The sequence below is a fragment of the Athene noctua genome, chromosome Z, assembly GCF_965140245.1.
Source record: "Athene noctua chromosome Z, bAthNoc1.hap1.1, whole genome shotgun sequence".
NCBI lineage: Eukaryota > Metazoa > Chordata > Aves > Strigiformes > Strigidae > Athene > Athene noctua.
Window position 1 is genome coordinate 31,197,752 of NC_134077.1, and position 144,179 is coordinate 31,341,930.

Consider the following 144,179-nt stretch of genomic DNA (forward strand, 5'->3'; position numbering starts at 1 on the left):
TTTCTTTGCCTGAGTAATTGTCACCAGTAGAGCTCAAGCCTTTTACAATTTTGCTTTTAAGATTACTGATGCGATTTTAATATACTAGCTCACATCAAGCTACATTTAAAATACCTCCTCCTTGCTTTGTTTTTTGTGGGAATCATTGTATAATTTCTGCAATGAGCTTTCAAAAACAAGAATCATAGATGGTTTTCAATGCACATTGATAGCGTTTTATGAGTTAATGTGTCTTAAATTTTTGCTCCTCAATGTATGGGAAAGAAAGACAATCCATGGCCAGTCAGCCATGTGGAGAAATCCTATTTTTTCTTTAGATGTAACTTTAAAGATCAGCCAACTAATGATGATATATTGTGCAAATTAAGAATTTAACATTCCAAAACATATTGATGTATTTGAATTCAGCTCACCATGTAATCTTCCTTGTTCCTCTTGGCTGATGCAGAGCCAAAAGTTCCATTATGTACTATTGAATTTGAAAACAGATTAATGTCTCAAACTTTTCTTTGTTAATAAGTTGTATGATGTTAGGGAGAAAAGTAGCTTTTTGAAATAATTGGTTATTAGATTGCAAACAATCACCAACAGTGCCCCTATGAAATTCTATTGGCTTCTCATCAGCATAAATGCAGTATGGCATAAATGGCGTCATTAGAGTTGTCCATCCATTTTGTATTAGGGGAAGAACAAAAACTAAGGTTAAAGACTGGAGTCTTAACCAGAAACTAACAACAATGATAGCATGGTAATTATTTTCTAGCATGCCCTCATTTACCAGACTGGTTGGACTATTATTTCCTTGGGATGATTATAATGTGTTTATCAGGCTATGCTTTGGGGGAAAATGGGATGCCTTATTCACTCCCTTCAGTCATCACTGTATTCTAAGGACACAGGCCCTGCAGCAAGAGGACACACAGACTGGAAACCTGTTTGCTTTTTCACCACTAGAACAGAGCAGACTGTCCTGCTGGTCATCAGTAGTTGAGGATACTGGCACAGGAGCAAGCATTGTGCAGAAACGAATGCCCAAGGACTATCTTGCTTTGATTTCAGGTTATTTTTTATTATGTATGGTTGTTTACTTTGCTTTAGTTTATAAAGTGAACTGGAGTGTTTGCTGCAGTCCTGATTTTAATCAAAAGCCTTCTATTTTGTATTTTAATTCTTCAGTCACAGGCCTTTGCTTAGAGCAAAATACAATTAAATTTAGTTGGCAGGGGAAAAAGAGCTTGTAACATTTTTCCCCTAATTTTGCTAGTCTAGAAGCAAATCAGTTTTCAGAAGACATTTCAAAATGCTGATCTTAGAACCACTGAGATAGCATAACCACAGAGGTCAGATAAAAGTAGTAATTTATTTTCTGTCCATTTCTGAGGTCTGTTTTTATACTTGACTCTACTTACACAAAATCAAACCCTGCATACACATGAATTTATAATTGTAGCTTCTCTTTTTTAAAAAGAGATGGTTAAATTTCATGTATGAACCATTTAGCTTCTGAGACTCTCCAGCATTCATAAAACCTTAGGAGGTGAGTTTTAAGGTACTGCCATCTAATACAGCTGTGCCTTGTCATTTTGCATTGCTTCCTAGTGACTTGAAGCTTGGGGTTAGCAAATTTGTGTGAGGTGGGAGTGTTACCCTGTGTAACAGCATTGCCTGTTAAAGGTATCTAGTGTTTCACCTGCCTCCATTACTCTTTCAGTCATCAACACAGCTGCTTAGTTGGGGGAGTAAGAAGTTTTATTTTTTTTCCCCAATGACTTGAAATCATCTGCACTTCTCTGAAGTGGTTTTGGTTTGCTCTGTTAAATAGTGAAGTAACAGGCAGCTTCTCAGGAATAGCCTCAATACGAGCAACTTTCCTCAGAGCTAAACTTTTTCCCCCTTATTTTCATGTATCAGGTCACAACAGGCATTATGAAAGGTACTAGATTTGTACAGCTACCGGGAACTCTCTGACTAAACGGGCATAGGAAGTCCTTTGAGCCGTGGTCTAAGTGTAGGACTGTATAAATTAATGTCTTTGGAAGTTAATTGTTTTCTTCCCGTTTTCCTTTGGTCTAAAGCAAGACTGCTGCCCCAGCACATCAAAGCGGGTGCTCTCAAGCTGTTTTTAAAAAGACGGCGTTTTCAGAGGCACTCCCGCTTTTCTTCCGTCGCACCCCTCCCACCGGGCCTTCCGCGGCGGTGCCACGGCGGCTGTGCTGCCCGGCCGGCAGCCCCGCGCCTACCCCGGGGAAAGGCGGCGGGGCCGGGAGGGGTGGCAGCCGCCCGTTCCCTTTGCCCCGCGGCGCCGTGTCCTCGCACAGCCGGGGAGCGGGTCCGGCCCGCCGGTAGGCCCTGCCTTCCGCCCTCCCCCGGCCGCCGCGGGCGCGCGAGCGCCCGTCCCCGCCAGCCCCGCCACCTCGGCCCCGGGGGGGGCGAGGCCGCAGGGGCCGAGGCCGAGGGGCCGCGCCACGCCACGCCCCGCCCCCCCGCCTCGAGTCACGTGCGCGGCGTCACGTGCTGCGTGCAGATGGCCGCCGCGGCGGCGCCGCCGGTCGCCGGGAGCCCGCGGCCCTGAGGGTGCCGGCGCCCCCCGGCCCGGCATGGAGGTGTACATCCCCTCGTTCCGCTACGAGGAGAGCGAGCTGGAGCGGGGCTACACGGTGAGGGGCGGCGGGGCGGGATACCCCCGTGCCTCGGGGGGCGCGATGTAAAGGCGGCGAGCGGGGGCTGCGCCGGGAGTCAGGCCGCCGTGCAGGTGCCGGTCCTAGGGGCCCGCGGTGCGGTGCGGTGCGGTGCGGTGCGGTGCGAGGCGCGGCCGCCCTGCCCTGCCCTGCCCTGCCCTGCCCTGCCCTGCCCTGCCCTGCCCTGCCCTGCCCTGCCCTGCCCTGCGCCCTTCGGCCCGTCGGGCCTCACCTGCCCATGCGAGCTTCTTGCTGTGGAGCGGTCGTGGGAGCGACCGTGGCTAATGCCGCGTGGCCAGCGGGTGGGGAGTGATAGTGCTTCCTTGGCGCTCGGTCCTGCTAAGGGAGGCGCATCTGGGCGCTGGGTTCAGGTCTGGGCTCCCCAGTGCAGACGTTGGAGCGAGTCCAGTGCAGTGCCGAGGGCCAAGGAAGGCAAACACGATGAAGGGGCTGGAGCATCTCCTGCAGGAGGAAACGCTAAGAGCTGGGACTGTGCAGCCTGGAGAAGGCTCAGGGGGATCTCATCACTCTAGAAGTAATCTGAGCAGAGGGAATGAGGAAGAGGGAGCCAAATTCTTCCCGTTGGTACCCAGTGACTGGACAGGTGACAAAGAGCACACATCAAAATACAGGGAATACCATTTAAACATAAGTCCAAACTGTTTTGTTACCATGTGGATGGTCAAGCACTGCAACAGGTTGCCCAGACAACTGTGAACAACGACTCCATTCTTGGAGGTTCTCAAACCCTTACTAGACATGGCCCTGGCCAGACTGCTGTAGCTGACCCTGCTTGAGCAGAGGACTTAGTCCACACGATTTTCAGAGGTCCTTTTCAGTCTCAGTGGTTTTCTCATCCCATGGAGTTGTTAGGCTGTAACATGTATTGCTGTCTGGAGATGGAATGCTCTCGACAAAAGCTCAGGCTGTTTGACTGAAGGTGGATATTCAAAGCTAGCATCTTTTATTAGATCTGTTTGTTCAGTAGATCTGAGCTATTAAGAAATACCAGGAAAAAATCCTAATCCTGTAGAATTGCCAGAAGATTGATCCATGTAGGCATAGTTGCGTGAAACAAGTGCAACTACCCGATGCTGTATATTCTCTGGCCCTCAGTCCTGGCAACTATTTACAAGCCTTGTAAACCACTTTATATATGTTAATGTGGGAGTGCAACTGCATTAATGTTTCTGCCTCTTAGTTGAACTTTAACGCAAGTTGTCCCCTACAACATGTCTGTGTGATTTTGGAGAGTGAAACCAGCTTTAAAATATTGTCAGGTTAGTTGAAGTAACAGTGATTTCTAAGATATGCATATCGCACAAATAGGATTTTCCATAGCAATATATATATATTTATTATTTGGCTTTAGTGAGTTTTTATTTAATTCTGTCAGTGAATCCTGCTATCTAGAGAATTGGGGTTTGAAAATTTTATATATGTTAAGCTGTGTAAGCTTCAAAGAAATCAGAAATGAAACTGTCTTTAAAGAAAATTATCTTGAAGGTGAAAATGTTTATTACAGTGCTGTTGGTTATTACGGGACTGTTCCTCTCTTATCACTGGTGATGAGTCAAACTCATGCATCTGAAACTTGCTGTAGCTCAGTAGAGTTTGGCAGTTGTTCCTGCATGATTACTTTGCATCTTTAATCAGATGAGGGGGTCCTATACCACATTCCATACAATAATTATCATGCTTTACACTATCAGATGCATTAGTTCAAGGATCTCCCTGACTGAAACTGTACTAGAAGTCATAGCTAAAGTTCCTCTGTGTCAGACATGCTTGTGGGAGAGGGTATGGAATTCTGTTCTGATAATAGCATGGTATATTTCCTTTATGTTTTAAAGAGCTTATGGACTATGCATGAGCAAGGCTTATTCTAATGTAATTGTCAATTTGTTACACTGCTAAATAATTTGCATAAGTATTGTTCCAAGCATAGAAATTCATGGCCAATGCAAATGAGTACACTGTAAGCCCTCCCTCCAGCAAACTGAGGTTAATGTGAGCTTACTGTTGCTCTGTACTATCTAGGAAGGTACTGTGTTGGAAGAGATATTTGCCTAAGAAAAAACGTAGGAATTGCTTTGTATGAGCAAAAATGTGATTTCACTTGCATGGTTGGAGCTTCTGAATGTTTCTGTGTCCGGACCACATCATCTGTCATTATTTTGTACCTCATTATGTGGGGTTAACAGTCAGAAGCTGTGGGTTTGGTAGATAAAACATGGGAACTGCAGAGTTGAAGAATTTGTGATTAAGTAGATGTTTCACCAGTTCTGTGCTACCTGAATTTGATGAATTAGAAAAGTTGAGATAAGCAGAAGAAGTGACATTGTGAAATATCGAATCTTTTTGAAATGTAACCTTCAAATTAAAGGAGATGGGTGCAATCCTGGACTAGTGCAGTGTATCTGAGTGAAGTATGATTTTTTTCCTATGAAATTGTACAGGTAATCCAATTACAGTTATTTTGCATTATTGAGCTTATATAAAGTATTAACATTAAACCAGTATGGTGATAAAGGTCAAAGTATACCCCCCAATGAACACAACTGGCAAACTGGTAACAACAGACAAGGAGAAGGCTGAGATACTTAACTTTTTTGTCTCAGTTTTCACTGACAACCTCTCTTTCCACTCCTATCGAGTGGATAGACCTCAAGGCAGGGAGCAAATTCCCTCCCACTGTAAGAGAGATCAGGTTTGAGACCACCTGAGGAACATGTATGGGACCTGATGAGATGCATCCCAGCATCCTGAAGGAGTTGGCTGCTGTAGTTTCCAAAACACTCTCCATGATATCTGAAAAGTCTTAACAGTCAGATGAAATCTCTGGTGGCTGGAGAAAGGGAAACATTGCACACATTTTTGAAAAGGGTAGAAAGGAGGACCCTGGAAACTACTGACCTGTCAGCCTCATCTCTGTGCCTGGGAAGATCATGGAACAGATCCTCCTGGAAGCTGTGCTAAGGCACGTGTTGGACAGGAAGGTGGTTTGAGACAGCCAGCATAGCTTCACCAAGGGCAAGTCCTGCCTGACCAACCTAGTGGCCTTCTGTGATGAAGTGAGTGCATCAGTGGACAAGGGAAGAGCTATGGATTGTCATCTATCTGGACTTCTGTAAGGCCTTTGACATGATCCCCCGCAACATCCTTCTCTCTAAATTGGAGAGATATGGATTTGATGGATGGACTGTTTGGTGAATGAGGAATTGGCTGAATAGTCACATCCAGAGTAGTAGTCAATGGCTCTAAGTCCAGATGGAGATCAGTGAGGAGTGGTGTCCCTCAGGAGTCCATACTGAGACCAGTACTCTTTAATATCAATGACATAGACAGTGGGATTGAGTGCACCCTCAGCAAGTTTGCAGATGACAGCAAGCTGAGTGGAGCAGTTGACACATCTGAGGGATGGGATGCCATCTAGAGGGACCTGGACAATCTCAAGAAGTGGGCCCACGTGAACCTCATGAAGTTCAACAAGGCCAAGTGCAAGATCCTGCACATGGCTTGGGGCAATCCCTGGTATCAGTACAGGCTGGTTTATGAGTGGATTGAGAGCAGTCCTGTGGAGAAGAAGGGGTACTGGTGGATGAAAAGCTGTGCATGAGCCAGCAATGTGTGCTCGCAGCCCAGAAAGCCAACCGTATCCTGGGCTGCATCAAGAGCAGTGTGGCCAACAGGTCGAGGGAGGGGATTCTCCCCCTCTACTCCACTCTCAAGAGACCCCACCTGGAATACTGTGTCCAGCTCTGGGGCCCTCAGTACAACAAAGACATGGACCTGCTGGGTCAGATCCAGAGGAGAGTGTCATGGTTTGAGCCCAGAGAGCAACTGAGCACCTGCAGCCACTCACTCGTCCTTTCCCCATCAGGAATGGAAAGGAGAAAATAAAGCAGAAGGCTTGGAAATCAAGAGAAGGACAAGGAGGGATGTCTCACCCATTACAGTCTGAGCAAAAGACAGACTTGTTAGGGGAAGAAAAAAGAACATCAATCTAATTCAGACACTAACAGCACAACCACTTAACAGACAGAATAGGACAGTGAGAAGCATTACCATGTCTTAAAAAAAGCTTCCCCCCACCCCTCCTTCCCAGGCTCAGGTTTGCTCCCAGTTTCTCTACCATTCCCCCTCAGCTGTGCAGGGGACAGAGAATGGGGTTGGAGTCAGTTCATCACACCTTGTCTCTGCTGCTCCTTCCTCCTCAGGTGAGGATTCCTCACATTCTTCCCCTTCTCCAACATGGTGTCCCTCTCACAGGAGACAGTCTTCTATGAACTTTCCCCAACATGAGTCCTTCCCACCAGCTGCAGTGCTTCCAGAGCTGCTCTGGTGTGGATTCCTCCCAGATGCTGCAGTCTTTCCAGCACTGAATTGCAACAGCAAAGGCTTCTTCCCATAGAGCCCTGGCCTTCTTCAGGCACAGTCACCTGCTCCAGCATGGGGTCCTCCATGGGCTGCAGGTGGGCATCTGGTCCACCATGGACTTCAATGGATGGTGGAGGGCTTGGCCCTGCCACCTGACTACAGACTGCGGGGAGGATCTCTGCACTGGCGCATATCCCCCACTTCCTACTCCTTTCTTCTACTGACCTTGGTGTGTGCATAGGTGTCTTCCTCACAACTGCTCCTCACAACTCTCTCACCCAGGTTCCCCTTCTTAAATATGTTATCACAGAGGTGCAGCCACCATCACTAATTGGCTTGGCCATGGCACAGAGGCTGGTCTGTTTTGGACAGCTCTGCTGTGAAGAATGGCTGAAAGAGTTGAATTCTTCAGCCTGGAGAAGGCGTCAGGGAGTGTTTATTGCAGCCTTTCAGTACTTAAGGGGGGCTTATAAGACAGATGGGAACAAATGTTTTAGCAGGGCCTGTTGCAACAGGACCAGGGGCAACGGTTTTAAACTAAAAGAGGGTAGATTGAGATTGGACAGAAGGAAGAATTTTTTTAATGGTGAGAGTGGTGAGACATTGGAATGGGTTGCCCAGAGGTCGTAGATGCCCCCTCCCTCACAGAGGCAAATTGGATGGGGCTCTGAGCAACGTGACCTGGTGAAAGATTATCCCTGCTCATTGCAGGGAGTGTTGAACTAGATGACCTTTAAAGGTCCCTTCCAACTCAAACTATTCTATGAGTCTGTGATCACAGGAGTGCTACTTTACACGGTTGATCTTTTATTATTCTCTTTCCCAGAAGTGCTAACTTGCTCAGAATTAAAATGTTTTCTTGGAGTACCTGAAACAAAGAACTATCGGAGATGATGTGATTAGTATCAGAAAATGATGAAGGAGCTTGGGGCAGATAGAAGATTGGTCACATGCTGGCACCCCACCAGCCCAGTAACATGCCAGGGGATTACAGAGGGTATCTTCTGCACTGTGATTGTCAGGGGTCATTGCAGAGAAACGGGGTTGAAGAAGGGTTTTTTGAGAAGCATGGTGATGGTGGTCCTAGTTTCTTTGCTAGAAACAGTGGTAGTGATGACCTCATGCATGAAATGAGAGACTGGAAGGAGACTTCTTCCTCTGCACAATAGCTCTGCATGGCTACCAAAACACACTTCCCTGACATCTCCAGGTTTCTCATTCCTTATCTTTATCAAACAGAATCCAGTTCCTCTTGAATTCATCTTGCAGCTGTGTGTTCTCACTGCCTGGAAAGGAAAGACACAAGAGTGTTTGTCCTTTTCTTTAGGAAGCTCGTAGCCAAGTTACTGGTTTGTTTTCAAACAAAACTTTCTTTCCTGGAAACCTGTTGTTTCAGGTTATTTTATTTTTTCCCCCTTGGTACAACTAGGCAGCACTAGAAAAGTGGAATGGACAGAGACCCATCAACCACCAACTAGCTGTAGAAGCAGAATGCAGTTCTGGGGAGAGGGTGGAAGTGACTTGCCACAGAAACTGGAAACTTCTCCCTAGCTTCAAAGGGAAAACTACAGAGAAATTAAGAAATAGAAGAGGTGGGGTCTTGGCCAGTGTAGTGAAAGAAAAGATTAGGGAATAAAATGAGGGAAAATTCGATAATGCAACACTTGAAATAGGGCTCTGTCAACAGAGTAAATGGGAATCATGCTCTTTTCAGTCTTTGTTTCGGGAGCTCAGTTCTACTAAAGCACTCTTTTTCTGTTATAAAACCTTGAAAGCCTTTTTTCCACCACCCCCCACCCCACCCCCCCAAAACCTCCCAATCAAAACAGAATAAACTTGCAGTTGTTCCAGTTCTGTTTAGGGTATATATAAAATGACAAAACGCAGAATAAGGAAAATGTCTGTTTTCCTTGTGGACAATTAGATTTCATTGTCAGTTTAAATTGATGACACTAGCTTCCAAACTATTGAGCCTGTGCTAATAAATGCAACAGTTGTTCATAATTTGGCAGTGAATGACCTTTAAATGTAGACGCTTACTAAGGAAGTCCCTAGGGAACAATTCAACTTCGAAATGACACCCATGTGTTCTTGTTATCATTTAAATATGCCCCCTTTGTCAATAACAGGATAATAAATACTAGTTAGATTTCTAATGTTGATTCAGATGCTAGGAAACTTACTGAATAAATTAGTGTACATTTGATTTATATTGACCAAAAAAATTTTACGGTGGTATATTGCAGGTCAAGGTGACATAAATTTAAATGTGTTGTAGAGCAGAGGGCATACTTGACTGACACATGTGCTTACTACGTTTTTAATTAACACTTACAATGCTACTCCCCAAATTGCTCCTGGAGTTGCAAATGTTGTGGAAGTAAGATATGATATGTAAGATCCGAAAGTACTGTGGATTTTTTGGAAGTCCATAGACTTTACCTCTTTAGAAGAAGCAGTTTCATTACTAGTCCATACTCTTTGTTTGTGGAAGTATAAAGCTACACCAACTTAAAGTTTGGTATAGCTTATGTATTTTGGCATTCTTTATTTCTAGACTAAATGTGTATAGAGTCAGAAAGGGCAGTTTTTAGGTGTTCTTCCATATGAAGCCTAAGAGTGTGCTACAACAGCAAATGATAAATGTGAAAGATAAAGTGAGAATATTTGTAAGTATTATAGTTATAAAGCATGGAAGAAATAATTATGTGAGTAAGTATGTAAAAACACTTCCAAGTATTACTATTCTAACCCTTTCAGTGAGTTGCTGGACTGTGTGAACTTGGTAGTTTTAAAAAATCTGAACAGGCTCAGCATGCCTTAAGTATGAAATCTCCTGGTATGAAGATTTCTTCCTTACCAGTCTGGCTTGTACAAGCTCACCACATGTTATCTTGTGTCACAAGTCCTGTTGAAATCAGTGACAGACTGGTAACTCCAAGTTCAAGGAAGTGAAACAGGCGTATTAGATCTGTTATATCAGTTAGACTTTTTTTATGGTCTTAGTGTCTTTATAGAGAATTTTTAAATGTTATGGATACTCCACAAGGGAGTCAGAGTAAGTTTGCACAGATATTTGTCTCTCCAACATGGGAAGATGAAGAGGATAGAGTTAATTTGACAGATGCTAGTAATTCTGTAATGTCATTAAAATGCTATTTTGACTATTGTATTTTCAGTTCCAATGAAGAGGCATGTATTAGTGGAAGATGTGATAACTTAGGCCAAAGATTGCTGCTACTGACAATACATTTTTGCTTAGGTTTTTTGTTAACTTGTGTATTTTTCAGCAGTGATGATTAAATTTCTTTCTTTCAGTCAGTTTTTCTGTTGACCGACTTCTAAGTCAGTGATATGAAACTGACCACTTCGTATGCAGTGGGAAATTAAAGAGTATAAAGTAAGACACGGAGAATTTTACAGTGTACATGAAGGCAGCTAAGGCAGAAACTAAAAAGATAAAACCAAGGTGAAAAACTGACTGAATGTATACCTAACAGTCAGTTAAAACTGTTTCATTTTTTGTGTGTTTAGTCTGTATCTAGTTGTAGACACATTAGACAGAAACATACAGCTCCAGTGATCTCTAATTGTTGTGCAATCAGTCAAAACCCCTCTGAATCATAGTCATGAAATCCTAGTGGAGAGGGCCATGTAAGATTTCTCTGAGCAAGAGATCACTTTTGATATATTCCTGGGAGGAGGTCAGCAGTAGGATAAAGAAATAGCAGCATGATTGCCTGTATCAATTTACTATCCTAAAGACTATAAGTTGACACATTGTGTCAGCAAACCATAACTGCAAAACATCCATTACCCAATTCTCTCCCAAGATCTACTGATTTGCAGTTTTGATGAGGAAGTTACATTTTCAGAAAGATGAGGGGTAGCAGAGCATTCAAACGTGCATCACAATAAAGATATATTTGAATTCCATTGAATTTTTGAGAGGTAGTAGTGGTAAAACTTTGTTAATAAAATAACGCTTCCAGTGGAATTATATCACCAGAGGATTCATGCTTAACTGCTCCTGCTAGTGTTTTCTGGCCATATAGCATCAAGTTGTGAGACTTGTAAAATCCTGTCAACAGTGTTAGGTACATGTACATTCTTTACTTATGAAGTGTGAGAACACACTGAGCTTTAAAACACAACAGAAGGAAAGATGTAATAGATTTATCATTTTCTTAATTACTGTAACACACATTTTAATTAGTCTTTGAAATTTTCAATGCCTAATGTGATTCATTCCAGGTTTAGTTGATATTTAGTCAACATTGTCCTGGAATTTCTGAAGTTATCTTGGAATTTCAGTATATGATACCATTTTTATGTTAGGATACTGGTGAGTCCTAAAGAAGCTGAAGATGGTTTTTCATCTACAGCAGAGACTAGGTTATTAAATAAATTAAGTTAGTATTACAGGAGCAGTTTTAGAAAGCTGTCTTTTTAATAATAGGTATTTATTTTTAGAATAACTAGAAACTTTAAATGACAATTCTTCAAACCATTTCAATTCAAAATTATCCATTGGAAAATACCACCAGGTATCCACCCGCTTATAGATTTTAATTTTTGCAGTCTTTGTGAAGAATGTTGTCTGTACTGCTAATTTACATGAACACGTTCTTCTTGGCCTTAGCTGACTCTCTTTTTAAGTTCCTTTGTGAATTTTTTATATATCGAGGAATTTAAAGGATTGCTTGTATGGAGGCTGAATATATGTAAATCTTAGTGACTCTTGTAATGATTGCATCTTGAATTCACAAGAAATAGGAAATAAATCTATGGGACTTTATACTTCAGCTTAGTGACCTAATTGCATTACTTACCCAACAAGCCAACAAAGACAAAGTTTAGTCAGTCTTGAGCCAGTTCTGCCAAGGTAGAGAAAGGTCTTCCTGGTGCTCTGTCAGTGAGGAGAACATAGAGAAGACAGGCTTGTGTGGCAGAACTCTTGATGGTAGAAATTCAGTGCTACATTTGGGAACAGTGGAAGTACTTAGATTAGGTATGCACCGTGGAAGTGTGCTAATGGAGGCTTTCCAGATACTGTATTTTGAATACTCTTATTGTAAGCAACCATTCTTTCTCCTGTTTATAAGAGTTATATGAGGACTTGCATCGACTTTTCATTTTCAGTTTTCTATAAGCCTGAACTTTCTGTGTCTTGCAGAAGGCTAAAATAGTGTTTTGCAGAGCATTCTGGAAGGGGTTTTTGATGTCAAAGCAGAAGTGTCATCATTCCCTTTGAAAGTGGCATTGTATTTTTAATGGGAAATGAAAGGAGAAGTGTATGTCTGTTAAGAAACCATTTATTCTTAGATGTCCTGATGATAAAGATACTGTAGAGAGAACATGGATACTGTCTTTCCAGGAACAGTCTTTTTTTTATTATTATTTCAACCTATATATCATGTTATAAATATTTCACATTTCATAAATCAGTAAACACTGTATGGTTGTTGGGGCTTTCTTAAAGTATTTAGGGAACAACAGTAAAACTTGGATACTTTTAGACATTGAAATAAGATGGAACAGAAAGAGCACAACATGAGAAAGGAGTACTTTCTCCATTCCAGGTTCTAAACAATCTTTCCTCTCATTCCTCCTCTGCTGGTGCAGTGAGAGCTCCACCTCCTGTTCGAAACAATCTGCAGTTCTGAAAATCTGTAAATAGGAATTTTGAGAAGATGCTTTTAGGTGTTGTAACTGCCACCAGTGTATCTAGAGATGCAGTGTAGTTTATCTAATTTATAAGAAATGACAGCCAAACCTCCACTGCATCTTCCATTTAGTATGTTATTTTTTTGTATGTCACAGTGTTTATGGGTCCCAGTTAAAACAAGGGCCTTTAGGTGACAGCTGTAGAGTTGTGTACATGGTACACAGTTTCAAAAATCACTCTTGAAAGGGAATGTCTACACTTGGTAATAGTTGTTTGCCTGATGAGATGCTGTGAAAAGTAATATCTATCTCAAATGGTATTATTATTGTTTGACTAAATTATTTAATATAGTGAATATGTTATAGAACTTATGTGAAAGTCTTTTTTCCCACTAGTCTACCTTGAAAGCTGTGAGATAAGAATTACCAGTCTTCATTATTTTATTTTTTATACTTCTTGTCTCTCCTTGTAATTGATTCATTTTTTATAATGGATTCCCTTTTTATACCAGGGCAGAAGGTATTCATGTGCTGCAGTATCTCCAAATTGGAAAATAATGAAATCTAAAGCTTTCCTATCATCTTTTACATAAGGACAAAGAATCTTGATTATGTGGTGAAACAATCAATTGTTCAGCAGCAAGTTTGTATTGATTACAACGAACTGCTTTTATGAAAAGTGACCATAGGTACTTCAGCTAACTGCTTTTACTTCTGGTCTTGCACAGGACTCTGTTGCTTTGCATATAGATTCCCTTCCATACTCTTGGCTTAGTAATCAGGCTCTTTCCAGGAATAGGACTCCCTGGTCATGCTTCTTTCTTGAAGTCAAGCTGCGATGGTAATTATAATCTAACTTTCTTGTTCTTTTGAGATGCGGAAACGTAAGGAACATGTCTTCAGTTTAATCATAAATTAATGGACTAATAGATCTATGGTAATGCCAGGGAATGTTATAAAAATATTTACTTTACTTGAAAGAAATGGATATTCACGAAAAAATTGCAAACGAAATTTGAAGTTAAATGCTATGCCATTATAGAATCAGAAAATATATTAGCCTATTGCTTTTCTGATTTCTAAGCAAATTTATGTCCCATGATGACATATGCTGCATGAAACTCCAAAACACTTGATTCTTAAAAGAACGTTTAAAAACTAGGTTTTACTTAAAGATCCGCTTTTCCCCTAAAAGTCAAAGATCTAACTTCTGTTTTTACATTCTAATGAGGGAGCATAAAAAGTCAGTAAATACTGAAAACATCTATTTTTGGTATTGATTAAAAAATGTTAGAGGCCTTTCCTTTTGCTGAGCACTCAATGTGGATGTGTGATTGGTACAAGAACAATCTTTGCACTATTTCCTCTGCTTGTTTTAAAAATTCCTGTTTGACAAAGAGATTACAAAGCTCAAGTAGATTCTGAATTGTAGCTGAGTATGCTTTTTTTTTTTTTTTTTTAATTTCCTTTGCATATTTCTCCTTTATATCAAAATCTGTTCCTTTGGTAGTTTTCGTTTTACCTTCCTTTGGCAGAAATGTTACAGTCAGACTTCCATGTTTTGCCATAAAGTCTTAGTGCCAGTTGAGAAGAAGGAAATTTTTAAATTTGTGTTTTAAAACAACTGGGTAAGAACTTGTTTGGAGTATTATTGAGGACAGTAATTGTCTCCTCTCAAATAAAACAATCCTTATGTTGGCCTGAATTAGAGAGAAAATAGGAGAATATACTCCTAAATTCACCAGTTGCAGCTAAGTCCATTAAACATTTTCTCTTTACCTTTTGGTGCCTACTTGCTACTATGTATTTATCTGGAAAATAAACATAAGGAGAATACATTAATGGGAATCAGAAACAGTTTTAAGGTAACTGGTAGAATATTTTTTTTCTCTACATGCATTTAGTCTTCGTATTTGTATTTTTCCTTTACTATTAGATGGTTTGTATCTAATTGCAGCTTTAGAAAAACCTCTAAACGTAGTTTTAAGAAGTCAGAAAAAAACCTGGTACCATCTGTTTGTAATATGGAACTCTAAATTAAAAGCCTGATTTTTGCCTAGACCATGGGATAAAGAAGACAATTTCTTCTGAAAAAATAAATTGTGCTATAAACTAAGAAAAGATGACTAGAAGTTAGTTTCTTAAATCATGAAAGCCACTGCTTTTTCTTTTGTCCTTTTTAATTTTTTTTTTTTAGTGTGAATGTTATTAATGTCATTACTCTTATTAAATTCAACAGCCAGGATAATACCACCAACACATAACCTTCCTAACTGCCTAGGTGTTTAAGTAATACGTTTTGTGAACTGATACAAAAAATGCAGTTACTTTAGTTTTGGAGTGTATTTGATGTCTGGGAAAGAACTGGCAATATGCTGCACATTCAAAACTATTTTTTGCTACTTGCCAACTAAATTGTCAAAAATTTCAGATTTGAAGGGGGGGTAAAAGCATGCTTAAAGTAATAAGAGATATAACTGTTATCTGTTATGAGCTAAGAACTTAATGCCCCATTTCTCAAATGAGTTTTTACAGCAATGAGATAGCTGTATCACACTCCTAAGTGAAAAGCTCATGAGCTTGCCTGCATGGTTGTTTCCAACCTCTACTCTACTAACAAGCTCCCAAAGTTGTTGTTGCTTATAAAAGTGGAAAATGGACCTGATAAAAATGTTTAGTCTGCAGAGCTGTGTTTTATTTATCATATCACAAAAGAACAATGTTTTGTTGCATCATGGTCAAAATAGAAGCGACCTTGCTTGTTCATGAGTGCTCAAAGCCTAGAGATAAGAGGCAAAATAATAGAGTACAATAGAAAGAGTGTAGGGTAATTATTTGTGGCTTGTCAAGTGAAGCCCTCTCAGGCCCCAAGTGATTCAAATCTGGGAACTCTGCACAATTCTGTACACTAACCACAGCCAGCATCAGAGAAATCTCACCCAGCTTCTCCGACAGTACTGAAATTGCATCAGTTTGTCATGCACTGAGCATGCCAGCTTCACACAATATCATTTGCTTGCAAATGGGCCTGGCCCCAACGTCCTGAGACACATTCTTTGGTATCTGACTCTTGGCCTGTGATTTGTCATGTCTCTAGTGCTATCAGCGTAAAGTAATTTTAATAGATTCTGATGGTTTGCTTGTGGAAGGTAAAGAATGCACTACAGATTGTGTCAGGTAGCTTTCTATGGCATGTAGCATGGTAGAGGCCCTCATGATGGTGATAGCCAAACAAAGAGTATGGAGAAATGAGAACCCTATTTTGAGTGTTATTTAATGCTCCCCTTCTCAACACCCTGCTGTGGACATCTTTGCTAACTCAGCAGGTTCAAGAACTTAGCAGCTCAACAAAGCAGTGTTGTTTGTGCTTAAGAGTTGTGTATAGATGGAACGTATAGCCAAAAATCAGTGGCTTTTTTTCTCCCTGTTCAAAAAGAAAAGTGTAAAAATGTTAACTAATTTTGGGAACTAAACTGTATATATTTTTTTTCTTGGTGTTTAACTCTGTATTAATCTTTTGAGTTTTAGTGCTAACTAAAATGACTGGATTGTTTAGTGAATATGTTCCTTAAAAATGTAAAAAAAAAGCTTTTACAAATTATGCTGAAATGTATCTCATAAAATTACATACATGTGGTCTAGAATATAGATTCCTGAAGAATATCTTCATAGATTTTAATTGCAATAGTTACTTCACAATTATTGGATTACTAAATCTTTGGTTGAAATAGTTTTCTTGCATTATAAAGTAAGTGTGTGGCATTTTTTTACTCTTCCTTTGACACCACTGAGATGAGATTATTTTGCCATTGACAACTCTGATCTTTGCATCATTTTTTTCAGCTGACTTCCTTAATTGATTACTACTTTGGTGTTGGAGCCTGCAGCATAGCTCTCCAGAATTCTGCTGACACCAATTGATTAATGTGAAGGTGTTAATGTTAGTGATTTCATCCAAGAATTGTTCAAAACCATGTCAGTAATCTGTTCTTAAAAAATGCCAGATCATTGAATCTTGTTATTTTGGACATGTTAGTTTAGGTTAGCAAGGATTTCTCTGGAGAGCCAAAAAAAGAAAAAAAAAAAATATTTAGTGAATCCTGTGGGAAGAACAGATTTTATTCATTTTTTCTACATTAGTATAGCATACATGCACATGCCTTAATATTTAACTGACTGTTTTAAAATATGTTCTTATTAATATTTATGGTATCTCTGAGGAATTTATAAAAATGCTTGAACACAATCTATTTCTTTTTAGTTTTACCTAGGGAATTTCTGACAGCATTGTAACTCTGAGCACCCCGCTAGCAAGTCTGCCACTTTCTTTCCCACTGTAGCTTCCACATTTGCGTAGCAGTTTTGCACAGCTAAGCAGAATTTTTAAATGAGCCTGCATTTTTTCCTTTTCTGTTCTAAATATATTCAGAAAAATACAATAGTGTTATACAGTTCCTCAGAGAAATTCTGGGTTAGAATCAGAACTCATTGTTCAATATTGCACATAAAAAGAAAGAAGGACAGTTTCTTTTTAAGCTTCATGTAGACCAACTTTAAAAGTATGTTTACTTTTATTTCTTGATGGAGCTTTTTACAGGATGACTTCTTAAAACAATGTGAATTTTTGTGATGTGCTAGCTTATGTGTATGTTGTTTGTGCATCAGTAAAGCAATGCTGCCTTATTTTCTAGTTTTAAAATGTGGCTGGTTGTGGAAAGTACAAGTTAGGTGAATCCAGCTTCTTTCTACTCCTTCTTCTGAAGGCAATCTAAACAAGGTGCCACTAAGCAAACATCAAAACCAACAAAGTACTATGGTCAGTATAACCTCCTTATATTCAGATGGAGCAGAACATGCATGAACGCACATTTGTTTTTACTTATGTGTATGCAGGTACACAGAAGCACATGCAGTGGAAGGGTATACTGAATTGTATTGCAGAGGGGTCACTTTGAGGTCCTATATGAGTTGATGTTTTAATGACCTGGATGATAGGAGTGTCCTTATTTAAGTTTGCTATCAACACCAAGGTGAAGTGACTGTGAACGTGCTGTAAAACAAGAAAAGAATTAAAAATAATTTTGTTGAATTGGAAAGATTATTTGAGAAAGGAAAATGGGGTACTAATTCATTAGGAACTGATGCCAAGTGCTGTATTTATCAAAAATACTCATTAGCACAGAGTAAGATCCAACAGGTCGAGTAATAGATATTCCTGAAAGGATCTTGGGCTTATTGTGCATCGCGAGATGATCATGTCACTGATGTCATGGTGTTGCAGAAAAGGCAAATGCATGTTGGGGTTTCAAAAGATGAATGTGAAAAAAAAGTCAGTGATGATGAGTGTAGACTAAGCATGGAGTACCATATCCTATTTTAGGTACTGCATTCTAAGAAAAATGTGAGTATATGGAAGTGTTCACAGGAGACTGCTCTCTGGACCTCTGATCAGTGTGAAGAAGGAAATACACCAGGGTCTGTTAAGATCAGAAAGAAAACACTGAGCAGGAACTTAACAATCTTCAGTTGTGTAAAAGGCTGTTGAAAAAATAAAAGAGGCAGTCAGTCTGTGTCTTGGAGGTGTCATGGTCCTATGCTGTGCAATTTTCTGTCCTGTTCACCAGAAGTGAGAAAGACTAATGACGAAATGGTGTTGAATAGTAAAGATACTGCAGCACCAGAACACCCTTTAGGAGTAGGGTATGGAAACTCCATCTGTATGAGGCTTAGCTGTTTCTACCAAAATTAAGAAGTATAGTTGGTCCTGCCTGGAGGCAGCAGGGTGGGGCAGATAACTCCCAGAAATACAGAGCCAGAATAGACCTGAGGTCTTTCAGTACTGGAAGATAATACGTAGAAAACGCATGAAAGTAATTGTGTGGATGTTCTGACTGGCCATCTCCCAGCAAACTCTTCCTCAAGCTTCTCTTTGTAAAGCTCCCTTGACACTCAGCAACTATCCTTTGCATTATTTCAAAAATTTTACCTGTATCCATACCTAACCTCTTATCCCTTATAAAATCTGAAACTCTTGAGAGTTCATGTAAAGTTGATCTTTTCTCACAGTGGAACGGTTGCTGAAACAATCATGAGCTTCTCCGTCTCTGTCTCTGCATGCAGCATAAGAAACATCATTTGTTAGTTTGCTCAAGAGAGCCTTTTGCAAGGTCTTCCTGAGAGGTAACCAATCTCTTCTGCTCTCAGCTTTAAATTATGAGATGACAGCGGTGCTTTGAGTGGACTTGTCACATGAGATTTTTTTTCCTTTTTTAAACACTGCTAATATTATTCAGTAAAGCATTTGTGTTGAGTATGCACCTTGTTTAGTACTTAAGAACTGGACCACCTGTATCTGTTTCGATAACTGTAAATGTATATTGTAATGAAGAGAGGTGCAGAACATTAGGGACAACATTTCTCTATAAGCTAGTCAAGAAACTGCAAAAGTTCAGTGCCACACTTACCTCAGTACACTTCTGGTGTATAATATCTGCCATAAAAAGAAAGCTTTCTAAATGTTTGAATTTCTAGAAGGGTAGCTTATTAAGAGGTGGCTAGGTTGGTGGCTTAGTGTGAAGCAGAAAGCAGCCCAAGGGAAGGAGTGACAGGAGTCTTGATCAGAGCTCTGGGTCTCTAACCCCAGTCCAGCTGTTTGTCCTCATCTGTTTATTAAAAAAGAAGACAGACACGTTTTTATAGAAGGGAAAAGCCATGCGGGAGCTATTTCCAGAATTAACACCTGAAGAGCACTGCTGCATCACACAGACACACACAAATCTATAGGACTGGATGGGATACACCCGAGCGTGCTGAAGGAGCTGGCTGGGGTGCTCACCGGGCCACTTTCTATCATTTACCAGCAGTCCTGGCTGACTGGGGAGGTCCTGACTGATTGGAAATCAGCCAGTGTGACACCCATATAGAAGGGTCAGAATGACAATCTGGGAAATTACAGGCCTGTCAGCTTGACTTTGGTGCCCAGGAAGCTGATGGAGCAGCTCATCCTGAGTGCCATCACACAACACATGGGGGACAACCAGATGCTCAGGCCCAGTCAGCATGGGTTTATGAAAGGCAGGTCCTGCTTGACAAACCTGATCTCCTTCTGTGACAGGACAACCTGCTTATTGGATGAGGGAAAGGCTGTGGATGTTGTCTACCTTGATTTTAGCAAGGTCTTTGACACCATTTCCCACAGCATTCACCTGGCGAAACCAGCTGCTCATGGCTTGGATGGGCACACGCTTTGCTGGGTAAAAAACTGTCTGGATGGCTGGGCCCAGAGAGTTGTGGTGAACGGAGTTAAATCCAGTTGGCGGCCGGTCACGAGTGGTGTCCCCCAGGGCTCGGTTTTGGGGCCACTCCTGTTTAACATCTTTATTGATGATCTAGACGAGGGGATCGAGTGCACCCTCAGTCAGTTTGCAGATGACACCCGGTTGGGCGGGAGTGTTGATCTGCTCGAGGGTAGGGAGGCTCTGCAGAGAGACCTGGACAGGCTGGAGCCATGGGCTGAGGCCGACTGGAGGAGTTTCCATAAGGGCAAATGCCGGGGGCTGCCCTTGGGCCACAACAACCCCCAGCAGTGCTACAGTCTTGGGGAGCAGTGGCTGGAGAGCTGCCAGTCAGAGAGGGACCTGGGGGTGTTGATTGACAGCCGGCTGAACAGGAGCCAGCAGTGTGCCCAGGTGGCCAAGAAGGCCAAGGGCATCCTGGCTTGTGTCAGCAATAGCGTGGCCAGCAGGGACAGGGAAGGGATCTGACCCCTGTACTCGGCACTGCTGAGGCTGCACCTCGATTCCTGTGTTCAGTTTTGGGCCCCTCACTACACAAAGGACATTGAATGACTCGAGCGTGTCCAGAGAAGGGCAACGAAGCTGGTGCAGGGTCTGGAGCACAGGTCGTACGGGGAGCGGCTGAGGGAACTGGGGGTGTTTAGTCTGGAGAAGAGGAGGCTGAGGGGAGACCTCATCGCCCTCTACAGCTCCCTGAAAGGAGGTTGCAGAGAGCTGGGGATGAGTCTCTTTAACCAAGTAACAAGCGACAGGACAAGAGGGAATGGCCTCAAATTGCTCCAGGGGAGGTTTAGACTGGATATTAGGAAGCACTTCTTTCCAGAAGGAGTTGTTCGGTGTTGGAATGGGCTGCCCAGGGCAGTGGTGGAGTCCCCATCCCTGGAGGTGTTTAAGAGTTGGTTTGACATAGCGCTGCAGGAGATGGTGTAGTTGGGAACTGTCAGTGTTAGGTTAATGGTTGGACTGGATGATCTTCAAGGTCTTTTCCAACCTCAATGATTCTGTGATGATTCTGTGATGATGTGTTCCACCTCAATCCTGTCTCATCTGATGAGGCATGAAGGTAGATTTTTCAAGTTTGGAAAGTTAGAAGGATCTTTAAGTTTACTAATGACAGACATAACAGAGCAAAGACCAAGCAGTTTGTGCCACTTACCCCCAAATATTTTCAGGAACTGATCAGAGAATTTTGTTTTTAAAGAATATTTCAGGGGGATTTGTAGGGCAACCATTGTTGCCAAGTTGCATACCTTTTTATGCAGAAACTGTAGGTATTGTCTAATGTTGCATTTGGGTATTAAATTAGTCAGGCACGTATGTTTAACTTTGTGGGATGAGCTACTGCTTGTTACTGTTTACTTCAGTGCTCAAATATCAGTGTCCTCTCCTTTTCCTGATGTGTCTTGCATGTTGACTGGTAATGCAGATACAGACCTTGTCTCTGCCCTGATGCAGGAGGCATTATGTGATAACTGTCAGAAAAGTCTTGTGTTTTTTCCCATGTGCTTTCTGTAGGGCACTGATATGCTCCATTGCATCACAGACTGAGTCCTTTGCCAGAAGTTGCAAGCAGAATGAGGCAGTACAATAGTGCTCTGCCACATGCCACTCTAGCGCTCTCGTGGTCCTCTTAGCCAGAGACATCCACAGATAGTTGAGTTTCACTTAATTCTTGAGATAATTAATTTACTGATCATGTTAAGTTATAGCTTTTTGCCATTAACACGAAGGAAATGATCAGAGAATCTTCTACAGCTCCTGCAAGAGTAATACTTTAAAACAGAAGGCTTGGTGTACACCAATATGGTGATGTGCATCTGTCCTCAACATGAAATGTAAACACCTTGTATTTCACTGCTGTCCTTGACATTAGCAGGATGTTTGATGATAACTGATGTAAACATCTGTAGTATGCAAGAATCATGATCACTAACAAGATACATGATTACAGTAAAAATTTTTTATTCCGCATGTCTCAGGCAGACAATTTCTGTATTTCTTAAAGTAGCAGGTCAGGTTATGATAGGCAGTGTGATAAGCAGGCAACACAAGTCAACATTTATTCTGTCCCCAGTTACATCCTGTTTTTACCTCCTTCATTGCAACAGTTCTTAATTTCTGGTTTGTAGATAGTAAAACATGATTCCATTTACAAATTATGAGCAGACTTGCAGGAAAGCATTGGGGACTAATTTATCATTCCCCAGGGAAGGCAAGTTAGTAGCCAGATAACCTGTCTGATGGCTGACATACATTGACTGTCAGTGCTGGATCACTCAAACACTGGAAACAAAATATTTAACTTTGATTACTGACTAGCATACTCATGATGGTTTTAACCTGAGAGCTTGGTGTGTGCATGGGCTGCCCAGCCACTAGCAGGGGGCAGAAGAGACAAGTGCCATGAAAGCATACTCTTAGAAGAAACTAAGTGTGGAAATCCGCAAGTCAGCCAAATATTCTCTTACATACATGCAGTGAGAGCATGGCTTTGCACTACTGGACAGAGATCAGGGCCTTGAAACTAATACAGATTAAAAAACTGTAGTTTGATCAGAGCAGCCTACTGATGTAGTAGTATGTCTGATACTGAAGCTGGCTTGGCAACAGCTTTGGCATTGCATTACTTTCTACTACCACAGAGAGGGAATCAGGGTTTCTAATAAGCTTAGGGCCCTTCTCTTGGTATAGACAGCTTGGAAACATAAGTCCCCTTTCACAGAATCATAGAATGGTTTGAGTTGTAAGAGATGTTTAAAAATCATCGAGTCCAACCCCCTGCCATAGACAGGGACATCTTTCTCTAGATTGGGCCGCTGACCCGTTCCAAAGTCTCGCCACTCTCATCATCAAAAAACCTCTTCCCTCTGTCCAATCTCAGTCTACCTTCTTTTAGTTTAAAACCGTTGCCCCTGGTCCTGTCGTAACAGGCCCTGCTAAAACATTTGTCCCCATCTTTCTTATAAGCCCCCTTTAAGTACTGAAAGGCTGCAATAAGGTCTCCTTGGAGCCTTCTCTTCTCCACGTTGAACAATCCAACTCTTTCAGCCATTCTTCGTAGCAGAGGTGTTCCCAGTCCTCTAATCATTTTGTGGCCCTCCTCTGGATCTGACCCAGCAGGTCCATGTCTTTGTTGTACTGAGGGCCCCAGAGCTGGACACAGTATTCCAGGTGGGGTCTCTTGAGAGTGGAGTAGAGGGGGAGAATCCCCTTCCTCGACCTCCTGGCCACACTTCTCTTGATGCAGCCCAGGATACGGTTGGCTTTCTGGGCTGCGAGTGCCCATTGCTGGCTCATGCACAGCTTTTCATCCACCAGTACCAAGTTCTTCTCCACAGGACTGCTCTCAATCCACTCATAAACCAGCCTGTACTGATACCAGGGATTGCCCCAAGCCATGTGCAGGATCTTGCACTTGGCCTTGTTGAACTTCATGAGGTTCACGTGGGCCCACTTCTTGAGATTGTCCAGGTCCCTCTAGATGGCATCCCATCCCTTGAGCAAATCAACTACATCACTCAGCTTGGTGTTTGGTTCAGTTCTGTGTTTAGATCTTGAGAAATAAGTTTTTAAGTATCTGCTGAGACATGTGGTGGTTTAGGCCCTGCTGGGACCCGAGACCACGCTACTGTTGTCTCTCCCCCACCCTTGGACTGGACAGGGCAGGGAGTGAGATACAAACCCCAGGGTTGAGACAAGGAAAAATATAATACAACAGTGTAACAAATAATAAACCGAACAACAACAATAGCAATAACTGTAAACAGTAATAACAATGAACAGGACAAGATATACAGAAATAGACCACAAGTATGGAGCAGCGAAGGGTAGCGACAACGAACAAAAGCCGTCCTTGCTCTTCCGGTGCTTGGGCGCCCGGACCTGATGTCAGCACGGTATCAAATAACCCGGCTGGAGCTCCCTCCCCACTGCTGGGGAAACTTAACCCTGTTCTCGCTGAACCAGGACAAGACATTAAACCCAAAGGGATTGATTAAGTTGTACATGGACAGCACTGTTTCTTGAATTCCCTGACTTTGGAGTGCTTGACTTTTAACCTCAGTGTTCTTTTGCTGTATTTTTTGACATAATAAATGTCTAAATTTGTAGATTGTAGTGGAAGTTATAGTACTCAGTATTTCAGTGAAAACAATAGCAAAGTTCACGGTATAGTTGTGGAAAAAAAGCACCAAGTTACAAACCGCTTAAATGTTTTATAGCATGTCACTTTTTTCTTCTTCTTTGTGTAACATTGTAAATATTTAAATATGGCTCCCAAAAATAAAATCTCTATAAAATGTTGAGTTCCTGTTGAAGGCTCTAGGGATTTTGTGTGCTAAGTTAGAACTGGTTGAGTGCATTTTAAAAATAACTTTTGGCTGTAATTGTTTGCTTCAACAGCTTTGACTAGTGGTCAGAAGTAAGAGACAGGGCACAGGCCAGCCTCCTAGTGACCACTGAGAAGCTCTGAGGTCCAGGATCTGCCTCCAGGTTCCAGCTACTATTGATTTAATAGTGTATTAGGTGATAAAGTGTGTGTATTATAGAGCACGTTATTCGTTACCTGGCTTATTAGTTAGTTGTGTGTTAAAGCAGACCATATTTAGACAAATAATTAGATACTTTTGTGACTGCTTTTTATGTAGGAAATAAGAGTAGCAAGCACAGTCTGATTCATGGGGGCTTATTGTCGTAACTGCTACTCATGTTTAATTGGGAATGTAAACATTTTTCTCATTTAAAACCTCTAGTATACCGAAGTTTGTTTCTCCTGGGTGTTTCTTAAGAAAATTTATGGAAGAAATTGAAACTCTTTATAATAATGTGGCTCTCAGATACTGCTGTATGGTAAGCATCCTTTACAAGCCATTCTCTTGGTTATTTTTTTATTTATAATAACAAGAAGAATGAATGTTTAAAAGTCCATAGAAAGCACTGGAGGATTTTTGCCTCTACTGAGTTATTACTGTTAGTCATTCCATAACTTGAATAAGGTATGCATGCTCTTTATCTGAGGATTGTCCATGTAAGTTAGCTAAGGGTCACTCCTTGGAGTGATGGTTTTTTTCAGTTTGTGTCTTCGCTGGGGTGCCTAACAGACCAGTAGGGGTCACTCTATGCATTGAATTTAGGAACTACACAAGTAATTTTAATTATGTTTTTTAATTGTGTATGCTAGCACACTTGAACATAATAAATCTAGAGACGAATTGTACTCATTATTTATTATATTATTCAATCGTCTCTGAGTTGGAAGTATCTGTTAAAAACATATATAATAGTTAATATTTTATAAGCTAACTGCGAGGTGTGGATATGTCAGAGACTGGATGTTTAATGATACAGTTTCAGGAGGATCTGACTTTCAAAGAGTCTTCACAGCTTGCTGAAAAATAGAATATGCTGAAAAGAAAGTGGTTCTGATTGGAGCTGCCATATTTCCATGCCTTAGTACTATAAAAGAGCATGGAAAGTCCAGTGAGGCAGGTTAATGGGCCATTTAAATGCTTCAGTAATGTTTTCTTACATTTCAGTCAAAAAATAAACCTTAAGGCCATTTTTAAAAGTCTAGCAGAAAGATACCAAGCATGTTATTCCTTCTAAAATGTGCATCTATTAAATGAAATAGATGGCTGATAATACCCTTCTCTTCTGAGTTGGAAAGTTAATCATGCAAATAGTTGATAATCAATGTCATCACTTCAAACCAATGTATAAGATCCATCTGTTTCCAGTTTTTCTCTAGTGGCAATGTTGTGAAGTACCTCTTTCCCTCTTGCCCTCCTCTAAAATCTGTTATCTTAGGATTTGAAATGTTTTCTGCATAAGGTTGAAGAAAGATGAAAGGACATAAGCATCCTAATACTTTCTTAAATGGGACACCCATTTTTTAATTAAATATGAACACTGAGATTTGTTGTTTGTAATACTTTCATTACTGGGATTTCTTAATGAGGGATGCTTTGCACATAATTAGATGGAACTAGCTATGCTGTTTATTTTCATATCCTTCCCATGATCTCCTCTTCCACACTTAGTGCAGTAGTTTCTGTACATGTGTTATACTGTGCCATAGTTGTGCCTTCAGGAGCCCACATATGGATTTTGAGTCTTACTTTAAAATATTTTGAAGTCATTAGGAATCTTCACTGTAAGTCGTCTGTGGAGATAGCCCTGTTTTCCAGGAAAAAACACCCCAGTCTGGTGCCATAGCAGAGATCCGGGACCTGAGAGGTCAGTTTCTGATTTAGGCAAATCACAGTGTTCTGATAGTTTGCTTCAGAAAAATATGGAGAGCCATGTGAAGTCAGGTGAAACTGAGATAGAGAGAGCATATTTGTAATACTCCTAGTCTTTGTTTCAGAGGCTGCCTGTAAGGATAAAGTGATTAATTTCTATAATACTGGGGCAACAGCAGATGGGAGTACAAAGAGGTAGTAGCAAGATAGTAAGCAGCAGCATTGCTTGTTTTTCTGTGCTCACTGAGATTTGCTTAATTTGATTGATGATCAGTATCTGAAAACTTGTGCTGATCACTTTTGCACATGTTCCATTCTAACAAGAGAACCAAAGGCCTGCACAAACTTGAATCATTCTCCCTTTTTTCAGTGAATTGCTTGAAATTCTAGTCATATTGGTAATTTGTGCATTATAATAAAGCATATGTTTGTTTCTGCCTTTCCTTAACTGTTGTCCCTTTACTAAGAGTTGCATAGCATGGGAGAGAGGGAATGGTAGATAAACAAGTGGTGAAAAACTGTCTTTTCCTTGTATTCTTACTTTATGAAATTGATATTTTGCTTAAGTAGTCTAAAAAGTGATATTTTACAATCAGAGAAGTGTCTTCAAATGACTACGATAAATTTTTCATTGGAATAGAATAATAAATTTAGTAATCCTATAACAAAAAACTAGGATCATCTTTTCAGCAAACATTACTTGAATTAACGAAAGTACTTCAGCTTCCGTGTAAGTATTTTTTTAGTGTAACATGAAACTCCTTCTTCTAATGTTTGTTCTCTACATCTTCACTGAAGTCATTGTAGCTTAAGTGAATCATGGCTTTTCTTGATTCTCTCTGCCCCCAGATTGTTCTGGTCACCTAAGCTTAACATTTTAACACCTTTCTATATATCCTTTATTCCCTTAACACTGATCTTTGAAACAAAAGCTTGCTCTCCATTTCAAATACATTATTATCTTATGTTATCAAAATTTTAGAAGATTGAACATGTGAATAATTTCACCTCTCCAGTTGATGGGTATGTAGCAAAATTCTGCAGTGGCTCAAGTTAACAATGTATTGCTAACATGGTAGCAGCTGAGTATTACTTTCAGTTAGGTAATACTAATAGTAACCATAGCTTGTACTGTATAACATGACCTACGTATGATTTATTCTGATGGTTAATGATAAATGAGCAGTGATAACTGGTAGATTATAGTATGTGTTTTTTTAAAAGGGAATATTTGGTTAGGGCAAATGATTGTTGTATTACTCACTGATTAATTGTATTGCTATTAGCAGTTTATTCTTCAAAAAAGCTACCCATTCCAAGGTAGATTGAAATGAGGCTTTCTGTGAGAGTTCAGCAGTTTGATATGAATTAGGAACATGACAAAATGTCAGCATACTGAACTACATTTTCAAGCAGCAACTTGGTGAACAAGATACCAGGAAAAAAAAAAAAAGTTCTTTTACTTCTTCATCCTTGGAGGAAACACACACTCATCTGTCTTCAAAATATATCCAAAGAATGATTTTTGGAGTATGTTCACAAAATCACCTAATTTGTATGTTCTGACCAGATAAAGGGAACCAGGTTCCAGGACCTGAGAAGATAAAAATATTTTATCCCTTTACTGACTGAAACAGTATTTCTGTGGTTTTAAGTGAATGTGTGATTCTTTTTTTCTTTATGTACTGCTTCTCTGTACATACGTTCTAAATTTTGATTCTGTTTAGGCTTTTTTTTCTTAAATCACATATGTAGTGATTTTTAAAACTCAAATCTCATTTTCAGGTATACATGTATTTAACATAAAAAACTTAAAACTTAATGTAAAAAAAGTAGAAATTAGTAACAAAGAAAAACAGTTCACAGGTACAAACAATTAGTAGTGTAACTGAGAGTTGCTAGCAATTGAGCCACCTAAGCAAGGTGAAAAGACTTGTTACATCATACAGTAGTAAATGTCATACTGGTTTTGGAAGTTACTGCTTGTACACCAAACTTTGTACAGAACAAAACTCTGTCATTTAGCCAAGGAATAGAGTAAGAAGACTGAAGCAGAAGGAGGGAGCAAAAAGTGACATGGAAGTGCACTGTTAGAAGTTTTCATAAATTCTCACTTGTGGGACCGTTTTGAAAGGTGTACTTTCACTGCAAAGATGGACCTCTACTCAAAGGAGCCCTCTTAAGTGATGTGCTTCCCATTGGAAAGATCTGGTTATGAGATTCAGGTTGTGTCTCATGCTTTGGGTTTCAAGGTATCAGAGAGAGAACTGTAAATTACTGAAATTAGTAAACATTGTGTTTGTGACTACATGCATTTGGTTTTCTTAGTCTTTCAGGATTCCTTTTAAAAATGTTAGGTTCTTGGTTTGTTGTAAACCTTTTATAAGACAATAGCCTATAGCACTAAAATCTATACTTATCCAACAAAGAAGGATGCCTCTAATCCACAATGAATCCAAATACTAGTTTTTCTTTTGACTTTGACTTTAACTCCATTGAGTTTAACCAGGAAAACAGAAAAGTCATTGCTTCAGTTTAGTATGCCTATCTAGAAAGAAGCAATGATACTGCTACAGGCATGCTTTGAGCAATGGCTTGGGCATTTACCCAGTTCATATATCCCTGTCATAAAGAGTCAGTTTCTGTTCTTTTGAAGTCAGATGCAATGATGTAGGCTTTCTGTGAATTATTCATGGCGAAGAAAAAGTCTTCTGTCTCTTCTAAAATGGAAATAAATTACTGTGCTATATGTTTTCCTGTAATGAAGTAAAGGAATATTAAAATAATGCCCTAAATATGAACAAGTAATTTAGATTACTGCATGCTACAGTTAGGATCTGCTTTAGGGAAATGGAAGCTGAATCTAAAAGGAATTAATTACGTAGTAACATTATCAGATGTGAAAGTTGTTACGTGTTATCTACGGATTGAAAAAGCAAAGTGTGTTTATTATAATTCACTTTCAAATTCTGCATGTCCTCTATGCATTCAGATGTCAGCAGCCTGTCATACAGTCTCTGTTTCTAGTCTTCTTAGTTCTTATTCTGTTACAGTGGAAATTTATGGTTTCTTGATTTTCCTGAGAGCACTCACTTCAAGATACGTCCAGCAAAATTCTCGAATGATTAATACTGAGGAGTGTATCCGTGATTTTCAGGGTGACTCAAAATAGATTAACTTCACTGAATGAAGAAAGATGTTTCTCATGCTTTGGAAGGATACCTTGCACTCCAAATAAAGCAAACAGTTCTAGATCCAAATAAAGCAAACAGTTCTAGATCCAAATAAAGCGAACAGTTCTAGATCCAGGGTTAATTTAAAAGTAGGCTTACTTGGCTTTTTTTGTTTTTTCATGATTGGTTGTGAATTGCTGCCATAGTGAGTATCATTGTCAAGGTTTTGAGCCCAGATATTTATGCATATCAGACAACTGAGATGAAGAGAATTTCCTGTTTTCTGTAAAAGCACAAAGTACAAGAACCAGACTTGGAAAGGACAAAATGTAATTTGTCAGCAACTTCGTGTCTAAAGATATTCTTCCTGATAATTTTAAAAAGCTTATGTAGTAAAGAATTTCATGGCAGAATGCAGAACATTTCTTTGTCTTTGTTTTCTTTGTGTTTTTGGTGGTTTTTTTTTTAAAAAAAAAAAGTCAGTGCTAAAATAAGTTTCTTACACATAAAATAGCATCCCATTTACTGCATTTACTGTTCATTGTCTGGAGTACTTTCTTCTCCCTTCCCACTAACTTCAAGAAGAATACAGAGAGTTTGCTTTTCAGATGTTTGGCATCACAATGTGTGACTCTCTTTATCTTCCATTTTCCCCTTAAATCTGTGCGTAATAAATAGCAAGTTTTTGTGTATGTGGAAACCAATGCTGACAGCTAACCATAGTATCTGAGATGACAGTTTCTGTTAGATGTATACCAAGTCTGACATGGAGGATGTTGAAGATATATTTGAAAGCCATTTGGTAAGAATGAAACCAAGTCCTTGGTTTAATTTTTCTGCATCATTTTAAATATTGGCTTCAGGGCTGCATTTTTCCATCACAAGTAGTTAGTACACATTGAAATCCTTCATCAGTTTCAGTGAGATTAATTCATCTCTTCTGAGAAAAAAACAAAGGGAAAGTAGTGTTTTGCCAGGGTTAATAAAAGAAATTCAGTCTTGTAACTGTTTTGTTGCTGTCTTTTTTTTTTTTTTTTCCTTTGGAGTAGAAACTGGGAAGTTTTGTTAGAGTGGGATTTTGTTAGTGGGAAAATTAATTGCTCTGTGCCTGAAACTTGATCCAAACTTAGCCAGATGGCTGCTGAAAATCTTGGTTTACCCCAAGTTTTTTTTTTTCAATCTGAAAGAAAAAATCTAGATTTTTTGCAGCAAGTGCATTACAAGAACACCAAGGAGTGTTAACTAACAGTTACTCATCTTGTCTGAAAGAAGTTTCAGTGATACAGCTAAACTGAAAAGAGCAAGACTGCTATCTTTTTCCTTTGTTGTTAATAAGTCGTATATAGGATAGTCTGTGTTGTTTCTGTTGAGAAATAGCAGAACATGTACTCTGCTTGTTTAAGACATTCACTTGCATTTCTGTTACTTTTAAAGCTTGGATTTCTCTAGTTGTGGGTTGGATTTAGTCAACCCCTGGTCTCATGCTGCTTGTCTAAGTCAAGGAATAGGAAATGCCTTCTCTGAGAGCTGAGTCTTTTATCTCTTTCCCCTTGAAATGGAAAGAACTTTCTGAGTGTCTGAGGTGGCCAGTAGTTTTGTTTTGAATCTGAAAAACTGTCTTCAATTACAAGTAGCTAACCTGAATTTAGGGCTTAATTTAGAAAGGCTGAGCCACACCTACGCATTGTGAAGAGTGACTTTGGACCATCAGCATCTTTTCCAGCTGTGGATTCTTTTTTCTTTGAAACAAAGACCTACTGCTTCTGTTTACTGTAAGATATGAAATGGAAAGCAAGTTCTTCTGAGGTCTGGGCTATGATCAGTACTCCTAGAAGTTTCATCAGTTACTTGTTGCAACACTGCAGTTTACTTTGTGCTAAAACTGCTATGAGTTTTCCAGTTAGACTGCTAATGCAAACATAGATTCTGTAAGAAATAGTTGTATACTGTAAGTATAGCATCACAGGTTACTCTGTGGAAAATTAGTTGACACTGACATGGTTTTCTACTCAAAATAACAAAAAGAATAAAGTAATAAAAATAAGAAAATGAATATTTCAGATGCAGGACAGTTTGTATGGAGAGCCTCTGCTCAAGAACACTTAAGCATTTAAATCAATACAGTTTGAAAGATTCTCATACAAGTTGATATAATAACCTCTGAAATACTAATGATTAGTTATCACTTCCGTTGGGAAACTGCACCAGTCGCAAGCATAAAAATGGTCATTTAAAATGTCTTTACTAAGCAGCACAGAATTCTGCAGAACTAAATCTCGAGTAGATCTGGCTCCCTAAATGGTAATTCCATCTTTTTTTAAAAGGTCAGCTCAATTAGATTTTGGCAAGATTGAGTCTTCAGTGTCTCTTAGTATATTCATCAGGACACATTGGCTGGTAGTTTCCAAGTGTTCATGAGTGAAACAGGTTAGTAATACATTGATACCAGTACAAATAGATTGTCCTCATCAACGCATAGACAAAACACTCATGAGAACTGTGCAATTCTTTAAGCGCTAGTGGCATGATATAATGAAGTTGTATTCCATTAAGCACTTGTATACAAGGGAGCAAAATGTCACCACCTGAGTGTGGCTGCATTTCTGTGATACGACCTCATCTGTTCCGTCAACTAGTTTTGCTCTGATCAATAAGCAGTTTTCTGTGGCCTTTCACTACTGTCAGATGTCATTGAATGATGTAAATACACGTCAGAAACTAGAAACTTGACAGCTCACCTAGACTAAAGAGAAGAGGGGGGGTGTGTACTGCTGTGATAGACAGAAATGACAGCTGATGTCTGCTGTGTGTAAATGATTTGATATTGCTACAGACAAGATTTTTCATTTTCTGTGAGCGTGCAGCAAAATGACTGTGGCTTGTACAAGTCAAATCGTTCAAAAAGACTGAAGAGAAAGAAGAGGCTTTTTATATTACAGGACAACACTGAACACAGTGTTTTAAATGTCCCACTTACAAGTTACCTCTTACTTTATTCTTGTCTTTTGATGCTAAATCTTGGGTACTACTTGCTATTAAAATGAAGGAAGATTAAATAAATATTTAAAATGTTCCAGGCAACGTACAATGGGTAAATGTCTGTTCAGGCTAGCAAACTCTTTCAAAGCATCAGAGAATTCAGTTCTTCAGTATTTCACCACAGAATCAAAAAATTGAGGGGTTTTGGTTGATTGGGGTGTTTTTCAGTTGTGAAGAAGCTTTAAAAAACTTCAAGAAGGGGAGTAAAGATGAAAATAGTTATATTCCGTAGTGTGGAATTGTAGCTGAAATGTGAAATATTTTTCTTATTTGAAGTTTTTTGGTTATACTTCGTGATTCCAGTGAGGATCAACTGCACAGAAGTAAGTATAAAGTGGAGAGCTTAGTACTATTCAGTATTTTATTTATAGTTGTTGTATTATGGGTCTTACACTGTGGAACAGACACTTGCTTCAATTTTACCTTAAGGTGTTTACAAGTTTTAGAACACAATTTTCTGGGTGGAGAGTGAGTTTCTATAACAGATAACTCGGGCTAGATAAACTTTTAAGCTATTTGAACAGGAGCATGGTATTTGACATTTTGTCCTGAGAACTGTTTAATCCTTCCTATGCAGCATAAGCATCTTATCTTTAACATATTTGCTACCAAAGAAGAAGGAAAAAGAAGTCATGATTTTGAAGAGAAAGTAAATACATTAGTAAAATGAAATCTGTTTCTAAAAAATCTGGTTTAGTAATCTGAAGTAACACCTGCTGATGTATTAACAGAGATCTGTACTCTAGCCTACTTATAACGGCAGTCTCATTGATACCAGATTGCCCTCCATCCTGCTCTCCTGACCACTGTCAAAACTGCTGAGAAGATACGGGTGTTACCTTTGTGTGGTGGTGTGTGCATATGTATACAGGTGTGTAATGAAGCTACCCATCTATCATATCCAGTTGAGTCTTCACTACCTTAATAATATTATCATACTTCAGTGTTCTGATCTGTTACACTGAAGTGTGATTTGTATGAAGAAAAGCTTCAAAGCCCTGAGATTTGGTACTGTGCTTCTGCTGCAGCAGCTTTTGGGCATGTGGCATGTGGCCAGTGCTTATATACTGGAGATTTGGTCTTCACCGGTCACTCGCTGTACTGACTGTATGTACCAGGATGTCTCAGCTGCAAGACCTGGTCTCAGAGCAGGAGTCACGATTCCCATTGATTTACATGGATTCCTCAGTGTGGATTCCTCAGTGTGGGCCCTCAAGCTACCATCACCTCGACATCTCTAAGGGGTTTTCTACATGGTTTCGAACAACAGTTGTCCTCAGCTGCAAAATCTAGACCAGGTTTCTTGAGAAGGACATGAATCTTGGTTAAGAATAGCCAACCACTCTAAATTAACTCAATTTTCTCAGACATCAGGTCTTACCTCTACCTTTCCTTTATATTATTACTTATTTGGTACGACTTACCTTTGTGTTGTATGCAAGGAATGGCTAGGTGCTTATCTGCCATTATACATTTGTAGTGAGTACAATGGAAAGTAAAGAAGGTGATGCTAAGTTATTAAGTGCTATGCTGCTGGCATACTTGAATTAATTTACTGTGTATGATGAACTGTTGTGATAAAAGGGAGGCTGCTGGAAAGCTCCTTGTAGGCTGATGTTTAATCAGGAAATTATTTTTAATTTATTTCTGATTTGGTTTATGAACTCACTTAGAGCCAATATTGTTGCCTCGCAATGAGAAATGTTGTCACTCTTTCTGATGCCTAAAATGACCAAAGTGATTTTACAACAACATTAGTGTGTGTAGAATAATTGTCATAAAAACAGAGTGATGTCAAGGTGTAGCTTTTAAACCGGGCTTTTGTTACTGACTTCACTGTGGCCAGGATATTACCTGCTCTTTTGTGGGGGAGAAAATGATTGACTTGTGGGGTGGAGGACATAGTTACACAGAAGGAAGATAATTCTGGCTGTAGTTTTGTGTGTCTGATCTCAAATATCTTAAGAATGGTTATTGAAATTTTCTAGAAGATAGCAATAAGGGGCTCCACTGCAATTTAGTGCTTTCCTGTGCTTTAGGATACTTTGTAGGTTTAAAACAATCTACTGCATGTTTTCTAACTTTTTTTTTTTTTTTTTTTTTTACAAATCACCTTTATGTTACTTTGTGTACTTGATTGCTAGTACTGGCAAGTGAGATTAGGTATCTCATAGTCCAGTATAATCCCTCCAGATAATGTAACCTCCAGAATACATTTAAAATCCACAGATGGAGAGGGTAAAATGCTGCTTTCCGATTGTTCATAATCTCAGTCTTGATATGATATTTCAAAAATTATTTATAGAGCTATTTCTGCAATAGTTCTGAAACATACTTGCAATCCTAATATACTGCATAGTGATATAAAGATTAAAATTAATTTATGATAATAGGGAATTGGACAGTTGCCCCAAACATATACTGATCATAGTAATTTTCCTCACCATTCTGTTTTTTCTCTCTGTGTATTGTATGTATTAAAGTAAACACATAGCCAGGTTTATTTTTGGTTGCTTGGGGTTTTTTTTATTTTTTTTATTTACAGATTTTGCAGTGTTTCTGTCAGTTCAACTTCTTGCTCCTTATTAAGACTTCAGAGATACAAACCAGTAGCTCAGTAATTGCTTTCTTGAATCTGCCTTTAATAATTACATTTAGTAAAGCTGTATCGAAAATTAGAAAGGCAGAGACTAATGGAAAACTAGATTTTTCACTGAATTAGAAAGCAAGACGATCCATATATTGACAACATTTCAAGTTGAAACAGATCAGGAAAACTGTTTTGGACTGTCTGTGCAAAGAGGCAAACACAGGCCTGATGTGCAGTGGCATCTGCATTTTATACAGGCAGAGAAACTGTAAGAGATTTCATGTAAATAGGTGTCTTGAGAGGGGACAGTACAAATCTGATTTGGAAGCAAGTCACTTGAGGTTTTTTCATTTTTTTTCAGTCAGAGAACCTCTTTTTTCTTCGTATTAACAAAAAGTCTAGAAAATACAACTTTTCACTGATTAAAATACCTTGAAATGGGAGGTAAGGGAAAGAGGAAACACGTTTTAAAGTTCTTATATTAGACTGGACCATAATCTGTGGAAGATTTTTTTAAAGATTGATATGACAGCACTGTGAACTAGCTCCTGTGAAGGGACTAAAAGAGAGAAGGTAATTGTTTAGTCATTACTGGGACTTTTCACCAAAAATTTAAGGCATTTTAATTCCCATTTTAAGAACAAGCAAAACCATGAAAACTATTTTCAGACTTCTATTCCTGATACGTTGAATATTTTAAATGCCTCTTATTACAATCAATGTATGTATATATGTATTTATTTATTTAATGCAGTGTGTTCATAATAAATGGATGTTTTGTGGTACCTTAAGATTTAAAAAAAACCAAACAAAATTACATTTAAATGTATATAGATCTTGCAGCGTAAATAGATCATCTCACAGTTATGTATTGTTAGTTGGATATAAACTTTTGTGCTTTCAAGATTTGTATTTTAAACCAGGTTTATTTACTGTTCTGTCTCCACATGCTTTCACTTTTCGTGTAGTAACTGGGCTGTTTTGTTGATAAAGATCGTTTAAGTATCTTTGCATCTTTTGTAGTGTTTTGAGATTGGGCTTTCCTTGAGTTGTCTGCTGAAGATATGCTGTTCCTGACAAAGGTTATTTTTGTATGTTCAGCAGTTTTGGAGACCCTTATTTTTACCTAACAGTACAATCCCACTTACACGCTACACATTTAATAGTAGTTTGCTTTGACAGCATAATGCTTTCATCTGCTGCTTTTTATGACATATTCACAGAATTGAGCATATGTCTTGTCTGAGTGTGAGATTTGGATTACTATGCATCCATAGAGCATAAATCCTGTGATTTTTATGACACCTGGGCCAATTTCACTAAATGTGGAAAAAGAGACTTGCTTGTGTAAATTTTTATAGTTTATTTATTGGATATTAAATAAATTTTACTGAAAATTGCTGCTGAATTTTCCATTTTCAGTATGTTTCATTGAACATAGCTTGATGGTTTGAAGGCTTCTGAACACAGAAAAATATTGATCTCTTACTAGAAACTTTATCTTAAATCCTAATCACATAAAATACAATTTAAATAGTAAACTTCACTGTGTTATATACATGTCTCAATCAATATGTAATGTTAAATGCATGATTAATACACATCGGTATTCTGATGAACTTCATCGTTAATCCAGCAGCTTTCATGACATAAGGAAAGCACTAGTTGTTGCTAGTTAGCTTTTGAACCTTTGTTGAGGCAGTGTGCTATACTGTTCAGTGATCAGAACAAAGATGACACTATTAGACCACCAGCAGTCTGAGAAATTTTGCTCTTGTCTGTAGAACCCATAAAAGCTGATACTATCCTTGTTTGAAATGGAAATAATGGATGTATAATAAAGCACTGCCAGGGTCACAGAGGAAATGGAGATAATCACAAAGGTGAGGCATGCTTAAGAATTCTTCCTGGCTCTCTGGAATTGCCATTTGGGCAAACCAGCATTATTTGTAATTTAGGAAGGATTTTGTCAATTGTGAATAAATTACTGTTTCAACAATGACTTTTGTACCTGACTTTTTTTTTTTTTTTTCTTCCCTGTGCCTGATGGGAAAGATGAAAGGCTCTTAAGAGGAGAAATAGTGTGAAGCTAATGGGAATACTTGTTGTTTTTCATCACACACACCTTCAAAATTTTGCAACAGGATCTTCACAGAAACAGCAGGTTCAGGATATCATCTGATAAATCAGAATAAATTTAACTTTTTCAAGGTAGTTTCTCTGTCAAAATGAAGGGCAAATTACTGCTTGATAACACAAAACTGTACACATTTCTGACAGAGAAAAAGTCATGAATGTATAACTGCATTTTCTAACTGTCTTCCAAAAAAATGAGCACAGAAAAGGCAGCAGATTTTTTTTTTTTTTTTTAATCTTTTTACTTTTCCTCCTGACTTGGAAGGAGCTTTCGTAGGATCATAGAGTCATTTAGGTTGGCAGGGGCCCATGGAGGTCCAGGCACTGCACCCCCAACCCCCCACCCTGCTCAACGCAGAGCCGACATAAGATCAGATTGCACAGGGTCTTGTCCTATCATGTTTTGACTTTCTCCACTACCTCTCAGGGCCCCAGCTCCAGTGTTTATCTTAAACGTAGACTTTCTCATGAAACTATTAAATAGGCCAGATTTGGCAATAGATCTGGTGATAGGCTTACTTTTCTAGAAAAATTGAGTGAGCTTTGCATGCATTAAATTTCTATTGGTTCTTTTAAAAAAAAAAGATAGAAGTAGATTTGATAGAAAATCTTGTTTTCAGTGAAAAAAAATATCTGGGAATAGGATTATACATTTAACAATATTAATATTTTTGATGAGTAGAATTTTACAAGCTACTTATTTTGCAGTTTGTGGTGACACATCTTGGGGCAAGATTTTTTTGAAACCTGGTATGTTGGGTAATAAGTATATAAAACAACAACTGTTTAAAAACATTCAAGTCCTATTTTTTTTCTGAAATTATTTTATAACTATTGGCTTGTCACTGTAAGCCACAGTAATATTTCATATCTTCCTTTAAGACCATTGCAAATCCTATCAGTCTTTACTGTCAGAAATATTATGTTCAGTTTTAGTAGGGCATTACAATTTCGTGTAAAATTAATGGTCAAGATCTTGCAAAGCTAACATTAATATAGGAATAAGAAAATAACAGCCTAGTAATGCTAGCAGTTTTTTGACTACACATTTTAATGAATTGATTTGCTCCATTTTCTGTGGTCTTAAAGAATAATTAGAGGAGTTTGTTCTTCATAAAAATCCTCCACTGGTTTCATTCAGTGTTTGTTAGTAATTGCAAGGATTAAGAAGTTTGGAGGAAAAATAACTTTTTTCCTTTTACATGTTTCAAGAATATCTGAAGTATGAATACTATTTAATGATTTTTCTGTTACATTGTATCAACGTATGCCAAAAACACTGGCTAGAACAAAATTCTGCAGTGGTTCATGCTTTTACAGGTTAATGTCTTTTTTGAGACTTTAGTTCTCTCATGAGGTAGAAGAACAAAGAAATATTTTTTCCACTGAGTATCTCTTTCTCTGGTGGAAAAATCAATACTACATTTTATGGCACAGCTCTTCTATTCCTCTTCTACCTCCTTAATATACCCTGGAAGGAGGACTTGAGAAATTTTGGGTCTACATGTAGAACAACAATAGTCCCTGCATGGAGGAGCTGACTAGGAGATATTTGGGCTTGTGTGTGCACTTGCCAGGTTTTGTGGTGGAGTTTTGGGGGGGTTTATTGGGGGGTTTTCCCCCATGTTTTACATGCAATCCTTCTTAAAAATCCTTCCTGACAAAGTCAAGAAGTGAGTAATGACGTGAAGTAGGGACCAGTACAACAGAATGCGAGGTGGAATGTGTTTGCTGTCTGTGTGGGTGTAAGTACATCTCTGCTCTGCACCTGCTGGGTTTCTGAGGGCTTGAGTTTTAACCTCAGGCCTCTGAATCATGCCCAAGTGAGATGCTCTAAGTAGGTTGTCTTAGGAAAAAGCATGAAATAAGTTGCTCGGCATTGCAGAAGTACTTGAATTTTAGATCTGAAGTTTCCAAAGTGACCATGATGTTACCACCTGCCTTAATCTCAAGGTCATATTGGTTTTCGGGCCTTTTTAAATGTTTTTGAGTTCTTACATGGAAGGAGCCCCTAAGGACATTGTCCTTTGCTCATTTGTTCCCACAAATGAACACTGTCAGTCCCACATGCTGAGCTAAATGGACACTCAGTGAGGAAAAGTAGCATGTGACTGACTGCTGCAAATATGTGCAGGGACATTAGGTTGCATTGTGTGAAGAGATTAAATGACACTATGAGTACTTATATTCACAACTATTGTTTCTTAATGGCTTTCTCTTTCTCTATTTTTTACCCCTGAGCAGGTGACTGGGTATAAAGGGAAGGGATTATATCACTTGGATAGGTACTGCCCCAAATATATAATATAATGGGCAATCATGGATCTTTCAGGTCCCTAGTATAGACCTCTCAACTAAGAGGTGCTTGAGTTTTTATCATCCAGCTGCCCCACCAGCAGTGGAGGATGAGGGATACCATGTGTTACCAATGGTTTTTCACGGCAAGCAGATGCAGTGACATACGTTTCTGATTCATACACAACAAAATTGTGTGTTCTCTTCACAGTTGCAGGAGCTGGAGTACTTCAGGCTAAAAACCCCTTCTCCTGCTCTTCCTTTGCCTGCTTATTTTAATGGTAATGCAGTATGATCTTTTCAGGTGGTGTTTGCTTGTGCTCTAGCATAGTTTCCTGACCAGCATCTCTTTCTTACAAAAACTTTAAAACATCTCCCGATCTTTTTTTCTGCTCCCTAATACCACAGTGGCCCCTTGAATGATAGAAAATTACTCTAGCCCTGAAACTTGCCCGAATTTTATGGAGATGCCATAAACTTTCAGTCAGTACAGATGCACTGTAAAAAAATAAAGCATCAGCAGTCCTGATGCCATTAGAAAACCTGCATTATGCACATACTCTCCACAAAGTTTTGTTAGGAGTTACACTTTTTGCCAGAAGTTTATAGGCTGCCCAGATTTGCCTCCTAGCTGTCTTGCTTATCTTCTTGTCCACATCTTGGGGAATTTGTATGACATAATTTGGGTTTTGTTTTGGTTGGGTTTTTTGGCACAGGTAAAGTGAAATACATTTTTCTATAAATATGTCTTTGAACTCTCTCGGCTGTAACTTTCAAAAAATATTTTCTGTCTGAATCACATACCTGGAATGGAAAATCTAAGCCCAAAAATTAAAGGTGGTCAAAACTACAAGTAACTGAGAACAGTCTTGTAATGGAAAATATTAGGATATTCTAATTACTCCTTTCACTGTCATTAACTCCAATAATATATTTTATTAAATTAACTTCAAATATTATTGAAATATTAATTAAAAATAGCAGTAGTGTGTGTGAGCTGCAACATGAAACAGAAAGTGAGGAATCAGCTGATGCAAGGTGAATGCCCCTTCATTACCTCTTCAGATTTCTTGCCTGTAAAAAAACCATGTGTGTGAAAAAAAGGCAAGTAGGGACAGAGGCTGTACAGAAAAATGAGCAGTTTCTTGCTGAGGCAGTTGGAGATAAAATGGCACCTCCTCCACTTACGGAATAAAGTTAGGTTGCATTTTCTCTGCACTGTAAGTAGAGAAATGGCACTTTCTGCAAATACATAGAAGAATCTACTTTTGCTGCAACTAAGAAACTAAAAGTTTACATTCATTCTGCAGGGAGGCACTGGAGACTTGCAATAATAGAGACTTCATAACAAAAAAAATACTTGAAGAAGTTATTTATGGCAGTGTTTTGTGTGAATAAAAATGTCAAAAGTTTTTATATTCAGTACAAAAGGTGAGAAACAGGAAAATGCAATGATTTGAGGAGGTTTGCACAGGAGAGTGAAGTTTTCATTGAGTTCATAATAAGGCAAAAAGAAAATATGAAGCCTCAGAATGAGGGAAGGAGTGATACCTGTGGCAGTATCACATTGTATCTGTAATGACTTATTGTTATCTGGAATTTTTTTGTTGATAGTAGTTCTGAGTTTGTCCAACTCAATAAGGGGTTTAAGTCTGTGTGTGTTTAAACAGGGAACTTGTTTTTTATCTGCAGGTGCTGAATATCCAGAATTTTCTAGTACAGTAAATGAAGATTTCTTTCACATCCAAGAACCAGGACATGAAACATGACTCAAATTTCAGCTAAAAAGTAGTATATGGATTCTGTTTCTTTATAGTGTTGTGTTAAGGAATCTACTGGGTTTTATTGCTGAAATGTTCAAGCCAAGTTAGTTCTTCTGTAGTCTGTGATTGGTTGAGTCTTTAATTTTTTTCTTCTTTGAGGAAAAGACAGTCACAGACTTTTAAACCTGTGAATGGTACTTTTTGACTCTGATACTTCTGGTTAACATTTGGAGACACTGGCACATTGTGTTTTCTTCAGTTCAAGCAACAGTCAGCAATTAAACATTTAGCACAATTTTCAATCATCCCTTGCCTGTTGCTTTGTTTGCGGTATTCACGTTTTTATTTCCATGTTTCCAGCATCAGACTCAATTCATAACTTATTTAAAATCTTGCTGAACACATGTGCAGACATGTAATTACTTGATGTTTGCCTCACTATCTTCCAGGTGATTGAGAGGCCACTTGCAAGTTAACATAATTTTTACTAAATCAATTTTCATGGTCTTTGAAATTATAAATATTTAATTGTCCAGCCAGTGTTCTCTGATAGGTTATTCAATCTTGTATCTCAAAATTGCTACTAAGATACTTCAATTATATACGTTATCCTGGATATTGGTTCTTATTAGTTTTTCTGCTGCCTTTGAACCTATACAGTATGTTGACATAATTGTATTGAATGTAGTCTCCATAAGCAGTTTAGATGTTGCCTTTTCTCAGACATGTGTTTGGGTCAAATTCTGTGCTGCCTCAGCTCTTCCACTAATGCCAGTACAGTTCTACCTGAAGCATCTGTGATTCAGCTACTTGCTGTGTTTTATACTGTTTTATACTGTGACTAAGGAAAGCAGATTAAGAAATATTCTTCTCTCTTCCCTGCATTCTTCCTTTGTATTGTCGACTCTGAACCCAGCACCCCTCTGAACTTCACACTCACCCTGCTTCCTTTTGTGGGACACCTGCACCTCGCTGACTGCAGCTCCCACAGATGTACCTGGGATAGAGCTTTGCTGGTCCCCTTGGCACTGAGCTTTGTACAGACTTTGCCATGAGTTTTGCAGCTGGTGCTGCCCATGCTGCCCACGATGCTGTTACTGTTATGCTGCCAGCAGTACCTGAGCTAATTTAAATCTGGTTTTGGAATATCTGCATTCACTGTGAACACCAAGCCAACTACAACATGAATGCTCTTAGTCGCAACATGTAAATTAAGAAGCTTAAAAACTTAAATCTTAATTTGGGCACAATATTGTATTATTTTTTGGCACTGTTTGTGATAGCTGCTCTTATATTTTCTTAAGTAGTTTCGCTTAGTTTGTTGCTTTCATCCTCTCCATCTTCCTTGTATGTGGAGAACCATTGAACCATTTGGTTTTCTGCAGTTGGATGTATTGATAACCACACCATGGTAACCTGGTTCAGGTCTTGGTTTTGGCATAACAGGCTTAGTCCAGTAAGAAATGAAACTGCCTTACAGCTGTTTGAGTTTATTTTTTCATCCCACATTGAATTACCATTCTAGAGATTAACCTGGCATGTGAAACCTTTGGTGCAGGATGACATTCTTTGTTAAATGGATACAATGACTCTTCAGAAACAAGTGCTGATGTTTGAAATGGCACTGTGAGTTGTATGTAAGAATAAGGCAGATGGCAGGCCATAGCAGGGGTAATTAGGTTTCCATTTGGAAAGCAGACCAGTGCTAATTTAGTGCAAGTTTGGATGAGTTAACTCCTTGAAAGGAAATGCCTGAAAATGTATGTGTCCTGACTGCTCATCTTCGTTTTTAACAGAAGAGCATTTGAATCCTCCATTTTGAGGCTGAAGATAGGCTAATCCCAATATTTAAATGTAATATGTGAAGGATCTTTGCTGAGATGCACAGACATTTAGAAAAGCAACCTCCTTTGACTACTTTGGCTACTGCTCTTGAAAAATTATTTGGATGAACTAGTTATGTTGACAGGTAAAGAGGAGCAGAGTCTTCTCAGATGGATTACTGCGGAGACCTTAGTAAGAAAAGATGGATATACAGTATTTCTTTCCCCTGGTATTTACTCACCATGAGGAATGTGGAGTTGTATATACTGTAACTTGACTAAATACTGTTGTTTCACGTTCATATGTGTTCAGTTAGTCACTAGCAGAGGAAAAGACTAAATTCACGTAACATGCTAGACACACCATGGAATATGAGACAGTACAAAGCCAACTCCTTTGAAGTGTAATGCTCATTACCCTGATGCATATATACTGTTTTTAATGTGTTCTTTGACACCATTTGACATTTTTGTTTGTAAACAAAACATCTGTGCTTGTAGGTCTTAAGTGGTCCAGGTATTCTCCAGACAGCAAATACAAGTGCAAACAAAGTAACACAGACTTAAAGTTTCTAGAAAAATCTTAGTCTTGTGTCTGGCTTCTGGCAAAAACAAGTTTCTTGCAGCTAATTGGCTGCAATATGGGGTCACTTTCATTGTGGTTAGGAATTGTGTCCTGCCTTGGATAGCAAGAGTACTCTTTATAGACTCTGCAAAGGATTTTGTGACATCAGTTATTTTTTGCAATATTCAAGTATTTTATCCCAATATACTATTTCTATTGGAAAGTTCATCTTTTCCATCATATGGTTGTTCTATTAGTAGAACACTTCCAATAAGAAACATTGAGATGGTCCAGGTGGGCAAATAGAGCAGAGCAGTCTAATTTTTTTGTCTGTGTAACTGTAGGCATTAGCGTGTGTTAGGAATTTTTTCCTTTTTCGATAAAAGATCAACACATTTTTCCTTCCGCTTGATTCTAAGGAAGCTAGCCAAATAGTTGACCACAGTGACAGAGATTTTAGAGGGGTGTCATCTGGGTAAAAGTTGTGTGTAGTGCTCTGCAGGGCTATGAAATTCCCTTTTAGCTAATAAAGAAAAATATCAAAAGCAAGTCAGATCTTGTAGCTCCTTGATTTGGTTACAAATTAGATTTCTGTAGTCAGTGTTTCACTGGCAAGGGAGAGTCTTTTTAGGTTGGAAAGCCAAGTAAGTTGTTTTTCAGGAAATGACAGAGAAGTTCCTATGGGATTTTATGAACCATGTGTTTGGAAGAGATTGGTTTAAAGAGAGTTGAAAAAATCAGAAAACTACTTACTCTTATATGTCAGGTACTCTTTCATTCAACAGTGACAGCTCCATAGAAGCCTCCCTTGAGCTTTCCATGTTGTAGGAATTACCAAACTGTCTGACTGAGTTGCAGTATAAATTGTTTTACTACCTCTTCTTCTAAACCCTAAGAAATATGACATACACTTCTCAAAGGCCATCTTCAGAAAGAATACCCCTGAGTCCTATGCACACCTTTTGTACATAATTCCTATCAACACTGCCATTTTATGAGTGGAGGAGGCCCACACTACAGAAGACCATAGGAGAGGGAATATCTTTAATTATTTTGTAGTACTGGTAGGAAAGACAGACTGCGTGCTGAAGGGTTCTCAAAGAGGTTGTAGTCTGATTTAGGTAAGTACTGGTACCAATAACACTGCTAAGTGTTAGTGAACAGACAGCTTTTTCAGTAAATAAATGACTGAAGGTTACATAAAATTAGTAAGGAGACATTTGAAGTAGGAGTCGTGTTTATAAGAACATGTGCTTTTGATTGTTCATGGGTACACATTTTTTTTTAGTAATGAAGGTCCAAGTTAGATTGCAGTAACATAAGATTTAACAGAAGGAGTCAGTTGAAACAACATACGTGTCCTCTCAATGGGTTTATTTCACAGTAGAAAATCGATTTATTGTATTATAAAAACAGTAGGGCTGCTTCTCCAGGTGAGGAGGGGTCAGGTAACTGCTTCACACAGGGTGGAGCTGTTGGAAATACTCCCTGGAAATCCTGAAGTGAATGTTTCGCTTCTCTGACATGTTTTTTATCCTTCACAGACTCTGGACAAAGCAACATCATAATTGCATACTGTCAAGCCTTGATTTCCTAGTTAATACTATGTACTTTTTTCTTGTGCTGTAACTTAATATTGTACATCGTTATTGTGACTAAGTGAAACGGTCTGATTTCATATAACAAACATGACAGTTCTTGGTGTAGGGGAAAGGGACTGTCTGTGGGTCCAACACAACTTTTAAGCTGACTTTAGGTAAAATAAGTTCATCTTGTAATGGATAATGTAATGGATCTCTTTGGGCCCTTCAGTAAATGTGTTAACACTTGTGTTAAGTAGGGCTGTGCTGCTGGAGTTCAAAGCACAGGCACAACAAGCAGTTGCCCAGGTCAGCAGGCAGGCAGAGATAGCTGTGGCCCATGGCCTGCCTGTGAGAATCAGTGGTAGCTGGCCTGCATGTCTGGAGCTTCTGCTTTCTGCCTGTTCTCATGACCATCAGAAAAAAGGGTTCAGCATGTGTGAGGACTGCTGCTAGGAAGAACAAATGACTCTCAGTTCTGTCTCTGTTCATCCTCCCCTGCAACACTCTCATCACTCTCAGTTTCTAATACCTAATATTTCACTTCTTTAGTGCATCTTACAGCCACTTCCATCCCTTCTTAGGGCCCCATCAAAACAAAACCAAACAGAGCAAACTGAGCTCCTCGGGGCTGTTCTGCTTCTTTCTTTTCTGTGCCCCAACTTGTTCTGCAAAAGGAAGGGGGCCCTTTCAAGAATACTCTGCAGGAGCTTGTGTAGGGCTTGCTTGTGTAGAGCAGGGAGAGAAATTGCTATGGAGAGGAATCACAGAATCACGGAATCATTCAGGTTGGAAAAGACCTTCAAGATAATCCATCCAGTCCAACCATTAACCTAACACTGACAGTTCCCAACTACACCATATCCTGCAGCACTATGTCAAACCAACTCTTAAACACCTCCAGGGATGGGGACTCCACCACCTCCCTGGGCAGCCCATTCCAACACACAACAACCCCTTCTGGAAAGAAATACTTCCTAATATCCAGTCTAAACCATATCCCTGGAGCAATTTGAGGCCATTACCTCTTGTCCTATTGCTTGTTACTTGGTTAAAGAGACTCATCCCCAGCTCTCTGCAACCTCCTTTCAGGGAGCTGTAGAGGGCGATGAGGTCTCCCCTCAGCCTCCTCTTCTCCAGACTAAACACCCCCAGTTCCCTCAGCCGCTCCTCGTACCACCTGTGCTCCAGACCCTGCTCCAGCTTCGTTGCCCTTCTCTGGACACGCTCGAGTCATTCAATGTCCTTTGTGTAGTGAGGGGCCCAAAACTGAACACAGGAATCGAGGGGCGGCCTCAGCAGTGCCGAGTACAGGGGTCAGATCCCTTCCCTGTCCCTGCTGGCCACGCTATTGCTGACACAAACCAGGATGCCATTGGCCTTCTTGGCCCCCTGGGCACACTGCTGGCTCCTGTTCAGCCGGCTGTCAATCAACACCCCCAGGTCCCTCTCTGACTGGCAGCTCTCCAGCCACTCCTCCCCAAGCCTGTAGCGCTGCTGGGGGTTGTTGTGGCCCAAGGGCAGCCCCCGGCATTTGGCCTTATGGAAACTCCTCCAGTTGGCCTCAGCCCATGGCTCCAGCCTGTCCAGGTCTCTCTGCAGAGCCTCCCTGCCCTCGAGCAGATCAACACTCCCACCCAACTTGGGGTCATCTGCAAACTGACTGAGGGTGCACTCGATCCCCTTGTCCAGATCATCAATAAAGATGTTAAACAGGAGTGGCCCCAACACCGAGCCCTGGGGGACACCACTCGTGACCGGCCGCCAACTGGATTTAACTCCGTTCACCACAACTCTTTGGGCCTGGCCATCCAGACAGATTTTTACCCAGCAAAGCGTGTGCCCATCCAAGCTATGAGCAGCCAGTTTCGCCAGGAGAATGCTGTGGGAAACGGTGTCAAAGGCCTTACTGAAGTCAAGGTAAACAACATCCACAGCCTTTCCCTCATCCAATAAGCAGGTCGTCCTGTCGTAGAAGGAGATCAGGTTTGTCAGGCAGGACCTGCCTTTCATAAACCCATGCTGACTGGGCCTGATCATCTGGTTGTCCCCCATGTGTTGTGTGATGGCACTCAGGATGAGCTGCTCCATCAGCTTCCCGCTCACCGAAGTCAAACTGACAGGCCTGTAATTTCCGGGATCGTCCTTCTTACCCTTCTTATATCTGAGTGTCACATTGGCTGATTTCCAATCAGTCGGGACCTCCCCAGTCGGCCAGGACTGCTGGTAAATGATGGAAAGCAGCTTGGCGAGCACCCCAGCCAGCTGCTTCAACACCCACGGTGTATCCGTCTGGTCCCATAGACTTTTGTATGGAGGCAAGGATGAGACTGTCAGCAACTTACTGAAGACACTGAAGTTCTTAAGTCTCAGCAAGTGGATATGATGGGGATAACCCAAAGTAAACAGTGGGAGAACTGGGGGGAATGTGGTTGGACAGGAAAGAAAAGCGGAGATTTCTGTCGCTGCATGCCTCCGTGACCCATTTCAGCCTATCTCTGCACCCTTGAGCTGCCCTGTGCCCACTGCAGAACTGAATTTTGCTGCCCACCCTTCCAAAGGATGAAGTCAGAATAAGTTAATTTGTTTTCATTTGTGGGATAGTGAGATTCAGTTTTATCAAGTCTGCTCTGAAGTTTGAGTTGGCTCTGAATACTGTCCTCATCTCTGCCTCTGCTGTGGAGGGCATTCAGAAGCATGGAGCTTTGCCATGAAGCACTTACACCCCTGAGATACCAAATTGCTGCTGCAGCTACATGCAGCTCTGGTTAACACCACCACCCAGGTGCTCTTACTAATTATATGAAATATTTATTTCTCTACATCAGCTGTATGGGAATAGGTTTAAAGTCATCTTTTGATCCATCCTATATGTTGTGGTCTTGTTCTCGTCATAGCACAACTGAGACAGAAAATGTGCCATTGTCTGAACAATAATGAAACGCTAAACATGTGGAAATCCTATTAGTGTTTCATGGACCGTAGCTGTCACTTCATTTGATCTGAAATTCCTTCCGTACGGCCATGACAAAGGTTTAAGGTTGAGTTTCTTGACACTTTGAATGCATTAGCTGTTTCTCCGACAAAAGTCTGTCAAGCATACTGAATCATCTAAAGGGAAGTATTTATTTCTGTAAGTAATATATTAGTGTTAGTGCTGGTATTAGCATTACAAGCATTAGTGTTTGTAAGCTTGGTCTTGAGAGAGAAAAGCACAGTACTAGAATTTTGTGGGGTTTTCTTTCCTGATGAATATTAGACAAATGTATTGGGGTTTTTTTAAACCTCTCTTTTTCTGCTTCTGTTTTTTGAATCTCCTTCTTCTAAACAAGGCTGCCACAAATCTTTCTCAACTGTAATTTTTCAGAAGTTTATATACTTTGCAATTCATTTTTCCATGTTTAAGTATACACAATATGATAATATTAATTTGCCATAATTATAATCTGTAATGTAATTTCCATGAATGAATATAAAAGTGTCATATGTGTATTTCTCATGTAATAGAAAATCAAGCTAAGAAGTTACTATTCTCTTCAGTTTTCTTCCCTACTTCTGATCATGTTTCTCATTCTTGTCTGGTTTTTGTTAAACTGATCTTTCTGGGTTTTTTGAGACAAAGTTACTGGAGCTGCATATTTTCACATCAAATTACCAGATAAAAGATGCCCTTTGGTATCCAGTGTAAGCATTTGACATAGGTAGGAACTGAATGAGGCCAGTATCAATGTTATTTACCACACAGTTCTTGATGTGCACTTGAGCCCATGCTCACAGGAAGGTGTGGGTGGTTCTTGTATGTCTTATTGGTACCTGTTTTCTTCCGTCTGTGCTTTCTGTCTTGAAAATTCACACTGATGCAGTACCAATTGTTTGCCTGTATATAATCCAATTTAGTAACTGCGTGGTACTGTCCAGTTTCTGCAGCAATAAGAGAAATGTTAAGTAATCTTGAAAATAGCAGAAAGGGATCATTCAGTTAGAGGTTTGTTAACAAACAGATAAATTGAAGAAAACAGCAACATTAGGCGTACTTGCTAACATATAATAAATGAAGAAAATCGTTTCCAAATTCTGAATATAATCCATGTCATTGGAACACAGTGCGGGCAAAGAAAAGAGACACAAAAGTTTGGGTATGTTTTTTTTTAAATGATATGCAAATCTGTTTTGTAGTCGGACCTGAAAGTTTTTACTATTTTATTAACAAAAACCTTAGGAATTCTTCTTGAAGAGTTTCCTTCACAGGTTTGATGGTTATGGATGGCAATGGTGATTCTGCAATTCTGCTGCTCAGAAGATCAATATTATTCATACTGATACCCAATCCAAAGGTGTTTATTCCATACATGTGGGTTAAATTCTGTGGAAGAATGCTTTTAATGGATAATGATCTTTCTGACTTTGTGCAAACATCTTGTTAACTGTTGTGGTAGTAACCAAGAAAGGTGAGACATTTCTAGTCTCAGAGTACTCATAAAGAGTTTTCTAATTGGTGTCTTCAATATGTGTGGTCCCTTGTGTCCTAGTCAGGATGAGCTGCAAATCTGTCAGTGCTGTGTAATTTTTGGTGTTTCAATAACTATGGGAAAAGCATTTTACTTGTCTTATTCAGTGATTAATTGTTGCATTTTTCATTTAGCTAACTGTCATTTATAAAAAGTCATATGTCTTTCCAGAGTTATCTGTTCACAGAACATGAATATTTTTACAAGAAAAGTCATTTCCTTACAGCGTTGCATTTTTTCCCCCCATAGTTCTTCCATCTTTATTTTGGCACTTTCATTTATGTTCACCAGTTTCCTTACATTGTTTTTCTGTCAGGGCCTGCAATTGCTCTGTTAAATTTGTGTGATTTGTCTATAGTTATTTTGAATCCATGAACGGATCCTATCTCTTTCGTAAGCTAATGTATCTTTTTGTCTTTCACACAAAGCCATGTTTTTAGAACAGAAACTCACGGCTTTTAGTTTGCTCTTGTGAACTGTGATCTGGTAAACAGTGAGGAGGCAAACCTGGAATTTATGCTGTCTAAATCCAGTTATTTAGTAATATGAAGTTCATAAGCGCAATATATGTTATTTCCCCTTACTTGCATTTCTGATTTATAAATTACTTTGTAAATCAATTTCATATTTAGATTTGCCTTAAACAAAAACATTTACAGATTGTCCACTTATTTATCACAAATTGCTTTATTTTTCTGAAACATGGGTGCCACAGTGGGTAGATTAGAAAGGCCATTTGCAGAGTTTTGTTTTCTAACAGTAATTTTCAACCTTATCCATAGCAGATCTGTTATTCATCTTTATAAATTTTAAATGGCTACTAAAGCTGGATCCAAGGGCTCTGGACAGTAGGAGGCAAAGTTAAAGCCTCTATACTTGTACAACTGGTTGAGGCTGTAAAGGTAGAACATCTGTGGGTTTGGAAATGACATCACTGTGCACGGGAAGCTTCGGGACTCTCTTTTCATGTCTTCTGCAAAAGTGACTGGCAAATATATTCTTTGATTTCATGTTATTAGCAAAAATTATCAAACAGTGATTAAAATTTTGCCACAATTAAAAAGGAGTATGAATAAATGCTGCATATTTTTTGGTGTTCTGAAGCCATTTCTGTAATTCCTTAACCAGTGGTGAAACACAGAACAAAATAGATACATGCTTTGAGAAGAAGATCCACAGAGGGATTTATATTTTCTTTTTTTCTTTCTTCCCCATATTCTAACTAATCTCCTTTATGAAATGACGGGTTTATAGACTTCAGATGAGATGTTTGTCTGAAGTTGTACATAATTTGACTAAAACCAAAATGACACTGCACAAGCCAAACCATTATTCACAAGAAGGTTACCTGTCAAGGGAGTGCTTAGAGCTAAGGCAGCAGCCCCTTAGACTTCTCCAAATGGCTTGGAACAGCCTGTAGCCAGCAGAATTGCTAAACTAACAGTGGTGCTGTGGCTCATAGCTGAATGATGTGTAAGTGGGTGTTAACGAGTTGCTTGTAGTTCCTGGAGATTTAATATCAAGTTATTTCAGAACTGTTGCAAAACTGTAACTAATGACTCACTATCACTTCTAATTTAACTAGTTTCATATTCTGTTATCCATTCTTGTTGCCAAGTTATCCTTGAAACTCCTTCAATGCAGGGGCTTTCCTGCGCAATCCAAAGCATTTTGTTCCTTGCAGAACTATTCATTTCATACAGTGGGTAGAAAATAAGATGTAAATAATGTTTTCCTCTCATATAATTGGGATATTAAGTCTCAACTAAAGAAAAAAGCCTACATTGATTTTTCTTTGCATGTGATTCTCTTTACAACTCTGAATTTACAACATATTCCTAAGGGTGCCTTGGAGTTTTTTCACATGTAGAGGAAAATTGTTTAATAGCCAATAGCTGTTCTCCCAAAATACTCTAAATAGATGGTGGGCAGGGAGAGGAAATCAATGCACCCATAAAAGGTTGTCTGCTCACAGTGATTAGGACACAGAAATAGTCTTTTTCAAAGAGGTAGAATGTAGCACAAGTTGTTACACCAATCTGAGCTAATTTTGGTAATGTCAACATTGGTGTGAAATGACCGCAGTCCCATCCGTGCTGCATTCAAACGGTGCAGACACGTTTCAGTCTGGATTAAATAAAATGCTGTCTGTTTCTAATGTGGTTTGGCTAACTGGTGTAAACCATAGCATTTTGACCTGTTTAAAAGGCAGGTTCTAGTGGACAACAGAAAATGTTTATCCAACATGGTTTCTGTATGGTTGTTCTGATCAATGCTAGCTGGGCGTGTTGTGACAGAAACCCCTTTTTTCTGCATTCAGGCATAAAAACTGCAAATTTGTTTCAAAGAACTTTTTATTTGGCCTAAGCCTTGATGTAATCATCTGTCCTGAATATCATCTCTCATTGTCCTGGAAATAATTATTTCCAGCATTTTTTGAGCAAAACAGAAAAGAACTCCTAGATAGACCAGGCACCTTTTCAGTGTTGCTTTTCTGCTGATTTTGTCTTCATTTAATAGACCATGTTTTGTTGAGTACTTCAAAATATTTCTCATCACCTGCCCTCAGAACTGACCCAGTAACCTAAAAATCAAGAAAATGTCATGTTAGTGACTGCTAATTAGTGGATCCAGAGAGCTTCTTCTCCTGCCCTTTCAACCTTCCAGAGGCAGCAACAAAAGCTGTCACATGTATCATACAAAGAAAACAAGCATTTCCCATGTTTGGGTTTGGTTTTTTGTTTTGGTTTGGTTTTGTTGTGGTGTTTGTTTGTTTGTTTGTTTTTTTCCTAGGGTGTAAATAGTAGTACAAGCTCAATTAGGACTACAGATGAATTTCTAGCTAAGGGGGAAATTAACCTGCAACACAGTGTTTGTATTTATTTCTTCTTTTCCATTCATAACATACTGCATCTCTTATCCAGTTCTTTCTGAACATGTGTGACTGTGTTAGTATGCTGTATTGTAAGAGGGCAAAAAGAATGAATCTTTATTTCTTTTCTCTCTCTCTTTTTTTTTTTTGTTCTTACCATCCTTTTTAAAAATCTTTTTAACTACTTCAAACTGTATTAAGTATTTCTGAAAGGGAATATTTTAATGCTTAATTGTTGATGTACAGTATACAGTCCAAGCTCAACTTGTCTTTTTGTACGTTTGTTGAACAAACTTGTTAACAGAAGATTCAGCCATGCTTCCCATTAATCATTGTTCTACTTCTGTGCCTTGTGAGTAATGGGGTTTTTGGGACCACCTACTGGAATGACCGTGTTAAAATGTGCTGTCACAGACGTGGGTAACGTTAATCTCCTTGTTGTTATGTATCATTTTCAGGTCTTTAAAATAGAGGTGCTAATGAGTGGAAGGAAACATTTTGTGGAGAAGAGGTATAGTGAATTCCATGCACTTCATAAAAAGGTAGTGATCTCTTTCTTTATAAGATGTAACTTTGTTTTGTCTTAATTGTAATGTTTTCCTCTCTCTTGAAATTGTTACCATACACGGTTTATCTTAAATCCATCTTTTGATTCATGTCTCTGGAAATGAGTTCCCAACTAATACAGTTTCTTCTCTATTTTGTGGAAGGGCATGATTACTTCTCAGATGTTACTAACTCTCCTTTTCTATTATTCTTTCCATGCTGTATTGCTAAAATGCTGTCTGTAATTATGGGGGTTTTTTCTGGTTGTAAAATCACAAAATAAGACATGATCCTATAGCAAATAAATATTTTTGTTGTTGTTTTTATCCAGTTAGGCAAATAATTTGTTAGTTCTATAAATTGTGTGGCTAACTTGCTATCTGTAAAGCTGAGGAAACAACTTGTATACACTAGGAAACTAGACATGGGAAAGACAGTATACCAGCTCACTTTGCTCAATTCATACAATGAATGTGATATGAAATATCTGCTAAGCTTGTCTACTGAATCATTTTAGTAATATATAGAAGGGAACTCAGTATTTTCAAGATTGATTATCTACTAATTGTTCTTTACATTGTTTTGATCACTGTTAAAGGAAATATATCATTTCTCCTCTCCAAGCTGAAGTGGATGCTGCTACACAGTTGTGCAGCTGAAAGGCAAGTTTTACATTTTTTCTGCCTTATGGAGGTCAAGTATTGTGAAGGAGAATTCTGGAACAGCGTTGTATCTCATTGCCAGCAGTGGAGCTGCAATGAAGAGCTTCAGTCCTTCATTCCTAGGACCTGGCTCAGTTGAATGTGTGTTAGTTTATAGCTCTCAGTGGCAGTGGAGTGTGTGCACCCTCAGCTGCTTTGACTGGTGCTGCTTGCCTTCGGTATGGAAAAGCTTCCTTTGCAAATGTCAGAGGGGATCATGGGCACTTACAGCTCCTGCCACTGCAGTGTCAGAGGAGCTTATCCACACCAGCATGTTTGCTGGTGACTCTGAATCAGCTTAGGAATCATCTCCTGCAAGGAAGCAGCATTATCCTGGTGACAGAGAGGGTGGATTTTGCCAGTCTTCAGTGGTGTATGGATATAAGCAAACTTAGGTCAACAAAAAGCAACTATTGACCCATCTGTGTGCTGACCCTCAAAAAGTCCAAAGAATGAGAATACAATTTGCTTTACTGCACCATAATTAAGATGTGCTAGTATTTCTTGCTTTTTTGCTTTTCTTGCCTTTTTGCCCCAGTTGTGGTATCAGCTGCCACTTTTTAATACTAATGTCCTTGTTTATTGAATTCACATCTCAGTATTTCCCCCTTGTGTTCACATTGAATATGATGCAACATGAGCAAGTGTCAGAATCAGTAGTTCAACTCACCCACTGCCAAGCCTTGCAACACATATGTGCTTTATTTTACATGTAAGAATAATCCTGCAATTTCAAGTAAGGCAGGTGAGTAGAGATCATACAACTAAACATGTTTGAAAACATTAAAAAGGGAATATGAATATTTATGTGCTTTAAACACACCCTACCCAAATAGACCATCACCTTGGATAGGATAGGATAGGATAGGATAGGATAGGATAGGATAGAATAGAATAGAATAGAATAGAATAGAATAGAATAGAATAGAATAGAATTAGAATAAACAATACAATATTTCAGGTGGAAGGGACATACAACTATCACCGCGTTCAACTGCCTGATCCCTTCAGGGCTGACCAGAAGTTAAACCATGTTATTACGGCACTGTCCAAATGCCTCTTAAACACTGACAGACTTGTGGCACTGACCGCCTCTGTAGGAAGCCTGTTCCAGCGTTTGACCACCCTCTCGCTAAAGAAATGCTTCCTAGTGTCCAGTCTGAGCCTCCCCTGACACAGCTTTGAACCATTCCCATGTGTCCTGTCATAGGATGCCAGGGAGAAGATCTCAGCACCTCCCTCTCCACTTCCCCTCCTCAGAAAGTTGATGAGGTCGCCCCTCAGCCTCCTTTTCTCCAAACTAGACAAACACAAGGTCCTTAGCCTCTGCTCGTAGGGTGTTCCTTCCAGTCCTCCTCTTGATACATTCAAGTACCTTTACATCCTTCTCAAATCATGGGACCCAGAACCGCACAGAGCACTGAAGGTGAGGCTGCACCATCGCTGATTACAGCAGGATAATCACCTCTTCTGACCAGCTGGCTACGCTGTGTTTGATGCACCCCAGTTTGCCCTCTCGGCTGCCAGGGCACACTGCTGACTCACACTGGTGCTGCCAACCAGCACCCCCAGGTCCCTTTCTCCAGGGCTGCTCTCCAGCTACTCCTCTCCCAATTTGTAGTTGTACGCAGAGTTACTCTGTTCCAGATGCAGAATCTGGCATTTGGACTTACTAAATTTCATGTCATTGATGCAGCCCAGTGCTGCAATCTCTCTAGATGTCTCTGTAAGGTCTTTTGTCCCTCAAGAGAGCCAACAGCACCTCCCAGTTTGGTGTAATCAGCAAACTTGCTAATGATGCCTTCAACTCCTGCATGCAGATCATTGATAAAAATATGGAACAGAACTGGCCCAGGATTGAGCCCTGAGGAACACCACTGGTGACTGGTCACCAGCCAGATGTAGCCCTGCTCATTACAGCCCTTTGAACTCTGCCTTTCAACCAGTTCTTCACCCAGCACACTGTGAACCTGCTTATCCCACAGTTGAACAACTTGAAGGCTGCTGTAAGGGACAGTATCTAAAGCCTTACTAAAATCCAGAAAAACTACCTCCATCACCTTCCCTTCATCCACTAGGTGAATGACCTTTATCATAGAAGGATATCAAATTATTTGAAGAGGACTTTCCCTTTGTGAACCAGTGTTGATTGCCTGATGTTTGCATTGTTCTTTAAATGCTTTTTGGTAATAGTCAGTATAGTCTTCTGCATAATTTTTCCAGGAACTGAGGTTAGACTAACAGGTCTGTAGTTCCCTGAGTCTTCCCTCATGCCTTTCTTGTAAATTGAACTAACACTGCCTAGCTTCCAGTCAGCGTGGACCTCTTCAGACTCTGAAGACCTTTGGTAGACAATCAAGTGTGTTCCTGCCATGATACCCACTAGCTTATTCAGTACCCTGGGATGAATCCCATCAGGCCCCACGGACTTGTGAACATTCAGCTGGTACTGCTGGTCACTTAACAATTTCTGTGTACACAAGTGGAAAGTACTGTTCCCCACTTGTAGTCCTTCAGCTCCAGGGACTGGGCAGCCCAAGGTCTATCTGTATTATTAAAGACTGAGGAAAAAAAAACATTGAATGCCTCTGCTTTTTCTTTTTTGCTTTGTTGTTGTCTAATTTCACTGTAATTTCTGGAGTTGCACAATTAGTCCAAACAAAGGTCATGAATGACTGCAGTCTCATTGTCAGATTTGTCTCCTTGTACACTGCTTTCTGTGCAGTAACTCCCTTTGCAGAGATTTCTCCTTAGAACATCAGAATAACCATAAATTATGGTCTCTTTCTGTCTCTCTCCAGAAATAGCAGCAAAAAAACCAAACCTGAAAAATAGGTATTCTAACCAGACACTGTGCACTCTTCAGTTTGTTTCATCTTACTCCTCATCTGCTTGCTGTCTGTTTCTCCCACTCTGCAAACTTGTTAGTGATTTTTTCTTATTTCTGCCCTGTACACATGCAAAGCACCCAATATATTTTAGCAACAATATACCTCTTTTCTTAAGTCTTACTTTCTGAAATTGTAAAATTTCAGTGAACATGGTTGAATACTCATCCTCTGAACCTTTCTTAGTGCTTTCAGTATTACAGAAATCCTGGAGAAAGCAGTCTGCTGTTTCACCTCTCTGTTTTGTGTTAGAGCAGAAGATCTCAGTACTCTTAAAAAAGTAGGATGTATATTTGGACAGTTTTTACTGGAGAAGAATGTTTTGCACTTGTATCTTAAAGGTTCTTTGTGAACAATTTGTTCACATCCCATGACACTATACTCAGGTCCAGATAACAGTTTGCTTTCAGCATGCCAGTTAGGTTATTTATTTTTTATTTCCCTCCTTCCATTTAATTTAAAATGTAAGTTTCACTCTAAATTGCTGTGAGTACATGGCAACTGGAAAGGTTTCTCTAGACTTAATGCATATTCAAGGTGCCCGTAGTGCAGGAGATGTCTATAGCGAGCAGGAGAAACAAAGCTTCTGTAGAGAACTGTGGCAGAAAATGGGAATAGAGGCTGAAGGGGAAGTTATGCCTTTTGCCAGAGGACATGCTCCATGAGCATTGTATGGAGGAAGGAGGGCTCCATTGCTCATATAAGACGTTATTCACTCACAAAATGCCAATTAATGTTTTGATTTTTTTTTTTTTTTTTTAATAAAGCCATTTCCCAGCACATGGCTGGCTTTTTCTCCTTCCTGGGTTCAACCTTTCTTACATTCCAGTTCTGTAAAAAAATAAAGCTTGTCTTATTGTGCTGTAGTGGAAAAGGTTTAAAATCTTTTCAAGACTGCTGTGCTACACCAGGAGTATAAATTATTCCCTTGAAATAGCATAGGCCGTTATACTTCGCTCTGATTATTCACATTACAGTATTGTATTCAAGTCTGAACAAAATTTTTGAGAGTTTTTTAGAAATAATTGAATTCATTCTATGTGTATAACTATTGTAGTTAAAAATACAAAATGTATTCATATTTATTCCCTAATTCCTTTTTCTATTTTTTTTCCTTTACAGTTTTAAATATTGATAGTTCTTTTTAAGCACCAGAATGCTAGAAGGTGGCAGTGTTACAACTACTGCAATGAAATCTGCAAAAATCTTAAATTCTGTACATGTTGTTTTGCAAGTTATTTATAATTTTAGAATAATTAGTGTACACTCTAAATTGTCCTGACTTTTCACACTTGGACAAATAATTCTTTACCTGACAGTTTGAACCATCATTTTTTAGTCTTGCAGAAAATAGAGACTACAGTATGTCAAATTAGGTCAGTGTAATGGAAAGGAAGGTATTACAGTAATTGTCATCAGAGAAGCATTTCTTGTGTAGGGACAGATCTGAAGTAATATAGCTAACACATACCTAGATTTGCTTGATAATCTTTGACATCATAATAATTATTTGTTGCAATATATTTTTGGATTATTGTAAGCATAAGAAGGTGGGTTTATCTTTGTACATCTGTATAGCATGAGCTTTATACTTACACGTAGGACCTGTGCTTGCACTCTGAAGCAACAAAGCACAAAAATATTGTTAATCATCAGCTGAGGTACCAGCCACAGAGTACTTATCCTGTAAGTATCTAGGCCTTGGTGGATGCTTGTTTTGTTTCAGATTTGTCTCCCCTCATCTGGAGCATTCTTCTCATTAGTTACTCGTCTGCGGGTGCTGTCATAGTTTGCAATAGCTGTGACCATAGCTTCTTCAACATGCTCGACTAATTTAGAGGAATAAGTGAGGTTTTATATTCTAGCTTTAAGGTCAGTCAGTAAAAATACATGGACTTGGGGTTTTGTTTTGGTGGGTTCCTTTTCTTGCTTCATGTTTAATTGTAATTTAGCACTGTTAAGAAATAAGGAAGTTGCAAAATGTTTCCAAAGCAATTGTTTCCTTGCTGCAGCTTCCTTACTTGTGATTTGCAGAGACGTTGATATGTTGGCACTGCTTTTTCCTATAGTGACATCTCAGCAAGCTCAAAGATGAAATGTAAATTCTCAGTCTCCCATGGGTGTGCATGTCAAAGTCAATTTTGAGTTTCTTTACTTGCATTCCTTGCCTCAGATTACTGAGAGGCGGTATCCAACAGAAAGAATATCTAATGTCACCTTCTATTAAAATGCAATGGAGTCTTTTCCAGTTATCGTTTTTGCTCTGTAGTTTTGAAGAAAACATTAATATTTTTTGGTTTTGAAAAAATATGTTGCTCCAGCAAGAGGATTCTTAGTGTTGTCAGAATGTATTCTTGTGTCTATATGTATGTACTCATGTGTATACATATACACATTTCTGTATATATCCCTAAAAGCTTTCTTTTGGGAATCTTTAGAGGAATGGTTACAGAGCTCTCTTGGAAATATATTCAATGTCAAACTTGCTATTTCTCTGTATAAGATATTAAACACAACTGTCAATCCGTTGGTGCAATTTGAGAGCGTGGATATTTTGCTCTCTTGATTGCCAGCTCTCCAGAGAAATGGTTAGCTCTCCTCCATGTACTTCTACTACCCATTCATAGTTGCCTAAATCTAGAGTTAGCAATTGTCATGGTGTTTTATCACTTCACTTAGCAAGGTAGTATGTGGGTACGTTGCAGCAACATTGTGAGGCATCGTCCTAGATTGACTAATGGGGAATTAATTTCAAGTATTCTCATCTAGTTGTGGCTGGTTTGTTTTAAGGCTGTTAGTCACAACAAATTGTTAGTAGGGTTCCTCTTCACTGTCCAGGGCAGCTAGATGTGGAGATTTTTAACTGTAACCTGTAGGTATGAAGTCAGCTGTTAACTTCATTGAGCTGATGGTGAATAACTTCATTGCTGTGCTGTTGTCCTTTATGTGTATTTTACCTGTACATTATAATCTTTAATATAAACATTTTTATTTTAAAGGAAAGCTATTATAGTTTTTTTTTTCTATCTGCATTTCTTCTTATTTTCAGCTCAAGAAGTTCATAAGAACTCCAGAGATTCCTTCAAAGCATGTGAGAAACTGGGTCCCCAAGGTTCTGGAGCAGCGACGGCAAGGCTTGGAGTTGTACTTGCAGGTGAGTCTCCTCTCAGCACTTTTAAAGTAGAAGCAGCATCCATTTTCAAAGTGGTAGTATTCAAGGCTTTTAGAGGTATGAAGAGGGGTGTTGTACTGATAGGCAATTTTAGAGGTGGGAAGTGAGATGAATACTTACCAGCAGTGATGATTTCTGTTCATTTAGCAAGACTAGCAGCTAGAAGTCCAGACTGTTTTGCATTTTTTTTGCCGATTCTCACAGAAGTTGCTGACTTTGGTGAACCTACTAGTACCTCATTCTCCTGTGCCTAAATGTGAAAAATAATGTTATTCTTTCCAAAGTTGTTTTGACCATACCAATCAAAAGTGTTGCAGTGGAGATACAAGGCAGCCTTGTTTAATTCACCTCAATTTAGACAGACGAGGGAAGAATCAGCTCATCAAATTCATATCCTTTTACTGTGCATGTCTGTATCTGAATTTTTCATCTAGTTGTAACAGTCATCAGTCACCCAATATTCATATTCATCTCAGTTGGTTTGGAAACTTTCATTTAATTCTACCCATTTGAGTTCTGATTTTGCTATAGACTGTAAAAGAAGTCTTCAGGAATGACTCAGACGTATAGACATTTAAATATACCAGTGATAAATCCTAGCCTTTTTTAATAAATGCAATTTCTACTCTCACCATAATTGCTTTAAAAATGTCCTGTGATGTAGTTTCACAACCATTTCTTTAATGTTAAAGCCAAATTAAGGTGTTCCTCTAGACGTGTTCCCAGTTTGCTGTACCTTCAGCTGGACTGATGCAAGCTGCTTTATTGAAGAGGATCATAGAAATGATCTAAGTCAAAAGATAACTGTTTTTGGAGGAAGGCAAGAGTGAGGGTATTCTATTTTCACTCAGATCAGAATAGTAAAAAATTTCAGAAATCTGATTTATGTCATCACCCACAGTTGCAGTGACACAACAGGAAAAATTGTGAACTGCAACATAATGGACAGTGAGCTGCATTCATAGAAAATATATGGTAACCAGCACCACTCAGGAACCTCCTTCATTCTCAGGAAGGTTTGTAAAAGGAAACTGCTTAAGGAGAACAGAATTGTAGTGTGACATGAGACAGTATTACTTCTGACATTAAAATTTTAAAAAGAAATTTGGAAATAAGGAGGAAAACACAGATCAGATTTTGTTCTGAGACAGGGAGCTTTTCAGGCAACAGAGTTTATTTTTTATTTTTAAGTATTTAGTATTGGTAAATTCAAAAATTCAATCCTTTTTTCCTATTGCTTTATGATATTTATAGGATCTTTGGCATCTAAAAATTACATTTATTTTGTAGGTGGAAAAACATTACTGTTGGAGAGACTTTAATTTTGAAAAGGAATAGGGCCTTTTCGGTTTTGATGACTATCAGCACAGCTTGCTCTATCATCAGTGTGTTTTTCTCTTACAGCCATTTGCTGTGAATTTTTTTTTTTTTTTTCTGATTTTCATACACTGCCTTTTGGAGAATATTGCTAGTAAGGTGCATATACTTATTTCTCTTATGAGGTTGATTTTGTTAAAAAGATACAGGGGTAAATTGGTTAGCCCTTTTTTTAATTGCTGATAAACTTTAACAGAACATCTCCCCCTACTGGAAGAGTTAGTCAGCTATTGTTCTTGTACAGTCTTGAACATTTAATTAACTTTTCCCCTCATCTATCACTGTTAGCTATCATAGGAACATTCAATGGTTTAAACTGGAAGGGACTGCTGGATGTCATCTGATTAAAACATGACAAGCCTCTAAGTTATATCCGTGCTAATGCACATACTAAATTAAAACAAGAACAAATGTCATTAATATTTTTGCCAAAGTAATTAATTTCTGTTTCTGCTAACAGAAAGCAAAACTAATTATCAGTGAAATTTTAATTTTTTAGAATAATGAAAGTCTGATTTTAGACAATTAAAAGTTCATATTAAAGCACTTCAGTTATCAGAAGGTTTTTAATAGTGCCAAGCATTTTTCAAGACACAGTGTAGGAACATGCTACAGTTTCAGAAGACATGATAATTTTGTAATTTAACATCATGCATATAAAATATTGCAAACCTCTTTTTAGGTGATACTAATGAGAGTTAATCTGTAAATGCAGTTTGGCTGCTATCATCACTAGTCAGTAGTGGTACTAGTAGTTAGCCATTTGTGCAGCTGAAAAACTATTATGGAGTCACGGTAATCAACTGTTTTTTGAAAAACGCCCAGAATCTCATTCAGACATTGAGCATTTACATAGATTTGTTACATTCATATAGTTTGTTGTATGAAATACATACTCATTTCTCATTATTGCACTTTGCACCTTGAAAACCTGTACAGGCAAGAAGTAACATGCCGTGCAGGAGCAGTCAAATACAGACCTATATCTGACATAGTCTAATCATATCTTGTTCTTAATATATTTTTAATTAAGTAGTCTTCTATACTTAAATGAAGATAAAAATAATGATATGAACCTAGAATAGTAGAATCAGTCTGTATCAAGTAGTAAAGTAGGAAAGAAATTCCCCTCTCTGAGCTGGAAGGTGCTGCAGTTTCCAGTACCTTGTTATTTCTGACTTTATCATGATGAAACCACCCTCTTAAATCCTTTCAGCATGGGTAGTTGAAGTGGATGGACATTTCATTATATCTTTCTGAAGAATATCAAGATTATGAATAAACCAAATATTATTAATTTATGAGATGCAAATAGTAATTTTCTTAAATTTACCAGTATCCACTGTCAGATACTATTCATCAGACGGCTTATTTTTCTCTTGTTTTTGAAAGGTTGAATGGGGATTTTTTTCTTGTTATAATAGACCAATTTTCATTGAATTGTGTAAGAATTATTTATCTATATTATTTTTAAGTGTCTTATTCTACAAGTGTGACTGGAATTTACAACTTTTGTTTTTAATACTGTGGAACAATTGACTATTAAGCACTAGTATGTGTAGTAATTCAACGGCATGTATAATAATAATACAGAGCCCTTATTAATACTGAGAACAATCAACTGACTGACAAGAGGAAAGAAAGACTGTGTTTAATTTATTCATGAAGAAACAGATGCAAAGATAAGTAAATGACAGAGTGTGAGCTCAAACATTCAAGCAAATTTGTATTAAGCAATAAGCTATCGCTCCTTTGCTGATCCTTGGTAACTGTCTCTGGGCATGATCTTAACTTACAGTACACAGGACTTAAGTTGAGCTGGTTTAGACTTTGCTAAATAAGAAAATGCCTGTTACTGACAGCGGAAGAGGACTAAAGCAGATCTAATTACCTTGAGGTGGCTATCAACTAAGAGTTACCATAAATCAATTTGTGTGTGATACAGATTATGATTTAATAGTTACTTATTTGTGTATCTGAGCTCATAGCTTGTAGTACAGCAGAGATCAGAATCCAGGTGGTTTTGATTTAAAATTTGTTAACGTAAATCACTGGATTACAGTATGCTGTCAAAAATCTTTCTGATAGTAGTATTACATTATAGCAAGATTTGAACTTCACTATGATTTGTTTTTGGTTACAAAATGTCTTCTCTTGATATGTTTCCTGAAGAGTTTGGTTTTAAGAAAAGATAGAAGATACAGATTTGAGGTAGTTGGTTGTGTAGGTAGCCTCTACTTTGAGAAGGGCTGCCAACTGAACCTTGTGTTGAAAGTCTGTGACTCCTGATAGTACATTTGTGAGCCTGGAGAAATATGTTTGCTTGAAAGTACCAGAAAGTGAAAGTTAGTGTGGAAGATGATAGGGCAGGCTGTTAATCAGCATTGTAGCTTCTGGATGGTGGTTGTTTATTTGTTTTTTTAAATCCAATGTATAATCTTGGAATGACCGTTTATCACAAAGCAATACAGAAATGTAGTCTGCTTTGGAAGTGTATTTAAAGGAGATATAGATCACTTCAAATACTCCGTCTTGCTCAGTTATTCTTGTGTATGAGTTCAAGAAGTCATCTTGTGGATGGACCAACTGAACAGGTAGTTGGGGTTTTATTTTGGACATTGAAGACATTGTTGGGATTCCTAAGGGCAGCACTGAGGGACCTTATCTAATTGGTTATCAAAGCATCTACAGCTGTATTGTCAGTCTGATTGGTATTTGTTACAAATAGATTTTATATGGTGTACTCTTGGAGGAGCAGTTTTTATGGAGCTTATTTCCAGTGAATTGGTAATGGGGAAGAATTTGATCTAGACACCTGCTGTCTGCAGATTTGGAGTTAGGTCATATCTTTGTCCTAGTAAGCTGACACTGAATGTTATTGCCATCCAGTCTCTGTGCCCCAGGGACTTGCCCTTTGACAGATCTGCCTTTTAAAGTTCAATGGAATAGATATTTTCTAACCCCCTTGGGCAGAAGAAATCTCATCATTTGCTGATATCATCAGTCCAACAAGATAACAGGCATTCACTGTGTTAACAGAATTCACTGTGAAGTTGCACCCACACCTCAGCATGAGACTGTGTAGCTGCTGCTAGTCTTCACTGAAATGATTTGGTGATGCAGAGAGATTTTTGAGGAGGCCCATATTTTTTATGAGCATCAGGATAGTAACTCATTTCTTGTGGTCTGGGTGACCTGAAGGAATTCTTCTTGTGACTGGCAAGACTAAAACAGAGGGCTGTAAATATTCTGAACTGCTCTGTTTCTATGTAGGGTCTGTACGTACACGTCTCTAACCGGAGTTAATATGTAGAGCTAATATTTCTCTCTTGGCTGAGATCAAGAAAACATACTTGCTGTTTATTTACTCTTGTACTTTTTACAAAGAGAACAGTCCTGATTCCTGGAGATAAGATTGGTTGAAGTGCTGCTTGGCTGTGAGACGTGAAGACTTCATGAACTTCAACATTCCAGCACTTTCAGGAATCCAAATCTTCAAAATAAATTACAGAGTTTATGAAACTGGACTAGAGATTTGTTTTCCATCTAAGGAAATAATCTAGAGATCTGAGAAGCACTTTGACATATATTTCAGTAGTCTTCAAAATGCAATTTCTTTAAAAATATTTTAACTACCAGTCCTTCCTGAAGAAAATAAATAAAACCATATCTGTTATGATTTTGCTTTTAAGAAGGTAGAATCCAATCCTATACTCCCTAGCTGTCTTAGGTTCCAGCAGGGTGGAGTTAGGAAAACAGTAGATGGTGTGATGTGTAGTTGCTTTATGAGTAAGTTCATCAGAAATATAAAGGAGAAAATCATCCATTATTATATTGCAATTTTTTTTGAGAACAGTTCAACAGCAACTGCAAAAAAATCTGAAGACAAATGAGCTATTTCTGCAATTAGTGACTGCAGAAGGGAAAATATCTTAGAGAAAATTTAGCCCAAGGTATCATTTCTTCATGGACTGTGATGATTTTCTTTTATTAATTCAATAAGTGTTGATACTAAATTCCTTGTGGTTAAGTTTAAATAAATAAATAGCCTTTTCTGACTGGACAATGGTGAACAAATCAATAAATCTGGATGAAAGGATTAAGGAACCTTCCCTAGCCCAGCAGAAAAACCCCTCTGATTTTATTCATCAATCTAAATTGTATTCTTGTGAACTATCTTCTTTTAAGTTGATCTAATTGCATGCTATTGTTTCATAAAAGTTTTAGATTCAATTAAAAAACTTAAAATACTGAAAGGATATTTTTATTTATTTGGAAACTGTTGCAGAGCATTTCAGAGCTAATACAGCATTTCATATTGCAACTGAGGATAAGAATCTTCTGCTTTCTTTGAGTGTCAGTAATTGCCCCTTTTTGCAATCATTCTGGGGAGGGAGATAATTTGGTTTCTCAGGGTTTTTTATCTAATTGTGAAGAAAAAGAGTTTTCCATCACCTAATGGGAAGTTTCATTAGTTCTTCACTGCTTAACTGATTCAATTTCTTTTGGCCTCTTGCTATTCTAACAAGGAGGAATGTGAACTCAGTAATTTATAACCTTGTCCATCCTCAAGAAGACTGGAGAGGTCTCTGCTCTAAGAAAAGCCATCTAAACTCCTGATGCCAGTCTGCAAGTACTGCACATTTTGCATTGGCTAGAATTTTACCTTTCAGTAGCTGAATACACTTCCTCTGTAACTGTAGCTGAAATACTGCTTCAGAGCTGTCTTGGTTGGAGTAGAATCAACAAGTGGGGAAAACAAACCCTTGGTGATGCACAAGATTTTTCACTGTTTTCTCTTCTCTTTGTGAAGTGGAGGAAAAAATGTCCCATGGTAGTACATAAAAGTCAGCCTGAGCTCTGCTAGGCAGAACAAAAGCTCAGATCTCATATAAAGACAAGGGAGATCTTGGCTTGTGGGTTGGTTGAAGCTGGCATATTTCTCTAGGATCAGAAGCAATCCATAAGTGCTTTCTAAATGTAACAGTTCTTGTTGTTTCATTTTCAATTAAAGAAGAAAAAGAATGTAATGTCTGTAGAGGTAGGCATTTTTGAACCAGTGCTGTTGGAGCTGTTTAGAAATATTGAGATCTCTGTGTGTGATACGTATGCTTCTATGAAACATTTGTTTGCTTTTGCCCAATAAAAATAAATCAAGTTGGCTACTATTTAATGCTGGAAATGGAATGGCAAAATTATCTTAGAACTATTCAATGATTGTTCAGCTATTCAGATTTTATTTCTGTGCCATTCACATTCATCACATTTATCCGCTCTGTCAGTGCTAATATTTGTTACAATTGTTCTTCCTTTATATTCTCAGAAATGCATTCTGGATCAAGCATTTAGTTATACCTGTGTGTCTTTGCCAGAGTGTTGTACGTGCAAAATTTGAAATTGTTTCAAGGGAAGACCAGAAAGGTTCATCGAAGAGCAGTTTATATCAAGCATAGAAGGTCCTCAAGCTGGAAATAACTTTCGAGGTTGCTAGAGTATTGAAGGAAAATGTCTCATATGTTAGCTCATTTATATTCTTCCCTGGTATCCATTTCTAGCCATTTTTGGAGACATGGCCTGAACCATTATGATCTTTTCTTATGTAGTCCCTAAAGTAATTAAACACATACTTGTGTTTCAGCTTATTAATATATTTGATTAAATATTAATGTTTTTTCATTAACTGAGCCCTGTATCTATCAGGAACACTATCCTTTAGAGAAAAAAGATTGAATCATATGGCTGAGAAGACATGGTTGAGTCATATTGATACAGTGAAGAGGTATGCAGGCCAGATGCCACTGTGAAAAGCCACTTGTAAAGGCTAATGCTTTTTAAGACCAAGTGCTTTATGCATGGGAGGTAATTGGCTGTATGTGTAAAAGCTGAACTCAGAGGAAGAAATTTTAAGCTAAAAAACTTCTGTGTAAAATGCGGTCCATTTTTCTTCTTCTCTGCCTTATTCTGTACATGCCTCCTGACCTGTGAGTTTTTTCCCACTAGGCTTCTGTTTAACCATTACCCATGTCTGAGAGCAGGAGCTGGGCAGAAATTATTTTTACTTCCTTGTGTCATTCATTAACCACCTCAAAGATTTCTGCAGAGGCAGTCCCTCCCTTTGTCCTATGTACACATTCACTGTTGGGATATATTTCTAACTAATTTAAGAATAAATTGGCTTATTTGCACAAAGAAAAAATTCCCATCAAGTCCAGAACAAATGATTATCTTCCTGATTGCTGTTTCTGGAAACCATTTTTATTTTAAATGCAGGTGAATATATAGGGAAGATTGAGTCTAGCATTAGAAAGTTGCAAGTAGAAGTTGGATTCAGTGAAATAAGATTTAACTGTTGTTTTGCTGGAAAGTCTGTTGAGTCACCCACATCTATTAATCACACTGAAAATTCTCTCCATTTTCCAAAATTATTCACTGTCTTCTTTCTCTAACTCCATTTACTCTGCAGTAATCAAGGTTGAACTGTACCTGTGAGTAGCTCTAAAAGCAATGGTATGATAAGTGTAAAAAGGCAAAATGTTCTTTGTCCTCATTAAAGATTGTGAGCAGAGTGTTAAATAATATTAATGGCTGGGATTGTCAGTACTTAACAGTACTTTCCTAGTACAAGTGATTTTATTGATCGATACAGACTCAATGTAACAGGGCAGATTATTCTACTGATTTTATCGAAACCTTAACTAAGTTTGTTAGTGTACCACATATCTTTAAATAGATCTAGATGATGATGTAGATTAAGAAAAGCAGACCACCATCCATCTTTTTTTGATCGGTTAATAACTTAAATCCATCATTGCTGTGACCAGCTTTTTTAAGATTCTGTTGTGCATACATGTTTCTTTGGTGGTACAGATACACAGATGGTTTTAGATGGCTGTGGATTTTAAAGAACTGTGCTTGACACATGCAGGCTTGAATATTTGTTAAGAAGAGGTGGAAAGCAAGAGGAAACAGGAAAGAAAAATAATTCAAAGAAGAGCCATTTATTAAGAGTGTCTGTTTGCAGAGGTGTTTCCAGCAGAAATATTCCAAGCGTTTTTCAAGCATGCTTAGCAAAATTACCTGGTTTATGTTTTAGAAGTTACATTTTTTGCTTTTCAAGTGGTGTTACATTGTGGTTTATGATTCATATTTTTTCCTTCATCTTCAATAATCTGGTTTTGCTGTATAGAATTGTGCTGCATGAACTCCTCTCATTTCATTCTTACATGTTAGAGCTGATGAAAATAGATTTTACTTAGTTAAAAGCAGAATTTACATTTGAATTCATGACAGGTTTCAAAACCGTGTCTTAAGTGCTCATTCTCATTTCATTATACTGTATACCGTAACACTATTGTATCAGATAATTTCAAGTTAAGATGAATGTCAAACTCTATTTATTGTGTATTTCTATACAGTGAGAAATGGTCTCTGTCATGACCTGCACATGTTCAGAATAACTGTAAGATATTTTAAGAGGAGGGAGGAGGAAATTAAGTTCTTTACCTAAGGTGTCACAGCCTGTTAAAGCAGAACTAGGGATATTAAAACTCAAGTGCTGGCACACTGCTATAGTCAACTATAATCTGCTGATGACCAACTGTTCCAATAGTCATGATTCCTTCTAGGACAATACAAAATGTGAGATACTTAGTTCATTTAGCCATGATGAAAGAAAAAATGGTCACCTTCCTTATCCTTAAGGCAACTCCTAATTTGATGTGTGGGCATTAAATTTTCTTTTTCCTCAATAAATATTTAATAGATTTGCTTGAACTTCTTTAGGGGAGGGTAAGTCAAACAATTTTTGTCTGTTATAGTAAAGGAGGGAAGGAGGGAGCTGTAATTTCTGCAAAGAGTCTTTATTATCGCCACCTGAAGTATGGTAGAAAGACTCAGTTTCACCCATCTTTCTAATCAATCTACAGCATTTTAAACACATTTTCGTTTTATACTCTGTTGTTTTACATAAGCTATTCTTATTTTTTGGTGTACAAGTGACTATTACTTTTTTTAATTAGACTTGCAAGGCAAGTTAAGTCTTAAGGGCTTTCTCTTCAAAATTAATCTGAAAAGTTAATTAGTTGCCATGAAGGGAAAAAACCTATTTTCTAGTGAAAGTGTATTTGATTATTGCATGTATAGTGCAACACACTATGGTCTGTTATAGTCGTTCAGTAGGGTACAGCACTAAATTAGCATACAGTTTAGATTGAGGTCTGCCAAATCATTGCCTTTATGCAAACTGGTAGTGTTCTTTTGCCTACACTCTTTGCGTGACTGAAGACCAATCATTAATATTCTTTATGCATTTATAAACTGTACATGAGGACTGGGGGAAAAAGTTCATGAAGGAAATAGTTCTGTCTTTATAGCATGATTTGAATTTGCATGTAAGAAAGAGACCACATTTGAAGGTGAGAGGAATAAAACAAAATATTGAATATATGCTGAATAACTGAATACCATCTATTCTGCGCTTTGGATGAAGAACTGGTTCGGGGGGGAAGAAATCGTATGTGAACATACTACATATGTAAGCAACTTTAAATAAATCCTTACTCATAAGGAAGTTTTGACTGATAAACTTAACCTGACAACGCTTTACTTTGAGGTATGCCATAATAATGTTAATGTTCTTATCTAACATTGTTTGTATCATTTAGTGTAGACCATTCTGAAAGCGGGGGGGGGGGGGGGGGAAGAAAAAAAAGCAAAAACAACAAAACTCCCCAAACCAAACCAAAAAACAACTAACCAAAGAAAAAAACAACCAACAACCAACCAACCAACCTATGGAATTAATTGCAAGGTTTTACCAGAAGATACTGAATTAAATAAACAGTAATTCTTGAGCTTCTGCTTTAGAGATGTTGCAAGGAAAGAGCACAGCAACAGAAAAATTCTTTGCAAGGACTGCTTAAGCAAGAAGTAAGAGCTAGTCCATCAGTAGCTGAGAGGTGAACAGAGGAGGACAATGACTAGTCTTCCTCAGATAGGTTGTGGGAGGGTGGTCAGTGAGCCTTTGCCTTTGGTCCTGCCGTAAATTGGACTCTCTTGCATTAGACATAATTCCCTCTGTGTGTTCCCTGTTCTTGGCTTTTATGCGATCTTGCACATCTCCTCTCTGAAAGATATGTTGAAGGATTTCAGAATGAACTAAGGGGAGAACGTCCTGTGCTCATAGGTAGCCTAAGAGAATACAAATGCTTGTTATCTTCTGCTAATGTTGTGTATCTCCACACACATCAGCGTTGCTTGCCTTTGTTTTTCTTTTCACCTGCTTATTGTCTCTGTAATCCAAATATAATATGTATTTAGTTATGTGTATAAAACCTCATTTTACTGAAACTGTTGACTGCACAGTGTCTTGACAGAGACAGGCTTGAATTTAAGTCCAAGTACGTTTAAAAACAATACACATTACTGAATGATTTCTAGATTTGTAATCCTGATAGGGATTTTTCCTGTTGACTTTAAAAACATAGACATTAAAATAAGAAACTTTCAGAGTTTCTTATGATAAATGCTATGAATTGTATATTAAAAAATCTTCAAGAACTACTGAGTTAAAAATTGAGGTTTGGGATACAGTTTCGTCTTTTTAATTTCTCATAACTATCATTTTATCTACTTTTTCTGCTGTAGATGAAAAAAGTTTGCAGAAACAAAGTGTGAAGTAGAAGTAGAACCTTTAATTTCATTAGGCACATTGTAACTGGTGAAGATTAATGTATATATCTCTTGCTAATTCTTTTCAATTACTCAGTTCATATAAATTCCCAAACCTTGTTAATTATGCTGAAGTCAAGTGGTAATTTTTAACAGTATTTCCACAACAAGGGAATTTTCCTGGTCTAACCTTGCCCTCCTATAGAAACTCTCAGCAGATTAGGCATTCTGACTCTAGTCCATTCATTTTCAGCACAAGCCTAATTGCTGCCGACTGCCTGCCACAGGTACCCTGGTAATCGTACGTTTAAGGGATGCAGGTTCTTCTGAGAACAAATAAGGAAAGATTAATTGTTTGTTTTGTTTCATCCCAAGAGAAATGTGGGAGCTTAATCAAGAAAAATAATTTCTTCTGTTGATTTGGCTTATTTGTAGAAAGGGATAATTGTATAGAGGCAGGCATAGAGCTATGCATTTTGAAAGAAATTTTGCCATTTACCTACTTGGGAGGCAAAGATACAGCAAAATGAATGTAACACAGCATTGGAATTGATGGGGATGGTTCACATTTCTCATAGTAAGTAATTTGGCTGCTGGGCTTTTATTTGAACCAATATTGCTAGGTGGTATTGTCATTTGTTTTGTTTGCTTCTTTGGATATCTAATCAAGGAGACAATAGTAGGGGGAAAAACACTTTTCCAAATTGTCCTTAATTGCTAGAGCACGAAGTGAGCTAAACACTCTGGTGTTTCCAATTAAAGAACTTGTTTCCAGCAAGCACCATTAAATCTATCTTTCCCAATCTGATAAATAAGCTATCAAAGAGTGGAACAGATTAATTGAGAGCAGTTAGTTCAAAGCTCAGTATAACAGTCAGAGTGAACCAACGTTATCAATGAATGCAAATTTTACATAAAGCAATAAGAAGCAGTGATGCAACAAAATAGAGTTGAGAGTAACCACTAAGCACAAAGTAAAATTTTATCTGAGATAACAGAAATTAGTATTGTTTGTTTCTCCTCACAATAAAAACACTAAAATCTGTTTCTTTTCAAGTCCTCTGTTACAAGAATGTCAAATTATATTTGACACCTTTGCTGTGTACATTTCTCTTTCAACGTGCTGCAGAAAATAACAGACATGGGAAAATCACAGATCCAACAATTCAGAGCCGATCACAGTATTTACTCCAGTTGCGTCTAAAACTCAAGAAAGCCCTTCTTATAGTACAGCATTTGTGTTTGTTACTGTTTAGTGGACATAGTAATCTCTTAAATGTGGCTTGCTTATGTTAATAACCAGTAACCCGTGTGTTTGGTAGAGACTTAAGCCTAGCACATTGGATTTTGATTCCTCTTTAATACAGCTGGGTGTCCCTAATGATATGTATCTAGACATTTTTGATGGGTGTTCCTTTCTTCCAGATGTCTGTGCATACCAAATGCTATTGACCCACATAGTCTAAGCATCATTCTGCACGTGGGTCTTCTGGATATTTCCCTTAATGATAAACTGGAGGAAAACCACACTTAAGTGCCAGCCTTTCACCTTTTGAAAATGAGTGCATCAGCATGAGGAGAAAGCCTCTCTGTCACCTTAGATATTGAAATGAATTTTCTGGCTTTTGCGTATTAGTATATTCACAGAAAGGATTGCATATTGGTTCAGTTGTTGGTATTTGTTGTGTATATAAGGCTTTTGAGTAATGTGCTCCCTCAGGAAGAGGGCAGGAGAGGATACACAGTCTGTTAAACACTAAGGAGACTAATTTCTAAGTCAGTTTTTATGGAACTACCTTGACTAGGTAAGTTGTATTGCTGCTGTGCAAGTTGGCATCACTCATGTAAACTGACAGCACAAATATACCAGCTGCCACAGTCTTTAAAACTGCTCTCATAGAACAGCAGTTTGCGTGGTGCATCCCTGGCCTTTACAGCGGCAATGTGGCTGGAGTCTACTCTTGTAGAATTACAGAAATGGCTGGATAAAAATCTTATTTCTTATGCTGTTACAACCCACTGGGTATGTCTATTCTAGGAAAATGAAAAGGTCAGTGATAACTTTCCCAATAAAACATTCTGAGAAAATGTCATTCCAGTTATGTGTATCTGACTGGGGGAGTCCATCCTCCATTTTTCAAGTGTCTTTATTTTCAGAATATCATCATCAGTAGGGAAATACAGCATTCATAACTGTGACAGTATGGTGTCTTATCAGATCATAAACTGATTATAACAGACACGCTGCAACAGATGTAGCACTTTGAACACAGGTTATTTATAGTATTTTTCTTTGTAACCTTTCCAGCAAGTCACTACAAGATCACGGTAGTATTCTGTGTAACTGTGGTTCTATGAGCAGCTTTCCTGTAATGTTGGTGTCTGGAAAATGTTCAAAATGTCCTCAAGAAATCTTGAGCAAGTTAGACGAGTGAAACCTCTCCCTGTTTCTCCAGATGTCAGGGCATCCAGATCTCCAAGTGTGCTTTTCAGCATGGGCTCCAGCTCTCATACCTGGTTCAGTGGGGAGGATTGCTAATGTAACATTCAAAAGCACTCATAAAGCACAGGAGATGACAAAGGAGCAAAGACTGTGCACAGGATTCACAATCAACAGTCTTGCAGCCACCAGCATTTAAACACCTATGTTTACATTACCCCTTCAGATGTTTCCCTGTGTATTTGGATTCAGTTGAGGTCATGCAGTGGTTATACATGCTAATAGTTTTGAACAGCAGCAGTGTATAACTTCACAGTTAGGAAGCAGTTTGCTTTTTTGCAATGACATTCTATTTATATGTCATACAGTAGTACTTAGCCTTCTTTACAGGTGGATTGCTTAATAATCAAATTCAGGCAAGTTTGATCATGTGACCTTAATCAGTCATCCAACTTTAAGTTCTGGAGTGATGAGCACATGTACTGCAAGAGTAAGTTACTATAGGATATTGGGGTCTTTCTGCAGTATTAGAAATAAAGGTTAGTGGGTTTTGTTATCAATTTGTGCTCTTATGGTGTAGAAGGCTGTTGGTAACTGTGGTCCAGTGTGGATACTCAGGAGCAGTATTATTAATGTAAAAGTACAGAGAGCATTTTAGTGAAGAGGTCTAGCAGCGAGACTTGGCATCTCAAAAAGAATTGAATGTGGCCAAAAAAAAAAAAAGGAAACCCAATTGCTCTGCTTTGGTCAATTCTTTTTGCCCATTTTTATAAAGTGGTGATGTTCACCAAGGAAGTCAGAGAGAATTCCACCATCAGACCGCTGAATGACACTGAGATACGGGACAGGTGGAGAAGCTGGTCTTGTTAATGTGTGGATGGGGACATCTAAATAATTTTCCTTATAGTATATTTACCAGTTATAACCAGTATGTTATCATTTTTATATCTATATGTTATCTCAACCACCATGTTATCATTTTTACATCTATAGCAAATTCTTTGAACTTCATATGTCCCGACATCTTCCTACCTTTTCTCGGGTTTTTTTGTTTTTTTTTTTTTCCCTAAAATTTCATTTTGTCCCCTTGACTGGTTTATATTATACAATCTACATATCAGTCATAGTGTTGTCTTCTGATCATGTGTAGAAGGTCACCTCTGTTTTCAGTCAACAGAGAATGCAAAGTTTTTTGTAGACTTCAGTTCTATTATAAATTCTTTCTGAACCCTTATACTGTATCCACATCCACTTTGATTCTGGGGCACCACTTCTCCAGATTTACTTGTACTGATGGCATAATCTCTTTTGTCAGCTTACCATGGAGTCTAGAGTCTTATTGAGCTCTCCATACCACAGTATTACAGTACTGTTCTTTCCTTTCATTGAGACACCAAGAAATGTGACTTAAAATAACATTTTAACTGTAGCTTCAGATACCAAGGCTTACTTGTAGGGTAAACCAGAGCTTTTGGGGACAGAACCCTTGGAAAGGAAGGGTGCAACACAGTCTTTTTACAAGTTCTTTTTGCATGGGAAACCCAGAGACCAAATACTTGTGCCAAAAAATAATAATAGAAGTAAAGAAGATTTCTGTCTAAAAATGTCAGAATATATGATTAATGAATTTATGATTTTCAGTTTCAACCTCAATTTGTGGACTTTACTGGCCAAAATTAAGTAGTTCACTGGTTGCTGAGTAAGGAACATAAAGCAATTGCTAAGTGTGAAGATAACATCAAAACCACAGCATTTATAGAGAGCAATTTGGCATTCTGGCAGTATTTTAATGTTATGATAATTCTTAACAGAAATCCAGATAGCTGTGTTACTTCTGTTAGGGGACTAATGTGCAATCTTGTTTCTCCTTTCCAGAGAAGTCATCCCTCTTTCAGTAACAAGGAAGTGGAGAGTTTTAGCCAAATCAGAAAATTATCTGCAGAATTGCCATGCTGTGATAAATGCAGCCCTTTGCTGGTGCTGCTTGTCTGCCATCAGCACAGAAGAAGTAAATAAGCATTTGCTGAACAAGTTAGGATAGTCTCTTTTCACAAGTAATTGCATTGTTCCTCGCCTTTATGAAGGACTCCCTTGCTAGTGAGTTTTGGGAGGGACAAGTGTCAAGGAACAGAACCATAATGAAGTACCTGCAATTGAGCAAGGATTACATTGCTCCCTTAATTCTGTAAAAACTTGTCAGTTTGCCACCCAAATAAATGCCTAGAGTACGTAAAACATGGAGCAGAGTGACCTCTAGAAGAAAAATCAATGGCAATTCATATTTCATATGTCTATAATTGCTTGTGAGAGCATGGCAGCAGTTTGTTTATAGAGCAGCTCATTTTACCAGGGATTGTTTCCGGACTTTTTCTTCTTTTCAGTGGTGATGCCTCTCACAGACTGAATCACAGCTAGATGCAGCAATAGACAAGTTTTATTGGTGGTGATTTTTTATTATCGTTTTCACATTGCTGTCTTCAGAATTGCTGCACCATGCTCTGTCTGAACCAATGCATTAATCTAGTCACAAGTAAATCGTGTTCACAACTGTCTCCTTGGAAGACTCCTGAAGTTTTTTACTTTCTTTTTCAGGAGACAAGGCTTTATCCTCTGTGAAGTTGTCCATTTGCTGGTATTTTAACCATCAAACTGAATCCATTGCATAGCCTTTATTTTTAAGCAATTTGTCAGAGAGGCAAGGAATTCTCACAGGCTGCTAATTTAAAGACAGAATTTTGAAAATATCTTTTTTTTCCCCTCCTTTGCTTTGCTTTGTTTTTTCATTTTTTTTTTAAGAGTCTGTGGTAAGATTTGTATCCCCACGGAGGACCAAGATGTCATAGGGATAGAGAAAATGCCGCTCACTTTATGGATTACTGTTAGGTCAACAAAACTTTGGCAGCATTGATTAACTTGACAGTGAGTACAGCAGTACATTTATCACTTATGGCTGTGCTGTAGAAAATCTAATAAGAGGCAAACAATTCCCTTTAGAGCAGTAACAGGTTCACTGTGGCTAACGGTGCATGCACTGGAAATTTCTGACTTTAAATTATACCCTTGCTGCTAGTTGGGTCATTGACTCAAAGCTACTCCACTTTCACTAGTATGTTCTCTATTATTAATTTGATCAAAATTGGTTTGACTGCTACAAATGTGATCAAACCGTATATTGGAGTTCATGTAAACTTATAAGCATTTTTGAAGGCGGCATGCAGAAGGAGCTTGATCGTTGTGTAGAAGGGGCATCTGCCTATTATAACTACAAATGTTCAGGGTCTTACGAAGTTATAAAAGAAAAATTTTGAACTGTTGCTTACAAATCTGCCTCTAATTCACAGAATTAAATAAACCCAAAACCCAAACCTATCTTACATTTCAGAAGTTTCGTTGGTCAGGACTTGTTTCATATATGTGAATGTGTGCCTTGTTAAATACCAGTAATTACTTTAAAAATTCCATGCAAGTTGATTTATAGATATGTTCTTCCAGATGTCTTGTTTTTGTAAGAATTATGAGAACTGAACAATGACCAAGAGATTTTCTTCTCTCCTGTGTATAAGTGCTGCTGCTTGACTGCCAGTTAGTGTTTGGTTCTAATCTGATAGTGAAATTATTTTTTATTCTGTATTGCTTGGTTTCACTTGAATAAATCTTTTCTGGAAGTCCATGACCAGTACATTGGGAAGTGTCAAAAGTGGCAAATATAGAGAAAAACAGTTTGTTTGAGGTTTTTTTCAGTCTTGTATTTGGTAGTTCTCTTAAATGGAAGCCCTGCATATGGTATTCTTTTACAGAAGTGTACCAAGCTTTTTTTCAGCTCAAATAACCAAAAGTAAAGGCCACATCATAATTGTGTTTCTAGATGCAAGCAGGAAAGAACAATGAAGAATATGCAGTATTAAGTGCAGATCAGAACATACAGCATGCAACTAAATTTGTGTCTTTATCTTTGTGATATAATCTGCAAATTTGCTGTTCAAGTGAGAGAGTAGCTTTTTTTTTTTTTTTTTTAAATATTGGGATATGTGGCTCACTAGAGTAGAGAGCCTTTATGAGTAGCAACTGTTCAAGTATTTTGTGTTGTTTCAGGAAACTGTTTAAATTGGAGGTTTTGTTCTGCAATATCTGTAAAAATGATGTCGTTTTCTTTGTTGGGAGCGAAGTATTCTACTTGAATCAATTGTCAGGAGACTTAATGTAATAAGGCAGTTTGTGGTCTGACTAAGAGAAACACTGTGCAAAAGAAATTCCCATAGCAGTTTGTTTTTAACAGAAAAACTGAGTTCACCTGAAACATAAATACATTGAAAACCAAGACTTAATAAGGTAGAAGGAAACAGAGTAGGTTGCTGTCCAAAGTATGTCTTGCAACGGCTACAGTTTAACCAAGTATCTGTGTTAATGATAGTATAGCTCTATCAACAGCATCATGGCATATTCTTTGCAACAAATGATCAGGCAAGCTGACATGAGGACCCTTTGCATAGTGAGTGGAAAAATATAGAATTAAAATAGTGCTTCCTGTCTCTTTCTCCTTTGTTTAATTTGCAGGATAAAAGCTGTGTTTCTCACTCTCTTATTGCATTTAGAGGCAACAAGACACATTTCCACACTTTTTCCCAGGTTCATACAATAAAGGAGTTACCCTGCTGCCTGCCTTACTGAACAGAGACCTGATATTGATTAACTATCACACTGGCATCAGAACTACTCTTAGGATTCAATTTTTTTGTTGTTTTGCATATTTTATTGATCAAAAGTGGTAAATGAGCATCAAGCGTGCAAGAAGACGATGAATTGTTTACTTGCATAAAATAACCTTTCAATAAGGGAAGATGCATTGCTCACACTTTTGGTGCTGTTCTGCTGCCCGAAGCAGATGGCATTCAGCTGCTATTGATTTGCTCCTATAGTTACAGAGCAGCATGTAACAAGGCATGCTCATTTCTCTGAAAAGAGGTGGGATTTTTTGCCAGGGTGGTGGGAGTGAAAAAGAAAGGATGGGGTTTTGGGGATTGTTTCAGGGTTAGGGTTTTTACGAGAAAAAACAGCGAAAACCTTACAACTTCTGTTAGCAGCTCTATGCAAGCAAAAAGCAGAATTTATATCCTTGCAGAGAAAGGGAGTTGCTTTGTCTAGTTCTAACACTTTTGGTAACATTCATTCTCTGAACATGAACAAGCAAGTATTTAAGATTGTAAAGAGCATCCAGAATTTAGCATCACAGACTTTACACCACACCTGCTAGCTGCTGTATTTTTAATTTATACATTTTTTTTCTACTCATGTAAAGACTGTCAACTCCTTAGCAAGACAAAATCAGACAGCAGTTTGCTGGGCTTTATTCTGCAAACAGTTCATTTCACTGATGAGTAAATAACTTATAATTTGCTGTTGGATCTCTCCTGTAATGAGGGGGAGCGGGGGTGGAAAGAGAGACAAAGATAAATTTTTCTCAAAGTTTATTTGAAAGGCTATTTAATGCAGAATTTTGATGTGAGCAAGATCTTAATTGTTTGCCAGATTTTAATGAAATGTAGATACATGATAGAAGAGGGTTTCTGTAAATAAAGCATAGGAATGGTAGTTCTAAAACAAAACTTTTCAGATAATTTAAAGTCTTTCTTCTGGAAGAGCAGTATGGTGGGTGGTACTGAGAAGTGAGGTACAGTCCTATATCAATCTGTTTTAACATAGAAATAACCCATCTGTCAAGATCCACAAGTGTGGTAGTATGAGAGTTAACAAATTCAGCCTCTTGATGACAAAACTGGACCAGTTAAATATTTTGATAATACATATTAAAGTCTTCCTTACCCATCTGACTGTTCTGCAGTGACTGGTACTGCTGGAAGTCTTTACTGTTGATTTTTGAACTGTGTTGGGCATTTTCCTGCGCTGATGTTGTTTGGGAAAACAAGTTACTCCATTATGACTGCTCTGCTATCCTCCATGTCATTTATATTGGCTTCTTTTTTAATGAAAATGATCCATGAATTACGACACCTGACAAAATATTCTCACAGCATACTTAGTAGCTATTTATCAAAAATTTAATTTAGATGTGCGTATTAGTGTCTTTTAAAAATTGACCTACTTCATCTGTTCAAACTTCTGTTCTCTGACATTGATTCCAACCTTCCTGTGTAATTTATGAAATGCTGTCTATGCTTTTTTAATATCCATATGGTTAGATGTCACTACATCTTGACCATTTGTTATGCTGCTTATGTATCATAAGCAGGCAAGAAGAGATTGTCTGAATTGTTGACATTAACCTGTTGGCTTCAATCCAGAGTAGAAATTTCTTATGAATGTTTTTCAAAGAGAACAAACCTTGATGAGTTTTTAAGAAAACAGATGCTTTTGAATCAATGGCTAATGCTGTCAGCACAGAACCATTGTTCTAACCTGATTGGGTCTTGCTGTCCTGTGGGGCTAGGAAAATGTTTTAAACATAAGAATTATTACAAACAGAAATTAATTTGATGGGACCTGGAAAAGTGCATGTTTTTAAACAGGATTTTCTCTTTTACCATGGTTCTACAAGAAAGCCAGTTGCTTTCACAAATTCAAATACATTTATATCCTTCTTCTATTCCTATGGTATCTATTTACACTGTTAGGACTGAGTCTGTTTTTTCCCAGCATCATCTCTCTCATTTCTGGGTTTGTTAGTGGTCAAAACTTAGTTTGTGCTTCTTTGCCCTTATGTAGGCAACCACCTCATTAACTTTAGGGTATCGGTGTAAATTAGTATATTAATAATTCAGGAAAGAAAAACCCAGATTTTTACCTTGCTTTTGCTGATAAAGGTAAGTAAATGTCTTGCAAATGCAACATGTATTTTCTTGTTAAGATGATTAAAATTTAATGTAAGCTTCAGAATTTTCAAATTAAGCTTACCAATTTTCTTGCAGTTACTCTTCCAACATTGCAAAATAGCCTAGAGTCCTTATTCAACACCATGTTTTATGCTGAAAGAGCTACCAACACTCAAAGCTAAAAAACAAAACCCAGAAAAACCCCACCATGTAAATCTAAATATACTTGCTCTGCTACATTATCCCTTCTTTACCACTGTAAAAATGACACATTCATTAAACCCAGGAGTAGTGAATTCCCTGTGCTTTCTACATTCTCTTGTTTGGACTTTGGAGTGGGTGCCTGCTGCTTAGTCTAATTAGTTTCAAAGGGAATGTCGAGTCTTTTCTCAAGAGTTTACTCTGATCCAGAACCTCTTAGAAGAAAATATTGGGGATACAAAATAACAAGTTATTGTAGAGTTGAATAGCATTTTTGTTTCAGTATCTTGTGGAAAAAATGCAGATGAGGAAATCATCCTCTGATGATTTCTAGATTTTTGACATGACATTTGCATGAAATAGTTACTCTTGTGGAGAGCAAGACTTGTTTTCATAGCTGATTTCCTCAGTCTTCATCACCACCTGACTTTTCCCTTGTTCCCAGCAAAATGAGATAGTGCTGTAGATCATTTCCTATGAAGCAAAAAAAGAAGTGAAAATGCTGTTTCAAGGCTATTCTTAAATGTTTCAGTACTTTTCTGGGCTTTTTCAGTTCTCTAGAAGCTGTGTTATTTGACCAAAACCACATTGTCTGACCAAAAAATCCAAATCCAATCCAACATCTGCATCTTAACAGAATAGGCTATGATGTTATCCAGAGAGTGGGGGTTTTTTAGCATCAAGAGAAAGCTGGCCATGCTGCAGAGCTACTCCCCTGTTTCTCTGACTGCTGAGGTAATATTCTGTTGCATTTTGTGCTGAGGAATGTAATACACCTTAGTTCTTTAATGGCTCCCTTTCCTTCAGGCTTGTTCATAGCTTTACACCTTATAAAGGACTATTTACAAGCATAGTAAATAACAGTAGATAGAAAACATGTCAGTGCATGAAAAAATAGTAAACATACTATGTGCAGAAATAGGTGACTTTTTTTTTCAAACCTCTTTGAAATGAAAAATAGTAACAGAAAAAAAAATATTTTATATATATTTTAGTATGTCTAGAAAGTAAACTCGCAAATACAAACTCTGCAGCCGTTCTCTAGTCAAAACTGTATTCTCTGTCAAGCAACATTTTTAATGAAGTGTGAATTACTTTAATATGTCTCACAGCCCATCTACATAAAAATTCTAGTGAATTGAAATACGGTCATTTCACTTCTATTTTACATTCAGATATTTATTTTCTCTCAGGTAATTTGTATTCAATACAGGTAGAACAAAGCAAACAATATTTGGTTCCAAGTGATGTTTTACGTTTTCTTAAAATATTTCTTGTGTTCCATTAACTCTTTTCTGTTTTATTTTTGGTTTGTCCTAATATTATTTGGCTTTGCAAATCTTTTAAGTAATATGTATATTTCTAAAATAAAACTTCTCAGAGTTGGCAACAAGGAAGAAGTGTTGGATTATCATCCCTGCATCACCCCTTCATCTTCATTGCGTGTAGATGGGAGATGATGGATACCCACTGGGCCAGCCTCTAGGTCAGTCCTCTGTCCCCAACAGTCCTTCATGTGGGATTCATAAAGCAGAACAAAGCTCCCATGTTCCCTCAGAAAATCTCTACACTCGCTAATGCTAGGAGATGATGGAGATAGAGGAGCTGTGGGTGCAGAAAAGCCGACAAATTACCTTTCACTGTGGTTTTTTTGCTGGTGAGAACTGGCAGGTGTGAGCAGCCTCTTCCAACCACCTCAGTGGCACAAAGGATGAGTGAAATGGAGGGAGGAGAGAATGAATTGGCCATCTCATAGCCATGCTCCATCTTCCTTCTCTGGGAGAGCCATCTGCTATTGCAGACTAGTACAATTAACCCTGTAACTCAGCTGGCATAGTGTAAAGTAATAGTTGAAGCAGATTAGATCAGAGATTCCTCTGGGAGAATAGCCTGCCTCTGATAGTGCTCAAAAGCAGGTACATGAGGGACAACAGAGAGAACATGCTTTGATAATTCCTCCTTAATACACTCACCATTTCCATGTATTTTCAGCTCAATGAATTCCTTTTCCATCAATCTAATCAGTCTTTCCTTAAACACATACGTTTTCAGTATCTGCAGTGTCCTGTGGCCCGTGGGTCAACTACCTGTTCCATGAAGAAGTCCCTCCTTCTGTCTAAAGTCCCTCCTTTTTTTAATAATAATTATTATTATTATTATTATTATTTCAAATAATTTCCTAATTCCTTTTCTAATAGCTTCTAATAGACTTTTGATTTGCTTTTTTAAATTACTGCTGGATAGCAAGCTTATCTTTTGAGGGATATATTGTAGCCCCAGCATCTCCTGTGATCACTAATCATCAGTCTAAAGCCCATCGTTTGTTACTTCTTTCTGATATGCATCACTGAGCTGTGTTCTAACCTCTCTTTCAGGACTTGTAACTACTTATTTATCTTTTCAAGGATCATGGCTGCCTGTGTTTGCCTTAAAGCCTTTGGTGGGGGTCTTTGTCAAAAGCCTTCTGGAAATTAAAGTAGGCTCTATCAACAGGGTCACATTTATCTGTGCTTGGTGATCCTTTCAGGGGTCACAGTAATTTTTGAAACAGGGTCTCCCTTAGCAGCAGCCCAGTGATTGTTTTCTATCCAGATGTATTTATCCATATGCCCACTAATTCTCCTAACTTCCCTGGTACAGGCGTACTAGTTTATACATCATGAGTTCTCTCATGGTACTCTTTTTTTTTTAATGTTATGTTTGTAATTTTATTAGTTCTCCGGTTCTAAAGCAGCTATAAACAATATGGTATGCACTGATGTTAATTCAGAAAATTCATCAGTGAGTTCTTTTAGGCCCTTTGGAGTAATACTCTGTGATCCTGTTGATCTGTTACTCTAGCAAGCAAATACTCTTCTCTGTGTTTTATGACCTCAGTTAGAGACATCCTTTGATCAAGAGGATCAAGAAAAAAGGGAAAAAAAGAGTATATGCTGAGGGCTCAGAGTTTAAATCTGGCAGTGATGAATGCTGATGACTTGATGATGGCTGCCCATGGCTTGGATGTAATCTTCACTGGGTAAAAAACTGGCTGGATGGTCAGGACCTAAGAGTTGTGGTGAATGGAGTTAAATCCAGTTGGCCGTCGGTCACGAGTGGTGTCCCCCAAGGGTATTGGGGACAGTTTTATTTAATATCTTTATCAGTGATCTGGTCAAGGGGATCGAGTGCACCCTCAGTCAGTTTGCAGATGACGCCAAGTTGGGTGGGAGTGTTGATCTGCTCGAGGGTAGGGAGGCTCTGCAGAGAGACCTGGACAGGCTGGAGCCATGGGCTGAGGCCAACTGGAGGAGTTTCCATAAGGCCAAATGCCGAGGGCTGCCCTTGGGCCACAACAACCCCCAGCAGCGCTACAGGCTTGGGGAGGAGTGGCTGGAGAGCTGCCAGTCAGAGAGGGACCTGGGGGTGTTGATTGACAGCCAGCTGAACAGGAGCCAGCAGTGTGCCCAGGGGGCCAAGAAGGCCAAGGGCATCCTGGCTTGTGTCAGCAATAGCGTGGCCAGCAGGGACAGGGAAGGGATCTGACCCCTGTACTCGGCACTGGTGAGGCCGCCCCTCGATTCCTGTGTTCAGTTTTGGGCCCCTCACTACACAAAGGACATTGAATGACTCGAGCGTGTCCAGAGAAGGGCTACAAAGGTGGTGCAGGGTCTGGAGCACAGGTGGTAGGAGGAGCGGCTGAGGGAACTGGGGGTGTTTAGTCTGGAGAAGAGGAGGCTGAGGGGAGACCTCATCGCCCTCTACAGCTCCCTGAAAGGAGGTTGCAGAGAGGTGGCTGTCAAGGCTTCCCAGGTAGCAAGTGATAGGAGGAGAGGAAACGGCCTCAAGTTGTACTAAGTGAAGTTTAGATTGGATATTAGGAGACATTTCTTCACTGAAAGGGTTATCAAGCACTGGAACAGGCTGCCCAGGAAAGTGGTTGAGTCACCATCCCTGGAGGTGTTTAAAAGACATGTAGATGTGGTGTGTAGGGACATGGTTTAGTGATGAACTTGGTAGTGTTAGTTCTGTGGTTGGACTCATTGATCTTAAGGGTCTTTTCTAATCTAAATGATTCTGTGATTCTAAAAAGGGGTTATTACATACTAAGAAGACAGGAACATGCACTAAACCCCAATATTTAGAGGAATAAACTTAGGACTGCAAGAAGAAACACTTGCAAATTTGGAAAATCTAGAACTGACATTTTCAGCACCAGATTTATTCACCTTGCAGTATGTATTAATGATAGTCTTTAATGACCTGATCAGATACTGTTGCAGGATTTTGCTTCTTTTTCCCATTCAACCTCCTCCTTAGTGCACAAGGATCAGCACAGAAGGGCAGCATCAGACTGTGCAAAAAAACCAAAAAACTGGCCAGTTTCCAAACTTTCCAGATTTCATAGTTTAAACCTGAATGTTGGGGGTCTTTTCCATTACATCATATTTGTATTTAGTTCCTTTAAGTTTTCAGAAAACAGTACTGCAAGTTCAAACCTCTGCTTTACCTGTTGTGGACTGTAAATGTGGTTGCTTTTTTTCCAAAACTTCTTCGCCTGTACTCTTGAGAAAACTTTTCCAAGCATAACTAACTGATTTCTTTACCATCCTAGAATGCATGTTTTCTGGATCTACTGTTTTATATATATATATATATTTAGAGAGAGAGAGAGAGATTACTGTCTAAGGTATTCCTGCACCTGTTATCAGCAGCAGTATTGACATGTTCTTAATTGCTTGTTAATTGTCTGTTGTCTTAGTGGTCCATTGACTTTTAAAAACCACTTCAATTCAGCCCTCTTAAAATCAACATTTATTTTGGTGTCTTTCTTTGTTATTAATGGATCTGCTTACTCTTTCTACTACTTCTCCCTGTTACTTATTTTTAAAAGCTTTTCTTGTTTCTACGAACTTTTTAAAATATCATTAAATCGTCCTGCCCTTCTATTTCTTTTACTTTTGCTCTGTTGATGTCTTCCTTTCTCATTCAGCTCTGTCTTAACCTCCAATCCTTTGAGCAGTATCTCAGGAAATTATATTGACTGCTTCTATTCATTTCTATTTTCAAAGGAACTGTAGTCTGTTACACTTTGTTTCTAATCTTTCAAGGACTAGTCTCCTATTTTGCTGCAGAGAGATTCACTGTTTGCTTCCACTACATTATGTTCTCAGTTTTCCACAAAAAAAAAATAAAAATCAATATTGTATTTTTCACATCAAATCAATTATATTTGTACACTTAGCCTCAAGTCAATCTGCTCTTCACTTAGTAGTTAAATATTAGTTGGAATTGTAAATGTGTAATTAACTAGCTTTCTAACTAAAGTACTCAGTACCTTTAAACTTACTTGGTAGTATTTTTAATCAAAATGAGAGAAGTGCTTTAAAGGTAAGTTAGGTAGTAGTTAAATAAAAATGTTACTAGCTTATAGACACTGTCATGAAGTTGTGCATACATATTTTCAGTGATGGTCCAGCAGGCATTTAACCTGTTGGGCTTCCCTTCCATCTAGTTCATTTGTCCTCTACGTAGCTTGAGAATGCTGTGATAGGTGGATTTGTCACTCAGGAGATATCCAGTGAGTTTTAAGCTCACTGGAAGTATAACGAATTGATCTGAAAGTTGGTGCAAGAATTCTTCTGCCCTTCTCCAGTCTTGAGGTTCAGAGGTGCGATTCCCCTTGGCGTTTGGTTTTTTTTTTTACTTTTGTGACTTTACATTAACTATCAGTAACTTATGGATCTTTTTTTGGAAGTATTTTGGCATATAACACATACAGTCAACAACTTGTTCCCTTTCAAGCTCCCCTTGGCACTCTTGCTGTTGACTTCCCTTTGTTACACAGACTGGGACTGTTAGTCAGCTGGTACTTCATATGGAGCATCAGTTCTGTGCTGTTGTCTGTGTGTTTGCATGCTTCTTGTCTCTTTATACAGAGTTTTAAGTGTATTTGATAACCTCTTCCTGTTCTTACAAAACTGTCCATCAGTGAATGCTTTTGGTAGTAATGAAAAGTGGAGAGTCCTTACTATGACAACTTAAGTGACAACTTACTTAGCACTAATTCTTGCTGGTAACCTATAACAACATTCTCACTGAAGAAAGGAGTGAGTTTCTTAATAGTTCTTCACAATGGGTAATATAAAATATGATTGTATCTGCTATTACTTTAAAAGAAGGAAAGCTTGCTCTTAGAAGTCTGGTTCCTTCGTCTACTTGGTTTTTAGTGAAAGTGTTTTTTTGGTAACCTTTTTATCATTTCATGGGACTGTGTAAAGCTATTCAGGAAAAGCAGGTTAATAGAAGAATATAGACTGTAAAGTGTTCTAAAAGATGTGGGTTTTGGTCCCAGTGGAGACTGACACTCCAGCCTACTTACTGTAGCTGGAATGTATTGATTTTCTTCTCCCCCATTTTAGCTGCACCAGTGAATTAGGTATTGTGAAGCATCTTTGCCTGTGAAAAGAGGAAAAACTGTCATGAACTTTTTCACCCTAACAGTACAGCATTTCAAAGTAAACACAATTGAATGGAAAAGTCTGTAAGGACTCCTAAAAACCTTGTAACTCGGCTCCCCGTTCTCATTTCTCCCCCTCCAACAGCTGTTCCAACAGCGTTGAGAAAGCATGACAGGTGATTGTGAGAAATTAATTTTTAAATCTTTTTTCATTAAAAACAACAACAGTAATAATAATAAAAAACAGTGAAATGATGCATTCCTGTGGCACGATCTCCTAAGGTTAGCAAAGTGGTCTTGTTCTGGTTTTCAGCAAGATGTTCGGCTACTGTTATAATTGGCTGATGAGTAGGTTTGGACCTAACTAGAATGCCAGTGTTCGATTTTGGAGTGTCCTCTGTGAAGATATGTCACCATTTACCCTGGCTTTAGTGACAATTTTCTAAAAAGGAAACTCGTGGGAAATCATTATGCTGTTTATATGTCTCCCTTGCTGGAGAGCATTATCCTGTGATATTTTAGCACTGTTTTCCACTGCATGATGGCATCTAGCTAAGGTTAAGGCAGAACAAGTCCCTTTGCAATTTTGTGACTATATTTTACTGGCTGAAGGAGAAAAGATAACCGACAATTAAGTATTTCAGATGTCAGTGAAAGAACATGTGCAACTAATCAATGACATCCTTAGGGAACATGATTTTATGAAACTGATAAGGTAGAAAAATTGGGATTTTTGTGATTTGTGTTACATAATAATAATTGCACCCTTTTGATGAAAAAGACATTTCTGCTGATGTAAACATCAGGCTTTCCCTTGTGGGTTTTTTTTTCCTGAAGCACAGAGTAGTTCATTAAAGTGTGACAGTAACAGATAAACACCCTTTATGATTTTCTAAGAAAATACGGCGCTTATACTCATAGTTCAGCTGAAATCAATGAGTTTAAAAAATGTATTTCTGGAGTCACTTCCCAAATCACTTGCCAGAGGTTGTGTTAGGTGTTTCAGTTTTAGGGGTTTGTTCTATTTATTTTAGGAAGGAAATACACATGCTGGGTTTTTTCTTAAATTAGTCTGCTTAGCACTCTGGGGCCCATATTTGAAAATCATTGCTATGATCTTGGTAGAATTAGGACGTATTAGAAATTCACATTCCTGACAAACTAACTGTGAGTTTTTATTTCTTTGTATATATATGTATATCTCTTTGTTTCTGATTGCAGAGCAAACAAGGTAATAGTCATGTTTACAAGCCAGTGGCATATATTTACTTGAACAAAGGCTACAGTTGAGGATGTTACATCACAAAATATACCTCGTGGTTTAGAGACTTTACCTGACGGTTCCTATTCTGCTCAGGTGTTATTTAAAGATCATCAAGTTCGCAGAGTATTTCTTACAGGTTTTCAGTCAGAAGTAAGAAAATCTGTTGTGTTATGGGTTGCTCCAGGTAAATTAAGCCAATTACAATGACATTTATTTCTGATTTAAGAGTATTTTTTTAACAACTTAAATAGGAAGTTGAGAATGCTTTCATTTTTCTCTGGACATCCACTGTGGGCCACCACCAGAGGTAGGAAGTGCAGCAAGACAGACCCACCTAATCTAGTGTGGCTGGGGTTGTTTTTTTCGGTTGTCCCCAGGTTTTTTCTCTTTTCCTTTGGTTTGTACCATCTATGTTAAACATCTGGAGTATGTTCTGGCCCTGTTTTGCATCGAAGCAAATGAAGTCAAGCCAGAAGATAATTTGCCCCCTTAATAGTATAATTAACTTGTACCTTATTTTTTAATTCCTTAAAGTGCATGTCACATTACATCAGTTGCAAAATCCTTCTTCAATGCAGTCATTCCTCCCTTCATACATTCTGGAAATTACAAAATTTCCGATCAACAGAGGTGGCATCCAAGAAAGTACAGTGCAAAATTGCCTTTGCTGCTCTGCAAATTCTACATTTTTAAATGTATTGATCACCAAAGCAGAGTTATGGACAGATAACAAACTATATGGATTAACACACTAAACCACATGCTATTTACTTACATCTTTTTGTGAAATATATCTGGTTGGAGCAGGGCTTGTGTTGACTTGATGCATGTCATGTAATAAAAACTAAAATAATAGAACGAGATATTAACCTAGAGAGAGTGAAAGTAGAAACAAATAGGTTTGTAAAAGCTGTCAGAAGTTTTCCTTTTATACAGTGAGGTATCCTTCTTTTCTTCCCTGACAATCACTGTTCTGTTCAGTAGGCAGCTCAACTTTTGGAAGAAGCTGTCAGGAGGTGTAAGTATGAGGTTGAATGTAAGCATTGGATGCCTTAAACATATTCATACAACTTTTCACAGTTCTTCATTGCATATAATTAGTAAGATGGTTTTATTTTAGCAAATCATACACATTGTTATGCAATTCACACACACTCTGCAAATGCATCCTCCTCCACCCCTCCTTCTGTGCATACATAACCTGAATGCAGAACAGGATAAATTTTGCAGCAGCAAAGTGCTGATTTTGCAGAATGCAAATGAAGTGGCATTTTTTAATGCAGCATCTTCATATAGAGGTGAACTGAAAAGCTTAACACTTGCCAACATTTCAGACCTCCCTGTTTGTTACATCCATTAAAATCTAGAACAGAAAAGTTCAAAAGCTGCATTTTTCTGTGTTACTATTTTCAGACTTGTTAGTGATTTCCTCAGCTGTTGAAGAAATACAGACTCTGAATTCAGATTTTCAAATGTAATGTAAAAAAGGAACCAGTTCTCAAATATCTTTGTTTTTAAATGTGTTTCTCTCTTTAAGTCTATGTACATCTTATGTAATTTTTACACTAACTGGGTTTTTATTAAGCAAATAACGAAGCCCTTTGGTGTAAAACCTGCTATAAAGTGATAGATGACCTTTAGATGTCTTTCCAACCTATTTTTTTTGTGGCCCTGTTATCCTCTACATACCATTGTGTCTCCCTAGTGATATTGTCATGTAGAATACACGAGCAGGAGCAGGTTACCTCCTGAATGTAAGGAGAGTAATGTTTGTTCCTATCACCAGTCTTGTTTCTTTAGGTTTGTTTCTACTAACGTAGAGTGTGAAAATGAACAGGATGAACATGGATAGCTTTACTTGTACAAGTAATTTTATTTATAAATCTAATGAAGTTTCTTCCATGCATACATTCACTCTGGATCAGGCCTTTGTGAAGTAAAGCTCTTTAGAGAAGAGCTTGTGGCTTTCATTTGGCTGTGATGTACATGTGTTATCAGAATGTATGACACTCTGAACAGTAAATAAATAGGGGCTTAATGTTTCAGGTGAGACATAGGTTGAATTTATGAACTGTTTTGTTTGCCTTGTGAAAATTAAAGATCAACGATTATTTTTGGTCTGCTTCTATGAAACTGTCAGGAGATTTATTGCTTCCTTTAAAAGTCATTCTTTCATGATGAACAGGAACCTAAGCATCTCATTTATTTTGTACATATTTTTAAGTGTACTTGTAATTAACTTACTGAAAATTGTAAATCTTAAATCAAAAAACAAAGGAGGATAGAGTCTGGCCATTATGCTATTGCTGTGGAAGAATGTGGCATGTCTAGCCAGCAGCATTTTGGTCAGAGCTTTGTTATTAGGAGTCAAAACACAGATTTAAGGAGTACGTTGTAAGCTGATCTGTCAGGCCAAGCAAAGAGTTTCCCTTGTTAGCATGTACCAAGGCATGCATTAATAAAATTGCACAAACTGGAGACTTCCTTTTCCACTGATGTGCCAGGCAGGAGTCTTCTGTGCAGTGAATGTGAAAGCACTGAGATGTAGCTGCTTTACTTTATGTTTTAAATAGAATTTTTATTCACAAATGTGTATGGCAGTAATTTAGTTCCAGAATCAGACATCTGTGCTTGAGAGGCATCTAGCTTGGCACCAGTGATGGAAGGTGAAAAAGGATGTAGTACCATAAGATGGAGGTATTTGTATGTGATTCGTTAGGAACTGTGGTTCTCATATTGAAATGAAGGCCTCCAACAATGGGTGTAAAAAAAAAATGGAGAAGAATTGAAAAGTACTGCAAGTGGGAAATGTTTTGGTAGCTTGAATAAAAGTGTGTGATATCTAAAATATAAAAAACATTGCGTTTCTGTTGTGCCTTTTTTTTTCTTCTTTTACAGACAGTCATTTTAGAAAATGAAGAGCTCCCTAAAATATTTCTTGATTTCCTGAACATTCGGCATGTACCTACCTTGCCAAAAGCAGAAAGCTGTGGGTAAGCTCTCATTTACTGAAAAATACATGGAGGCCAAAAGGTCCATATCCACTCAGTGCTGATGCAATTCCATTGACTTAAAATGGTCTTGCTGCTAACTCTAACACTATGAAATAAATGGGCATTGGGTTCATGTTAAGTATGTTTATATATCCCCAAAAGATGGTAAAATAAATCCACTCTGTTCAAAGACAGAAATGAGTTTTAATGTGATATTCTTGGAAAGCAAAGGAGAGTTTAGATGAGAAAATACGATCTTCTCATAGATCTTGAAGTACTTACTGAAATGTAAGATATTCATAAATACTCATTAAGACTGCATAGAAAGCCTTTACATGTGTTTTGTGGTCATAGTATCTGCACAAAATAGAAGTTAATCCTGTCATCATTTTATGATCTCCCTCTGTGTGTTTGCAAATGGGGTCTTTCACCTTTCTGATGACATCTATCCCAATGTCCCCACTTCCCTTCCCCTGGGAAGGGTTCTTGATCCGGGTCGGGGAAGGGAATCTCAGTACAATTGAGAATGTAATGACTACAGAAATACCCGGTGTAACTGGAACCTCTGTTGCCATCTGCAGCTATAGGCTTTGTAGAGAGAATTTCTTTTGCTATGCAAGCTGATGTAGTTGATAGTCCAGCAGTGTTACCAGAACTTGCTTCCCAGAAAAGTACCTGCCCTTTCTGACTTTAATGGAAGCTGTGTGGATCTGCAGTGGAGAGAAGGAGTTGAAAAAAAGTGGAGATAATTTTGAGGCCCTTCCAGACTCAGAGGTGTCTATGGTGCAGGGCCATCTCCAGATGATTCAGAAGCAAACAGACTTGTAGTTTTCATTTGTAGTTAATGACATCAGCCAATATGCTCAGCGGGACTGTACCCCATCGCTTCATAGACAGATAGATAGATGCTTGTGAACCTGTTACAGTAAAAAGGAAGCTATCATTTCCAAGTTGTAGTTGTATAATACGATCTCCCACATTCATTTCATAACACTGCATTATGTAGCTACTGACCAGAAAAAGGTTGCTTTTCTTTGATGGACTGCGTTGGTTTTTTTTATTGTGGAGTTAATTTTGTTATAACCAGTTTCCTGTCACTTTACTTGCAGCTCTTTCGATGAAACAGAATCTGAAGAATCAAGGTGAGCTTGATTCCTACTCTTTCTAGGGTACCAGATTAATAAACTACTTGAAATTATTGGCGTTTACTGTATTTGTTCCTTGCAGTTAAAAAAAACAGCAGTATTTTAACATTGTTTGTTAAATATTATGGCTGGTTTCATCAGCTGTGCTAGATCCATCCACTTGTAGTATGAATTGAGCATTCTTATGCTTGTATTGAGAAATTTCTTACACAACCCTAACAGAATACTGCTAGCTCTGAGATATTCCTGGAAATGTTTTTTACCCATTGAAGTGTATTTTTCGTAACAAGAAGACTTAGCAGAAGGAATTAGAGGATTGGGTTCTCCCCTATGTGTTTGATAGAGCTTTGTATGGATCTGGTTGCGTTCCTTGACATGTGCATGCTCAGAGCAGTGCAGAGGGGGCTGGCGCTGGCTGGGGGAGGATGTCTGTACTGTGACCAAGGTGGGAGACAGCCCTGTGAGAGTCTTCAAGGACCTTCCCTTCATGGGTGAGGTGTACAGCAACCGATCTGGGGGCTGGAAGAATGTGGTGAAATTTTGGGTCTGCTTCGTGGCCTGAAATGCCTGTAGACCATGGAGCCTGGTTGTAGGAGATCTTGTAGCCTGCATTACACCAAGTACCAGGGAGCAGAGCAGGATCCAGAGTCTCAAAGCCAGCTGCAATCCACCCCTCCTGGACGCAGCCCGTTCACCTCGAACTTCACGTTGACAGTTTCAGTGTGTGGCTGAGGAACAGCGAGCTCTGCTCCCAAGAGATGGAGCCTGCCCTTTTTGGGCAGCACTGGTTTGCAGAAGTGCATGGCTCCTGCACAGCTCGACCATTTTATCAAAGCTAGTTTGTAGAATATTCTGTTTGCTGTCCCTTGATACTGACATCCCTGTTCTTGACCTTTCCAGCAAACTGTCCCACCAGCCTGTGCTGCTGTTCCTAAGGGATCCATATGTCTTGCCTAAAGCCAACGGTAATCAAACCTGTCATCTGTTAACAGCGCTTTACTGATCTGACCCTGCACCGCATAAACCACATTATTATTAATACCAGCCTAATCAAATGACACTGGTCCAAAATCTAATAACCTGCCAATAAAACAATAGTTCTTGTGTAAAAAAACATTAAAACACTAAGTGGGGTGCGTGATTTATAAAAGGGTGGAATTTTCTCCCCCAGTTCTTTTCTCAGACAAACCTACTGAGAATTCAGATCGAAAGATGAAGAACACTGCTTTTCTTGTTGTTGACCCTTTGGGCTGTTTTCCCTGAAGGATTTGAACTTAAGAGGCCTAGTCCTTTATAAGTGCTTTTTCCCTAAACACCAGTCGATCTACTGCAAGCATGTTTGTATCTCCATTTGGATTATTACTACTTCTTATCATTTATAACCTCCAGAGGTCTTGGGGAGGGGAGGGGGGAAGAATGTATACTTTAATTGATGTGTTTCACGGGACATTTAGCCCTCATCTCTTAATAAATTCTTCAAAAGAGTGTTTGAAATAGCTTGTTATAAACCCTTTTTTTAAAATAAAAAGTTCTTTGCATTATTAATTTGGAGAATTTACCAAATTACTGTCTTAAATTAAATGTGTGCAGGAAAAAAATTGCATTTATAATTGTGTGTTCTTCCTGGCTTTGTCATCTGTTTGAACTGTTACTTCTACTATATTTTTATTAAAAATATAATACACTTTCCAGGCAGAATTTTCTCCCAGAGCTGCAAATTAAGATTTTTTTTTTTTTAATGTGGCATTTTTTTTGATTTTACAAAATACTGTGCTGAACTCAAGAGTTGGGTTCTTCAGCTGCCTTGAAATTTTAAAGAGTAAATTTAGGAAAGAACACTTGTGTGCTTGCAGTTTCTTAGCCAAGGAAGTGTACTTCCTTGAGACTTTCTCAAGATGTATATGAATACCTGAAAAGAGGGTGTAAAGAAGACAAAGCCAGGCTGTTTTTAGTGGTGCCCAATGGAAGGAGAAGAATAATCAGGAACATCAAGAAACTCTTTTTCACTGTGAGAGTGACCAAGTACTGGCATAGGTTGCCCAGAACACTGGTGGAGTCTCCATCTTTGGAGATACTCAAAGGCCATCTGGATGTGGTCCTGGGCATCTGGCTTTAGGTGTCCATGCTTGAGCACAGGGTTGGACAAGATGACTGACAGTCATCTCTTCCGAGCTGAAACCATTCTGTCATTCTGTTGTTTTTTCAAGCTGTTTTTCAAAACCATAGGGACTAGGTTCATGTATTTTGAAAGAGTTAAATAGTCTCTCTTGCAGATAATGTCCACTCTAGCTAGTATTGACCCTATGGAGTCTTACTGAACTTAGAAGTTACAGTTTTAGAGTGAAACTGAGTGCAGAAGTCCTGTGTGACCTACGTTAAAAGACACATTACAGGCTCATTCAGTTTTTATTTTGACTTGGCACTAGTCTGGTCACGTAGACTGAATGCTCATTTGAGCTTGGAGTGCAAATCACAAAATCCATGAGCTGAAGCACAGCAAGAGGAGATGATTTACAAGGTCAGTCCTGGACCAGGTGACAACAGCAACACAGAAGTAGCCATAGAGTGCTGTCTAGAAGTTGGCCCAGATGCTTCCTATACTAGTATTTAGTGAGCCACATTGCCTGTCTTAATACTACTGTTTAATGCTCCTCTTACTTGCAAACTTGGATTCCTGGAGGGGAGGGTGTAAATTACAAACAACATTTAATTCCATACCATTCCTGAGAGAGAAAATGGATTTCATATAGTTATCCTCAAAAATGAAGACTGCTTAATGTTTCCAGACCTCATGTAAGGTTCTGCTGTAAGACCTCCATTCAAGATTTTGTAGTTCTGTGAAGTTAATCTTCCTTCCTTAATGTGTACTCCAAGTAAGGCTAAGCTTTCTTTTCTTGAAACCATTAGAAACTTTGTAACACACTTTGTAAATACTCTTTAAGTAGTGCTTTACTTGGATTAAGATAATGCATGATGTTTAAATATTAAGTAGGCCTCATTAATGACATCTGAAACAAAGGACTTTTCAGGCTTTGGCCTTGATACACAGTATTTAGAATTTCATATGGCAGATGAATATTCTTTGTATTTGAAGACCCTAAACCATGAAATTAATTTGCAAGTTATTGTTTGACTTAAAACACAAATCAGAATGTGAGCAGCAGTTTAGAAAAGGAAGAAAACCAAGCTGCAGATCTCTGCTAGCTGACTCAAGTCTAGTTAGAAAGAAACAAAGTTTTTACACAACTACCATTGGTTTTAATTCCTCTTGTAGTTTGCAGAACAGAGAAAATACAAATGAGCATTCTAAAATTTTCTCTCAGATCAGTTCTTACTTTGATAGACTCCAATTCCTTTGTAAAAAGTGTACAAGGTTGTTCAAACTTTGACCAAAAGTAAATGTCCATTAGCAAATAACTATTCATTGTATGTACTCTTTGAAGAGGGTGAACTGTGACAGTTGTTTGGATCAGAAGTGGAGTTAGTCTTTCCTGGAATCAGGAATGCTTGTGTTAACATCTTCCCATAAACCAGGAAATTGTGTATTTGTGGGTTTCTAATGAAATACATAGTTCTTTCTGGAACATAATACTCTAAGAATATTATCCCCTCCCCCCCCCCTTTATCTTTCCCCCCCTCAATTGCACTGTTACTTGTCTTTGTAAGATGTAGTCTTGCCATTATTCTAATGACTGGACTTTAAGCATTGTTGAATTGCAAGACAACTTTCCAAAAGATTCATGGTTATAAAGCTCATTGATTTTCAGACTCATTTTTTCATGATGTATCTGAGTGCATGAGCGTATCACTTTTTGTGTAAGGTGGCCACTTTTTTCTTTTTTTCTTTTTTTTTGGGGGGGGAGGGGGCAGAATTGCATACTGTTTTGAAGAAACACTAAGAAAAAAATCTAAAATGCTGCAAATAAAATGATACCTCAGAAGCTAAAAAATGGGATCTCAGATTTACTATCACTTCTTTGAAAATTGTTCTGATGATTCTTTAAGCCATGTAAGTATCATAGATCTTTAAGACTGTGCTTCGGTTTATTTATACATTTAACTTAAATAATATGCTTGATTTTTTTTAAGTGGCAAAGCTTAAAACAGTAAATCTGATGCTATAAAGTTGTATCATTTTTTCAATCAATACTCATTTTCCTATATGTACACTGTACGTTGTAGAAGAACCAGTAAAAACTGGATTCTGGAACTGCAGTATTTATTTTAGAAGGAAAGCATCAGATTGCCCATACAAGTGTATTTTTAATAACATTAATGACAACAGCATACAGTTATTCTATCAGGATGATTTGGGATAGCTGAGCTTGCAGGATTTGAGGATTATTGGATTCAAAATATTAACAAGTAATTTATAATGATGACTTACTATGAAAATGTGAAGGGAATTATGCATTTATGCATTTAATTATTGTTTATGGCAGAGGTTGCAGTTCATTAAACCATCCTAAAATATCTCTGTTTATAACATCTTTAAACTAATAAGAATTATTTTTTTTCTTACCAAGTCCAAATCTGCTTTTTGCTCAGTACTTTCACCTTCAAAATGATTTCAGCAAAATAATTAGGGGCAAAACCTAACTCCTACCCACATTAGATGATTTAATTTATCAATTATCTAATGATTTTTAGAAGTTGCATCTCCCCTTTCTGAACATCCTGTAGGCTGATAGGCAAAGGAAGGATTTGATTAGTGTGGAAAGTTCTGTATCAGAAATAGGCCATTCTTCTAGGCAAATACATTTCCTAGTGTACTAGTAATTTTGAGATATGATCAGAAATTCTTACTTTTAATGCCCAGTGATTTTATATAAACCGTTCCTTAAAAACACAGGAGTTAGTACATTTGAAAAATAGTTTCACTTCAGTAATGTACATCCTGCCATTTCTCTGCATGGATCTATTACTGTGTTCTATCAGATAATTCTTTCATCCTAAATTTAACGTGAAAATTTTAGTGCCAGTTTCCTCTACATCTGTGGCAAGAACACAGTGGTGTCTTTTCCTTCAGATATTATAGGATGACTTTTTGTGATGCGTGACATTTTACGTTGATTAGACAGCCTGAAATTTTCCTGCCTCAAATAATCATCGCTGATGTACAGGCATCCTCAAGTCTTCTCAGTCTAAACATCGTTGTAAACTACAATGGAAAACCAGCTTTGAAGTATTCCCAGTAGCAATCTCGGAATTTCTTCAAGTATATTGAGATTTTGTTAGAAATTGAATTGCCAGTGTAATCCATCTTCCTTGTGAGAAAAGATTCAGATAAAGAGCCAGAGCCTAGCAACATTAAGTATTAGAACATCCCTTTAAATCAATAAGCTACAAATCTGGCAGCGCATTCATGCAATGCCCAGTGCTACACTTAAGTGGCTTTAGTGCTGAAACAGCATTACTAATAGCACATCCCCTACACGGATAAACAGTTGAGTGGTGCAGTAACCTAAATTATATGAGGCCTTACCTAGTGAAGTTTCACAAAAACATTTATATTGTACTGACATAGATAAGAAAGCAAGTTGTTTTTCTTTTTTTTCAGATGACTTTCCAAACGTAGTTATAGAAGGCATTCTACATGGAATATTTTATCCTCATTTACTGCCTAGGTAGAAGTGATGCGTGGCTACAAGAAGCTGAAGAAAGTCTCCAAGTCATGTTTAATGGAATTAACAGAAATGAAATTCTGTTATGTGAAAATTAAGCTCAGAAGCAAGAGACATAACCTCAGTTTAAGTTCAAGCATTATGTCTTTTTAAACAAAATCAATGTCACTACATTTGCTGTTTTTAAAAAAAGATATGGAAACAACAGTATTGAAGTTATTTATACCTTCTATATATTGACATGCTCTAACTATTTAACACTAAACGCTGAAAGTCATACACTGAATTACACTAACCTTTGAAAAGAACTGAAAGCTTTACTAATTATTTCTACAATTTCTATCATAAATTACACTAAACCTTTTTGCACCAGGATTTTTCCCAGCACATAACCCATTGCTGGCAGTGGATGGATTAAAAGTGCTGGCACTGAAGAGAATGTGTGCTAAATTGGGAAAAAAAAAAAAAAAAAAAAAGCAGACATTGAGAACAACTTAAAAGTATTTTATTCGTTTTTGATAAATTATTTTGAATCTGCTCCTTAATATCAGGTTGGAAAAGAGACAATGTAGGCATATGGAGAGTTTCTATTCGAAAACATGCTTCCACATTCTGAAATACATCGCTCGCTCTCAGGAAATTTTCTAGATTTCAGTTGGAAAGATTTTATCTATCAGGAGATTTTACATGGCATTTATGCATCTCCCTTCAGTTACAATATCTAATCTTGTGTGTATGGTTACTCTTCACATCAACTTGCAGACTGTATTCTGTATCTTAATGTAAATCACAGCATACAACTCTGTGGTAAGGTAAAGCAAGAATATGATTAAGCAGTAAAATAATAAAACTGATATATATATATATACATACTTATTCAGATTTAACTAGCAATTTGTGTGCACTACTGGCCATTACAAAATAAATTACTAGAATATGAATATACTGCTTTAGTGTATTTTTTGTGCATTTCTATTCAAACAAGACATTTCTCTGAACTTCTGTTATCAGAGATGGGTCTCACAGGTATGTCTACATGAAGTGTGAGAAAATACCTGGTTGTCTGCTCATTTAAAACTCTCAGCACCACACTACCTGATCACGCTAGGCTTACGAGAGTGTAAGTCTTGGGGGGAAAAAATTCAGTGTGATTGGACAGCCGGTAAGTCATTAGGCTCATCAGAGGAAAGGAACGTTGCACAAAAGCAGTAACGGCAAAGCTAGACACAAACACCAGTATGATCCTGGAGACACATGGGTTGCCTCCTGCTAACTACTAAAGCTGCCTGGGGATAGTGAAAAGCTGGGACTTGTACAAAAGGTAGGCCTGGGACTGCAGCACTTTTTGAGGTAGCAGAACTCTCTACACTGTCTGTGGGATCAACCTCCAGGAAAGCTTTCAGCTACTAGCAGAAAACTACTTGGGCGAGGGAGTCTGAGGCATTCTCATTCTTACTTCCTCACACTGCTTCCCAGTGCTGCTTTTCAGAGAATTTTACTTCAAACAATTAGTAAAAAGAAAAATGAATGGGGTAAAATGGAAACCTGATTGCCTAGTACAAGGCAAATTTAGAGGCCCTCAATAAGTTCTCCTCTAGCTCTTAAAGAGGACAGTAAGCCTTTTACAGGTCTCTGAAAAAAGTGTCAGTGTCTACCCTCCCCCAGGGCTGTGGACAGTGAACCAGCAGACTGACCCCCTGTAACTACAAATGATGTGTCAGGAGGACCTGAGGTAAATCCCAGCCCACAGCATTTTCCTGTTTCCTTGTGAGGGCGGTGCCAGTAGGTACCTAAAAGCTCTGTGCTACAGTACTCACTCTTCCACTGCACCACTCGAAGTCTGGATACCTCATGTGGGCTCCAGGACACCCTTCAGGGAACTAGTGACTACAAAGGTAATTGGTGTCCTGCCTGGTGTGCAGGTGGATGAATCTTTCATCAGATCTTGGCATCAGCTCTTCGATCTTGAGTTCTGGAACACTGGAACAAAGAAAAAAATCCACATCTCTTTCCCTGTGGAGTACTATGTAACTCATTAAAGAACCTAACAAACATGGCTGTCTCTAAGTGGTACCTTATGCTGACCTTGTTTAAAAGCTCCAGTTAAATTGTCAGCTTAAGAGTTATTTAAGAAGCATTACAAAAAATAATGAACCTAAAGTTGCATCTCTGACATACAGCAAAACTTCAGGAAAAAGTCCTTGAGCTTTATCATAAACAACACTAGCTAGGTGTTATAAAATTCACTGTACTGTAACACAAGGACTCTTCTATTTTAATCAGTTTCTAACTGATGATCTTATTTAATGATAGACAGAGCTGCTCCTCGATTACAGTATTCTGTGGTGTTTCAAAAGACAGCAGGGACTTTGTCTGACACCTTAAGATTAGAAAAATTTACCATCCCTGCTCTAACCTTACAACCTCATTTCCTGGAAAGCAGCACCTCCTGCGTATTTTGCAGAATCAACCAAGGTGAGAAAAAAGGCCTTGCAGGGGTGGAGGGGTTAAAAAAAGCTCTTCATTAAGCATTTATTTGAAATCAAAGTTTTATTTATTCAAAACACTTCTGTATTTTACTTTTTTTTCATTTTTAAAAATGCTGATACTGTTACAGAAAATAATATTTTCAGTTAAAAAGACAGAAATATTGCAAAAATTTCCAAAGAGAACAAAACTACTGTATTTCAAACATTGAAAAAATAAAAGTACTTCTAAAATGTTTCATGAAAGACTTTTTCTGCAAGATCTAGGATTTAGTGGGGTAAGTCTTGAACTTCAGGGAGTGACAGCTCCATCCAGTTGTTACAGAAATGGTCATATATTATATTTTATGTTTTTGGCAAATGATAACTATTGTCTAAATATAGCCTCATATGTTTTGAGGTGAAAACTCAATGGATAGTTGAGATTGGTCAAAAACAGGCCTTAAAGTGATAAACTTTTACTTTCCATTCTGAATTTTGGTCTCACCAGTCACCTACTTCAACTACAAATGGTTCTTTTACAGCTATTTTGCCACTGTTCAAAATCACACAGTCTTGAAGGGGCCGGTCATGTTCATCTGTCTGCTGGAGTTCTATCGAGTGCACCACAGACTGTTAAAAAAAAAAAAAAGTAAAAAAAAAAGAGTTTGGTTTAGTCAAGGTAACTTCAGTGTCTCAGCTGTGGTACCAGATAAACAACTAAGTGCTCCTAGCATTACTATTAGGCAACTTCTGAACAAATGTCTTTACACTACTGAGTTCTCACATTTTTTTTTTTCCCACATTGACACTTGTGCCACTCTGCAATCCACACACACTTGACAGAAGCACATGGAAGGATGTTTGCCCTTCTATGAAGACTTTCAGCCAACAAAAATATTATGAAGGGACAACTGAAAATATCCTTTCAGCTGACTGACCTAGCATAGACAAGGTCTCTCTGTAGCCTATGAGCAGAAAGTCTGTCAGAGGTCATAAAGGATAAGCAGTAGTTCCTTTAATCGTACAGCATAACTGTGCTTCAAGAAATCTGATGAGTGCTTTTGTTTTTAGTGTAACACACACACACACATATTTTAAATGTGGTACCATGTCCTCCAGTCAGACAAGTACAGGTAGACAACTAATTAAAGTAATATTCTTAAAGGAGAAAATTCAGTTAGGAATACTGACTACCTGGCTTTGGATATTTGTACATTAATTTAACTAAACTAAAACTTAGTCTAAGTCTCTCTTCAAAAATTTTCATTTCAAAAATTCAGAATTGATTCCCTGTGAATGTGCGAGTAGGGAGCAAGTGGTTTGATGAGGTTTTCAAACTCCTTCAAGAACTGGTAAGTGCAGCAGTTCATGTTTCCCCCATTCATTTCAAAACACAGATTAAATGGAATAATTTAAAATGAAAGACAGACTACTAAAAGTATAATCAGTTGGAAGTTCAGTTTTGCAGCTGTGCACAGTTTGAGGGAATTAACTAGATTTTTGTATTTCTAAACAGATCTGAATATATGTGTTTGTATACTTTACATTCACACGCTTCTAAAAATCCTAACAGTGTAAGTGTTATCCATAACCAGAACATGCTACAAATTTATATTTTAGCTCGTAGAAATACAATTATTTCATGGCTAACAGCAGCAGTCAGAGGGGGACCTGAACTTAGTCCATTTCTAATCTGCAAAGGTGTCAGTGTTGATTTCAGTGGTTAGTGGTCTGAAACAGGAGCTGTGAAAGCCAAAGGCATGATTTAAATTTCCATTCCTGCAGTCACCATTTGCTACTCCAGTTCTAAATCATCCAGCTACAGGCTCTTCACAATCACTATCTACCACATACATATTAGATAAACACTCAATTGTTCTGAAACACAACAGTGTAAGTTACATAGATAGGAAGTGGCAGAAATTAAGCATCTTTTCTTGGATTAATCTTGCCATTACTTTTTGCTTACCATTCCATCAAGAACTTTGCCAAAGACTACATGTTTTCCATCTAACCAGGAAGGCTTTGTTACACTAATGAAGAACTGGGATCCGTTGGTGTCTGGGCCAGAATTAGCCATGCTAACCCACCCAATTCCATAGTGCTTGAGCTTGAAGTTCTCATCTGGAAACCTTTCTCCATAGATGCTTCTTCCTATGAAACAAAATAAGAAAGCAAACTTTTAAAAAAAGTTTTAAAAAACCCACCTTTTTGTTCAAAAATGGAAAAAAAAAAAAGTATGAATTCAGGACTTGAAGATTAATTGAGTAAGCATAGCAACATCACTGTTCTATCGTCAGTGATTCCTTAACTAAAAGCATTTTGTGTGTAAAGAAAGAGATAAGCTAAAACACCACATAGAAGGAGAGAATATTTAAAACTGATGTTTTATCTTTGAATTAAGTGGTTACCTTCAAAGGTCCTGCTTACATGCACCACTGAACAACAGTATACTTCACCCTATTCAACAAATTTATGTAATTATGACCACCAGAAATAAGGCTGCCACGTTTTGTGACAGTTTTAGCCTTTAATTTTAAAACTTCCTCCTAATAAGATGTTGGTTTAGACATTTTTAGAAAAATATGAAAACCAAATGGAAGTTAGCCTAAAAGACTCGGTTCAAATTTGTACAATCCTTGCATAAGGATTCTGATGCTTCTAAAATATTTCAGAAGATAAAATATTTGAGTTATGTTTAAACCACCATCACTTTGAGAAGGGGAGGCTGTCTGTCTCATTCTTGATTTGTACAGTGCCTAGCACAATGAGGACACTGCTCCCAACACCACCAGAGACTATCCCAATAAACAGTATTAACAGGCAAACAAACACTGCCTACCTTTAATGCTAAAACTGTGCGTTTGGTATTTTAGCCTTCCCCACTGTTCCCTGCAAGTAAAAGGAATGTGTATTTTCTATTCTGTCCCAGTGGGGAAATCACTGACATCGTACGCAGACAGTTCAAATCGTAGTACATGAAGAATATGCATGTAAAGGAAGAGAAGAAATCGGAAGCTAGAATGCAAGAGATGCTGCACAGGGACTGCCCTTCTTAGTCAAATTAGCTGGTCTTCTGGAGGCTCAGGAGTGAGAAGTAATAGACACAGCCACAACTCACACCACCAGTAAGTTTATGGTTTTAAATTTAGTAAGAGAAAAAGGGGGAGAGGGCATTACCTTAATTTTCTAATTTCTCTACCCCTGTTTTGAAATTCCCTCCCATAGCACATTTCAGAAGGTTCCACAGAACTGGCTGAGCTGAGGGCAGACAGGATAGCCTACTTGTTCCCTACCTGCCTTCCCTCTACATGCTTTCCCTATTTTGTTTTCTGCTGGATGACTTGAATTGGTTCACGTACACATGCAATTAATGAGTGGCTCAGGTAAGGAGTGCTGTCACAAAGCCAAAGCAGGGGAAGGGCAGGGACATCCATCTTTTGAAGTCAGTCTGTTGTAGGAGCAGTTCAGCTGGTCACGTGGCTCCAGCCCACCACACAGAGCCATTCCTCTTTAATGGGGACAAGTCACAGACAGAAAAGAGCTATCTGCAAAAACTGGGGACAAAGGAAGCTCTAGACATAGTTATAATTGGGTAATCCAAATAACTGCATCTTACGTTCCAGAATGCTTGGAAAAGTACTAGATGCTCTGAAACAAATGTGGGGTTTTTTTCATTTATGTGAGCTGGAAGAATGAGGGAATATGCTGTTTTGCCCATCTTTCCAGCAGACATCTGAAGAAAGGAAAGGGAACCTGAAAATACTAAGCATGTTACCTCCTGATCCATCTCCAGCTGTAAAGTCTCCTCCTTGAATCATGAAGTCTTTGATCACACGATGAAATTTACTTCCTTTGTATCCATATCCTCTCTAAGAAAATGAAATATTTAAATGAATATAACATCCAGTTCTACAGAGTCATATGGAAATATACATATGGTGAATGGCCAGATTTCACAGAATATATCACCACTGGAGACAAGTACATGCAAGAAACAAATAAACTGAGATGCAGGTGAATACAGCTGGGCAGCACTGCCACAAAGCAGGTATTACAGAGGTGATCAAAGCCATTATCTTTATTTGATGGGTATCTGACCACAGTACCTCTACATGCTAGGTCTGCATGGCAGGGACAGGTTGAGGTGGTGATATCCAACATCTCATAATTACATCTTGCAAACAAAGCCCCAAGGACCTGAGAAGACACACACCAGTGCAGAGCCTTGGGGATGGCATTCTTGCACAGGCTCCACTGAATTAAAATTGACAGTTCCCAACTGAAACACCATTAAACAAATATTTACTTCTCAATCCAAATTTGAGTACACACTGGAAGAAAACTGCAAACTTACTTCTCCAGTTGCCAGTGCAATGAAGTTCTTCACAGTCTTTGGGACAACTTTTCCAAACAATCCAATTACAATTCTGCCAACATCTTTGTCTCCAATCTTTACATCAAAGAACACCTGAACATTTTTGAGAAGAGAACAAAAGTGATACAAACATAAGCACAACAAAATGTCCAAGCTTTTGAAATCTTAAGGAGGTAAGAAATTGTTTCTGGCTGATCTGTAGTAATAGTATCCTTCAATTCCTGAAGGTGCTGTTAAAGAAAAATCCTTTCAGAGCTACCAGAATGAAATTATGCAGGAAAGTTTAGAGAACTGGTGACTATACATTTTGATTCTTACTGCTTTTAAGGGCTCAGTGACACTGCTGTATCCCAAGTTTGAAGATAGCATTCAAGAAGATTTTCCCCAGACAGGCATGTCTTTTAAGCTGTACAGAAAAGATGAAATATGAAAGTAAGGAAGAACAGTGATGCCATTCCATTGTTGCAAACAATAACAAGGAACTATAGTACAGACACTCCCCACAAATGATAGTTCACTATCCACTCATAATCTTCAGAGTTCTAGGCATTACTATGTATGGTAGTATAGTAATATAGTATGTAAGTATAGACAAAAACCTAAATTTCATTAAAAAGACAAACAGCAGGAAGAAAATCCTACAGCTGAAGCAAGGAGTCGCTTTCCTAAATGTGAATTCAAACCTGATAAAGAAATAATCAGGCTGTATTATTCTGCCTAAAAGCTTCAACGTAGATGTTTCTAAAAAGCAATTTCAAAAAGGTGAATGAGTAATAAAGCGTTTTAATAGAGTTCAGAATATAAGAATGCATATTTGGATGTATAAAAATGTTCCAACAATTACTGAAAATAGGAACAGCTGTCAGGAAATGAGGCATTTAGAAGTTCTGAAAAAGTTACATAAAGACTATTACAGCTTCTAGGAAACAGCAATGTGTATTCCTATGATGTGGTATTTGCTGTTCCTTGTGGCAGTCAACCAAAATATTACTTGTCTGTAACGCTAAGAAATTAGTCCAATGATGATAATAAATGACCACAGTCTCTCCAATGTGAATGCCTCTTTCATGCTCCCCTTCTATATTTTTCTACCATTTCTTGATCTTCCATGTGGAACTGCTGAACTTCTGGCTAAGGCTATAAAAGCTCTATAAAGAAAATAAAATTCCTTTTGATACACCTCATTCATTTCCTTGGCACTTGGCACTAAATTATATACTTCTTAGATGTGTGGCCCTCGAAGTATTAACAGCACACTTTCACTAACTTTTTAACATTTTTATAAACACATCTCTCTGAATTTTGCTGCCCGGGTTATCTAGGTAAAGAGTACTGGCTACATTTTCTAAACCACCTTATTCTGCCTGAAAATGCTGTCTTAGTAGGACTGCCTGAAATACATAAGCATATATAAGTAACACAACCAAGGCTACCAAACACTGACCCCAGGTAGTGGTAACGTTAAACACTTTCACAGAGCATATGGAGAAAAGTCTTATCATATATTGTAAACCTAACCCAACCAGAAGGCTTAATTTGTGACAGAGCTGCTCACCTCAGCAGCAAACCCAGTAATTCCAAAACGCGTTATTTCAGCTTATTCTACGTGTTTGTGAACAACCCGTTAAGTTCCTGGCTTCCTGTAAGCACTTCGCATTACCTGTGCTACATTCTTGGTGATTTTCGTAAAGCTCTGTGCTTCCTAATTATGCTGCACATAACATGTCTGCATATTTCTGGCCAGGAAATCAAGTACGGAAATATCTGATAGCCCTAGATCCCATTTTTGCATAGAGAAGCCATGTTCTCTTAAGCATATTTCCTCAAGTTCCCTGGAAAGTCAGTGAGGATGTAGACATTAGTGAGCTGGTCAACACCTCAGTCTCAATTCTCAAAAAACATCTGGCCAGAGTCTTCAGCAAAAACTCCTAAAGAAAATAAATACTATAAATTTTCAGTCTTATTAGTATTTATATAAACATGTAATCTTATTTACAATTTGCAGTAAGTATTTCAAGACTGAAATCAAAAAGAGCAGACCAGTAAGACTGGCTGGTTCTCATGAACATATTGATATATAATTTGCACAAGATGGTGTATATCAAAATGAAAAAGCAGCCAAGAGTATTCAATTATTCGGAGGGGGGCAGGGGGGGGCAGTTGACTGAAAGAAAGATCTCATGACTCCTAGAGACCAGGTAATATAATGACAAAGGAACTCCTAATAAATGCAAAATACTGCATCTGGAATAGGACTATACAGCCACAGCAAGGGGTCCTAAATAAGCTATCACTCAGAAAAGACATCTGGAGTCACTCCGAGCAGCTTGATGAAAAGTTTGCCTCTGGACTTGTGAAGGTCAGAGAAGAGACATGAATGTTAGAAATAATTAAAAATGGGTAAGGACAAGAGATGGGCATAATTATCGCAGTACACATCTGTACTGTCCTACACACTCTGAGTGCTGCATGTCATTCCGGCTTCTCTACTGCAGAATGGTAAAACCAACCTAAAAAAGTTAGAGAAAAGGACAGCACGTATGCTCAATGATCTGGAATACCTTTGATATGAAGAAAGATTAAATAAAACTATGCAGGCTGGAAGAGCCAAAACTGGTGTGATTTGATGAGCTCTGTAAAGTTATGACTGGCTTAGACAAGGAAAATCGGGAGTTGCAATTCTCTGTGTCCCACAATGTACGAATCAAAAAAGGGCATAAAATTAAATCCTAAGCAGAAGGTCTGAAGAAGCAAAGTACTTCATGCATAATTAAAGTGGAATATATTGTCATATATTGCCTCCCCCTCCTCCCGCCCAAAATCACATGCATGGACCCCAAGTCCATAGCAGTGAAACCGTAGACAGTGGTAGACAACGACAGCACCGGAGTTCACAGACAAAGGCTTTGCAAGCTGAGGTTGTGCCAGAGGAAGCAGTTCTGCCCCTGCCCTGCTCTGTCATGCTTTCCGAGTGCAGGCATCTTTCACCAGGAATACGTAACTCCTCTTGAGTGTGGGTGGAAAGGTACCTGGCGACAGAAATATTTAATCCCTACTCTATCCAAAGCCGGGCTTCACATTCCACTTCCGGCACCAGCAAAAACTTTATGAAAGAGGTGCTGGCGTGCTGCCATACGCAGGTGCATCCCCATCCCGCTGCCAGGCTGCACCGGCCCCCAAGTCCGTCTCTTGGGCGGTGCCATCTGTAATCACCTCCCGTACCCCCGGCACAAACCCCGTCCCGCCTACGAAGGAGCCCGGCAACACCGAGCCACGCTGACCGCCGACTCCCGGTCCGGCCTGGCTGGCGGCACGCCCCAAGCCCCAGGCGGTCAGGAGTAGGCTTGAACTCGCACCAGGCGCCCAAGCCTGCCGATGGCAGGAACGACGAGGAAGCGGGAAACAAGACGGCAATAAAATGACAATTCACACCACCAAGAGTTTCAGCAAGGCGGGGAGGGCAAAAAATAAATAGAGCAGAACTGAGATCCGGAGTGGCTAAAGCCCCAGTGCTCGGCGCTGGACGGACACCGCCACGCAGCCCCAAACCGCCTGCCTGTGGCAACAGCAGAGACCGCAGGAGCAGGGATGTAACTACGAATTTTAAAGTTACCATTTCTGTTAGCCTGAGACAGGCTTTGCTAACTGCCAGTCTGAGGTGTGCCAGCGCCTACGGGAAGGGGGCATGCCTAAAGAGGTTAAGAAAAAAAACAAAACCAGAACACTTACAAAACGGGAAATTAAGGCATTTGACCAAGCCTTCCCCAAACCCGACCCCCGCAGGGGCCTCCTGTCTGCCCGGAATCCGGCCCGGGAAGGAGCGAAGGACCGGCTTTACACGACACAACCGGGGCAAAAGGCACCCAGGCGGCCCCCGCCTCTCAGTAACGGCCGACAACGGGCGCGGGGCTGGCAGCAAAAACACCCCTTGGGGGGCCCGCTCTGGAGACGCCACGGCCCCCTCACGACCGACCGATCCCGACTCGCCTCAGGCAGGCGGCCAGGGAGGCTTCCCCACCGGCGGAGCGGGCCCGGCCGCGGGCGAGAGTCACCTTGGCCGTCACGCTGGGTCCCCTCTTCTTGAAACCCTCAGCCGCCGAGGCCAGGAAGCAAAGGCAAGCAAGAGCGCTGAGGACCACCGCCGCCGGCCCCCCGCGGGCCATGGCGCTGAGGCGAGCGCTGCGGCGCCTGCGCCCGCCGGCGGGCGGCTCCTCCCGCGCCATGTGGCGGGGGGGCCGCCGGGCCCAGCGGCGGGAGGGCGGTGGCCCAGGCGGGCGGCGGGCGGTGCTGGCCTCGCTTGGCTGCGGCGGGTGGATGGGAGGGGCGAGGCGCACGGAGCCTGGCGGGAGCGGCGGCGGGGGAGCCTGCCCGGGCCGAGGCGGGCGCCGGCAGAGGCGCGGGGACAGCGCCCGCCGGCAGGCCCCGCGGCTTTCTTCTGAGCGGGTTTTCCTACTTGTGGGGCACGGCGCGCTTCTAGGGTGAGCCCCAAGCCCAGCTTGGGGTTTGAGGGTGGTTACAAATGCTGGGGGGGGACGGACGGACACGGGGGTCGTGGTGCCCGTTTCTTGTGGGGAGCGCGGGGTGGGGGCAGGAGGCCGTGTGAGCTCCTCGGGGGCTCAGCCTCGCCAGGCAGGAGCTGGAAGGGGCCAGATAGCCCTGCTTTTGGCTTCAGCCAGTCCGTGTGCACGGGAGGCCTCCTTGAAGATCCCACAAGTGGATGAAGTAGCCAAAATAGTAGATGTTCAGGGGAATTTGGAAGTGAGTCGTTGGTCTGTCATCTTTGACTTATTTAATGTGCTGAGTAGATGAATAGAAACAGGAACCTGTAAGGTGCTTGTAATACTTAGAGTTTCCATTCTTAGCGGCAGAGGTGCACTCCTTGGCACCCATGTCAGCACCCAGGCTTTGAACAATAAGGAGCTGCACCGAATGAATTCGTCAAATGCAAATGTCTATCCCAAGCCATTGCCTACCGAGAGAGATGATGGATCCCAGTCTAGCAAATTACATTTGACACTGCCCTGTTACCTTCTCTGCTCAAAAACTGTTTGCATTCAGGATCAGTCCCGAATGGGGGTGTTGCTACAGTCCCTAGAAAATTTGCTAATGGAAATTTGTGGCCTCCCAAGTACCAGCACATGGACAAATAATAATCAGTAGATACTGATACACTGCAAGCAGGAGGCTGACTATGATTTGGTAAACACACTCAGGAGTAAACGCAGCAGCACTGTGTTTCTGGTAGACCGCATAGCACCTACAGCAGAGAGACTGGTGCTGGTTGCAAAGCCAGCCCAGAGCTCGGGTGGAGAATAAACTCTACACTGCCACATCCACACTATCTGTGCTGCTGAGCCTCTCAGTTTGAGATTGTGCCTCAGTTGGCAAGTGGTAGACATAATAGTTGGTGCTGAAAAGTTGCTGTCTGCACTGTGTGCTTTTGGTGGTCTGTCCAGCTGACCTAATGCCCAGTAGCAGTTGAAGACTGCTGGGCATGTTCCTGGGATGCATCTTCTGGCTTAGTTTCATCTGGCAGGAATCTAGTTTGTGCGTGGCAAGACCTCCCTGCATGGAGAACCAAAGTACAGTAAGTGTGGCTGTTGGAAAGATTCACTTCTAAAGTGCATTTCTGACTCAAACTAAAACACACCATAGACATACCCTAATGCACACCTTTGACTACATTGGTTATAGACTGCTTTTTGCAGGGGATGTCACTTTTCTGCAGTTACCCATTCTGCCCCACATGCTGCCTACACTAGTGCATCTAAGTGCAATGAAATTTCTCACCAAGCGACTATAATAAAAAATCATTTCCCAGACAGAGCAGGAAGTGGTGGTTACTGATTCCACATTACATAGCACATGAGCAGAAACACGAAATTATCATCTTGCTTAATTGATGACTGACACAAATAGATCCCCTTTCCTCAATAGGTGTAAAATACCTGCGGTTGTAGCTCCTCAGTCAGAGAACCACCTGGACTTATCTAGGGCTTAACTCTGACAAGTGACCCACATGCTGGCATTTTGTAAAACTGAAGACTTTACCAAAGCCCTGCCTGTGGGGAGTCACAGTCAGCACTGTGAGCTGTGGAGCTTCAGGCAATGGTTCAAGACATTTACCCGGTTTCCCTATAGTTCATTAGACCTGTTCAGTTTAGCGCTGAAACAAAACTAGTTCATGTGTTGTATAGGTGGTTAAGGCACTTTGATCCTGTTGCTAGTGGTGGCTATATTTCACACACATTATTCTTTAAATATCAAAGTAGGCCCAAAATGTCACTGTCTCTGCTAGATTCTTTGATATGTCAAAGCACTTTCAGCGAGTATGAGAGTTTACTTGGAATAAACTAAATATGTGTTCATTTTCTCTGCTGGATTGATAAGGCATTGAGAATTTAAAATTATGATTCAGCTGCCTTCCTTGCATTGCATCACCACATAATAATGGTGTTTGACTCACTCTGAAGTTAAGATTTACTGCAGAAATGTAACAAAATCCAAAGGTACACTGATTTGTTGCGATAGTTGGGTATAAACTGTAAATTGACTGTATTATTGTACAAATCTGTTAGAAAATAGTTAGGGGTTTTATGTAAATACAGAAACCTTTTTGCAGCCCACATATGTACCTAATCACATAAATCTCAATAGTTAAAATTCAGATGGTGAAAACTTAGCATTTTCATCTCTCTATATCACCATATCACCTTTATTACAACTACTTACTCAGTATTTGTCTGCATTGAGGTTGTTGTCATGCTTACACTGAACAAGGAATGTTACAGACTGTGGGATTTTCAGGGGAATATGATGAAAATAGAAAAAGGTTCTTCCTGAAGCATATATGAGGGCATGTTAAAATTCTTCAGTACTCTGAAGATGATATTTTTAGGTCTAGGCTGAGTGGGAAGAGACCCATGTAGGACAGAGCATTTTTGATACTCCAGGTGCATGCAAGTCACAAGGTGAATGCTGACACAAATGTGGAAAAAGGTGGAGCCATAACTAATTCTAAGTTTTGAAAATGAAAGAAGACAAATACTGGCTGATGGGACTGTATTTTCTCAGAGCAGTTCAGTCAGAGTAGTACACTGGTTCAAATTGTGAGGTGCAGAGGAACAAGCAAGGAGCCGGGAAGACAGGAAAAGATGGTCTGGCCGGTCCAGTATTAATTTAATACTCCTTAATACAGAAGAGCCTGTTCAGTGTAGTATGCTGAACAGTACTATACACAGTCATCCCAGAGTTCCCTTTCACTCTCTCTCAACAAATGTGTTGGTGTTTGCAAAGATTACTTCCGGGTTTATTGAAGTATAAATATGTTTCATCTATGTGCAAGATGGCAGTATGAAGCAGGAAGAATGAAATGAGTGGTAAATAGCACTGAAGACATTTAAAACCAGCAAGTTGAGACAGTATCTGGTTTACATTATCTTGGAAAGTTTATGCATATTCATGACGCTGCTAAATAATTTTTGGAAGAAGATAAAACAATGTTTAAAGAAGAAATCTCAAAAAGAGGCAGAAACTTAATATGTTCAATGAAAACTTAATTTTACATGGAAAATCTCTTCCTGATGCTGAAAAGTTTATGTTCTTTTTGTAGGAATCTGATGTCATGACTGTCAAACTGAAAGTACACAAAAGCCAGACAAACAGTAGGCTTTGTAGTAACTGTGAAAATAAAGAAAACCTTACAGTAAAACTAGAGAATCATATTCAAAAATCTGTTATGACCTCTTTATGTTTCTGCTTTAATTATTCATATCTATCTTGAAGATTTTGGAGGTCTCTGCAAATTCTTTACAAGGACTAACCGAGTAGTGTCTGCTGAGAACTACACTGTATTCGCTGTGGCTTTGCACAAGGGCAGTTTCTTTATATTTAAAAAAAAGTTCAAAATCAGGAGAGGGTCTATGACAGAAGACCATTCTTTCCTGTTCCATCCTCCATAGCCATGAACAATTTGTTCACCTCTTCGGTGCAGCTGATTCGAAGACTGTTATCATTTCTCCCCTCAGTTTTCTTTTCTGTAGACTAAACAACCCCAATTCCTTCCATCTTTCCACTTGGGTCAAATATTAGAGTAGGCGTCATCTGGCTGTGTACTTTTTAGTTGAAATATTACCTTTATCCTTGAATGGGAGTAGAAGTTACAGATAAGCATATTTTGTCACTTCTTGCTTTTTTTTTCTTTTTTTAAATAGATCAAGTGATGTGAGGCTATTGCGACAAAAAATACATGGCCCATTCAAAGAGTATGTTCAAATTATCTGTTGTTTGTAATATGGTGCACAGGACATGTCACATTTTAGAGCTAGCAGACATGCATTATTTGGTGCTTGTTGTCTGCTGAAGTAATCAAACCTTTAAAAAAATAATTTGCTACTGTTTGATTGTCTTCAATATAAGTAATAGTATCTGTAATGAGGTGTTCCATTGCTTCTGATGGGCTCTTTGCAATTTAAAATGGGTACAGAAGAGAGTTATATTAGGCGTATAACATCTGACAGATTTTGATTTCTAGTAGTACTAGCATTGGCAGTAATTCTAGCACTTCGTTGAGCACTATTGCATTTTAGTGAGCTATGATTTATTGTAGTGATATAGAAATATTTCATATCCAAATTGCTCTAGTATATCATGTTATACAGGTAAAAAGAATTCTGGCCATGACATATGTAATAATAATGCTTTATGGTTCTGTAGGCACTTTCATCAACGTTAACTGCTTGACAGCTGCCAGAATAAAACTTGAAGTAAGCACTGTGTTCTGTAAGGCTGCTGTAACTGAGCTTTTATTTTTTATTTCCTCACTTGGAAGTGGGTTTTCGATTCTCAAACCTGATCACTGAAAGTGTGTTTTCTTTCCCAGGCTTGATCTTTGCCCATAATGTTTTACAATGCCATCGTATTACTTCTCTTGGATTTTTAATGTATCACTGGCAGAATAAAGTCATATATTTAAAGACGAACTTTAATGCCATAAAGACTAACAAATGACACCACTTAATCTTACACATTCTCTTAATTATAAAATGGTTAAAAGTTATAAAAAGCTATAAAATATTAGGGCCATTGTGATTGCAAATAATTCTAAGAGACCATAGTTGAAAAAGCAACTTAAGGTCCACAAATTCTAAGTCACTATATATGGATTAATGAAGAATGAAGAGGTTTATGGGGAGTTTTGTGGTTTTTTGTCTTTTCCTTTATGTGACTTCAGAAAGATGGAATGTATCGTATATGCTCTGTCTTCCCCTAAATCAGTTGTAAAATGGCTTAGACTTCTCCTGTCATCTGGTGCACTTATGCAAAATAAATGTGTCCTATGCTCCAGATAAGTGTCTTCATTTTGGTGAAGAGTTTTTAAGCTTTTTAAATTTTGTATCCAAACACAATTTGAAGTGTCATCCTTTCCACTCTAATGGTCAAAGCATTTATTTAGGTGATACTAGCAATGTGTTTTCAAAATAGTACAGCTGGAGCCAGAACCATTTTTGCTTTGAGCACATTTGTTTACAGGATATCAGAGCTATCTGTAATTGCACATCTCACTGCAGTGAGCATTTAGCACATAGTCATTCATTTGAATTCTGTTTTTCATGTCTGCAGTTGCATAAGATTACTTAGGGGAAAATTTTAAAAAATAGCAGTAAAGCCTAGATGTAAGGAAGTATACAGTCAGATTTCGTTGTTTTCAAGACAAAAAAAAAAAAACAAAAAAAACAACAAAAAAAAAACCAACAACCTAAAACTTAGCTATAAAAGCTAAAACTTAATAGCATCTTAAAATTATGTGGTTTTTTTCTTTCTCTGATTCCTTACAATAAAGATTCTAGTTCTCCAAACTCTTTTGCACATCCCTTAACTATGTCTGTGGTCTCTTTTCCATGGAATTACTCACACCTAAAGGTAAGCATATATGTGTTTGAAAAGTATGCCTTTTTCAGTAACTTTTAAGTGTCAGTAATCGATACTTCTAGCCTGATGGTGCCGAGAGATGCAAATCAGGCTATACAGCCTGTGGTTCTGGACTCTTAAGAGAAAAAAGGAGATAATTCCTTCCTTAAAAATGCAAATGAGAAGTTGAAAAAGTTTTGAAGCAACATTCCATCACGTGACTATGGTGAAGAATTGATCATACTTTGCTCTTTTCATGTGATATTTTTAATTCATATTAATATAGTTGTTGGGGGGTGGGGGGAGCAAGGGAAAGATAGGGGAAGAGGGAAATGGGAAGAGTGAAAAAGGGAAAGCTCATTAATTGTTTAGGAGGTAAATAGCAACTCAGAAGTAACACTCGGAAGATGACTAACATACTCAACATTGAGAAGGCACATGAATGGGATTGGTCCCCACCTTCCAAATACCAGAGAAGATTGTAGTAGTCAAGAGGGAAAGTAGAGCTTGCTGCTGTTCAGCGAGAAAGTAACAATGAGAAGTATGAGTTTTTCCTTTATGAGTCATAAAGAAAGTGGGCAGATGTTTAGAGAGCTTTTATATAAAAAGTATTTAGAACCAGGGAGAAGGCTGCTTCAAGGATGGTTTTGAAGGGACAAAAATATATTGGTGGTTTGTTTCATGTTGGTGGTTTGTTTTGAGATGAGAAAGGTGAGAATAAATAATGTTTCTCTCTTTAACTCACTCTCAAGCATGCTGTGCTGACAGAAATACAAAGTTATCTTCATTAGTCCGGTAAATATGTCTTAGAAGATACACAGGAAACAGGTATGTGTAATTTCAGTGTCTCTGAAGTTCAGCATTGTTATTACTGTGCTAAAAGTAGTGTGATCAAGGATCCCATCTAGGTTTCTAGTCCGTAAGATGCACTGTTACTGAAAGGATAAATTAATTTGCTATCTTATAGAATTCATTACATAAGAAAGATACCTTAAGCTACCTGCAAAGATTTTTGGCCAGTTCTTCACCTGTCTGTTTCCTTTTAACTTTGAAAGAGGTTTCATACTTACCCATATGCAGTTGACGGTGTACACTGGACTTAGATATCATGCTATCTGTTGCATATTTCAGATTATTATGAAAATATACACTGAATTATAGAAAATATTTTATGAGAGCTGTAGTATTCTTCATGGAGGTGTTGCCAGTCAGAGATCAAAATTCTGAGAAATACATCCTTTGTCTATATAAAATAATTTTGTATAAATTTTTGTACATTAAATGTATGCATAGCTAAAGGAACTCTGCCAGGATTAGATAAGGATCTAGGAAAGGCCATTAGTGGTTCTTGCAAGATGAGCAGTAAGTGCTCAGCTGTAGGTAAGTATATGTAGTTAGTTTTTCTCCTTAGTATCTTTTGTTTGAACAGTGTTATGGTCAGTCATGTGTAAACTCCTGTACAGTGATCCTCATGGCATTTCTGTGTCACAGTATCTATGAAAGTATGATGGTTTCTTGCACTTGAAAAAAAAAAAAAAAAAAAACACCAAAAAACAGTGTCCTGACTAGCATGATACAATAACTCTGCATGTACTGACATTTTAGTGGTGTTTGCATGAGTTTCACAACATTCAAATGAATGCCATGGAAGCTATTCTTCTTTCCCTCTCTGTTATCCCTTATAAAATGATTCTCCCTATTCTAAGTGATTTATTTTATAAAAAACTTACTCTAGAGTACTCTGTAAATTCTACATTTTGTGCCCCATAACTTATTACAGCATCACCCTTATATTTCCTCATAAGGGGTTTTTGTAGTGCTTGGTAGTGAATGTTAATGTAAGTATGTTATTTTTGAGAAAGAAATTCTAGATAATTTGGAAATAATTCTGAATCTAAGTTTTGGAGATCTGCACTGATGGCAGTGGGACCCTTTTGTGATGACTTGACCTTGGCTGGATACCACGTGCCCACGAAGCCACTCTCTATCACTCCCCTTCTTAGCAGGATTGGGAGAGAGAAAATAAGATGGAGAAGAAACTTGTGGATCAAGATAAAGGCAGTTTAATAAAGCAAAAGCAAAGGCCACACACAGAAGCAGAGGAAAACAAAAGATTTATTCTCTACTTCCCTGCAGCAGGCAATGTCCAGCCAGTTCCCAGGAAGTAGGGTCTCAGCACTTGTAGCAGTTGCTCTGGAAGTCAAGTGTCATAAATAATTAATGCCCCCCACTTCCTCCTCCTTTCGCTTAGCTTTTATTGCTGAGCAGATGTCCTATGGTATGGAAAATCCCTTTGGTCAGTTTGGGTCAGCTGTCCTGGCTGTGTCCCCCCACAAGATCTTGCCCACCCCCAGCCTACGGGTGAGGGGGGATGTTGGACCAACAGCCTCGATGCTGTGCAAGCCCTCCTCAGCATCAGCCAAAACACCCGTGTGTTAGCAACACCTTTCTAACTGCCAGTACAAAGCACAGCACCATGAGAGCTGCTATGAGGAAAATTAACTCCACTTCAGACGGACCCAATACACCTTTATATTTACAAGCCAGTTGTTCAGCCAAGTTCTTCCTTGCCTGAAGGATCCCATTTCTGAATTCCCATTATCAAAAGAGGAATCAAGAGGCCTAACATGAAAAGCTGAGAATTTTAAACACGCTCACTTTAGGAAAGGAGATTTCAGCACTGGGGAACTTTTCAATATTGCTTTTAGACTTCACAGGGTTAAGTTAGTGGAGAAGAGTAGCATTTTAAAGATTTTTTTAAGTGTCAGCAACCCCCTCAAGTCCTGAAGACTACACAAAGCATTTTAAAACAAGAACTTCTAACAAAATACATAGACCATACATAATGCATGGAAATGCAATTGTCTGGAATGACAATTGGTTCATACTGCTGTCATTTCTCAATATTTAATTCATCAGAAACTGATGCTGGTGACATGTTTTCCACTTGCCATTCGTGTTCTCTGTATTTCCTGTGAGGCAAGACTGCTAAGCCTTAACTGTGTTTGTTCTTAGTCCAATTCCATTAAATGTTTTACTGGTTTTTTGCTTTATCACCCATTGATATGCAGCACTGCAACATGTCAGAAAACGTAGAAACAGTCTGAGAAATTTAAATTGGTTTGAATAAACAGAGCAGGTCTCTGAGCAACCTGATCTAGAAGATGGCCCTGCTCATGGCAGGGGGTTGGACTAGATGACCTTTAAAGGTCCCTTCCAATCCAAACCATTCTGTGATTCTGTGAAAAGGAATGAAGTTTGTGACTGCGAGCAAAAGAACCTGGGATAAAGAGCTCCAGGATCAGATGTGTTAATATCATGTTAATGGGAAATGCTTTCAGAAATATGACTTAACATTGTGGTTTATATGCTGAAATGCTTAGTGTAATTGTAACACCACTGAAAGTTTTGTTATTTCTTCAGTCTTTAGATTGCTTATACTTTGCTGGATGCTATATTTTCTCAATGTCTGGAATCATACCTTAATTACATGATGTTTTTAATGGCACATCTCACAGAGTTTTGTTTGACAAAGTAATGATTTGGATGGTGAAACAAATTACAGAATCCCGTTTATATTATTTAATCCATTAAATTCTAGATAATCCTCATCAGAGGCCCAAGAGCCCTACATTAATTGTTGGGTTTTGGTTCAGAATAGACTTTGGTGGATTTAAATCAAATCTCACAAATGATACCTGGAAGCTGATTTATTTTTATGCCAGTTTTTACATATCTTAAAATACAGCCCTGGTTTCTAGCAGAAGCAGTGGCAGAGTAGAAACAGAGCAGACGGTTCTCTGATTGTATCTAGGGATATGTCAATGGTATTCTTAGAAATTGAGAAACTTTGGCTTGGCAAACTACTGGTGGCATTTTTCTCCTCATTAAAACATCAGATTGATAAAGTCCATGTACTGTTCTGTTCCACAATGTTCAGACTTCTTTAAACATTAGCATTCTTGTAATTTCTTTGGCACTGAAGGCTTCTAGGGAACTCACTTTTTACAGATCTCTTCTTTCACATCTTTCCTTCCATCAACCTGACAAGTGAGAAAAAAGTCACCCCTAAGGTTGCCAGTTGTGGCTGCTGCTGAAGGCGAGGGATTATAGTGAATACTTAAAATTCAGTTCCAGGGAAGCTTTTTTCTTTTGGGGGCTATGCCTTGTCTCTCTCCCAGTTGACAGGAAAGTGAGCACTTTCTTAGGTTTAGCAATGTTCTGTGTCAGATTTCTCTAACTTCAGACAGCGTAGCCAGGGAAGTGACAGTTTTATATGTATTCTTTTGTAGAAGACCTCAGTGGTGTTGTAAATTCGGAGTTTATTCACAACTGTTGTGCTCGTATGTTGTTATAAAAGCAGACTGATATATCATATGACATGCAAACTACTGTTTTCACACTTAAAACACCAATCTGTAAATTTGAACCAATAAATCTTCTTGAACATGAAGACGAAATTGGTACTTATTTCGTAGACACATTGACTATGTATATTATGTCTAATGCAGCAAATGTTTCCCTAGAGAATAAACAATGTCATCCACAGCTAAAGTGTTGTCTTTTAATGACATGGTTCATAAATTATAATGTCATTAGGAAATTAGATTCAAACAATTTAGAAAAGCAAAATGAGTGTTTGAAATGTAAATTAGAACTTGGATCTCCTTTTCTGCCTCTTTAGCATCAATGTAAACTCAGTTCTTACAAAGTGGTGTTTGCTTCTGTCAAAGCAGGATACTCAAGAGCACATGAACAGCGCGTTGGTGAAGCCTTCCAGCAGGGGTGTCCTTGTTGGCTGACCTTCTCTTCTCTCTGTCTTCTGTCTGTGATGCTTCCCCATTAATTGCATTTTCTGTCTGAATAGGATTTTTACATTTGGTAGTGTAGGATTTGTACTTTTGGCAGCCTGTAAGGATCACAATTTAGCTAAGGACATTCTTCTAGAGAGTATCCACATGCAGCCTTTTCTGCCAGAAGTTATGAGTGATAGAGAGATGTTTCCAAGCTATGATCTGATTAAATGAAGCTTATCCACAGTTGTGTCTGAACCTCTTACCAATTCAAAGATAGAGGCATGATTCACACACTTTCATTCAGGCCTAGAATAGGTCTGCATGACTACAGATATTATCACAAGTCGTATTTTAGCCATGACCTGAATGAGCAAAACTGTAAGGTGTCCCAGTCTTGATTTCTAGAGGAAAATAAAATGACCATGGCTTTCAGATCAATTCATTTGAAAGAACTCCTTTGTGAAAGCTGGGATGGGGGCAGGTCATCTGTGAGGGGCAGCTAAGAAAATGAGCACAAGTTCATACTGCAGCAAGCTGAGATGATCTCTAAACAGACATCAGTGTCTCGGTTGCAGGCCTCATCTGTATTTTTCAGAAGTTACCATTGGGAGAGTAAGTGACAAGTCCTCACTGGAGCACCATCCAGCAGTACAATGACAACTGTTTCTCTATCTTCCAGTGGATGCCTTTGCTATTAAGACATCAGGATGCTGACAAAAAATCAAGTGCAGCTAGCTCATCCTGAATCACAGTAAGGTCAAAACAGTGCTGTGAGATGATGCTTTGACTACCTCTCTGTGATACTGTTTCCAGCATTATACAGATTTCTACATCACTCTATGAAGCCTTGGCATGCTGTCTGAAACTGGTTAACCAGGTAGCATCAGTATCTACAAATGCATTGTTTAACATTTAGCCTGCCTGAAAGCTTTGTCTCTCCCTGCCAGGCAAGGACATAATAAAGCACACAGTGAATTTTGTTGAGATCCTTAACATATCTCAGCTGCTTCAGTTGAAGCTGGCTGGCTGAGGCTGTTAGGAGCCCATCAGTCACTGAGCTCCTATGCAGCTTTGCATCCAGTTTTTCAACAGGATCATCTTCGAGGTCATGAATTGTCTGTGTGAGTTGAATGAGGTAGAAAGCAGTTGTCCTTTCCTAAACCTGTGCTCACCTACTAATGTGGCCTTTCTGTATCTACCTAGCAGTAATGTCAGCAAAACAAGCAAATTTAATAGTGTATTTTCAAAGGTTTTTCTCCTAAATTGGTGGCTTGAGGGAAAGGAAGAAAAAAAAATAAAAGCAAGCTTCTGGCATGAGTAATCCCAGCTGCTGTCAGTAATATCGTGTGCTGTCAGTTATATCATGCAGGTAATGGCTATAAAACTGAGCACATGCTCAGGATTCTGGATAAATAATGGAAATTAATTAAATTACTTGATTGATTCTAAAATTGTAGACCACTAACCAGTTGCAAATTATCTGTATTTTGTTTTCGAGATAAGATATGTGTTTGGAAGGCATTGTATTTCAGAATAATAGAATTGATTTTTAACGGAACTTTGAGCTTCCCAAGGAAGTGTTTTTCAGAATTGGCTTGGGGATGGAAGAAGAGGTCTTTCAGATACTCCATTGTCTTTCCAAATAATGTGGCTACAGCTCCCTTCTCATGGAACTGAGAAATGAGCATATATGATTATATGTAGCTATAGATCATGAGCCGTTTGCTGTTTTAATAGGAACATTATCTCTACAAACTCTAAAACTCTAACGGGTACCAGACCCTAGTTGTTGGCAGCTGCCAGTCCTGGAGCAGAAGAAATGAGTGTAATCCATGTAGGAGGATTCTGTGACTGAGGAGTAGGGAAAAAGGCTTTTCACACTGTCACAGCCATCTCTGACCCAGACCCAACTACTCATAAAAGCTCAGAAGAAGCAGTGGCCATTCCATTTCTCTCATAAAAATATCAGCAGCTGAAAAGAAAGTTTGGTATTTTGACAATGTGGCTTTCAAAACAGCCTCAGAATTTTACATACCAGCCTGGAAAGTGCTGAAAGAAAGTAAAAGAAATTGTCTAAAAAAAATAGCCAGAAAATGCACATGGAAGTAGAGTAAGCAGACTAACAGAAGTGGTGAATGTCTCTAGAGACTTCATCAAAGCTACCACTGACTTCAGGAGGCCTTAAATCAGGAGTCTAATGTCAGGAGCTGCATGGTGACCTAATTCAGACTAGTATCACCACAACACCAAGAAAGACTATATTCAACTACAACTTTTTACAAGGGCATGTAGGACAACCAGTAATGGCTTTAAACTGAAAGAGTGTAGGTTTAGATTAGATGTAAGGAAAAAGTTTTTCACTGTGTGGGTAGTGAGACACTGGAACAGTTTGCCCAGAGAAGTTGTGGATGCCCCCTCTCTGGAATTGTTCAAGGCTAGACTGGACGGGGCTTTGAGCAACCTGGTCTAGTGGAAGGTGTTCCTGCCCATGGCAGGGAGGTTGGAACTAGATGATCTTTAAGGTCCCTTCCAACCCAAACTGCTCTATGATTCTATGACATCAAAACTTGTGTACTTAAGAGACTACTCATCACTTTTAGCCCACCTCCTGATCAGTGTGGTATATTCAATAGGACTTGGAGAACAGACTTACTGTAGTTTATAGGGTATAATTATGGAGAGAAAAATCAGTGAAAAGACAAGCAGTGCATGTTTATTTTTGATGTTTTTTTCCCCCAAGAAATCCCAGCAGTGCAAAAAGAAAAAGATAGACTGAAGAAAGTAATAAGAACAAGGTCAAATTACATTAAGAAGTACATATTTTTAGTCCTGCCTTCTGTTTCCTTTTTCACTTGAAGGCAAAGGAAAAGTGTTATTAAAGTTTCCCAATGACAACATATAGCCCTAGTGACTACTACTCTGAAAGGAGTAAGGATCAGAAGGAATGACATAAAATTCAGTCTTTACACAAATTCTAGTTGATAGGATACAGCTGAGGTACTTTGTTTTAGGAAGAAAGAGGTTAAAATAAAGTTTCAAGGATGAATATGGGTTTTATTTTCAAGAACTATTGGTATGAATCATATAAGCATAACCTTTTTTGCGAATGTATTTATAGATTGCATATTTCTGTTATTTTAATTTTTATTTAATTGCATTTTCCTGCCTTGGTGCAACCACATAGGAACCAGGAGTAGCACTATTGGATTTTGAGAAAAATGTAGAGAAATAAGGAGAAATCACTTTGATTAGACTGGAATACTCTTTGGAGACCAAAGGATTTTTTTCTTCAGGAGGACTGAAGCAGATGTTTCCAAAGCTGCCAGTCAAGAGACACCTGAAAACTAATAACAGAGCTATCTTGCTCTTCTCCAGTATGGCAGAACATTAGTCTGAGAGACCCCTTTTTCCCTTTCTGAATGTAATGTCTAGGGGCCAAGAACTATGATTATTCAGCACGATGAGAGTTCCCAAAAGTTGTCATGATTTTATCAGCCCAACATGTAGGTTTAAAGTATCTGCAGTTGGGAGGCTGTCATTATAACATTACATTCAAAGGTCATCAAAGAAAGATTTCCTATTGAATTTCAGGAGAAGGGGCATTGGATCAAGACCTTTTGTGTCTCAAAAAAACTTTTCAGCAAAAGATTTCTACAGTAGATAGAATTGGAGAAGAAAAGGTGGTAAGTCTGACTACTCACTAATAGTAATACTCGCTCCCCGTTTTACTTTAGGCCTCTGCATGTTACTGTATGTTACTGAGGATTAGGCAATTAATAACACTGATGAGAAGATTATCCTCTTTCTCTGTAACTGGAGCTACACATTATTTGTCATTGTTTCATAGTCTACTTATCTGCTTTTCTTCAAGGGCTTTTCCCCATTCATTGAAAAGGGGAATTGATATGTGTGTAAAAACCGGAGATGGTACAGGACATAGCACATAGACCATGAAATGCTACTATCAGCAAGAAGTCTGACTGTGGGGAGGCAGGGTCTGTGATGTGATATAAAAAAAACAAACCAATGGGAGTCCTTATGGGTGCAACAGGACAAGCCAGATTCAGAAACTATTTATTGCACTGTGAGGATGCCCTTTGATGTTGCACCTAATCTGACTTAATTGTGGGCTGTTGCCAAAAAGATGTGTTATCATTGTTTCTTCTCTCTTCCCATGAATCGCAAATGGCAAACTCTATCCGGTCCTTTATGTCATGTGAAATAATCATACAACTATGCAGTGAGCCAGATAAACCTGCTGATCTGACAGAGAACATAGTCTTCTTTTTTGTAGATTAGTTATCTGGTGGATCAGTGAACCAGAACAGCTCACTCTAAAGCCTCATAATTAATAGATGCAGTTTTACACTGGTGAAGGAAAGACAGAGAGTGGAAAAGTGGGATAGTGAGAGATGCCTGCTGTTACATAAGATTAAACAGAACATGTAGATGCACCCTGAAAAATAGCAGATAGCTATCTAGGACAGACTCAATTCTAGGATCTCTAGTCTATTGGATCCTTCTGTACCTATTTCCTATCCACTCAACAGATAGGTAAATGCATTTGTGTTTTTCTTTCCAAAGGCACTGCAAAGGCAATTGACTAAGCATCACTGTAGCATTACCCTGTAGCATCACTGAAAGTTTTATTATTATTTTCTATTATTAATTAACATACAAAATCAGGAAAACCAACTACTATCTCCCATAATTTTAATTTTAAAACTTTTTATTTAATGCAGTTTTAGTGCTGGATTGGATGATAGGACCCCACTTCAGGACTCCCCAGTACAAGATACATGGACATACTAGAGAGTCCAGCAAGGGGCCATGAGGATGAGGAAGGGTCTGGAGCATCTCTCGTATGAAGAAAGGTTGAAAGAGCTGGGTCTGCTCATCCTGGAGAAGAGAAGGCTCAGCGGAGTTTCATCATGTATATAAATACCTGAAGAGAGAATACAAGGAGGATGGAGCCGGCATTTTTTTCAGTGGTGCCTAGTGAGAGGACCAGAGGCAAGGGGCACACACTGAAACACGGGAGGTTCCCTCTGAACATCAGGAAACACTTTGACGCTGTGAGGGTGACCAAGTGCTGGCAAAGGTTGCCCAGAGAGGTGGTGGAGTCTCCTTCATATGAGGTACTCAGAAGGTGTCTGGCCACAGACCTGGGCAACTGGCCTGCTTTGAGCAAGGACTTGAACCAGATGACCTCCAGCTGTCTCTCTCAGTCTCACATGTTCCATGATTCTGTTAAACTCCTATTTTTACTGAGAGTTTGAACTTCTGTCACTTACTGCTTGTGACCCTTTCTGATGATAAAATACACAGTAATATGATTTCCCAATATGACCAACTGGTCTGTATGATTCATCTACAAGAAAAAATACCAGAATTACAGCCATATGCACTCTGTCTTTAATCTTACAAAAATAAACACTAAAGCCATTGAGGGTGAAGCAAATTGCTCAGTTTCCTAAAACAGAACAAACAGCAACGTTATCCTCTTCTTCATCATGCGAAGTAACTGAAGAATTCTCTGCTCAAAATTAATATGAAAAAAAGCATAAGAGAAACAAGGCAAAACTTCTATGAATGTGGAGGCAATTTAAGAAAGATTTTGCAATACGTAGTTAAACCCCCAAATCTTAAATATCCCATTCTCAGAGCTAGCTCCAAGAAAAACATCATACTCCGTGATCTAGCTGCCACAAATAGGGCTTTAAGTAGCTTTACCAAAGGCTTTATTCATCAACTTTAAGGGCACAGACAAAGGAGATCGATTCATTTCTGGACCACTTTCCACTGAATGACTTTCCACTGTGAAATTCTTAAAATAAACAGTCTGAATGCTGCAGTATTGTGGCTACTGCCAATTGCAATTTGATAAGACCACTGCTCAGTTTTCCTCAGGCTTTTAGATGAAGCTGTGGTCTTTCTGCTCCATCCTCTCTAGATGAATGTCATTAATGCATTGTGAATTATTGTGGTATGTGCACACCACATACTTCATACAAGCAGGGATAGCTGAAGAATATCTATGACTCTTGAATCTTGACTTCTATATTCACAGAACTACAGAATCATCGAGGTTGGAAAAGACCTTCAAGATCATCCAGTCCAACCATTAACCTAATCCTGACAGTTCCCAACTACACCATATCCCTCAGCGCTATGTTGACCCAACTCTTAAACACCTCCAGGGATGGGGACTCCACCACCTCCCTGGGCAGCCCATTCCAACACACAACAACCCCTTCTGGAAAGAAATGCTTCCTAATATCCAGTCTAAACCTTCCCTGGTGCAACTTGAGGCCATTTCCTCTTATCCTATCACTTATTACTTGGTTAAAGAGACCCATCCCCAGCTCTCTGCAACCTCCTTTCAGGGAGCTGTAGAGGGCGATGAGGTCTCCCCTCAGCCTCCTCTTCTCCAGACTAAACACCCCCAGTTCCCTCAGCCGCTCCTCGTACGACCTGTGCTCCAGACCCTGCACCAGCTCCGTTGCCCTTCTCTGGACACGCTCGAGTCATTCAATGTCCTTTGTGTAGTGAGGGGCCCAAAACTGAACACAGGAATCGAGGGGCAGCCTCACCAGTGCCGAGTACAGGGGTCAGATCCCTTCCCTGTCCCTGCTGGCCACGCTATTGCTGACACAAGCCAGGATGCCCTTGGCCTTCTTGGCCACCTGGGCACACTGCTGGCTCCTGTTCAGCCGGCTGTCAATCAACACCCCCAGGTCCCTCTCTGACTGGCAGCTCTCCAGCCACTCCTCCCCAAGCCTGTAGCGCTGCTGGGGGTTGTTGTGGCCCAAGGGCAGCCCCCGGCATTTGGCCTTATGGAAACTCCTCCAGTTGGCCTCAGCCCATGGCTCCAGCCTGTCCAGGTCTCTCTGCAGAGCCTCCCTACCCTCGAGCAGATCAACACTCCCACCCAGCTTGGGGTCATCTGCAAACTGACTGAGGGTGCACTCGATCCCCTCGTCCAGATCATCAATAAAGATGTTAAACAGGAGTGGCCCAAAAACCGAGCCCTGGGGGACACCACTCGTGACCGGCCACCAACTGGATTTAACTCCGTTCACCACAACTCTCTGGGCCTGGCCATCCAGACAGTTTTTTACCCAGCAAAGCGTGTGCCCATCCAAGCTGCAAGCAGCCGGTTTCGCCAGAAGAATGCTGTGGGAAACCATGTCAAAGGCCTTGCTAAAGTCAAGGTAGACAACATCCACAGCCTTTCCCTTATCCAATAAGCAGGCTGTCCTGTCGTAGAAGGAGATCAGGTTTGTCAGGCAGGACCTGCCTTACATAAACCCATGCTGACTGGGCCTGAGCATCTGGTTGTCCTGCATGTGTTGTGTGATGGCACTCAGGATGAGCTGCTCCATCAGCTTCCCGGGCACCAAAGTCAAGCTGACAGGCCTGTAATTTCCCGGATCATCCTTCCGACCCTTCTTATATATGGGTGTCACACTGGCCGCTTTCCAATCAGTCAGGACCTCCCCGGTCAGCCAGGACTGCTGGTAAATGATGGAAAGCGGCTTGGGGAGCACCCCAGCCAGCTCCTTCAGTACCCTCAGGTGTATCCCATCTGGTCCCATAGACTTGTGTGTGTCTGTGTGATGCAGTAGGTCACTGACTGTCTCCTGGATTGCAGGGGAGTCGTTCTGCCAGTCTCTGTCTTCTCGCTGAGGAGGCTGGATTCCCTCAGTACAACTAGTCTTGCTATTAAAGTCTGAGGCACAGAAGGCATTAAGCACCTCGGCCTTTTCCTCATCACTCATTGCCATGTTTCCTCCTGCGTCTAGCAGGGGATGGAGACTCTCCCTGATCTTTCTTTTGCTACAGACATACTTATAGAAACATTTCTTGTTGTCCTTGACTGCTGAAGCCAGATTAATTTCCAGCTGGGCTTTAGACCTCCTGATTTCTGCCTTGCATAGCCTCACAGCCTCTCTGTAATCACTGTGTGTGGCTAGCCCCTTCTTCCAAAGGCTGTAAACTCTCCTTTACTCCCTGAGTTGCAGGGAAAGATCCCTGTTCAGCCAGGGTGGTCTGCTCTGTCACCAGCCTCTCTTAAAGCACCTGGGCCTGCTCCTGAGCCATTAACACTTCCTTCCTGAAGAGTGTCCAGCCTTCCTGGACCCCTATACCCTTCAGGACCATCTCCCAAGGGATCCTGTCAAGCAGGTGCCCAAACAAGACAAAGTCAGCCCTTTGGAAGTCCAGGATATCGGTTCTGCTTCCCCCTCTCCTGGCCTCTCTAACTGAAATGAAATAATAGAGAACTCTGTTATTTCATGATCGCTGTGCCCTAGTCAGCCTCCAACTGCCACATCCTCCACCAGTCCTTCTCTGTTCACAAAGAGGAGATCCAGCAGGGCACCTTCTCTGCTCAGTTCACTCACCAGCTGTGTCAGGAAGTTGTCTCCCACACATTCCAGGAATCTCCGGGACTGGTCCCACTCTGCTGTGTTGTATTTTCAGCAGATGTCTGGGAAGTTAAAGTCTCCCACAAGAACAAGGGCAAGTGATTGGGAGATTTCTCCTAAATGCCTACAGAATATTTTATCCACCTTTCTGTCCTGGTTGGGTGGCCTATAGTAGACTCCCACTATGACATCTGCCCTGTTGGCCTTCCCCCTGACTCTAACACAAAGACACTCCACCCTCTCTTCACTACACTTGTGCTCAAAGCAACCGTAACAGCCCCTAACTTACAGCACCACCCCACTACCTCTCCTTCCTTGGCCTGTAGCCATCAACTGGCACACTTCAGTCATGGGAGACATATTTCTGTAATAGCCATGACATCATAATTTCCCTGTTTCATCACAGCTTCAAGCTCCTCCTCTTTGTTACTCATGCTGTGTGCATTGGTATACATGCACTTCAGATGGGCCGACATTTTACCCCCTTTCTCCTTAAAATCTAGTTTAAAGCTCTGTCAATGAGCCCAGCTAACTCCTGCCCCAAGGTCCTTTTCTTCCTCTGGGACAGGTGCTTCCCATCCAGTGCGAAAAGTTCTGGCATCCTGTATACCTCCCTCTGCTCTTTTGGAGCCTTCATTTTCTCCTTTCACTTCAGGGGTGCCAAGGTGCCACTCCACCAATCGATCTCCCTTTCGCTCTCGCTAACACTTCTTAATCTTGTGACCTCTCCTTTGAGTCCCTCCACCATGTGAGCAGGTCACCCAGCTGATCACAGCACACACGGGTGCTGTCCCTGCTGCCCTCCGGCAGGACCGACAGGCCCAGGCACTCCCTGCACCCGGGACATGGGCCGCTGCATGTTTGCATGGCAGCTCCATCTGGGTCGCCACGTTCTTTCTGGCAGTGGTTTTGACACAAGTGGAGACCAGGGTTCAGTCCACTCGGGGAGGACGACAAGATGAAACTAGCTCAGATAAATTCTAGACTCAGGAGATGGACTGCACCCTGTCCGCGCAAACTGATGTGCCTCACCCTTCTGACGTGCCATGCCCTGTTCTCCGCCTCCCTGGGGAGCTCTTGTCTGTGAGGGGCATTGGGTGTCATCACTCCAGTCTCCACCCGCTCTGAGTCCCGCTGAGTCCCCGCGGTCGCAGCTCGCTCTTCCCGCTCAGGGGGGGGCGACTTGAGGCTCTCCCTCTTCCCTGGGCTTCTGCCTTCTCTTGCGGTTTTGTCGCATCTTTTTGCCACTTTCAGAAGGGTCCCCCGCTGCTATCCTCCTCTTCGGAGCCCCTCTCCTCAGCAACTCAAATGCCTCATGCCTCTTGTGACAGACACTATTACTGTGTTGGAACAATTATGTCTAATGTATATAGATTGCTGTTTGTTTTCCAGGTTTAAGCTTTCTGGTTAATTCAGTACCATAATAGAAATAGGGCTATAGCTGAAGCACAGAACTGAAACCACCAAGAATGTTAAAGTTACAGGTTTTACAGTATTCTTGACAGCACAGAATTCCTTTACAGAACACGCCTCCAAAGTTTTCTGTAGTCTAAATCAAATTGTCTTTGTGGGTCTTCCTGAAAGATCAGTTGAGATCACAAGCCATTTGGGACAGACATGTCATAGAAGATGCAGCCATGGAATGTAAAGCAGATCCATTTTCCTGTGTTGTCAGTCTGCCTCAGTCCTACACTGTGAGCAACGGTATCATTTTAAGGCACTGCACTAACTTTTTTTCCTGCTCATGTTTCTTGTCTAGGCACTAGCCTGCTTCCTGTACGGTGCATGAACCTTCTCTTCATGTCTTCTGTAGGGCAGGTTAGCATATTTTGTTATTACACACACCCCACACTTATTGTTGAGCTCAAATCAGCATGCTTACAGCGTGTCTGATTTCTCCCTTGTAGTTCATAATTCTCATCCCTTTTATCTTTAAAGTTTAACACTGCTAACATCAGTTAAGCAACTTTTGAGACAGCCCACTTGAAGGAAAACAATATGAATAAAGCTGTTCTGACATAGGTTGTCACCTCAGAAGTGCCAGAGGTGTGGACAGTGCTTTATGAAGTCATCTGTCCTTCAGCTGCTGGGAATGAAATGTGACAGTGCAATCTCTATTTGAGGTTGTCTGTAAAGGGCAGAGGCAGTAGCAATAGGAGTTTAGTTACAGTGTCGTACTTGTGTTTTGTAACAATTATGCTTGTGTCCTGGGACAAATAATAAAAGCCTCCCAAATACTGCACATATGCTTAGCTCTTCACATGACATTTGTTTCATTGATTTAAAATATTATGTTTTTATGTATGAAGTCTAAACCCACACTTACTCCATGTAGGATCAAGACCTATTTTCTTCAAGGGCTTGGTTTCTTTGTCTGGAGGAGAGCCATGTGCTATGTTAGTAATATTGATAAGAGGCTTTGTAGATAAAAATTGTGAAGGAGGTGCCAATTGCCACTAATTATATTTACTTGTTCCTACCATTTATTCTTGGCCAAATTTTTTAAAAAAAGAAAAATTGAGTTAAATAAGGTTTGTGATACCTTTATATTAATTTTCAACTGAACATAATTGTCTGCCAGACAAAAGCAGCTTCCTGTTATACTACTGATTGCTTCAGGAAGCTCCAGATTTTCTTCTAAATATATAATAGCTGAACCACCCTCAAAATGCCCTAAAGGGCATACCACTTCTGTAGACTTCCTTTTGGCGGATGCACTCAAAAGTGAATGTTCTGGGCTGCAAGTTAAAGGCTGTTTGAGGACTTCTTGACTACATGTACACTTAGTTGGAGCATATAAATGTGTACAGAGATGTTTTGAAACAAGCCAGATTTGCTTATTATTCCAACTTAATTGCTGAATGGGCAGACTGCCCTACTCTCTTGTAACTTTTATTGCAGGGAAACTGACTAATCTGGCTCTTCCTCCATCAACAGAACTTTGTGAACTGTTCACATCCCACTTTAGAACAAAATTAAGATCATTGTGAGTCAGCTGCCCTCTAACGAAGCTGCCAACACTAACAACTCTGTAATTCCAAGTTTTGAGCCTGTCACAGTTCTCAAGCTACAAATACTTTTGGCATTTTATGCTCCAACACCTCAGAGCACTATTATGTTTTGCCAAATCTTAGGTCTAAACAGTTAGAGTTTTTCTTGATTCTCTAATCCCTCTGGGTTCTCACATTGTTAATCTTTCTTTGATGGTGGAGAACTTCTTAATGATGCCACAAAGTAAAACAATTATCAGTCCAGTTTTTAAGAAAAAAATCTGTAACCAATAGAAGATCCAGCATGTTGCCATCTAATATTCAATCTTTTTTTTTTTTTTTTTTTTTTTTAGTGATTGTAACACATTGCAAATGTGGCAATATCTTTCAAAGAGGGTCTCTTGGCTTCCTCTCAGGCTGGACCCTGTTCTCTGCACTGTGAAACAATATTCTTAAGAGTTTATTTTTGATCTTCATACCCTGACTGATGATGAATTTTTTGCTGCTGCTGCTTGACCTCTCTATTTCCTTTGGCATTATTTTGATCATAATAGAATATTAGGTCTCTTGGCAACCCAGATTGATTTAGTTCTTGTTTTCATTGAAAGCTATTATGCACATAATTCATTCTGCCTTTTTCTTTCTGTCCCTCTCTCTCACACACATACTCATGGGCACACACATTAGGAGTATCTTGTACATACCATAGCACAAAGCAGGCAAGCAGAAGTGGTTTGACAGGTAATAATCAATTCTCCTGGCCAATGTGTAGTTTTATAGAATGTAACTAAATTAATAGATGTAATGCATAGCACCATTTTTCATCAGAAGGCATGAAAGCTTTTTACGAAGATGCATAAGAACTAGTATCTCTATAGAGACACTTGTTGCAGACAGGGAAGTTTGCCTATTATATTACTGGGAAGAGTCTGGGAACAGAAACCAAGCTATCAACATATAGTATAATGAAGAAAGGGGTATCATTACTTAAGTCTCATGGTTTTTCAGCCATCCTGTGTCAACCTATTTATATGACATGATTTTGTGCATACTATTCAGGATATAAACAGATTTGGGTCCTGTTTTTTTCTGTCTCAGTGCAAATCCTGTACGTTTGCAAAAATGTTCATTTCAAGGACATTTTACATGTACAGCACTGTCAGTTGGGTATTCATTTGCCCAGATGTAATACAGCCTGGCAGGTCTGCTTAGGTATTCAGGTGTTAGATCACTTCACTTTGCAGCAGTGTCTGTTAGCACTGGTCTTTTGCTCAGCTTTTCTTGAAATGTAAAACAAAGGCATGTAAAGCTCAATCACTAGTCATTGGTTCCAGAAAGGAATTGCACCCAGTTTCTTCATTTGCATTCTTCATCGATGCTCCAGGTATTCCTGCCTCATAAATCAAATGCCCTTTTTTACCAACTCTTATCTTATAGACAACTAATAGGTATTATTCTCAAGCTTTTTTTTTTTTTTCCTTTTTTTTTTGCTATGTTTGGCATTTGTTGTGTTTCTTGAAAAGACTGCCAAAATACTGGTGCATTCCTCTTTGTAGATTATGTTATGTTAAATGTTTTATATAGTCAGGTCCTCTTAATATCAACATCTATTCTCCAGAATGTTTTGAAGTTATCTGGAATATTTCAGTAAGTCATCTGACTTTCCTCATCTAGAAAGTGAAAAAAAAAAAAGGTAGAAAAATTAAATCTTAATTCCATTCTTCTTGGGTCATTGTTTTGAAGATTTGTAAGAATATATGAAATATTATGGGTGTATTTAATAAAAAATATTGTTTAGATTAACCCAGTAATCGAGCACTCAATGTATTAAACACTAGTGATTGTTTTCAACAGACTTTACATGGGAAAATGCTTAAAAGATGGCTTTTAAGTGGCTGTAACTATAGCATAACAGAGGTTATTTTTCATTGTCTCTTAGATTTTCTATATTGCATTTTTTCGCTTGAGGATCTTCAATGCAGCCAGTCCTGAAAACCTAACCTGTGTTCTGAGAGCTGATTTTTTTTCTGATCACACCATATCACAGATAATAAGATTAAAGAATCAGAGGTTAGCTAATAAATCTCCTTATCTTATATAAATGGAAAAGTATCTAGCTCATTCTCTCACAGCTGTGTTGATCCGACAGAGCTACAAGGAATTAAAAGTGGTAAAAACTATTTTTTAATCACAGAAAAATAGAAGGAAAAGCAGCTATGACTCAATGCAGACCAGGAGTAAGGTTGTTGGAGGGTGTCATTTTTATATAGCCACTTTGCGGACCACAGTCACACTTTAATTTTAAACAGACACAATTGTACCAATCTTCTTGTAAAAGACTTAAGAACCCTTTTTCAGTACAGGGTAAACTTCCCATTGAATAAACTGAAATTAAGTACTTCTAAAAAATTTTTTTTTAAACTATAACTTCCACATGCTTGTTCAATCTAGTAGGTGACTGCATTTAATTTTTTCTCAGATATCTACCTTGGTTATTTGTCAAGTAAAAATATGTTTCAAAAATCCATTGAATACTAAACCAGATCTAATAAATCCAGTATCATACTCTATTTTATGCAGAAACTATTCCTTCTGACTGAACCCTTATCGATTTGCAATCTACTTCTTAGGATACAAAGGTACATGTTACATAGCTGTCAGATTAATTTCCAGAATTCTGTATCTGTCCATATGTTTATGGATTTTAACAGAAATTAATGGGGATATTTTGTAGCTCAAATTCAGATTGTATCCAGGGGATGCTATGTTGCCTACACACACATCAGCATACCATTTCCCTTTCTGGAAAACTCTCTTTTATAAAAAATACTACAGAAAATACCCATTGAGCACACTCCATGGAAGATACAGTCAGAAAATTGTGTCTTTGAATGTCATATTGTTCAAAGCCTGAAAAGGCTTTGTGGAAAAACTGAATTCTCCTGCTGAACCTGAAAGAGGTTCTCAGGTTATTCTGAATTCAGTCTGTGAACGTTATCACCCTTTGACCATGATTAGGCAAAGTTAAAAAGAAGTAATAATGATTCTGTTATTTCTTCAGGTCGTGTAGTTTTAGCTGAGGAATCATTTTCCTTCCAATTCAAGAGTAATCTTTAGCCATGGCATAAATCTATATTAAAATGATTCTTACTGCTTCTGTCTAAAGTATCTGATCAAAGCATGCAAATCTGGAGTATATTTCAGCAATGGTAAGATGGACAGTAAGTACTTGATTTAAAAATGGGAACTTTGTACTCTGAGTACCTGATAGTGTTTATTATAGCACTTGTCCTGCTGAAATCGGTGGGATTTGGGATATGCTGATGGCATCAAAACTTGCCCATTCTTATTATTCTTTACTCTTGCTTACCAAAAACTTAAATAAAGGAGAAGAAATTATATAGTAAGGGAGCTTCTCAAAGTGCATTTTTTGTCTTTGCTTAACATCCTTCCTTCCTTCCCAGCGTTATTATTTTTGCTTTGGAACTATTTATATAATCATTAAAGAAATGCTCTAATACAACACTTCCTTATGGTCTGTACTACTTACATTATTCTGCGTGCACTGAAGGGAAGGAATCTAATGTTCCAGTTCTATGTCAAATCTGTAAAGCCTTTGTTTTGAGGATTTAGAGCCTGAAAAAACTATGAGCTGCTCAGAAAAACATAATCTGTACTTTTTTTAGAATTTATTTTTTTCTGTATATTACATATGTATCTTTACATTTTCTGATACTTATTTCTGAAAGAAGTGTCTCTGGGCTCTCTTGATAGCTACTTGGCTCTTCTGACTGCCCTTCTGTGATTTTTTCACAAATCTGAAGTGTTCTCAGAAGTTCCACGAAGATCAAGACTTCATGACGGACAACCAAGTTGACAGTCCAAATGGCAGGAAGAATACATTTTGAAAGGTACATGCCAGGGTTACTCGGGGAAAGGGAAGTTTAACAGAGCGGAAGAGTAAGATCAGGAGTGTACCCTCTTCACCTCCTTGAGATGTAACTAGAATCTGCTGTTCAGAAACTGAAAGAACAGCAACCTGGCAACAGAGAAAGTAAACTTAATTTCTTGCTAGAATCACTCTGAACTTTAAAAATATTGCAGGTTTAATTCAGATGACTAGGACGGGTCATGTTTTAGATTAGGTTGGATTTGTGTGATGAGTCTGTTTCCTCTGTAATGAAGCTCTGCAATTTAATCACTTGTACCCTAAGTGATTAGATAGTATAAGCTAAATCACTGTTAATGTTTTTATGTTATCAGTGGGTTTTAGGGCATTTTGTCTTAAGTAGTGCCATTGTATTGAAGTGTGTGGCATGTTTTAATAAACCATGTAGGTGCAGAATAGATAGGAAACTATTCTGAAATGTAGAAGATTTTGAATGCCAGAGGACATTAGGTTAATTGACTTGCCTGGCATACATTAAAAGTCTGTTCTTACACAGAAATGGGTGGTTTCATATCAAAAGTAGTGATAACATTCCAGAATGTTATGAATCCATTTCGGATAAATAGTACAGTAATCCATCCATACTTAAGAAGTGTAATTTGGGTTTGTGTGTCTGAAAAGAAGCAACACAAGTAACGATTAATTTGACTTTTGAAAAAACTCCACTGAACTGCATATCGTGCTTGTCATTTAAGTTTCTAATCATACATTATACTGGCAACATAAGGTTTTTTATATTCCCTGGAAATACAAATGTAATAGGTTGAATATTAACTTTTTGAAAATTAAAAATCTTAAAGGCTGTAGTGGAAACAACAGTCCTTATTGGGACCTTTACCATGAAAGAATAAATGCATTTATATGACGAGAAAGCATAGCAATAAGCAAATTTTCAAGTTTAACACTAAGCACATTCTGTTTAGTAGACCTTTTGTTAGAGTTATCCCAAATGCCTTTTTGGTAGAGGTGGTAGTGGTCATTTTGCAAGTTCTTCTTTAAGTGATACAGGCTGTGTATATCACAGCCTTCAGTGTCACACAAAGAACATACACAGAATTTCTTCTCAATGTAGCTCTATGTGGGAAGAAATTGCCAACCAGTTTCTTTTTATCACGTGACAGCTAAAAATTACAGCATGTTCAACCAGCACAACAAATAGTGTGGGATGTCACTTCCATTCAGCCCAAGACTTGAACTAAGCTGCCTCCAAGAGTATTTTGCATTAGTCTGACTGATACGGAATGAATAAGGGTGTGATCTCTTTTCCTACTTCCATCTGAAGATCGTAAGCTTCAGAAGATATGTGATAAGTTATTTTAGGACAGTAACATCTTATGCTCTAAGAACAAATTCCAAAGTGAACGCATAATACTGTGGTTAAGTTACCAAAATATGAAACACTTGTACTTTACTACTTCCATGTTGCCCTGTAAATGTCCTGTATAAATTGTTGAACCTATTTTAAAGTTTCTCATACTGTAAATTAAATAACCAACATAAAAGAACATCAGAAAATCAAATTCCATAGTTTGCAAACTCCAAGACCTTCAGCCTATGCTGTTGTGAAGGACTGAATAATATGTCTTAAAATCTCTGTAGTGGGCTTCTCTCACTGGAACAAAAGTAGCAAGGGTAATCCTTTTGGGATTAAGTGGAAGGAGATATCCCATACCTGTTGCTAGAAGAACTGTTCACATACCAGAAGTGGAGTGTGGGAGGAACAGCAGTTCCAAGGTTTGCTCTTGGCTCTGGGGAGGAACCAAAGTCTTGTGATCATAGCAGTGGCTGCAAGGGATGAATTACGTGTATAGATTTAACACTCTTGCAAGTGAACGTGGTTTAGTCCATGTGTCTGATATGTGAGATTTGTCTACAGTGATTGTCAGACAGAAGCTTAAACTTTTGTTCATGCCATTTTAGCCCGCCATCCACATGGCACAGCAGTGAATGCCACCTGAATTCTCACATTCTGGTCAAGTTCCTTTTGCTCCTTGTAGCCACTAGCTGTTCTATAGACAGTTTGCACAGCAGGGGTGCAGATAGTTAGTGCCTAAGTCTCTGCTGCTTTCCTGCCTAGTTTGTTGTCAAGAAGTTAGATGGAGTTTTAGAGCTTATTGTTTGATTCTTGACCCTTCCTTTTCCTCAATAGTTATTCCAAACCGCCAGCATAGGCATTACCTGATCCCTGCTGCTACAAGCTAGCTCCCACTTCCTTTGTCCTTCCATTGTATCTATATATACCATAATGGGGTGGTTGGCCTTGCTTTTTCTACTTTTTCTTGATGCAAAATCATGTTCTTACAACTGTAAGAAGTAAATTATCTGTGTTTGTCTTTTCTAAATTATCTGTATTTGTCTTTTCTACTTTTTCTTGATGTGTTCTTATAAGAAAAAAATATCTCTATTTGTCTTTCTTTCAAGCATCAGGAATTTCTATGAGCATGCTGGTGTGCTTAGTATCTTGGAGGGTTCTCAGTCTTACATGGTCAAGATTTTCTTATGTTTATGAGATAAAACTGACCATTATGTTTTCATCTAGTGGAACTTTTCCCTGTGGTTGTTAGTGCCTGCTGGACACATTTTGATTTCCTCTGTTCCCTGTGGGGTATTCACTTTCTAAGGTCCCCTGGCTATTTTCACATGACTGATTCCTTTCCCAGTGCAGAGGCTCATTGCATCCCTTGTCTTTCCATTTCTTTGCCTGTAGCACATTGTATTCTGAAGATTTTTTTTTCGGTCTTTTAAAAGTCTCAGGTTTATTATAGGGTGTTTTGGGGGGAAGCAGGAAAGGGTAGGGCACTTACAGCATATAGTAGAAAGAAAGGATTTATTTTTTAAACTTTTTTCGACTTAACAGCTATTCCACAGCTGTCTGCAATAAGAATGTAGTTGTACTGGGTCTGGCTGAGCTGGAATTGGTTTTCCCCTGTAGCAGCCCCCATGGTGCTGTGTTTTATGCTGGGAGCTGGCAGGGTGTTGATAGCACCCTGGTGTTGTGGCTGCTGCTGAGCAGTGCTTACACAGCACCAAGGCTCTTTCCGACATTTCCCCCAGTGGGACGGGGTGGGCAAGATCTTGGGAGGGGACACAACCAGGACAGCTGCCCCGAACTGACCAAAGATATTCCAGACCATATGACATCTGTTCGAGTATAAAGCTGGGAAAAAAGGAGGGTGTGTGGGTGTGTGTGTGATCCTTGGTCCTCTGAGGCACTCACTAGGCATATCACAGCCCTGCTTCCTGAGAAGGCCCGACATCGCCAGTTAATGGGAAGTAGAGGATAAATCTGTTTTCTTTTTGCTTCCACACGCGGACCCTTGATTTGCTTTGCTTTGCTTACATTAGACCTGCTTTTGTTTTACCCACAAGGGTTGGGGTTTTTTCCTATCTTATTTTCTTTCCCTCTTTTTGCCCTGTTGAGAAAAAAGAGGGAAGGGGGGGAAGTGATAGAGCGACTTAGTGGGTACCTGGCATTTAGCCAAAGTCAAACCACCACCACTTGAGCAGAGTAGTGAACTCAGTGACCAGCTACACTTGCTATCTCTTCTTTCTAAACCCAAGGATCAGTGCTTGCATTGCCAGTGTAGAAGAACACCTAGCCTATTCCAGCTAAAATATGGAATAGCTCACAAAATCGTGTATATCTAAGAGCTTTGGGTTTTAGGGTTGTCTTTTTTAAATGTCTGTTCAGCTGGACGGAGGCTAAGTACCTGTGACAGGATACAGAGAGCCTACTTGTTTTCTCCAAACAAGAGAGTTACCTCCTGTGTAGATTTAGCAGGGATGCACAAGGTGAAATAAGGCCAGTGTGCTTGTCAGAAGGCAAACAGGAAACTAGAAAAACTGCTTCTTGTTCGTCAGAAGGGAAGAGTGCAGGATTTCACAATGGGGTGCTTAGGCAGATTTCTAGCCTAAGGTGTGTGGTCGTTCCATATATTTCCATGCATCAGCTGTTTTGGTTTTGGCTCCCTTTCCATGAATAATTCATGCTGAAGGATTGTCAAAAAGTAAGCCTTGATGCAGAAAATTACCAAGTTCAGTATGATTGCTCTCTATGGAAAAAGCAGTTGTTTTATCTATGTCATTTATCCTTTAAGCAGCTGTGTTTCTGGATTCAGTTCTGGACTTCAGTTGCCCTGAACCCACATTTTTAGATAACATTATGGGAACTACTTAACCACGTGAAGAACTGAAAAAAAGGTGAAGCATCAGAAATTGAACTAAGGCAACTGTTGTGAGTGTCAAGAACTCTACTGCAGTTACTTAGTTATATCAACTGTTGATTTAGATATTCCTTCTTGACAGTTTGTTTTCATATGCTATTCAGATTATTCATTTACTTAGTAAACTCCATTGGTCATGAGGTGCTATTTATTAATACTGCTGTAGTATTAAAACCAAAGTTTTCTACTTGATGCAAAAGCTGTGACCAGATGTCTTTCACAGTGTGCATGGTACACACCACACGGGTCTTCCAAAGGGGCTATTATCCACTCCTCAAGTCCTTCTCTACACGTTTACCAGAACAGCTATTCTTGAATGAACACTTGTATTCCAGAATTTGACTTAATGAAGTAAGTCCCACATATGGGCTTATTTTAACCAAAAAAAGTCATCTACCAGACATAGTCCAGCAAAAAAATGAAGAACGTTAGCAGGGCAGGTATTTCAGACATGTTCTTGCAGCCTTTTACCACATGGTACTCAAGGCAAAGGAAGACATGGTCCGTGCTTTGAACTTTTGTTCCCTGGGGCTGTCAGTCTTTCCCTTTGCACATCAGTAGATTCACTGGTGATTTATGAAGGGGGGGGGGGGGGGGGAAGTGTCGGACATGACACACACCTACCAGAGTGCAAGCCTAGAAAAATGTTAGAAAAGTATACGTTGTGAAAAAGCTGTTAAGTGGGAAACAAAGTGTGAGGTTTTTCTGGGGTTTTCTGTTGCAAAACATTGAGTCATGGTTATGACACTAAGCCAAAATTGAAAAAGAACCCCATAATCTCCATTATGGTAAACCCACAGCATTCTCATGACAATGCTAACCATTGAAATGCTACCATTCTTGAGTTTTGTCCAGACTTTATCATTCTCATGTCACATGCAAACAATCGTATTTAATATATTCCGTATTTACGAAAGCTATTTTTAGATAAAGGGCAAGAAATCTCTCTAGATTATGTTTCGCTGTTTGAAGTAGCCACCTAGTGTTGCTTAAGCATGCAAAATATTGAGTTGCTTCGTTCTGGAAGGCTTGACATCAGGGATTGTAAAGGAGGTCTGCCTTTCAGAGTGCTCCCTTACACCATTTCTGAAACTATGATGAATGAAAATACACATAAGAGCATGCGCTCATCCATGCAGGAATCAAAAAATCACAAAAGATGTACTTAAAGATGTCAGATGTGCTTAAAGTATTCTGCCAATTAATCTTGTTACCACCCAGAGAATGGATTTTAAATTGTACAATCGTCTGGAAGACCATCTGAATATACTGCATTATAGATTAAACCGTGTCTTTGGTTTTTTGGTTGTTTTTTGTTTTTTGTTTTTTTTTTTTAAAAAAAAGCCCAAAGACAAAACCTGTATTTATGTTGTTATTTTCATTATTTGTCATTGAGAATACTTTCAGATGGGCTGTGTGTGAAAGGGGGAATGGAATTAACCCAAATTTGTCATGTTGAGGTTCAACTTTGTACTCTAAACTTGAATTACTTTTACTTGGTCTTTAGAATTGAGTAATTCCTTTTCTCATCCTACCTGCAGCATTCCTTGCTTGGAGCAGTTTTGTTTGGTTGATGGACATAAATATTTGAATCTGTCTGTGAGTGGGACTTTGGTGGCTTGGGGAATTGGTAATAGACTACAGAGCATTTCACCTCAGGGGTCACTAGTTCACGTCTGTATCAGGTCAATAGTGGCAGAAAGTCATTATGCATCCGGCTGGCATCTGCTTGGTGGCCGTTGCCAAATCACTTAATAATCTCAGTCCGATTTCACGTGGCCAGGTGCTTTCTGCTGTCCGCAAAGCAGTGGCCTGCAGCAGATCTCCTCGGCGACCTGCTCCCCAGGAAGGATCCCAATCCGCTTTTTTGAGAGACCCCTTCATCCCCAGACACCGCAGCGCGGGCTCGGCCAGGGACGAGCGCTGCCCCGGGCCAGCCTCACATCAGCACCCCAAGGAGAGGGCAGCACGGGCGCCGGCTGCCTCACACGGGGGGCAGTCCCGAGCCCCTCGCGTTGCCACCGCGGGGGAGCGGGGCGGGCGGGCCGCCTCGCAGCGACGGCGCCGGCAGAGACCCCGGCCCCGCGGCGCCCCGGCCCCGGCTTCGTCCCGCCGGCGGGAGCGCGGGCGCCCTCTGGGGACCCTCCCGGCCGCTGCACGGCCCGCGGCCCCGCCGGGGAGCGAGCAGCTGGCCCGCGGGCGGCGGGGCGCCTCCGGTCGGCCCCGCTCCCGGCGCCGAGGCCGCGGCCCCTCCCTCCCTCACCTGACCGCGCGCGGCGAGCCCGCCCGCGGGGGCGGGGCGGGGCGGGGCGGGGCGGCGGGGGCGCGGCCGGGGCTCGGCGGGGGCGCGGCGAACCGCCGCCCGGGGGCCCGCGCTCCGGGAGCGGGGTCGCCTCCCGCGGCCCTGTCCCCACCCGCGGTGCTGGCCGCCGCCGTCCTGACGCGGCCCCTGCTGCTCCGCAGGCCGCGCCGGGCCCGGGGCGGGCTCTCAGCCATGGGCGGGCACGGGCGAAGCGGCGGGTTTGGTCGGTGTTACCCACTCTCGCCGCGCTTCGGTCGCTTTCTAATGTCGGGGAAGGAGAAGGGGGAGGGAGGCGCTTGGCTTCGGTTCAGGAAACGCTCGGGAGGTGGCGAGTGCCGCCAGGCCGCCCCTTCGCCCGCCGCTGCCCGGGCCCCGCTCTGCCGCGGCAGCGGCGCCGGAGCCAGGAGCGGCGCGGGGGCCGCCGGGCCGTGGGGGGCTCTGGGGGGTCGGCTGACCTGCTCCGGGCCGTGGCTCGCTGCGGGGTCCACGTTTTAACCACGTGTGTAGAAATAGGTCTGCGCATTGTGTAGAGCCTTCCTCCATCCCTCCTCCTCCCCCCCTTCTTCTTTTCGAGGGAAACTAAATCCAAACGGTGAGATGTAGGAGAGCGCGGATCCCCGTGAATCCCTTCTGAATAAATGTCTATATTAATGAATTATTAACTCAGCCGCTCATGACCTTAAAACTGGAATGAGGAGACGCCTAGGGCAAGAAGGAAAGCTGCTGAATCCTTTATCGGACTCCTGTCAGAGGTAACCGACCATTTGTCTTCCCCAGATCAGGAGAATTAATTAATATGAAAGGCAAACTTTTTAATTGCGTGTCAAACGAAATCAGATAGGGTGTCCGTGATTCAATCGCTTCCTAAAACGGGTTTAGCTCCCTTTTCTATCCCCAGCCTAAGAAAGCCCTTCGAGTTTCCAAAGAGACGGGCGTCCTTCCTAAGAATTATTTTACAAAACAAAAATGCAAACAAAAAGCCAGAAACCCAAAAGAAAAAAAAAAAAAAAAACAAAAAAAACAAAACAAACAAACAAAAAAAACCCGCTGGGAAAATGATGAATTTGGGTAGTTAATTTATCGATCTTGGCTCCTCTTCCCGCTTGTTTTATTTCAGAGGTCATTAATCAATGAAGAAAAACACCACCGTGTTCCCCCTTTGCATTTAATACACTTACCCTCCTTATTTATTTCTTTTGAACAAATTTCTAGCAAATATTCACCAATCGATTTGTAGGCGATGGATTTTTATAAAGGTTTGATCGCTTTCTAAACGGTCAATGTGATTTGTTTCAGTGCTCGTCCTCTAAATAATGAAAATTTTCCTTCTCTCAGGGAAAGGAGGAGGCAGCAGTTAAAAACTCCTTTCTTCTGCATCTTTACACGCAGAAGTCACATCCAGGAGGGGGAAAAAAAAAAAAAAAAAAAAAAAGGAAAAAACCTCCAAACAACCCCCCAAAAAACACAATACCACCCAAAACCCCAAAACAACCAAGACACCGTAGACAAACTCGAGGGAGACAAAAGGGACGCGTTGAACCGCTCTGCCTGGGGAAGCGAGACCAGAGGTCAGGGTTGGCTAGAGCCGTCCCGGGGAGGGGCAGGTTCAGGGCAGAGCAGCCCTGCTCGCGGATCTGCTGGCTCCGCTCTTTCCGAGGGGCTGAAGGGGCCGGGAGCGGTGGTATTTAGGAGGAGCTGGGACTGGAGCCGTTTTCTGTCCTGATGAGACACGCCGCTCCTTCCCCGCCGGCCCGCCGCGCAGGGAGCCGCGCTCCCCCGCTCGCCGCTCGGCGCCGGCGCTGCCCCGCCGCCCACTGAGCTGCCCCGCGGCCGCACTCCTCCCTGCCCAGCGCCGGTCGAGGCAATGCGGCGCCGCGGGGGTGCTTGTCGTTAAGGTCACGAAGCCGAATGACGAGGCTCATTGGGTCCGCCGGCCCCTGCCGCCACCAGAGTGTCAGGGAGCGCCGGCCGTTGCTGCCCGGCCGCAGCGCCCCGACCTGCGGGCGGAGGTAGCGGGCTCGGGGCCGCGCTGCCCCCGGGGACCGGCTGCCCCCCGGGACCGGCTGCCCCCGGGGACCGGCTGCCTTCGGCCCGCCGCCTGCCCCTCCGTTTCCCGCTGCCCACCCGGCCCTGAGGACGGGCGAAGGCGGCGAGCCTTGTACTTCTTTCTTCCTCTTTCCTCCGATTAGGCTGGGTCCCAAAGTGTCAGGGGGTCTATACATTTTATTCTGCCACCTCGGTCGCTCGAAGCGCTACTTTTCTCTCTGTAAAAAAATAAAAAATAAAAATAATCAAACAAACAAAATCCAAAGCCACAGACACAGATTAAAGTCTTCCTAATATGAACCCGCATGGAATATTTCTGTTAACTACTCAAGGCAAGTGCAGATATTGACAATGTACTTAAGCCCATTAGCTAGGAGCTTTTTCCCACTTCATCAAGTTTTTCTAGCGTGAAACGAATTTTTAGAGATCGCTGTCACTAAAAGCAATTCAGTATTCTTAAAAGATGCTCAGTAAAGAAAACAACAATAATGCAGAGGCGCGCGGGTTTTTTAAAAAAAGAAGGGGAAAAAAAAAAAAAAAAAAAAGGTCGAAAAGGGTGGGTTAAAATTGTCACCAGGAAGAGCCGGCCAAGGACGAGACACTGTATTAATGTGGTGAAAATAGAGAAAACCAAGCGCTCCCGTTCGCAGATGAGTGGACTCAACAACACGCTATGCACAGACTAGCGAGTGTGCAGACTCCCGCCCCACACCTCTGTCCTTCAGCTGAACGGCAGTATTTCGGAACTTCAGAAAGTTAATTCACAGAGCGAGAGGGCTGAAAATTCATTATATGTTGCA

At 39.4% G+C, this 144,179-nt stretch overlaps 2 protein-coding genes across 4 annotated transcripts; one reads left to right on the forward strand and one right to left on the reverse strand.

The window, feature by feature from the left end:
- The first annotated feature begins 2,506 nt into the window (after positions 1-2,506).
- Positions 2,507-98,242, forward strand: SNX24 (sorting nexin 24). Of its 2 annotated transcripts, XM_074931440.1 has the most exons (7): positions 2,507-2,657; positions 53,062-53,145; positions 59,788-59,892; positions 91,026-91,120; positions 92,230-92,262; positions 93,166-93,230; positions 97,826-98,242. In XM_074931440.1, the coding sequence occupies exons 1-7, from the start codon at positions 2,598-2,600 to the stop codon at positions 97,894-97,896; spliced, it is 513 nt and encodes a 170-aa protein (XP_074787541.1). In that variant the 5' UTR covers positions 2,507-2,597; the 3' UTR covers positions 97,897-98,242. The 2 variants fall into 2 exon arrangements, with proteins under 2 accessions (XP_074787541.1, XP_074787542.1); XM_074931441.1 differs by lacking the exon at positions 53,062-53,145.
- Positions 98,243-98,377: 135 nt separating this feature from the next.
- PPIC (peptidylprolyl isomerase C) lies at positions 98,378-108,972 on the reverse strand. Of its 2 annotated transcripts, XM_074931437.1 has the most exons (6): positions 108,788-108,972; positions 104,715-104,828; positions 104,136-104,229; positions 102,327-102,511; positions 100,874-100,987; positions 98,378-99,869 (listed from the first exon to the last, which is right to left on the reverse strand). In XM_074931437.1, exons 1-6 carry the CDS (start codon positions 108,956-108,958, stop codon positions 99,828-99,830), a joined length of 720 nt encoding a protein of 239 aa, XP_074787538.1. In that variant the 5' UTR covers positions 108,959-108,972; the 3' UTR covers positions 98,378-99,827. The 2 variants fall into 2 exon arrangements, with proteins under 2 accessions (XP_074787538.1, XP_074787539.1); XM_074931438.1 differs by lacking the exon at positions 98,378-99,869 and having other exon boundaries at positions 99,883-100,987.
- Between the last annotated feature and the right edge of the window lie 35,207 nt (positions 108,973-144,179).

Bases quoted from the DNA above. Each gene is read 5' to 3' on its own strand.
- SNX24 (XM_074931440.1), top strand. From the start codon at position 2,598: ATGGAGGTGTACATCCCCTCGTTCCGCTACGAGGAGAGCGAGCTGGAG. The intron at 2,658-53,061 runs GTGAGGGGCGGC...TATCATTTTCAG, and splicing joins AGCTGGAGCGGGGCTACACG to GTCTTTAAAATAGAGGTGCT. The intron at 93,231-97,825 runs GTAATCAAACCT...CTTTTTTTTCAG, and splicing joins TGTCTTGCCTAAAGCCAACG to ATGACTTTCCAAACGTAGTT.
- PPIC (XM_074931437.1), bottom strand. From the start codon at position 108,958: ATGGCGCGGGAGGAGCCGCCCGCCGGCGGGCGCAGGCGCCGCAGCGCT. The intron at 104,829-108,787 runs GTGACTCTCGCC...AAAAATGTTCAG, and splicing joins GACCCAGCGTGACGGCCAAG to GTGTTCTTTGATGTAAAGAT. The intron at 99,870-100,873 runs GTAGGTGACTGG...TCTTTGTTCCAG, and splicing joins AAGAACCATTTGTAGTTGAA to TGTTCCAGAACTCAAGATCG.